Below are 144,179 nucleotides of genomic sequence, written 5' to 3'. Positions count from 1 at the left end.
GGTTTAGGTCAGCGCTCCATTTTTGCATGTAAGCGTGGGAGGGGGGTGGGAGGCCTCTATCGTTCTGTAGATTTCGGAAATTAATCCTCTCTTGTATTCGCCTTTTAGGCAAAGGGATTCGAATCTGGTGTGCGCAGGGAATTTAGAGCTTGGAGAGAGAGCTCGTAGGAAGTGCCTTATTTGTAAGAATTTGAAGATGGGGAGGTCGGGGGAGGAGAATTTAGTTTTGAGTTCTTGGAAGGACAGAACTTCATCACTCTTCAGCAGGTCCGCAACCATACTAATATTTAGGTCCTGAAATTGACCAAATTGGTTACAGGAGCACCCAGGTGGGAATTCTGGGTTCCCGAAAATGGGGGTGAGTTGAGAGGGGGAAGAAGATAGGCCATATTTCCCTTTAGTTTTAATCCATGTAGACCACGTGCATCTCATTGCCCCAAGCTCGAGTCTCTGGGGTCTCTTTTCCTTGTGTGTCTGGGACCATAATATTACCGGGAGGGGGATAGGGGATGCATAGCGAGACTCTATTGCCAGCCAGCAATTAGAAGTCGGGGAATTATTCCATACTACCGCCTGTCTCAGCTGGGCTGCCTGGTAGTATCTGACCACGTCTGGGGCCCCCAGTCCTCCTCTCGTCTTCGAGGCTAACAACACTGACCTCGGAACCCTAGGTCTGCGCTGTTTCCATATGAAGCGGAGAATATGGGACTGAATGTTCCGTAGTTCTGATAGTGGAACTGGGACTGGGAGAGTCTGGAAATAATAGAGTAAACGGGGGGAGGATGTTCATTTTAGTGGACACTATTCTACCAAACCAGGAGATCTGGTGGGTGTTCCATGCGTCTAGATCTCTTTTGATCTGGAGGAACAGGGGAGGGTAGTTAGCTTGATATAAGGAGCTATATGAGTTAGCTATTTTTATTCCTAGATATTTTATGTGGGAGGTGTTCCATTTATATTTATAGTGAGTCTGTAGTAGTTTCCATATGGGGGCTGGGAGGGACAGGTCAAGCGCTTCGGATTTATCCATGTTTGTTTTGTAGTCAGAAACCAGGCTGAATTGGTCTAATAGTTTCTGTAGATTGGGAAGGGAGATATGTGGGTCGGCAAGGGTCAGTATAACATCATCGGCGAAGAGGGGGATTTTATATTCTATGTCTGCGATTGGGATGCCTTTGATGCTGGGTTCGGCTCTGATCTGGGCCGCCAGCGGTTCAATAGAGATGGCAAATAGTAGTGGGGAGAGGGGGCAACCCTGTCTGTTTCCATTTTTGATTGGAATTGGGTTTGATTGTCCACCCGGGAGTTTTAGGTATGCGGTGGGATTTTGGTAAAGGGCACGAACTCCCTCTAGGAAGGGGCCTGAGAATTCATTTGAGGTTTTAAGTCGGAACCATACTCCAGGTAGACTTCTCTTATTAGAGATTGGTACAGCTCTTCCCACCCCTCCCACTTGGCATTTTAACTAAAGAGGGACATTCACAAGAAGGCATTAGCCAGCGGTGTTTATTTCCAGCCATTCAAACGAGTGTCCATTAAAGATCTCTAAAGGCAAATGCTGTATGTGCCGGAGTATACGACGGGCTTCACTTACAAAACCAATGTGTCCACCAAGCATGTCCATCCCTGTGCAGGTGAAGGAGGGGTGGATGGAGACGGAGACGTTACCCGCCCCGAGAACATCACGGCTTTCCGTAACTTTATCCTGGACAACACGGATCACAAAGGAGTGCATTTCATGATGGCCGATGGGGTAGGTCTTCTCCTTTTTATATACAGTCCGCAAGGGCATTCAAAAGTGGCAATTATCATCCTAATTCTTTGTCATTATCTTGACCAGAGGGTGCAGTCTCCAGTCCTCAAGGGCCACCAATAGGTCAGGTTTTCAGGATATCCCTGCTTCAGCACAGGTGGCTCAATCAGTGGCTCGGTCAACGACTGTGCTAAAACAGGGTTATCCTCAAAACCTGACCTTTTGGTGGCCCTTAAGAATTGGAGTTGACCCCCCTGATCTAGACCTTTAAAACAGGTTCATACAGAAGCGTTGTGGGACGGCCTATAGCTGTCGGTGTAAAAATCCTGACGTAATACATTATGTGGGCGGCATAAAATCCTACTTCTCGGGTCATTTCTGCTTGTTTTTTGCTGCTTATGCCAAGTAAACCGTACAATGCAGGATGAGATGTACAAAGGGTTGAGAAGGGGAACACGGGCTTTAGGAAAGGACCATGTTGAGGAGTATGCCACCTGCTTGTTACACAGGGGAACGTGCTATTCATTTAACAGACGTAGCCCTGTTTATCCCGCAGCATGGCTGCCGTTGGGGTGGTGGTAATGTGTGTCCGGTCTCTGCCTCTCCCGCAGGGATTCTCAGTGGAGGGACAGGAGAACATACAGGAGATTCTCAGCAAACAGCTGACACTCTGTCAGTTCCTGGTGGGTCTCTCTGTGGTCCGGACAGGTAAGGGCGTTAGAACTTTCCTGTTCTGATGTGCGCAGCTAAACCGATCCAAGGGAGATTGGGTTTCAACTGTCTACATTTATTCTGCACCTGTGTCCATTAGGGGCTCCCAGCTTTTAGTTAATTAAGGAATGTTAGTCATACGGCAAAAGTAAGGTTTTATTAATATCTTAGGCCGCAAACGGTGCTATAAACTGAAACAAAAATGTGACTTTATTGCTACAAGATTTGGCGGATTTAGAGTTCTGGTTTTACCGCGATAGAATTGTTTGAAATGAAGTTGTCTGTTTTTCTTCTGACTGACTGGCAAATTATCACATAACTAGAAACCAGACAAATTGCAGGAAAATACCCGACTATTACACAAATGCAGCGTATAAAGGATTTGGTCACTATTTTTATGCATAATAACGAGCATACGGTCTCACGCATTCCTGCTGCCGAAGCTTCCTAACGTCATTTATTTATTTGTTTATTCTATTTTATTCAAAGTCTTTTCCCTTTTTGATCGTCATCACATACTTCATAGTCTCGCTGCAATGTCCTTCGTGCCACTTGTTTGGTTACTGATAATTGCTGTAGGGGACCAGCTCCCAGTGAGGTGAATGCGTTGTCTTGTGCCTGCTGCAGGGGGACATTTCATCTGCAAGACCTTTGACCTGTTTACCCCGTTCAGTGTGGGACTGATCTACTTGCTGTACTGCTGCTTTGAGCGGGTGTCCCTCTACAAGCCGGTGACCAGCCGACCCGCTAACTCCGAGAGGTAAGCTGCAGACACAGCCTAACTGTGAGAGGTAAGCTGCAGAGACAGCCTAACTGTGAGAGGTAAGCTGCAGAGACAGCCTAACTGTGAGAGGTAAGCTGTAGACACAGCCTAACTGTGAGAGGTAAGCTGCAGAGACAGCCTAACTGTGAGAGGTAAGCTGCAGACACAGCCTAACTGTGAGAGGTAAACTGCAGAGAGGGCCTAACTGTGAGAGATAAGCTGCAGAGACAGCCTAACTGTGAGAGGTAAGCTGCAGGGACAGCCTAACTGTGAGAGGTAAGCTGCAGAGACAGCCTAACTGTGAGAGGTAAGCTGCAGACACAGCCTAACTGTGAGAGGTAAGCTGCAGACACAGCCTAACTGTGAGAGGTAAGCTGCAGACACAGCCTAACTGTGAGAGGTAAGCTGCAGACACAGCCTAACTGTGAGAGGTAAGCTGCAGAGACGGCCTAACTGTGAGAGGTAAGCTGCAGAGACGGCCTAACTGTGAGAGGTAAGCTGCAGACACGGCCTAACTGTGAGATGTAAGCTGCAGAGACAGCCTAACTGTGAGAGGTAAGCTGCAGAGACAGCCTAACTGTGAGAGGTAAGCTGCAGAGACGGCCTAACTGTGAGAGGTAAGCTGCAGAGACGGCCTAACTGTGAGAGGTAAGCTGCAGAGACGGCCTAACTGTGAGAGGTAAGCTGCAGAGACGGCCTAACTGTGAGAGGTAAGCTGCAGAGACGGCCTAACTGTGAGAGGTAAGCTACAGAGACGGCCTAACTGTGAGAGGTAAGCTGCAGAGACAGCCTAACTGTGTGAGAGGTAAGCTGCAGACACAGCCTAACTGTGTGAGAGGTAAGCTGCAGAGACAGCCTAACTGTGAGAGGTAAGCTGCAGAGACGGCCTAACTGTGAGAGGTAAGCTGCAGAGACAGCCTAACTGTGAGAGGTAAGCTGCAGAGACAGCCTAACTGTGAGAGGTAAGCTACAGAGACAGCCTAACTGTGAGAGGTAAGCTGCAGAGACGGCCTAACTGTGAGAGGTAAGCTGCAGAGACAGCCTAACTGTGAGAGGTAAGCTGCAGAGACAGCCTAACTGTGAGAGGTGCAGAATATGTTTAGGATGAGTTTTGTAGAGGGGTGTCTGAAGGCGCCCATCGTGGGGTGTCTGAAGGCGCCCATCGTGGGGTGTCTGAAGGCGCCCATCGTGGGGTGTCTGAAGGCGCCCATCGTGGGGTGTCTGAAGGCGCCCATCGTGGGGTGTCTGAAGGCGCCCATCGTGGGGTGTCTGAAGGCGCCCATCGTGGGGTGTCTGAAGGCGCCCATCGTGGGGTGTCTGAAGGCGCCCATCGTGGGGAGTCTGAAGGCGCCCATCGTGGGGCGTCTGAAGGCGCCCATCGTGGGGCGTCTGAAGGCGCCCATCGTGGGGCGTCTGAAGGCGCCCATCGTGGGGCGTCTGAAGGCGCCCATCGTGGGGCGTCTGAAGGCGCCCATCGTGGGGCGTCTGAAGGCGCCCATCGTGGGGCGTCTGAAGGCGCCCATCGTGGGGCGTCTGAAGGCGCCCATCGTGGGGCGTCTGAAGGCGCCCATCGTGGGGCGTCTGAAGGGGCCCATCGTGGGGCGTCTGAAGGCGCCCATCGTGGGGCGTCTGAAGGCGCCCATCTTGGGGCGTCTGAAGGCGCCCATCGTGGGGTGTCTCAGCACTTCCTCCCATTTTCTTTCCCAGTGAGATATTCACAATGAAAATGATGCTGTGTGGAGCTGTGTCCTTCCCAGGGGAAGTGGATAAGAATGAGTTTAAGGTGTTGGCGGCAGAAAGAGGAGGTTTATTGGTGCAGTTTGGGGCCTCATTAAACGTGTGTTCCCCACGACCTCAGGACACTACTTTTTGTGGGATCATTCAAAGTTTTGTTTGCAAAAATCTTATTGCCTACTCATCACACTAATTAGGGGTTTGCTGAACAAATATTTTCCAGCTTGGGGTCCACAATGTATAAAATGTTGTTAACCTCGGCTTTAGTGTAATAAATGCCTCTTTAAGTAATTAAATAAATGCCTCTTTAAGTAATTAAATAAATGCCTCTTTAACTTGGTAACTGTTAAAACTAGAGACCGGCGTGTACGATTTTTCCCTATTACTAGTAACTTTGTGTCTATCTCAAACATTGTTAAATGCATTTATTGTATTCCCCTTCACCACCACTATTAGAGGCAGTCACATGTATACACTACTTTTTCAATAAATAAATATTTCCTTCCCGTTCCCCTCTGTCCGTTTTGAAGGTCCATCTCGGTCCGTTTTGATGCATTTCAGGTTGAATTGCCAAAGTGTAATGTTCCATTGATTTCGCCGGTGTATTTTTCCATATACCCCCATTCCATACATCGATGTTACATTGGGTGCTTGTTGGTGCTGCGCTCCTCTTTACCTGCCTTTGGTGACTCTTCCCGCCCCGTTAGGTACGTGGTGTGTCGCGGGTTGAAGGCGGGTATTGAAGACGTGCGGAATTACCTGTTTACCGTGAACCTCCGCCTCAATCAACTGCGCAACTCCGAACAGGACGTCAACTTGGTGGTACCTCCCGAGGTGCTGAGGGGGGACCGGCAGTTTTACGAGTATATGGTCCGGTCCAATGAGAGGTGAGAGCCCTGGTCCCGGTGACGTGGTTCAAATAATATCGTATCTTTTCCTAAATGTCCCGACTCCTCTTCTTCCATCCTCATCACACACGTCTTTGTCAGACCAGCCTGCACTTTCCCGATTTAGAGAAGTGGGAAACAATTTCTGTAGGGGTCTTTTAAATATGGCTGGCTGTGTCAGATTTACTTTATTACTCTGCTGCGATCCAGCAGTAAGAGGGCGAGACCTGATGGCCGTAGATAAATGTATTCTCCATGTGGGGTACAGACTTTGTGGTGATGGAACCTCCGGACATTGTCTCTGCCGTCAGCCCCCAGTTTTGTGCCAATGTCTACCTATATTATTCTTTATTATTGTACATCCTAAGCATCCACTGAAAATTGATATGACAATATTGAGCACACACTCGGTTTGGTGTATTAGAAGTTTCTCTCTCTCTCTCTCCCCCTCTTTTAGCTGCTGTGAGGTTCAGATTAAAGCCCTGGGTAAAATTCATGGCTTTGTTCAAGACTCGTAAGTATTGCATGAAACTCTCATACAGATCCTGCTCTAAATGTTTAACAAGCTTGGGTTAAAAAAATAGCTTTGGGAACTTATTCTTTGTGTGACACTTTAGTTTGTTCGGTTATTCCCAGTAACCAAGATTACATATTAAATGTGCAGCCAGCAATGTTCACGTGCTTACAGTTACACGAGTTTTGGGGGCAGGGAAATGGTGCCTGTCTTTGTTTTTATTCGGCAGCAAACACAGAAATCTTTCTGCTCACCGCTTCCATTTCTCGGAAGTTTAGGAAATGGTGCTATATATACAGGAGATGGAAACGCGGCACATGTAACCTCCAAATACTTATCTGAAAGGAATATTGCTGAATAAATCAGGGCGCTTCCATGTGAATCTAATGGTTGCAAACATACGGAAAACTAAAGGGCATGAAGAGAGACGGGCCCCGGGTGAGAAGCGCACTTATTGGAGTACTCCACTGGAACACACTTTATTCCAGTGAAGTCCCCCCAGGGCCTGTCTCTCTTCATGCCCCGTAGTGTTCTGTTTTGTATCTGAAATTGCTTCCGTTTGATCTCAAAGAAAGCCAATCTCTAATGATTATATGTTATATCATTTCTAAGAGAAACCAAAACAGCACAGTGCTGGATATTCACAATTGTCTGGTTCCCTTTGCCTCGCATCAGAATCCTGGGGGGGTTTCACTTTTTTCTGTATTACAAGTTGTTGCAGAAGTAGATATACATGTTGAATACAGCACTGTACCTGCTAGTCGGCAGGATTCATGCACACCTTCTATCCATTGTTAAAAAACAAAGCGTCGGTAAGAAACTAAAGAGAGAACCACACAGAAATACACAAATAAAAAGGGAAATAACACAAGCATACATTTAATAAGAGACCGTAAGAGGGGAGCGGGTTTCCGCATGTATACCGAGGTACACTGCAGTCTTCCTCCTTTCTCATATTCCTCACCAGGGATGTCACATTTTAAAGTTGCCTTGTGTAGAGACGGGTTGTAAAGTGGAAGTCCTACATCTGGCCATGATGGTTATAACACGAAGTGATTGGTGGTTATTCTGCTTTAAGTCCGGCTAAGTTGTTCGCTTGCCTGTGTGTAGCAGTTGATGATGACTCCCTGTGCAATGGCCTCTCTCCTCCCCTGTGTAACGGCCTCTCCTCCCCTGTGTAACGGCCTCTCCTCCCCTGTGTAACGGCCTCTCCTCCCCTGTGTAACGGCCTCTCCTCCCCTGTGTAACGGCCTCTCCTCCCCTGTGTAACGGCCTCTCCTCCCCCGTGTAACGGCCTCTCTCCTCCCCTGTGCAATGGCCTTTCCTCCCCTGTGTAATGGCCTCTCCTCCCCTGTGTAACGGCCTCTCCTCCCCTGTGTAACGGCCTCTCCTCCCCTGTGCAATGGCCTCTCCTCCCCTGTGCAATGGCCTCTCCTCCCCTGTGCAATGGCCTCTCCTCCCCTGTGCAATGGCCTCTCCTCCCCTGTGCAGCGGCCTCTCCTCCCCTGTGCAACGGCCTCTCCTCCCCTGTGTAACGGCCTCTCCTCCCCTGTGTAACGGCCTCTCCTCCCCTGTGTAACGGCCTCTCCTCCCCTGTGTAACGGCCTCTCCTCCCCTGTGTAACGGCCTCTCCTCCCCTGTGTAACGGCCTCTCCTCCCCTGTGTAACGGCCTCTCCTCCCCTGTGCAATGGCCTCTCCTCCCCTGTGTAACGGCCTCTCCTCCCCTGTGCAAGGCCTCTCCTCCCCTGTGTAACGGCCTCTCCTCCCCTGTGTAACGGCCTCTCCTCCCCTGTGTAACGGCCTCTCTCCTCCCCTGTGTAACGGCCTCTCTCCTCCCCTGTGTAACGGCCTCTCTCCTCCCCTGTGTAACGGCCTCTCTCCTCCCCTGTGTAACGGCCTCTCCTCCCCTGTGTAACGGCCTCTCCTCCCCTGTGTAACGGCCTCTCTCCTCCCCTGTGTAACGGCCTCTCCTCCCCTGTGTAACGGCCTCTCCTCCCCTGTGTAACGGCCTCTCTCCTCCCCTGTGTAACGGCCTCTCCTCCCCTGTGTAACGGCCTCTCCTCCCCTGTGTAACGGCCTCTCTCCTCCCCTGTGTAACGGCCTCTCCTCCCCTGTGTAACGGCCTCTCCTCCCCCGTGTAACGGCCTCTCCTCCCCCGTGTGACTGCCTCTCCTCCCCTGTGTAACGGCCTCTCTCCTCCCCCGTGTAACGGCCTCTCCTCCCCCGTGTAACTGCCTCTCCTCCCCTGTGTAACGGCCTCTCCTCCCCCGTGTGACTGCCTCTCCTCCCCTGTGTAACGGCCTCTCTCCTCCCCCGTGTAACGGCCTCTCCTCCCCCGTGTGACTGCCTCTCCTCCCCTGTGTAATGGCCTCTCCTCCCCTGTGTAACAGCCTCTCCTGCCCCGTGTAACGGCCTCTCCTGACCCGTGTAACGGCCTCCCCTCCCCTGTGTAACGGCCTCCCCCGTGTAACGGCCTCTCCTCCCCTGTGTAACGGCCTCTCCTGCCCCGTGTAACGGCCTCCCCTCCCCTGTGTATCGGCCTCCCCCGTGTAACGGCCTCCCCCGTGTATCGGCCTCCCCTGTGTAACGGCCTTCTCTCCCCTGTGTAACGGCCTCCCCTCCCCTGTGTAACGGCCTCTCCTCCCCCGTGTAACGGCCTCTCCTGCCCTGTGTGACGGCCTCTCCTCCCCGTGTGACGGCCTCTCCTCCCCGTGTGACGGCCTCCCCTCCCCCGTGTGACGGCCTCCCCTCCCCCGTGTGACGGCCTCCCCTCCCCCGTGTGACGGCCTCCCCTCCCCCGTGTGACGGCCTCCCCTCCCCCGTGTGACGGCCTCCCCTCCCCCGTGTGACGGCCTCCCCTCCCCCGTGTGACGGCCTCCCCTCCCCCGTGTGACGGCCTCTCCTCCCCCGTGTGACGGCCTCTCCTCCCCCGTGTGACGGCCTCTCCTCCCCCGTGTGACGGCCTCTCCTCCCCCGTGTGACGGCCTCTCCCCTGTGTAACGGCCTCCCTTGTGTAACGGCCTCTCCTCCCCCGTGTAACGGCCTCTCCTGCCCCGTGTAACGGCCTCTCCTGCCCCGTGTAACGGCCTCCCCTCCCCTGTGTAACGGCCTCCCTTCCCCTGTGTGACGGCCTCCCCTCCCCCGTGTAACGGCCTCTCCTGCCCCGTGTAACGGCCTCCCCTCCCCTGTGTATCGGCCTCCCCTGTGTAACGGCCTCTCCTCCCCCGTGTGACGGCCTCCCCTCCCCTGTGTGACGGCCTCTCCTCCCCCGTGTGACGGCCTCTCCTCCCCCGTGTGACGGCCTCTCCTCCCCCGTGTGACGGCCTCTCCTCCCCCGTGTGACGGCCTCCCCTCCCCCGTGTAACGGCCTCTCCTCCCCCGTGTAACGGCCTCTCCTCCCCCGTGTGACGGCCTCCCCTCCCCTGTGTAACGGCCTCTCCTCCCCTGTGTAACGGCCTCCCCTCCCCTGTGTATCGGCCTCCCTTGTGTAACGGCCTCTCCTCCCCTGTGTAACGGCCTCCCCTCCCCCGTGTAACGGCCTCCCCTCCCCCGTGTGACGGCCTCTCCTCCCCCGTGTGACGGCCTCTCCTCCCCCGTGTGACGGCCTCTCCTCCCCCGTGTGACGGCCTCTCCTCCCCCTTGTGACGGCCTCTCCTCCCCCGTGTGACGGCCTCCCCTGTGTAACGGCCTCTCCTCCCCTGTGTAACGGCCTCTCCTCCCCTGTGTAACGGCCTCTCCTCCCCTGTGTAACGGCCTCTCCTCCCCTGTGTAACGGCCTCCCCTCCCCTGTGTAACGGCCTCCCCTCCCCTGTGTAACGGCCTCTCCTCCCCTGTGTAACGGCCTCTCCTCCCCTGTGTAACGGCATCCCCTGTGTAACGGCCTCTCCTCCCCTGTGTAATGGCCTCCCCCGTGTAACGGCCTCTCCTCCCCTGTGTAACGGCCTCTCCTGCCCCGTGTAACGGCCTCCCCTCCCCCGTGTATCGGCCTCCCCCGTGTAACGGCCTCCCCCGTGTAACGGCCTCCCTTGTGTAACGGCCTCTCCGCCCCCGTGTGACGGCCTCTCCTGCCCCGTGTGACGGCCTCCTCTCCCCCGTGTAACGGCCTCCCCTCCCCTGTGTGTCCCATGCCTTTAGTAACCTGTGCTTTCTTCCTTGGCTCCCTCAGGGCCCTGAACGAGCCTCGCCAGGCTGATATACGGAAGGAATGCCTGAAGCTGTGGGGGGTGAGGAAGCAGCAGACACGCACGGACACCTTCTCCATCACTCCGGGGCGGCCAGCTCCAGTCACAATACCTTGCTGCAGGTCCCCGGGATCTGGTAACGGGATTCTCCTATTGCAAAGGCCATGCCATTACCACTATAGGGTCCTCCTTCCCATATATACCTTATATAGACTCTGACCAGGGGCGGCCAACTACAGTCCTCAAGGGCCACCAACAGGTCAGGTTTTCAGGATATCACTGCTTCAGCACAGGTGGCTCAGTCAAAGACTGGGCCTGTGTGAGCAACCTGTGCTGAAGCAGTGATATCCTGAAAACCTGGCCTGTTGCTGGCCCTTGAGGACTGTAGTTGGCCGCCCCTGGTCAGAGTCTATATAACGTATATATGGGAAGGACGAGCCGTGTGGTAATGGCATGGCCTTTGCAGTAGGAGAATCCCGTTACCAGACCCCGGGGACCTGCAGCAAGGTATTGTATCTCCCTGTGCCGCCTCTGAGACCAGACGTTAGCTTGTAAAATCCTCAGCGCCCGAAGGCCATGTTTCACACATGTACAGACCTGTGTAATATAAGAATAAAAAGCAGTGCTTAGAAGCGGTTCACGACACACACGAGCATATTCCAGGCTTGGGAAACTCATGCAAACATAGGAATAGGCTTGTGATGCATCCATCAGAGACGGGGATTAACTCTGCAGTCCCACTGTGTCTGCTTGTCTGTATCACCCTGTGCTGGGATGCACACAGGGGCTCTGCATTATATCTATATGTTATCACAATACTTACACGGTTGCATGTTAACGAAGACGTATCAGACCCCCCTATTGGTGTGGAGTAGAGTTATTTGGACTGCATGAGGCTGATTATCACACTACTTCCAGATTCCCGACCAGGTTCGAGTGGCCCCAACCAACAGTGATCCCAAGACCAAGTTCTACCAGCTGATTCAGGTACACTGGGGTGTTACTGCTATACTAGTGCCTTCTTATTCTTTGGTAAGGGACACTTGGTGTCTCTCTCTCTCTCTCTCACCTCTCTCACCTCTCTCACCTCTCTCATCTCTCTCATCTCTCTCATCTCTCTCTCTCTCTCTCTCTCTCTCTCTCACATCTCTCTCTCTCTCTCACATCTCTCTCTCTCACATCTCTCTCTCACATCTCTCGGTCACCTCTCTCGCTCACATCTCTCTCTCTCTCACCTCTCTCTCTCTCTCTCTCACATCCATCTCTCTCACCTCTCTCTCTCACCCCTATCTCTCAACACTTACATATCTCTCTCTTTATCTCTCTTACATCTCTCTCTCTCTCTCTCCCTCTCTTACATCTCTCTCTTACATCTCTCTCTCATATAACAGTTAACTCTCTCTTTAGCAGGTACATCTCTCTATCTCTCTCTCGTAAAAAGCTATCTCTCTAGTGAGGAGTTACATCTCTCTCTCTCTTACATCTGTCTCTTACATAACTCTCTCATATAACAGTTAACTCTCTCTTTAGCAGGTACATCTCTCTATCTTTCTCTCGTAAAAAGCCTTCTCTCTAGTGAGGAGTTACAGCTCTCTCTCTCCCTCTCATGTAAGAGTTACACCTCTCTCTTTCTCTGAGTGACTTCTCTGTCTCTCTCTGTGTGACATATCTGTCTCCTGTGACCTTTCAGAGCCGTGACCTTGATGTTTTCAGTTACAAGCCCACGCCGCTTACCTCCAAAACCCTGGAGAAGCTGAGCCACGTGCTGGATTACAGGTGCATGGTTTCTGGGAGCGAGCACAAGTTCCTCCTAGCATTAGGGGTAAGTGAGATGTAGATATAGCCTCACAAAGCACATAGGATCAGCGTCAAACCCTGCTCCCGAACGCCATAATCATTGGTATCCTGTACTCACGGTAATACCTCTGAGTTAGCTGTGCAGCCTCCTCTGAGGTGCAAATCTCACAGGACTTATCTCGAGCTCTAGTCCGCTCTGCAACCTTTAACTTTCATATTATCTGTGGGGGCACAGAGAGGTAAAGGGATTTGCAGGAGATCACACAGAGGAAGTAAAAGTGGCTGATTGGTGGAATAAAACCGACAAGCTCTTTTTATAGCTGCAGTGTCCCCAGAAACGGCATGATCCAAGGGGATCTCCCAGCCACGTTAACTCCGCTGACCCGCGTGGCTTCCCATTTTTAAAACTAGCCAAGAATATGGCAATAAAGCAAAAAAAACAATGCCACACATTGTATTTGTCCGGAGCTCCGACTTTACGAGGGAGCTTCGTTAAGGTGCTAACTGGTTATATTGATACAGAGGGGGGGAGTGGGGGTTGCAGGGTGCTAAGGTCCCAAGACCTCATTGGGAGTGTCCAAAGCATAACTTCAGCAGGGTAAAGTACTCACAATTGCTTCCTGAATAATGTATAATCCCCCAGGAGCCTCTGAGATGTGATGGCCGCTGGTTGTTAGATCCAGTTGAGTAGGAAAAGGTAGCAGTGCACAGCCAAAGGGAGTCAGGGTCAGTGATCATAATAAAAAAGGATTTATGCAAAAAACATGACTTAAAAAAGAGGTACAGGGACCCTCCAACGTGTTTCTTACCAGCAGGGTACTTTATCAAGGAGTAATGGCCACAATCCACGTATCCCCTTTTAAATCTAGCTGTGTGCAGCGTTTTCACACCAAAAAGCGCCATGACGCACGACGCCGAGCGCAACGCACACTGACGTCAGACTCCTCGCGTTAGAACCAGGATCTACACACAGAGAGACACCACGACAACAATATAAACACGCTACTCCAGCCGAAGCTGGGGCCCCGATATACCAAAAGAAGACATCAAATGTCCACATTCCATGTAGCTATGAACAAGCAACATGCAGGGAAGACAGGACTACATGCCAAACATAAACCACATATACAAATATACAGTGTTCGACAAACCTATACATTTGCTCGCCCCGGGCGAGTGGATTTAACCCCCGGGCGAGTAAATATTGGCCCAAGCAGCACACGTTTGGTACTAGGTGGCGAGTAGATTTTTTTGTGTGGCGAGTAGATTTTTTGGTGATTTGTCAACCACTGCAAATATATATATATAGATGTGTGAAAAAATATATATATAAAATACATGTGGTGAAGACCAACTAATAATACAAATATTACTGTAACATACAAACCTCTTAATTAGTCACACGAAGCAGCACAGGAAGAATAAATGAATATATCTCAAGTCCAATATAGTCATATAAATTCCAATAAATTAATAAATGAAAACTGTTGGAGGTTGTGGGGAAGAGAATGAAAGAGAAGGAGGGAGAAAGGCAGGAGGGGGAGGAGAAGATGGGGAAAGGGAGGGGAGAGAAGAAAGGGAGGGGAGAGAGAAAAAAGGGGGGAGAGAAAAAAAGGGGGGAGAAAGGAAAGGGGGGGGAGGGGAAAGGAAGAAAGGAGAAAAGGAGAGGGAGGAGAATGGAAAGAAGGAAAGGAAAATGATTCCTAAATAAATATGAATAAACAACATTGTGAAATAACTGTGTAGGATAATACAGGCATACCCCGCATTAACGTACGCAATGGGTCCAGAGCATGTATGTAAAGTGAAAATGTACTTAAAGTGAAGCACTACCTTTTCCCCACTTATCGATGCATGTACTGTACTGCAATCGTCATATACGTGCATAACTGATGTAAATAACGCATTTGTAACCCAAATAAATACAGTAGGCTTTATTTTATCTTAGATATGAAGCTTAAAATGATTAAACTGTCTGATGCAGGTGTTTCTCAAGCTGAGATCGGCCGAAGGCTTCACTCGGACTCCAGTTAATACGGCCATGAAGGGTAAAGAAAACATTGTTGCAGAAGTTAAGAGTGCTACGCCAATTAACACAACAACAATTAGAAAAAGGGATAGCGTTGCAGGCATGGAGAGACTCTTAAGTATGGATAGAAAATCTGACTGCACGCCATGCTCCTGTAAACCAGGCAATTATTCAAAGTAAAGCCTTAGGCCTATTCAATGACCTGAAGGCTAAGAAAGGGGAGGCAGGGAAGGACGCAGAATTTGTTGCAAGCCGTGGATGGGTTGATAGGTTCAAGAAGAGGTCTAACATACATAACATCAACGTGCAAGGAGAGGCAGCGGCCGCAGATACCGAGGCTGCAGAAAGCTATCCACGCGGCCGTGACAAAATAATTGATGACGAAGGCTACCTAAAGGATCACATTTTTAATGTGGATGAGACTGGTCTGCTCTGGGAAAAGATGCCTGTGAAGAACCCTCATCGCAAGAGAGGAGAAAACAATGCCTGGCTACAAGGCAGCTAAGGATAGCATAACCCTTCTGTTAGGTGGCAATGCTCCTGGTACCTTAAAGCTCATGCCTATGCTAATTTATTGCTGGCAAAACCCTAGAGCTTTAAAGAACTACAGTACGTTAAAAGTAGACTTCCAGTGCATTGAAGGTCTAATAGAAAAGCATGGGTGACTGCAGCCCTTTTCGAAGACTGGTTTGACACCTGCTTTGTACCTGAGGTGAAAGTCTATTGCAAGGACAACAATATCCCTTTCAGAATTGTGCTCCTGTAGACAATGCTCCTGGCCACCCTCAATCGTTAGATGAGCTGAACCCTAACATTCGAGTGGAATTCCTACCACCGAATAGCACCTCAATACAGCAGCCCATTGATCAATGTGTCATAGCCACCTTCAAGCTGAACTACTTAAAAAGAACATTCAGTAAGTGTATTGCTGCAATAGACAGTGAAGAGGGAACAGGGCAAGAAGTCCTAAAGAAATTCTTGAAAAGCTACAATATCTTGGATTGCATCAAAACTGTAAGAGATGCTTGGAAAGACATAAAGGAATCAACAATGAAAGGGGCCTGGAAAGAATTATGATGATTTTGAAGGCTTTGAAGATTGTGATTCTGAAGATAATGTTACAGAAAATATTGTAGAGATGGCACGGCAGTTAGAGCTGGAAGTGGAGGCAGAAGATGTTGGTGAATTTCTGGCGTCCCATTCTGAGCCCCTCAGCAATGAAGATCTTCTGGAACTTGAAGAGGAGAGAGATGATGATGATGTCCGATGAGGTTGAGACCATCGAAATTGTCAGTAAGAAAGTGTCCAGCCCTTGATGACTCGACTTACGAAATACAGTAGAAGATATGCCCTCTCTTTCATCCTTGCTACTTAATTTTCCGTTCATCCATTTCGCATCTACCAGCCATAGTCAGAAAAATCAGCTGACATGAAAGATTTTCTTAAAATAAAGCCTACTGCATTTATTTTGGTTACAAATGCGTTATTTACATCAGTTATGCACGTATATGACGATTGCAGTACAGTACATGCATCGATAAGTGAAAAAGACGTAGTGCTTCATTTTAAGTACATTTTCGCTTTACATACATGCTCCGGTCCCATTGCGTACGTTAATGCGGGGTATGCCTGTATTATCATACATAGTTATTTCACAATGTTATTTATTCATTTTTATTTAGGAATCATTTTCCTTTCCTCTCACCCTTCCTTCTTTCTATTCTCCTCCCTCTCCTTTTATCTCCCTCACCTTTTTCCTTTCTCTCCCCTCTCCTTTTCTCGCCCTCCTTTTTTCTCTCTCCCACCCCCCTCTTCTCCTCCCCCTACTGCCTTTCTCCCTCCTTCTCTTTCATTCTCTTCCCCACAACCTCCAGCAGTTTTCATTTATTAATTTATTGGAATTTATATGAATATATTGGACTTGAGATGTATTCATTTATTCTTCCTGTGTTGCTTCGTGTGACTAATTAGGAGGTTTGTATGTTACAGTAATATTTGTATTATAAGTTGGTCTTCACCACATGTATTTTATATATTTTGTTTTTCCACACACCTATATATATATATATATTTGTATATGTGGTTTATATTTGGCATGTAGTCCTGTCTTCCCTGCATGTTGCTTGTTCATAGCTACATGGAATGTGGACATTTGATGTCTTCTTTTGGTATATCGGGGCCTCCGCTTTGGCTGGAGTAGCGGGTTTATATTGTTGTCATGGTGTCTCTCTGTGTGTAGAGCCTGGTTCTCGCGCGAGGAGTCTGACGTCAGAGGGGGCGTGTGCGCTCGGCGTCCTGACGTCATGCTGCTTTTTGGCACGAAAACGTGTCACACAGCTAGATTTAAAAGGGGGATATGTGGATTGTGGCCTATACTCCTTGATAAAGTATCCTGTTGGTTTGAAACGCGTTGGAGGGTCCCTGTACCTCTTTTTTAATACAACAGATGAATCTGATTGCTCTCCAATAATGGGAAGTCTTATAAAGTAGCAGGTGCAAAAGCGTAGACTATACAGAACAGACCCCAGAGAGAGGGTCAAAAGAATCCCATGATCATGCACTCAAATGCCAAACATAATAATTTAAGTCACCAATAGCCCTTAGATCGTTATCCTAATATAGGACACTGTAGCTACAAAGAAAGGCTAAAAATCAAAACAAAAAATCTTTATTGCATCAAATACATATAACACTTAATGATTAAAAATCAAATCAATAAAAATCCCCTTAGGGGAGTAGTGAGGGCTCAGAATAATAGTAAACACAGAGTAAATCTCTGTTAATAAACCCTCACAAAGCTGCGTCAAATTAATCAATTAGTATTGAACGTCCTATAGATCAAATCCTTAGTACACCTATAGCGATGGTTAAATCGGCTGTAGTCCAAGTGGTAAATAGGTATCCATGTAGTAGTGTGGTGTAGCATATAAAATTCACTTTTATCAATGCCACGCAGTCATTTGCTCTTTTTTTAAGTCATGTTGTTTGAATAAATCATTTTATATTATTATTATTGCTCACGCTGACTCCCTTTGGCTGTGCGCTGCTACATTTTTCTACTCCGCTATATTGATACAGAGGAAACGTTTCATAAAGAAATTAACCTTCCCGACTCCAGTAATGACAATCGGCTTTCTCCCTGGATCAGCATCCTTACATTGTTTAACTTATTTGGCATATCCCTGTATAGTTTTCCTTTCCTAAACAGAGGTCTAACCTTTTCTTAAATGTGCCTACTGAATCTGCCACCACAGTCTCCACGGCTGGTTAAGTAACGTGGCCTGCTCTGACACCCGGGTGGAAGTGCTGTAGCATGTATGATGCGGGGGGGATATAGTTGATGTTCTGGTAATGTCCGCAAGTAATGACTTTGTGGACAAAATGACATCCCTTCTGTGCTTAGTCTTTTAAACTAAACTCATTAGTTCCAGGCTCTGAGATCAAGGTGAAGATTTTCTGGATACATAACCTGTCCCTCCCCCCCCCCCCCATTTTTGTGCTGTCAGCAGAACCATCCCGTTATCATTGACACCCTCCTTCTTCTCCTTACAGAGATCTCAGATCTACACGTGGGGTGGTCGGCCCTCTGACCGCTGGATTAAACTGGACTTGAAAACAGAGCTGCCTCGGGACACCCTCCTGTCTGTCGAGATTGTCAACGAACTGAAAGGAGAGGTAAGAGGTCAACGAGGGCTCTCACCCCCCATTCTGGGTCCGGTCACTATTGTCCATACGTGTAACTGGAGACATGTCACCAAGTGATGTACAACTTCTGTCCCGTATACAGATTGAAGAATAATGTGGGATTAGTGCAGTTTAAAGCAATTTAAAAAAAGTTTTCGTTTGTATTTTTATTTATTTTTAAATTGGTGGGGTCCCTGGAGCTTGTTCTCCGATCTCCAGTGACCCCCTCAGTTCACGAACAGCGAGCAGGATTGTCCGCTGAGCACTACTTTATTCTTGCCCCGTTCACCAAGTACAGCCGCTGCTGCGGCAGCAAGGAGAATATTGCAAGGTTAAATGGCCGCTGAAGCGGGACCGGTATCACGGGTTAGTGAATCTCCCCCATTGTGCGCATTTACATGCCTCAGGTTTTATCTTGATGATAAATTTGTGCTACAAGTGAGAAAGGGGTTAAGAGAGCAGAGGGCAAAATGGACCTCCCTTTTCCTGTACTTCTCTGTTGTGTCCAAGAGTTCTCAAGGAGTTAAGCTCAGTAATAGCCAAACCATTACATTTAATATTCAAGGATTCCATTTCCACAGGCTCAGTACCACAAGATTGGCGTAAAGCAGATGTGGTGCCTATATTTAAAAAGGGAGCTAGATCACAACCGGGAAATTACAGACCTGTAAGCCTGACTTCAATAGTGGGGAAACTACTTGAAGGTTTAATACGGGATAATATTCATGAAATTCACCAAATGGAAAACAAAGTTATTAGTAAAAGTCCGCATGGAGTTATGAAGGATAGATCATGCCAAACTAACCTTATTAGTTTATCTGAGGAGGTAAGTAGGAATTTAGACCAGGGTCATGCAGTTGATGTGGTCTACTTAGATTTTGCAAAGACTTTTGATACAGTTTCATACTGTTATAACCTTCATACTGAGGTTAATGTACAAATAAAGCAAATTGGACTCGCTAAAAGTATTTGCACCTGGAATGAAAATTGGTTGAAGGATAGACAACAGAGAGTTGTCATAAATAGAACTTTTTCAGGTTTTGCTAAAGTTGTCAGGGGAGATACCTCAGGGATCCCTGCTTTTCAACTTGTTTATTAATGACCTTCAGGTTGGCATAGAGAGCAAAGTCTCCATCTTTGCTGATGACACTAAATTGTGTAATGTAGTCAAATCAGAGCAGGATGTAAGTTCTCTCCAGGAGGAATTGGAGAGACTGGAAACTTGGGCAGGTAAATGGCAGCTGAGGTTTAATACAGATAAATGTAAGGTTATGCATTTGAGAAACAAGAATAAACAGGCGATTTACAAATTAAATGGGCAAAAATAAGGTGATTCCTTGATGGAGAAGGATTTAGGAGTGCTTGTAGACAGCAGGCTTGACAATAGTGCTCAATGTCAGGCAGTAGCTGCAAAGGCAAACAAGATCTTATCTTTCATTAAACAGGGAATGGATGGAAGGGAAGTAAACATAATAATTATGCCCCTCTAAAGTATTAGTAAGACCACACCTTGTATATGGTGTACAAAGACATTATGGAATTAAAAAAAGTGCAGAGTAGAGCCACCAAATTAATAAAGGTGATGGAAAATCTGACTTCTGGGGAGATTTGTTTACATTAGAAAAGAGGCGCCTAAGAGAGGATATGATAACTATATACAAACATATTCGGGGACCATAGAAGGAGCTTTCAAAAGAACTATTCATCTCAAGGGCAATACAAAGTACTCGGGCCATCCCTTAAGGTTGGAGGAAAGGAGATTTCACAAGCAACAAAGAAAAGGGTTCTTTACAGTAAGGGCAGTTAAAATGTGTAATTCATTGCCCATGGAGACTGAGATGGCAGATACAATGGATATCTTCAAAAAAGGTTGGCAATGTACGGAATACAAGGATATACCAAATAAGTAAACATGGGAAGGATGTTGATCCAGGGAGTAATCTGATGGCCAATATTTGGAGCCACAGGGTTATTTATTTTCCCCTTATGAGACAGCATTGGATAATGTGTCACTGGGGTTTGTGTTTGCCTTCCTCTTGATCAATATACTGTAAGTACGGATATAGGATAAAATATCTGTCGTCTAAATTTAGCATAGGTTGAACTCGATGGACATATGTCTTTTTTTGTACCTCATCTGCAATGTAACTATGTGACTACAGTATGTAACTATGTAACTACAGTATGTAACTATGTTTGGCAGGGAAAGGCGCAGAGAAAGATTAGTGCAATCCACATCCTGGACGCTTTATTCCTCAATGGGATGGACGTCCGACCACAGCATTTCAACCAGAGGTATGTGTCCTCCTCAACCCCGCTGCATCCTCCATCCTGTCCATCCTACAATCAGCATCCTTCCTTCTGTCCAACAAAATGGTGTTAAATTAAGTTACTGAAGTTTAATGGATACCAAAAAAAAAAAAAAATGGCAGTGTCCTGTACTGGGGTTTTCATGGTCACGGTGTGATGTTGGTTCTCATGGCATGCTCCGGTGGATGTCTGGAGATTACTTCTGATTATTTAGCATTTATTACAAGCATTCGGTTAATTAAAACGTTTGTCCTCTCCTGTGTGTGAGATAATGTGTTTCATGAAGTTCAGGCTAATTTATTAATTGTTACCTCCGATAATTTAAAGCAAACAGAGGTGGATAATTTGTTCCCTTCTCTGCTTCAGAATTCCACTGGCGGAGAAGTTTGTGAAAGCTGTTTCCAAACCAAGCAGGCCAGACATGAACCCCATCCGGTGAGTGCTCTGCGGTCTGTTTCGGTGTGAGCACAGGGTGTATATCTAGGAACAGGGAACTGCGTGCAAGGAACACGACAGAGCCCGCCTGGCTTTACAGACACATGGCAGGAAGTAGCCATCCTCGATCAGAAATGATTAGGTATTGGAAGCATCAAAGCGCGGCAGTGCATGGGGATTTAGCAGTATCCCTTTTGATTTTTCAAATACTGTTTTTGAGCTGAATAATTCAGCATTGATCACTGTGACTTTTGATTTATTTTTTATTTTTTTCCGTCCGTTATCTATGAGCTTCAAAGCCGTACCTAACAAAACCAGTAAACACAATATAGCCTGTGCTATTTGTTGTTCTTTTTTGCAGAAAAGGAAATCTTGCAGTTGCTTCCCAAGGACAGCAGAACAAAGAGTTTAGGTAATGTCACCGGAGAAGGAACAGTACCTAAGTACCCATATAGGTGCACTCGCATGGGATCCAATAGTATAATGTTGTCAGAATTGACAGGACTAGATAAGGGACAGGCCAATTGTAAACCAATAAAGAACAAAAAAAGTTGCCCCCAATTTATTAACCATGATAGTTGATTAATTAAAATACTTTATTATGGTAAACAATTAAAATAAATGGGGTTAGATAGACGCGTAACTAAAGCACTAGACAAATAACAAATAAAACATATACAGCTGAACCCCGTTATAATGTGGGTCTCGGGATCCACATAATGACACCGTGTTATAACCGGGATCGCGGGAAAAATGGCGCGTATGTGTGCGCGCGAAGAGAGCGGAGGCGATCCAGACCTGCAGACAAGATGAGCCCGAGGGAGGGGATGGCCCCACATCAGAGGCAGCGTCTGGGCTCCAGGCCCCAAGGGTGGGTAGTGCACAAAGGGGGGCACTGGGCCTGTCGGGCACCCTCTTCAACCAGGGTGGAGCTCTTTGAGTGGCAGTAATCCTTTCTCTTCTCCTGTGAGCTGACGCCGGAAAGTTATTCTCCCTGCACCTCCTCTCCGGTGATGTAATCAACCTGGAAGTGCAGCCGCATGTTGGAACAGGAGAATCGGGAGCTGGTGCCTGGGGGAGCGAGGTCCGTATACGGTGTGCCACCAGACCCAGTTTGCGCTTTGGATCCATTGCTACCCTCTTCAACCAGTTTGTATGGCGGTGGGGGAGCAAGATAATGCCCCAATAGGGGGCTTTCTTTCATGGGCCCATATCCCCTTTTCCCAAGTTTTGACCCATGGTGTTTTCATCTTGTGCCAGGACCCCCATTGCCTTGCTGCAGCCCCACAAGCCTATCATTTGTCTACCCAAGCCTTGCCCCTTTTTTGCAACCCCTGCCCAGTGGCTGCTAGCACCGTTCCCCAGACTGGTGCTCCCAACTTATGCTATCTGACTACTACCCCTGTGGCCTCCAGGTTAGCCCATGTTATTTCCCCTTTGGCCCATACCCCCTTTGCATTGGGCCAAGCCCCTATTTCTGCCCCGGTGGCACAGGTTAGGGGGGACCGTGACTTTGGAGAGAAGAATGTTGGGCTCTTTCCTGCTGTTTGTTTGTCAGCCATCGCGGGGAAGGGGGGGTGGAGAGTTGGGGGGGTGGTGTGTGTTGCAAATGTTCCAGCTTCGCTTCATACATCATTGTGTGTGTGTGTTTCTGTCTGTCGCCGTGTGTCTCCGTTAGCAATAAAGCTTTGGGGAAAAGAAAAAAAAATAACACCTTGGAGATGTTCTATATCGGGAGCCACGATCAGTCCGCGTTATAAGCGAATCTGCGTTGTAGTGGATCGTGCTATAACGTAGTTGAGCTGTATATAGATGTTATCCGAAATTATGCCTGTAGGCTATCAATATTGATGCCATATAAGATTTGTTAAGTCTCAGTAATGCAGATACTTGCTCATGAGTAAAGACAGCCACTATAATTAACACAAGTATTGTAGTATAAGGCTATTTCTGTTACAATTCTATGAACATATATCCCATTCTTACCCTATATGTCTCCTGAGTTGGTGACTTCTCATGTCTGCTACCAATTGCTGCATGTGAGTGATCGGCTGCCTGCTTGTATTGCAGACAAGCTTACGCCGACATAGCTCACAGAAGGTAACTAAGTAACAATGCTACGGTTTGTTCAGACAGACGTAAAAAGGAAACCTTTTGTATCCAAGTTTGTGGTTAGAGGCATTAGGTTTTTAGGGTATTTTTCCAACGCCAATTGGTGAGAATACTATGCTATTTTCCTCTGTCTGTCTGGTGCCAGATTTGCTGCTATGTATTTGTTTTATAGCGGTGAGGTACAAGACATACACAGGGGAAAATAGCACTGTATTCTCACCACTTGGCGTCACCTACTCAGGAGACATATAGGGTAAGAATGGGATATATGTTCATTGAATTGTAACAGAAATAGCCTTATACTACAATACTTGTGTTAATTATAGTGGCTGTCTTTACTCATGAGCAAGTATCTGCATTACTGAGACTTAACAAATCTTATATGGCATCAATATTGATAGCCTACAGGCATAATTTCTGATGACATCTATATATATATATGTTTTATTATTATATAATATATTATTTTATTTATTTATATACAATAATAAAGTATTTTAATTAATCAACTATCCTGGTTAATTAATTAGGGGGCACTTTTTTGTTCTTTATTGGTTTACAATTGGCCTGTCCCTGAAATATTCTGACAACATTATACTATTGGATCACATGCGAGTGCACCTATATGGGTGCTTGGATGCTGTTCCTTCTCCGGTGACATTACCTAAACTCCTTGTTCCCCTGCTGTCCTGCTCTGCTGTGTAACCGCTGCTTATTTCTCTGCCGGCTTCTGTTTAATACTGGGGGCCCACCGCTGCATACCATCACCCCCACCTGTCTGAAGAGAGTGGACCGATGTGGGGGATGGGGGGGGGAGAGGGTGGGGAAGAAGCCCCCCAAGAGCGCGGGCTCTCAAGCTTTGCCCGGGCTATGGCTATGCCCAGATTATAGGAATCTGTTGTTCTTGTCACAGGATGGGAGCATACTATATTAATCTGGTGGTGTTCTTCTCACAGGGTAAAAGAAGTGTACCGGTTAGAGGAGATGGAAAAGATCTTTTTAAGGTGAGTTTTTTTTCCCCTCTGGAAGAGGCTTTATCTCCCGACGCTGCCCTTCTCTGGAAGAGGCTTTATCTCCCGACGCTGCCCTTCTCTGGAAGAGGCTTTATCTCCCGACTGTGCCCTTCTCTGGAAGAGGCTTTATCTCCCGACTGTGCCCTTCTCTGGAAGAGGCTTTATCTCCCGACTGTGCCATTCTCTGGAAGAGACTTTATCTCCCGACTGTGCCCTTCTCTGGAAGAGACTTTATCTCCCGACTGTACCCTTCTCTCGAAGAGTCTTTATCTCCCGACTGTGCCCTTCTCTGGAAGAGACTTTATCTCCCGACTGTGCCCTTCTCTCGAAGAGTCTTTATCTCCCGACTGTGCCCTTCTCTGGAAGAGGCTTTATCTCCCGACTGTGCCCTTCTCTGGAAGAGGCTTTATCTCCCGACTGTGCCCTTCTCTGGAAGAGGCTTTATCTCCCGACTGTGCCCTTCCCTGGAAGAGACTTTATCTCCCGACTGTGCCCTTCTCTGGAAGAGGCTTTATCTCCCGACTGTGCCCTTCCCTGGAAGAGACTTTATCTCTGGACTGTGCCCTTCTCTGGAAGAGGCTTTATCTCCCGAGTGTGCCCTTCTCTGGAAGAGGCTTTATCTCCCGACTGTGCCCTTCTCTGGAAGAGGCTTTATCTCCCGACTGTGCTCCATCTATTCTCCTAACTGAATACATTGTAATGTAATCAGGAGATTTTTAAGGAGTTCTGAAAATTGTCACTCATTAAATTATGTCCAACCTTTACTCAAGAGCATTTTCGATATACTAATAACCAGTGTTCGACAAACCTATACATTTGCACGCCCCGGGCAAGTGGATTTAACATCGTGGCGAGCTCCTATTGGCCCAAGCAGCACACGTGTGGTACTAGGTGGCGAGTAGATTTTTTTGGTCATTTGTCGACCACTGCTAATAACAAATCCAACCTTTATATATACATGCTTTGTTATCGTCACGGAGATGAGACAGAGGTGTTGATTTAAAGCACATGTTAATTTGGCAAAGCTTAGCAGTTTCTAAGAAAAAGACACACATGGACAAAAAACAGTAGGTTTCCTGAAAGCAGGTACCAATCAGTACTCAGCTCACCCTAACCAATCAGCTCAAAGGGTGTAATAATAACTTTTTATGCTGCAATTGTGTGGCCAACACACAGTTTCAAAATGTTGCTACTATATGCTTTTGTTTACCATAGTTCCTGTAAGAGACTTTCCAGATGCCTACGAAAACTTTTATTGGTGTCTTGATTTATTTAATCATGTGATATGTTTATAAATATAAAAAATAAACAACCTATATATTTTGTTCATATTGTCCTAGATTTCTTTAACAGACTTCTTTCTTCCATTAAAATAATGACTAGAAGGTATTGGTCCTGTTTCCCGGAGTACACGGATATCACGTGTGTATAGATGTATATATTTTGGGGGCAAATACAGGTACCCAAATTAGTAACACTGAGTAAGGGTCTTCACACCTGAATTTTTCAGGGCTGAATGCAAACGGTTCATACTATTATTGGCGAGACAAAAATACCCTCTAGCATAAAAATACCTTCCACACCCCTGAAAAGTACGGTACACACCCCAAGGAACTTAGACACAGCCAATATGTCTTTCCCCATAAAAATATCTAGCTGGGGATCTCTGCTGGTTCGGGGGTCAGTATGTTATCCCATAAATTTACACCAATTTCACATTGTGACATCCTTGGCACTGACCTAACACCCCCAAAGAATGAAAAATAGTCAGCAAAGTGTATATGTTTGGAAAGTGTACCCCAAAGACGTGCAAACATTGGCCATTTGTCCTTCCTCACACGAATACCTCTCAGGGAATCCCCTTTTCACGGCCAAAGGTCGATGTTATCTTTGGGCTAATGGAATGTTCATAATCTTTAGCGTATGGTTTCTGTGTCAGTGTTGTGTGGACCCCAGCAAACCATACAGCATATACAAAAGTTGCATTTTAAATTTTTTGGATCCCATGTGCATTCTTGGTAATGGAACCTCACTAATGTAATTGGTATGCAAACAATAAGGAATACTTGTTCAAATGTCGCCATGCCGTATGTGATATGGTTATCCATCTATGGATGAGCTATACTACACACCATACAGACGACCTTTCGTCTACTATTAGAAAATATTACATTTATTACATGTTCCCTTTACTTAATGAAACAAAGTGGTGAGTCTCAGTGGCATTAGTCAGATTCGGCCACTATTTTCTCTTGTACGTACAGTAACTAAACAGTGAACCCCCCAGGCACGCATTAGATTTTATGAAAGTGGATAAACAGAGGAATCCGAGCGTGAGTCACATTAAACGGTCACATACAGGGTGTGTATTTTTTGTATCGCTCCCACCAGAAGGTGCACAAATGTTACAAACATTACCATGCATGAAATATAATACAGAGAGGGGAAGTGCATCAAGGCATTTAGGAGAAAGTAGCCCCTGCCCCGAAGAGCTTACAATCTAATTGACATGTGGGGAGACTAACCGACACACTAGAAGCAGCTTTAAGTGCATTGGTTAGTGCACTGTACAGTATATGAGAGGATACAGTAGCTATGTGCAGACTGTAGTTGATGAGTAGCGATCACGCAGAACTAATTAAAAACTGTTAAATAGGTGAGTTTTCAGATCATGTTTTACGTTGGAGAGGGGGAGGTAGGGGGGAGCATTGAGAGTGAGGGAGTCCCAGAACATAGCATGCGTGATGGGTTGTATGCCGGTGAGAGCGGGAATGACTCGGGTGGTAGAAAGATGGCGGGCCTGAGCGGAGCATAGACAGAGCACATAGGGATATAGAAAGGAATGAAAGCCAAGCTATAAGGAGGGACAAAGAAGGGAAGAGCCTTAGGCCTGGGACATAGAGGGTTCAGCCGCGCTGAGCCGCACTCCTGCTCTGCCTCGCCTGCTGAAAATTGTGCTTTTTTCTATCCTTGCAGGCGAGGCAGTGAGCGCACTCTGGGGGCGGGGCGGAGGCGGAGAAGAGGCGGAGCGGGAGGCGGGGCTAGTCCGTGATCGCTCCTCCGCTTCCCCGAGCGGCAAATTTGAAACTTGCCTGTCTCTGCAAAGTTTCAGAGCCTCCGCACGCATCAGCACGTATGCAGAAGGGGAAACTATAGCCGCGCTGATGACAGATGCAGGGGGTTTGTGCATCTGCTCAGCGCGGCTCAGCCCGCCTCAGCGAGCTTGAATTTACTATGTCCCAGGCCTAAGGCCTCGTCCATGGTTGCTGCTTGCTGGCGGAGGCACGCTGAGGCGCGCTCCCGCTCAGCACTGAGCCCCTACAGCCGCAATTAGAGCGGCTTTAGTAGGGGCTTCCGCAAGCGCGCGGAAGCGTAGGTCTTACCAGAATTTTCGATTTCCCCGCTTGCCGACGCACAGGGCCGGTCACGTGAGCGGTTCGCCCAATGAGGGCGAACCAGCTCCGTGACGTCACTGGCCCGCCCCCTGACGGCGCGCAGGGAAAGCACCCGCAAGGCCAGGGAAAGCACCTGCTTTCCCTGAGCCTCAGCGTGCCTCAGCGTGCCTCAGCACGCCAGCGGGGAGCTTGGCCAAGGCCTTAAGGGGAGAAGAAAAATTATGTAGTGAATGCAGAATTTAATGGGGAGCAAGCAGGGAGTTTTCAAGAGTAGAGAGGCAGAGACTGCTGGAGAGCAGAGGTAGGTTATCCTTGCAGCAGCGTTTTGAATAGATTGGTGGGATAGATTGTAGGGGAGACAGGTGAGAGGCAGGAAGGCCGGACAGCAGGAGGTTGCAGTGATCGAGACGGGAGAGAATGAGGGCCTGTGTCAGAGTTTTAGCAGTCAAGTAACAGAGGAAAGGGCGTATCTTTGTTACATTGTGGAGGAAAAAGCGACAAGTTTTTGAAACATTTTGAATATGAGAGGAGAGTGAGAGAGAGGAATCGAGTGTGACCCCTAGGCAGCGTGCTTGGGCTACTGGGTGAATGACCGTATTTCCAATAGTAATGTGGAAGGAGGTAGTAGGGCCAGGTTTGGGAGGAAATATAAGGAGCTCTGTTTTTGCCATGTTAAGTTTCAGTCGGCGGAGTGCCATCCAGGATGATATTCCAGAGAGGCATTCAGAAACTTTGGTCTGTACAGCAGGTGTAAGGTCGGTGTTGAAAGGTAAAGTTGCAGTAGTCCTTCAAAACATGTCTTCTTTATATCAGCATCAAATCATCACAATAAATGTAGAAAGCTTTAAGGCGGGTGCGCAGTAGGGTTGCAGTAGTCCAGACAGCAAGGGATGGGGGCATGCATTAACATTTTAGTTGCAGAAAAACAGAGAAAAGGTTGTATTTTAGTAATGTTATGGAGAAAGAAGAAGCAGTCATAGTGTTAATGTGGGGAGGGACGACGGGGAAGAGGTCCCCTAAACAATGGACTTTGGGAACTGGGGGGGGATTGTTGTGTTATTGACTGTAATGGTAAAAATCACAATGGGGCTTGGTTTATGTGGGACTATGAGCAGTTTATACTATTTCTATAACCGATAAAATTAAAATTGTGTGACGTCTGAGTGCGGGTACATTTTAATGTCGCCCGCAAAGCCCCTTTTTTTTTACACAAATATGGGGTTACCCATTAATAATAGGACACTTGCCAAAGTCAATGAAAGAGGACTCCGTATTTGTGGGAAGAAAAATGTGGTTGTGGGATCTTGTTGCATATACAGTGATTATACTGTATATACTGAGTACTCATTACTTTCATTTCACATGTGCTTTGAATCTTATTTTCACAAGACACCTTAAGAACAGTTTTACTCCCATAAGTTTACAAGTACCCGTGATTCACTCTGCCCTCTATCCATCAATGGTAACCATATATTCATAGACATTAAATTGTGCCTTGGCTCCCTTTCACTGTTTCTCCCCCCACCCAACACAAAGAAATAGCAGTATTACATTTTCAGTTTTTGCGTGTGCTTACAAAAAATGTAAGCAACACGTAAACCCCAAGATAACGTGTCAGGGACTTCCCCCATCTTATTCGTTTGGAGTAACCCTCCTTATCACAGAAACTTCTGATCGTAATGAAGAGTGACAATGTATCCTCCTTCTGCAGCACATCACATGCTTAGTTTAGCTAGAAGAGGGGGGGTGGGGCAAGGAGGTCATTTGAAAATAGTACCAAATATAGAAGAATTTACAATGCATCTGATCTCAGACACGCTATTAGAGAGGGTTGGGGTTCCTTACAATGCATCTGATCTCAGACACACTATTAGAGAGGGTTGAGGTTTCTTACAATGCATCTGATCTCAGACGCGCTTTGGAGACGGTTGGGTTTCCCCAGAATTTCACAATATAATTATAGGTTTTCTGAACCAAAAAAGGTTAAACACTGCAATAGAACATGACATTATGGAGGGTGACCACCCCTTGCCCATCAGATTGTGGTCGGGAGGGTGAGGGGTGAGTGGAGAGGGGGGAGGAAATATAACCCTGTAAATACCACATGAAATTGGGGGAATCTAACAAAAAACAGGATAATAAAAAATAGACGAGTGAAACCGTTACTAAGGAAACGTTAAGAAATTACATAATTCCAAGGCACAAGAATAAAAATGCTATATATTTAGAGCTGTGCAAGATGACCTGCAGGTGAATAATTGTGCATGTAGGAAAATGTAATTGCCATATGTGGAAGATAACAAAAGCTTGAAGAAGACGACATATGATTGGAAAACAGCAAATGATTCTATTTAAACAAGACGACAGATAAACAATGAACGGCACTGCACTTATAAAGAAAGTTAAGGGGACACACATAAAACGGGGCATCATCCAGTAGAGGAAGAGTGAAAAGAAACCGCCATTGATGAACCATGCATCCTTCCAGAAAAAGTAGCCAAGGCAACGAAAGCCTCAAGAAGGGAGAGGCCTCGTGGGCTGATGGGATAACAACTGGAATATTGAAGGAAACGGGGGGACGAAATAGAGAGAATCCTGGATTCATGTTAATTGGAAAAAACGCAAGAAATTCCAGAACAGTGGAACAATTCTATAGTTCTCCTCATCCATAAAAGAGGAGACAAAGAAGAGCTCATCGGTCTACTTCCAATCAGTTCTTTATGAAGATACTAATCGTCTGCAATAGACTCTGACCTTTGCCCGGCCTTAAGTATAGGCAGGATTTTGCAGTGGATTCAACACGATGGACCACATTCAAGTTGTAAAAGCAGGGATTTCTCAACGTGATAATCTACAACTCATTTTAGGATTCGGAGGTGGCGAAAAAGCATTTGATTCTGTCTACAATTCAGCTGTTTTAAATGCATGAAGAGGTCCAAACGTTGAAGAAACGTACATTGATACTATAAGGCACATTTACGAGAGTGCCACATCAACCATTAATCTGCATGAAAATACAAGCAAGGTAAGGATCAGAAAGTGTGCGCGACAAGGGGACACTATTTCACCAAAACCTTTCACAACAACACTTGAAGTATTGTTCCAGAAATTGAATTAGGAAGATATAGGAATACAAATTTGCAGTGAATACTTGTCACCTACCATTTGCAGATCTTGTTATTTTTGCCACCAATCCAGAAGACCTCTAGCAACGCATCTAATCAAAAGATGGGCCTTTGGGAACATCTCACCAAGACCAGTGATGTAAAACAAATATGCCAACTGTACAATGATCAAAATAGAGGAAGTAGAGCTAGAAGTCAAAAACGGGATACCTTGGCCGGCAAGTATCAATGGATGGGAACTTTGCGAGTTAAATCAATTGGAGAGTGAAGATGGGATGGAGGCATTTGGAAAAACAAGACCATCCGTCCGAAATGCGTAGGAGGTTGTTTGTTGCCCCCCCTGGGGCTATGTTTGTCATCAGATATGTTCTGAATTAAACGGATTTTGCCTTTTACACCACCTGACTCCCTGGCAGTGCGCCTGTGCTTTTTTGTTCTACTCATCCTACAAGAGAACCTTCCACTGTGCCTCAAAAGCAAACATTTTGACCGGTGTATTCTGCCCGTGTTCACGTATGGATGTGAATCAAGACACTTCAGACAACTCAAAGCAGTATGGAGAGATGTATACGGGCTGTTAACCTGGACCGAGAGGGGGGAAAGAATGAACGGGTTTAGAAGCAAACAAGTCACGTGACATCATCGCAAGAAGGATGAAATTCAAATGGCCGCTGGCCAGTCACTTTACATAGTAGAGGTTGAAAAAAAAGACATGTCCAAGTTCTGCAAGAAGAAATTACCCTTGTTGGACGAATTTGTTACTCGACTGGATTCCAAGGGGTATCAAAAGACCAAGACGACGACCAAAAGATGGTAACATGAAATTAATATATATGTATGTTGAGGTATCTGTACCGTGTTAGCCGAGCTTAATAATAAAAAACGAATAGACGATACCGTTCTGTGTCTAACGAAATGCTTTTATTTGTGCCAGCTTTTGAGATACACTGATCTCTTCTTCCGGCGATGTTACATTGAATAAAGCAAGAAAGGTTTAACTTAAAAACAGTGCATTTTGGAATGTTATCTGTATACAGCGCTTTACAATAGGTATGTGTGGAGCTTCTTCCTCAGGACTCTTGCCGGGACCGAAACGTTGGAGCTTGTATGCTTGTTTGTGTTGTAATACACTTATTTGGTTCATTCATCTCTGAGTGCTGCTTGGTGGTTTCTGTTTTCGGTGGGGTTCGCAGTATTGTTTATATTATGCGTATGGAGAGAGCACCGGACCATATTGTTTCTATTGGAGTGCCAGCTGGTTTCTTTTGTGTTTGTGTGTGTGTGTGTGTGTGTGTGTGTGTATACACATATTATACACATACACACATATACGCAAACACATCCGGACATATATGTTTGTGTGTATACATGCATATTTGTGTACACACACACACACACACACACACACACAGATACGTGAACACACAGACAAACTAAATCCTAAATAGAGGATCCTTCCTTTCCCTTTTACAACTCCAATCCGTCTGTGTGGCTTTGGAGGGAGGGGGGGGGGAGGAGGGGAGAAATGGGACCCCATGGGTGATCAGTGGGATGGACATTAAAGAGGAACCCTCTACTATAAAAAGTAACCCATACTATGCCCCTGTCCTCCGCTCTGGTTTCCTACCGTGCCGATGGGTGCTGGTGGGTGGGTCATTGGTATCAAGACAGCTTCCTCCACTGCTGCACGGCTGGCACCGGCGTGTCTCCAGATGATGCCTTATCTTGGAAAGTGATATCCTTTTAAACTGATTAGCAATCTTATTTTATGTTTTCTTCCAGCTGCTTGTATTTTAATGTTGAACAAAAAGCCCAAAGCCTGCAGCACTGTTCACATGGTAATCTCTGCTCTTCAGTATCACCAGGCAGCACTGAGCTTCTGCTGCAAGAGGGTCCCACCATGCATAACTCGGGGTTAACGCTTGTTGTATTGGTTAAAGGGGTTAATTTCTTTTACCAGGCATATTTTGGGGCTCATGTATATATCCTTTTGCAGCTGTATTTCTCTGAAATTGTAAACTTCCGGAGCATGAGATAGGGAAAAGCGTCAAGAAATAAAACCGTGTTCTTCTTTCCATGGGGGAAATGTGTCTAACGGTGATGTAGCCTCTTGCTTGTGCAGGGATCCGCTGATTGAACTGAAAGACATCAGATCACATCAGATCTTTCTTCCCTCCCTTATGTTCTCAGGTTGGAGATGAAGATTACAAAGAGTATGTCGGGGGGACCGCGGCTGTCCTACACGGGCAGAGACGACCGTCACTTTGTGCCGTCGGGGCTCTACATTGTGAAAACTGTGAATGGTAGGAGGAAAACAGGCTCTGACTTGGGTATTTAGGACTGGACGGGAAAACCCTCTCTGGCTGAGTATAAAGTTGGGTTATCAATTATTCGACAAAAGACAAAGATATCCAATGCTACATCCAATATGACAAAAAATATATAGTTAAATACTTAACTGTTTGTCTTCTCATAAGTAAGGACCATTTAGTTGAACTCTTTGTCCAAAGCGTTATAAGCCTGCAGCCACGTCACGGCATGACCACTATGCAGCCACGTCACAGCACGACCAGTATGCAGCCACGTCACGGCATGACCAGTATGCAGCCATGTCACAGCATGACCACTATGCAGCCACGTCACGGCATGACCAGTATGCAGCCATGTCACGGCATGACCAGTATGCAGCCACGACACGGCATGACCAGTATGCAGCCATGTCACGGCATGACCAGTATGCAGCCATGTCACGGCATGACCAGTATGCAGCCACGTCACGGCATGACCAGTATGCAGCCATGTCACAGCATGACCAGTATGCAGCCACGTCACGGCATGACCAGTATGCAGCCACGTCACGGCATGACCAGTATGCCGCCACGTCACGGCGTGATCAGTATGCCGCCACGTCACGGCATGACTAGTATGCAGCCACGTCACGGCATGACCAGTATGCAGCCACGTCACGGCATGACCAGTATGCAGCCACGTCACGGCATGACCAGTATGCAGCCACGTCATGGCATGACCACTATGCAGGTTCTAACACTACCTGAGAGTATTCTCATTTACCTCTGTAATGGAGGGTGTAATGTCTCAGTAGACCAGTCCTGCTCAGGTGTATGAAAAAGCCTGCTACTTAAAAAGGGGGTGTTAGAACCTGCATACTGGTCGTGCCATGACGTGACTGCATACTGGCCGTGACGTGGCTGCATAGTGGTCATGCCGTGACGTGGCTGCATAGTGGTCATGCCGTGACGTGGCTGCAGGCTTACAATGCGTTGGCCAAACAGTTTAACTAAATGGCACTTACTTAAGAGAAGGCAAACAGTCAAGTATTTAACTATATATTTTGTTGTCATACTGGATGTAGCATTGGATATCTTTGTCTTTTGTTGTATACATTTGGTCATACCAGTAGCGCTCCTTTCGACACCAATATGTATCCTGGGATGTGGAGGGTGTTTGGGTTAGAGCTTTGCAGGGGTTGTGTGTGTGTGTTTGGTTATTCATAACGTCTACAATATCTTTAAATATTTTGTGCGGCTGGCGGTGACCAATACAAATCCTGAGAGCTACGTGAAAGACTGGATTTAATACATGGAGTAACACAGCAGGGAGAGGGGGTAGGGGGTATGAGTAACACAGGAGGGAGAGGGGGTAGGGGGTATGAGTAACACAGGAGGGAGAGGGGGTACGGGGTATGAGTAACAGGAAGGAGAAGGGGTACGGGGGTATGATACCTTTTATTGGACCAGCAAGTAGCTGATATGGTACAAGCTGTCCCACCTCTCGGGGTCCTTCATCAGGTCCAACTCCTACTCTGAGAGGTTTGTAACATACCTTTTATTGGAGCAATAAGTCATTGATGTCATACCCCCTCTCCCCTCTCCCTCCTTTGTTACTACATGAAAGAAAGGACCAGCACGGCCCCCCCCCCCACCCTTCTTTGCCTCCTTTGGATTTAGTACAAATATTATTAACCCTTTACTAACGCCTAAATCATAGCGTTTCTTTGTTTTTCAACATCTGTTGATGAAAAATAAAAGGCCGCCAGGATTTGTGGGTAAATTCCAGTCAGGCAGGCACTGTACAACGGTGTATACCAGTGATTCCCAACAGGGGACCCGTGAGTTGTCTCCAAGGGGTTTGGTCCCCCCCCCCCCCCCCCCCCCCCAAATATGTAATGGCGGATCACAGACAGTATAGTGGGGTTTCTGAGTCCGTGTGGGGACTGTGCGCATAGTAAGACCCAAAATGGCACCTTGGCGTGGGAAGTCGCTCCCCACAAAGATTTTCATCCCCGGAGGCAAGGCATTGTGGGACGTGACTTTGGAAGCTCCGGCAGTAATTGATATCCATGCTGCCTGCACACACTGAGGGGCAGTTTGGGGCCTTATTAAGTGTGTGTTGCCCCCACAAGCTCAGGACACTATATTATGCCAGGGATCGGTCACACAGGTCTGTTAGCGATTAGTCTGATGCGTAGGAAATAAGATTTATTAATTAGGGGTTTGCAAAACAAATATTTTCTAGCAGGAGATGCAGCGTGTAAATAACGGTTGGGAACCACTGGTGTATAGGGTACTGTACTAGAGGGATTACTTAATTGCTGTTTTCTTGGGTGTAGTACCAGACTTCATATCATTAAAAAAACGTGTTTGAAAATGAGTGTGTAAGGACACACTCGAGCATCTCTGGATCGTGCCAAAACCGCCGTAAGTCCGCCACACCATGGTGCGCGAGCAGACACCCCAATACCGTCAGGGCCGACGCGAGGAGTGGAGCGGAACATCAGAGGCGGACTTACGGCGGTTTGGCACAATCCAGAGGCGCGAGTGTGCCCTTACACACCCATTGCGCTAAACAGACTGAGAATGTGAGTGCGTCCCCTACTTCTCCCTGCTCTGCCATTGCATTACATCGTATTATGCCATGTTCTTCTCATGCTTAATTTGAGGAGGACTCCAGCTTCCAGTTATCTTCATCTTCACTGCATTGTGGTCATTTGACTGCAACCGGCCGGCTGCGAGTGCTTCATTTCACTTACTGGGCACTGCACAGGAGCATCATTTTAATGGACTTGTGTGCGCCTGCACTGTTTAAGAAATGTCTTCAGCCTGTATGCGCCCTCATCATGCCCACATCGTCCCCTGATTAACCCGAACCAATAGGTTCACTGGGGGAAGAGCCACTTGCTACATCAGTATATTGTTTGACCTTGCCAAACTCTGGAACTATCTTCCGACATATCAATAACCGGATCCCTTCAGAGACCTAACTTGACCTGTGATACAGTAGCGCTGATAAATATTATATGTTTCCTGTCACAGATCCCTGGACGATGGCATTCAGTAAGAGCCACAACCGTAAATATTTCTACAACCTCAAGACCCAGAAATCCATATATGAAGTCCCCGTGGAATCGATTGCACCATTTCAGTAAGTTTGAGCAAGTCATTCCAATGACACAACCTCTGGCAATGTCTCTCGCTGTCCTGCAGTCTCCCCGGGCGGATAACCCAGGCATGCCGCGGCCTGTCTCTATAAACTGACCTTCTTGCTGACTTTGTGGCTGGCTGAGGTTCTGTGAGGCTTTACGCCTCTGTCCCTCAAGCACCCAATAATAAACACAGATCTTATAAAGAATACATTGCTTGCTGGTGTGTGGGTACCCTTTTAAAGGGACTTTATTGTATATAACAAAAGACAGGGGAGCCAAGACAAAATATATATGGTAATAAGCAGTGGTTGACAAATCACCAAAAAATCTACTCGCCACACAAAAAAATCTACTCGCCACCTAGTACCAAACGTGTGCTGCTTGGGCCAATATTTACTCGCCCGGGGGTTAAATCCACTCGCCCGGGGCGAGCAAATGTATAGGTTTGTCGAACACTGGTAATAAGTATAAAGTTAAATACTTCAATAATAATATTTTCTTGGTCATTTAGTTAAACCCTTTGGCCAAAGCGCTATAAGCCTGCATGCCATATATATTTTGTCAAATTGGATGTAGCATTGGGGTTCCCTGTCTTTTGTTGTATACATTTGCCGCGCTCAGTAGCGCTCCTTTTGAGATATTTATTTATATATATATATATATATATATATTACACATTATTTAAGTTATGGTGGGTGAACAGGTGACTAAAAACCCTCCACCGTATAGCATATAAAAATATTACTTGTGAGCACGTTCACATGTCTTAGAGCCAGCAGTGCGCAAACTGGGGGGCGCAAGATTGTTTAGGGGGGGCGCAGGAAGCAGCGGCGATTTTGCCAGGAGCAGAGAAAAAAAGCCGTCTGTAGCAGCAATTTTTCTTTTGGCCATAAGGTGGCGCTGTGCTACACAGCAGCATCTCCTTGCTTCCTGCATCAGCGTGTGTGACATGGGGGAGAGGCGGGGAGTGAGACAGGGACATGGGGGAGAGGGGGGGAGTGAGACTGGGACATGGGGGAGAGGGGGAGTGAGACTGGGACATGGGGAGATGGGGGGAGTGAGACTGGGACATGGGGGAGAGGGGGGGAGTGAGACTGGGACATGGGGGAGAAGGGGGGAGTGAGACTGGGACATGGGGGAGAGGGGGGGAGTGAGACTGGGAGAGGGGGGGAGTGAGACTGGGACATGGGGGAGAGGGGGGGGAATGAGACTGGGACATGGGGGAGGGGGAAGGAGTGAGACTGGGACATGGGGGAGAGGGGGGGAGTGAGACTGGGACATGGGGAGAGGGGGTGAGTGAGACTGGGACATGGGGAGAGGGGGGGAGTGAGACTGGGACATGGGGAGAGGGGGGGAGTGAAACTGGGACATGGGGGGGTGAGACTGGGACATGGGGGGGAGTGAGACTGGGACATGGGGAGAGGGGGTGAGTGAGACTAGGACATGGGGAGAGGGGGGGGAGTGAGACTGGGACATGGGGGGGGGTGTGAGACTGGGGCATGGAGGGGTGAGACTGGGACTTGGGGGGGGGGAGACTGGGACATGGGGGGGAGTGAGACTGGGACATGGGGGGGAGTGAGACTGGGACATGGGGGGGAGTGAGACTGGGACATGGGGGGGAGTGAGACTGGGACATGGGGGGGAGTGAGACTGGGACATGGGGGGGAGTGGGACATGGGGGGGAGTGGGACATGGGGGGGAGTGAGACTGGGACATGGGGGGGAGTGAGACTGGGACATGGGGGGGGAGTGAGACTGGGACATGGGGGGGAGTGAGACTGGGACATGGGGGGAGTGAGACTGGGACATGGGGGGGAGTGAGACTGGGACATGGGGGGGGAGTGAGACTGGGACATGGGGGGGGAGTGAGACTGGGACATGGGGGGGAGTGAGACTGGGACATGGGGGGGGAGTGAGACTGGGACATGGGGGGGGAGTGAGACTGGGACATGGGGGGGGAGTGAGACTGGGACATGGGGGGGGAGTGAGACTGGGACATGGGGGGGGGGAGTGAGACTGGGACATGGGGGGGGAGTGAGACTGGGACATGGGGGGGGAGTGAGACTGGGACATGGGGGGGGAGTGAGACTGGGACATGGGGGGGGTGAGACTGGGACATGGGGGGGGAGTGAGACTGGGACATGGGGGGGGGGTGAGACTGGGACATGGGGGGGGGAGTGAGACTGGGACATGGGGGGGAGTGAGACTGGGACTTAGGGGGGGGAAGGAGACTGGGACTTAGGGGGGGGAAGGAGACTGGGACATGGGGGGGTGAGATTGGGACATGGGGGGGTGAGACTGGGACATGGGGGGGTGAGACTGGGCCATGGGGGGGGTGAGACTGGGACATGGGGGGGGTGAGACTGGGACATGGCGGGGGTGAGACTGGGACATGGGGGGGAGTGAGACTGTGAGAGGGAAGGGGAGGGGTAGGGACTGCTCCTGTTTGGGGGGAGGGGTAGGGACTGCTCCCGTGAGGGGGGAGGGGTAGGGACTGCTCCCGTGAGGGGGGAGGGGTAGGGGTAGGCACTGCTCCTGTGAGGGGACAGGGGGAGGGGTAGGCACTGCTCCTGTGAGGGGACAGGGGGCACTGCTCCTGTGATGGACAGGGGGCACTGCTCCTGTGAGGGGGTGGGAGGTAGGCACTGCTCCTGTGTGGGGGCGGGGGGTAGGCACTGCTCCTGTGTGGGGGCGGGGGGTAGGCACTGCTCCTGTGAGGGGGTGGGGGGTAGGCACTGCTCCTGTGAGGGGGTGGGGGGTAGGCACTGCTCCTGTGAGGGGGCGGGGGGTAGGCACTGCTCCTGTGAGGGGGCGGGGGGTAGGCATTGCTCCTGTGAGGGGGCAGGATGTCATGTTTAGCACAGTAACATCCCTTGAGGAAATTGCATCGGTCATAAAGATTAAGCCCCTTAGAGGTGCAGTCCCACTTAGGATGAAAGATAATTCATTGCAGAACTAGGTTAAGTCGCTTAAATCTTGACGGCTTGGGCCTCTTAAAGCTGCAGACCGAGCAATATCCTAAATGTGTGTTGTTTTTTTTAAATAAATGAGTTCTGCACTATGAGAAAATACTTGTAGCATTTAAAAAATAAACAATTTTAAAGACTGCCTGGTCACATGATCTTCCTCACAGGACTTTGGCTGTCAGTGCAGCAGAAGAGGACCAAGGATGCATTTAGTGATCTCCGAGCCGATTCTCCAGCGATCGATCAGCAGCTTAGCTAATAACTAGTCAGTGTGTAGATTGTATTGATGCACATATTGAAAGAAAAGCTTTTGTTTTTGTTTTTTTTAAACGACAGATTAAACTGCAGCTTTTACAAGAAGAAAACAAAGTTGTCACTTATCACAGAGACTGAAGGAGGGTGGGGTTTGTTTTAACTGGTTTCCACCATCCAAATGATAATATAATTAGATTTATCCAATCCCTCTATACTGTGTTTCCTACAAACCTATTAAGAGCGGGTGGGATCTGAGCACGCAATAAATCCCACAGGAGGCCGGTTACAGGCCCTGTTACAGTTCCTACCTCTTAAATTACAAGACCGATTTCACAGTTTCTCAAATACTTATTTTTGTAACTGAAAAAAAAGAACAAAAGCGCAAACGCACATAGTGAAGTATGCAAAGTAAATATATATATATTTTAGGGTAAGATATCTGCGTACATCAGATTAAAAGGTTACCAGCAATTCATGTACATAGACATAGGTGATTAGAAGTAGTGCAGCTGCCGCCAACCATCTGGGGATTTTCTTTACTTCATCAAGGCACACCCCTACAGCTGAAGAAAAGCCTCCGTTTGCGTCCGTCTTTGGGTTGAAGGAGTCTTGAGTAGGACTTTGCTTGAGGGAGGCTTCGTTCTGCTCTCCCCGGCTCCTTGCTCGGCGCCGACAGCGATGGAGGTTAGCAGCTTCTCGGGCAAGCTGTTACCTCAAGTGTCCCGTATTTCCTGTGCGTTCGGCCGCAAAGTGAGGACGGCCGTAAAGTGTGGATGTTTTACCGCACTGTTCACAATCGCGGGTAAATGTCTATGAGAATCGGCTCCACGTAGTAACAAAAGAGTCAGCTGGCACACAGATCAATAATAAAAAGTGATAATTTGGGCTAAAATGTATCCAACGCGTTTCGAAGCGCAAGCTTCTTCATCAGGGATATTAATACATTGAATAAATGGGAAATATATACCCTAATACCACATCTGATTGGTTACTGCTATAATTAGGCTAAACCTATCAGGTAAACGACAAGGTGACTCCCACATGTGTGGGTTTAAGTAGGTCATTAAGACATACATGTCAACAGTGAGTTTAACCCCATCTGGTGTGGTCAGGGTATAAGTACATATATCAAGAAATAATAAGTTTTATTTACCAGGGCACAACATTATATAAACAACCTAAATCATACATTTACATAATTTAAAAATATAAAAATATATATTTACTAGTAATGGGGTTTCTGAAATAAAACAGACAATCAGTTAGTCACGTGAAAATAACAATGCGATTGTGCTTATACCTTTGACTAGTAAGAATCAATAGATCAGGCAGGACATATAGGAAAGGATAAAATTAGATATCTAATTTCCGAGACAAACATATTTTTTTAATAAAGACACCATAGGTCTATATTTTCATTAAGGCCGTAAGGACCTAATGTTTCTAGCTTTTGTATCCAGTATGTTTCTTGGATTGAAACATCTTTTAGCCTATCACCTCCTCGTCTACTCCGAGGTATAAACTTTATCCCTTTATACATGAGGGATGAGGGGTCCTTATTGTGATGGGTAGCGTAATGTCTACTTACACTATGAGTCTGTAGAGCATTCCTAATGTTTCTCACATGCTCTTGTATGCGGAGTTTAAGACTACGTTTAGTGCGGCCCACATATTGCAAGCCGCACGGACATTCTAATAAATAAACTACAAAATTGGTATTGCAGTTTATAAAGTCGGTAATATTAAACACTTTATTTGTCTTATTAGACTTAAACGTGTTAGTCACTGGATGAAGGAACTTGCAAGTACAGCATTTTCCACACGAATAGTTCCCAAGTGGTTTATTGCTTAGCCAAGAATGGCCTGACTTATGTTCTCCATTTTTCCCAATATCACTTGGTGCCAGCGCATCCTTCAGGCTACGAGCCTTCCTATAAATAAACCTGGGGGATGAACTAATATGGCCACTTAGGATTGGATCTGTGGCTATAATTCCCCAATGTTTTTTAATTACCCCCTCTATCTGTCTGTGCATTGAGTTGAAATTAGTGATAAAGGGAACTGTAATTTTATCTCCATTAGTCTCTAATGTTTTCTTATTTTTCGGTAACAGCATCTTTTGACGATCTAGTTTCCTAACTTTATCTAGTTCCATTGTTAGATGTTTATAATCATATCCCCGTTCCATAAATCTTAAGAAGAGAAATTGAGCTTGTTGCTCAAAGTCAACCTCATTACTGCAATTCCTTCTAACTCTCATGAATTGGCCTCCCGGTATATTAGTAATCCAAGATCTTTTATGGTTACTGGAGGCCAGTAGTAGATTGTTAGTGTCAACCTTTTTGAAGTGGGTTGTTGTTTTAACTCCTTCCTCTGATGCCATTAGATTTAGATCAAGATAGGTGACACTCTCTGTGTGTGTGACGTGAGTAAAGACCAGGTTGAGGTCATTGGTGTTAAGATAATTGACAAAGCAGTCAACAGAGTCCTCATCACCTTCCCACACACAGAGAATGTCATCTATATAGCGTCGCCATACCACTACTTGATGTATAAATGGATTATTATTCCAGATGTGAAGTTCCTCCCAGTTCCCCATGTACAGGTTCGCGAAGCTGGGGGCAAAACGGGTGCCCATAGCAGTTCCGCAAACCTGCAGGAAGAACTGGGAGAGAAAAAGAAAATAATTGTGGGTGAGTACATACTCAATGGCTTGGAGGATAAACCATCTATTTAGGTCACTTAATTTGAGGTCCTTTTTCAGGTAATCGTCAACCGCCGCAATACCTTTACTATGTGGAATGCTCGTATATAGAGCTTGTACGTCGCACGTTAACCATCTGTACGACTTCTTCCATTTAAAGTCTGCAAACAGATTCAATACCGCGGAGGAATATTTAAGATAAGAAGGTAATTCCCCCACAATGGTCTGCAGGAAGTAATCCACATATTGTGATAGGTTTGCGGTCAGTGAGGATATACCCGAAATTATGGGTCGACCTGGTGGGTTATTCAGGGTTTTATGCAGTTTGGGGAGATGGTAAAATACCGGTATTTTGGGTGTGTTGTTATAGAGAAAATCATATTCCCTTTGCGTGATAATGGTTAAAGATAGAGCTTCATCAAGGAGTACCTTGAGTTTGGTTAGGAAAACATTGGTGGGATCTGAGGCCAATTTTCTATAGTAGACAGGGTCACAAAGGAGTCGGTGTGCTTCCTGTTCATAGACAGAACGATCTTGTAAAACCACACCTCCTCCTTTGTCAGCCTGTCTAATAATGAGTTGGTCATTGTTCTTAAGGAACTTTAGAGCAAGATTCTCGGCTCTAGTAAGGTTATGTCTAATCATACCTCCCCTTCCACTATCATTGATGCTGTTGAAATCGTTTTGCACCATATCAAAAAAGGTGTCTACATGATTACCCTTTGATTGATATGGGTAAAATGTTGATTGGGCTCTAAATGGAGTATGTATACACACATCATCACCCTGCTGTGGTTCTAAACTGGGGGTTAAATTTGTGTTAACATTAGGTTCCTTCTCTGTTTTCAAAAAGTGTCTCTTAAGTGTGATGTTTCTAATAAATTTGTGTAAGTCTTTATACAATGGAAACGAATTTGCTCCGCAAGACATGGAGTATGAGAGCCCTTTACTAAGAACTCTCTTTTGGTCATCTGTGAGGATGACCGAAGAGAGGTTAAAAATACCTCTGTCAATTGGAGTATTGAGATTTTTTAATATTCTTTTCTTTTGGACCCAGGATCCTCCTCTTTTCCCTCTTCTGGTAGTGGTCTTTTTAGCTTTGTCCCTGAGGTCACTTGTCTGGGGTTCTCTGATGTTTTCGACCCCTTCTCCGGGGAACCATGCCTTTTCCTTATCATCTCTAAAAAAAGGGAAGGAGAAGAGGGAGAAGGGGAGGGAGCAGGGCGGCTTTCTTGTATGTGCTCTATAACCCTTACTGGAGGCCAGTATGAATCATTCTGTTGCTGGTGATTCATCTGTCTTTTTCTATTATAGTTTTCATCATAATTTTTTCCTTTATAGTTTGGATTTCTGGGATGTCCCTCCCTTCTAGGGTATGATCTATCCCTTCTAGGATACTCTCTTCTATCCATATGATGAAGACCTCCATGTGTCCTTCCTCTATCCCTTTGTTGGTCGTTTGTTTTATAGGGATGTGAATGGTCTATGTTCTCCATAGGGCGACCACTCAGGTTATTCGTACTATTGCCACCCGCTCCCTTACCCTTACCATCATCTTTGGCCCAAGTTCTTTGTTTGTTGGTGTCATAATCATGTTTGTCTCGGAAAAATTTAAAATGTTTTGTCTTGGCTGTCTCATCATCATGTTGCTCTAGGTTGGCGCATACATCATGTTCCAACTCAGAGCAATCTGTGTTGATAATTAGGGGCTCCATAGTTTTAATCTGTTCTTCTATTTGGGCTCCCAGCTTTTTGTACCTGTGCCTTGCACCATGATTTAGTCGGTTAAAGATGCAACCCCTCGCAGAACGAAAATCAACAAGTGGCAGCGACATGGTTAAATATATGGGAAGGATGCAGGTGTCTGATTTTTGTAAGAACAAAAGTATAAGAGAGATTTAAACACATCGGTGCTATGAGGTCGCTGTGGGAGCTGTACTTGTAAACCTGTCCCTGGTATTAGTCCACTTTAACTGCTCCTGTAATGAAAAACAATAAACCATCCCTTTCACGCGAGAACATGCAAAGAAGCAGCAGTGTAAGGAACCCCCAGCAGGGGGGAAAAACTGAACAATGAGGAATATGAATATGTTTTTCTTATATAGTGCTGACAATGTACGTAGCGTTGTACACAGCATTTTGCAGGCACAAGGAGGCCCTGCAGAGATTACGATTTAATGTTGACGCCCGAGGTAGAGGGATTTGCCCACAGTTACAAGGAGACCTGACACTGTGGGTTTTATGTAACAATATGTTATAGTGTCTGAAAAATCTGATCACTGTGTAGGAGTCCTGTTGCTTTTTTTGTCCCCACTCCAGCTTCTTCTTTCTTTTCCAGAGTCTGCTACTTCGAGCGTCTCTTCTGGGAGTGGGGGGAAGGCGTGCAAATCCACGACTCTCAGAAACAAGACCCCAGCACGGACAAGCTCTCCAAAGACACCGTCCTCCACTACATCCGGATGCACCAACCCTGCCCTCCCTCCGGAGGGAGAGAGGAGAGGGGGTCCCCTCCGCGGTAAGGGACTTTCCCCAGAGACTGGATGCAGAGAGGCATTCTGAAACCATTTTCTCTCTTCGTTACCGCCAGTTCCCGAAGTATACACCCGTGACTCGATAAAGCCACCGGCGCTTTTAAAGAGACTGTTGATTCTAAACGCCGTGGACATATATTACTATGGAGCACATACAAGCGGATCTGGGATAATCTTCCCTCAATGACCCCACCTCCCCCTCTAATCACCCCATCCCTGGCAGAGGGGCCGCAGTGCCTGGTCCCTCCGGCAGCATATGGGGTTACGGGGGGCTGCAGTGCACTGCAGATAAAATTAATTCATTGCTATGATAACATGATGTCTTTTCTTTTTAGCTCTGGTGTTCCACCTCTGAGAGTGCTTTTGTTTTTTTGGGGCAATGGCTCTTGCTTTGTTTTTAAGCGTGCTAGAAATTTCCTCCTCCCCCCAACTCCCACCCTCCGTAAAATTGGAAAGTATTACAGACTTCAGACAATGGCTTCGAACTGCGCCCCGTCGAAGGCTGAACCCCCTACAAGATGCCTCTGCTCAGGGGTTTCAGGAACCCTAGCCCATCTCTACTTTACTGTCTTGACAGGCCAGAATATTTGGGGACAGGTTGTGAAAATACATTTATTTTAAAGTAACAATCCTACCCGACTTTTTTTTGTTAGTACCATTTGAAACTGCTGGTCTGTTCTAGTGAGCTACTGATCCTTTAAATGCAGGATTTTAAAGAAGGGATTAAAATGACCACTAGGAATGGCCACAGAAAATGACTGTTTAACAAAGCAAAGAGGAATAGGGGGTTATACTTTTGGAACAAAGTTTTTTTTCTGATATGAAGATAAATGGACACTTTTAGATGTGATATTACCGTTAGATTTCTGTCTATAAAGCTCTGGTTTTTATAGGGAGAGCGCAAGACGATCTTCATCTCCCAACAATGAGTGTAATCCTACACTGCTGAGCTTGACCTGCCCCGTGAGGAGAGGGGGAGATGCTATGTTATACAGAACATTTCAGCAGTAAAGGGAGCCTTCAACTCCCCTTGTTTTATTTGAATACTGTGGATCCGTCTGGCTCCCGTCGGTCCGTGGGCAGCCATCTTTTAAGGGAGCATACATGCCTGATCTTTCCTAGGTGCTGCGTGTTTTTGCATAGTTTGTGACTGCAGCATCGGTCTTGTGTAAACATTATCAGAGGTACACATGATTCATATGGCAATAAAGCGCTCTAAGAGTTTGGAAATCATCAAATCTTTAGAGTCACTTATCCCATGTAATGCAGAAAACCGTCGCCATAAAATACATTTGTAAGGTTCTGGGACATTGGGTCCTTATTTTTCGTGCATCAGTCTGTGTTTCGTCAGTTCATTTAGGAGCATCTATTCAGCCGCTGGGATTCACTAATCTTGGATACAGATAACTGCCATTAACTTGTATAATGGTTACCTTGGGATTGTGGTGGGATAACACCTACTGAAGGTTAGTGCATCTTCAGCAATGTCCCTTTCAGCTGTTCAATGTCTCTTCAACTTTTATTGAATGTCCCTTCAGTTTGGGTGTGAGTGGAACCGATATGTCCCTTCTCTTCTTGAGTGTTCCACAAACTCTTGTGTGACTGGGAAAGCCTTATTTAATGACCAACCAGCCTGTGTGTGACTGGGAATTATTCATGTAATGACCAACCAGCCTGTGTGTGACTGGGAACTATTCATGTAATGACCAACCAGCCTGTGTGTGACTGTGAGCTGTACATGTAATGACCAACCAGCCTGTGTGTGACTGTGAGCTGTACATGTAATGACCAACCAGCCTGTGTGTGACTGGGAACTATTCATGTAATGACCAACCAGCCTGTGTGTGACTGGGAACTATTCATGTAATGACCAACCAGCCTGTGTGTGACTGGGAACTATTCATGTAATGACCAACCAGCCTGTGAGTGACTGGGAACTATTCATGTAATGACCAACCAGCCTGTGTGTGACTGGGAACTATTCATGTAATGACCAACCAGTCTGTGTGTGACTGGAAACTATTCGTGTAATGACCAACCAGCCGGTGTGTGACTGGGAACTATTCATGTAATGACCAACCAGCCTGTGTGTGACTGGGAACTATTCATGTAATGACCAACCAGCCTGTGTGTGATTGGGAACTATTCATGTAATGACCAACCAGCCTGTGTGTGACTGGAAACTATTCGTGTAATGACCAACCTGCCTGTGTGTGACTGGAAACTATTCGTGTAATGACCAACCTGCCTGTGTGTGACTGGGAACTATTCATGTAATGACCAACCACCCTGTGTGTGACTGGGAACTTAATGTAATGACCAACCAGCCTGTGTGTGACCTGGAACTATTCATGTAATGACCAACCAGCCTGTGTGTGACTGGGAACTATTCGTGTAATGACCAACCAGCCTGTGTGTGACTGGGAACTCTTAATGTAATGACCGACCAGCCTGTGTGTGACTGGGAACTATTCATGTAATGACCAACCAGCCTGTGTGTGACTGGGAACTATTCATGTAATGACCTACCAGCCTGTGTGTGACTGGGAACTCTTAATGTAATGACCAACCAGCCTGTGTGTGACTGGGAACTATACATGTAATGACCAACCAGCCTGCGTGTGACTGGGAACTATTCATGTAATGACCAACCTGCCTGTGTGTGACTGGGAACTATTCATGTAATGACCAACCAGCCTGTGTGTTACTGGGAACTATTCGTGTAATGACCAACCAGCCTGTGTGTGACTGGGAACTATTCATGTAATGACCAACCAGCCTGTGTGTGACTGGGAACTCTTCATGTAATGACCAACCAGCCTGTGTGTGACTGGGAACTATTCATGTAATGACCAACCTGCCTGTGTGTGACTGTGAGCTGTACATGTAATGACCAACCAGTCTGTGTGTGACTGGGAACTTAATGTAATGACCAACCTGCCTGTGTGTGACTGGGAACTCTTAATGTAATGACCGACCAGCCTGTGTGTGACTGCGAACTATTCATGTAAAGACCAACCAGCCTGTGTGTAACTGGGAACTCTTCATGTAATGACCTGCCAGCCTGTGTGTGACTGGGAACTATTCATGTAATGACCAACCAGCCTGTGTGTGACTGGGAACTATTCATGTAATGACCAACCAGCCGGTGTGTGACTGGGAACTTTTCATGTAATGACCAACCTGCCTGTGTGTGACTGGGAACTTAATGTAATGACCAACCAGCCTGTGTGTGACTGGGAACTATTCATGTAATGACCAACCTGCCTGTGTGTGACTGGGAACTATTCATGTAATGACCAACCAGCCTGTGTGTTACTGGGAACTATTCGTGTAATGACCAACCAGCCTGTGTGTGACTGGGAACTATTCATGTAATGACCAACCAGCCTGTGTGTGACTGGGAACTCTTCATATAATGACCAACCAGCCTGTGTGTGACTGGGAACTATTCATGTAATGACCAACCTGCCTGTGTGTGACTGTGAGCTGTACATGTAATGACCAACCAGTCTGTGTGTGACTGGGAACTTAATGTAATGACCAACCTGCCTGTGTGTGACTGGGAACTCTTAATGTAATGACCGACCAGCCTGTGTGTGACTGGGAACTATTCATGTAAAGACCAACCAGCCTGTGTGTAACTGGGAACTCTTCATGTAATGACCTGCCAGCCTGTGTGTGACTGGGAACTATTCATGTAATGACCAACCAGCCTGTGTGTGACTGGGAACTATTCATGTAATGACCAACCAGCCGGTGTGTGACTGGGAACTTTTCATGTAATGACCAACCTGCCTGTGTGTGACTGGGAACTTAATGTAATGACCAACCAGCCTGTGTGTGACTGGGAACTATTCATGTAATGACCAACCTGCCTGTGTGTGACTGGGAACTATTCATGTAATGACCAACCAGCCTGTGTGTTACTGGGAACTATTCGTGTAATGACCAACCAGCCTGTGTGTGACTGGGAACTATTCATGTAATGACCAACCAGCCTGTGTGTGACTGGGAACTCTTCATATAATGACCAACCAGCCTGTGTGTGACTGGGAACTATTCATGTAATGACCAACCACCAGCCTGTGTGTGACTGGAACCCCTCATTTAATTACCTATCTGTCTGGCTATCACTGGGAGCCCCTAATTTAACGATAGACCAGGACCAGGACCAGGATAGACCAGGTAAACCAGGGCTATTTAAACAGGATCGGAAACACCAGACAGAACAAAGGAGTTAAATAAAACAAGTATATTTCGGCCACAGCCTACAGGAGCAGCACAATACACGGTTTTAGGTTCTAACTCGCCAAAACAGGGATTACGGGGGAATCTAGGCCGCTAGTCTTACCCAGGATGTCTTTCTACACGCCGAGTCTCTGGGTACAGTAGGGTTGCTGGTTGCATCTTAGCAAGTTTAAAAGTCCCGCTCGTCTATGCAACCGAGCCTCGTTCTGGATTTGTGTGTTTCCAGCTAAACCTTGGAGTAAATCACCAACTGTGTCCCAAACAGTGAGTCTGGCTCTAATCTCACTGTGATCGGTAGGGGTTTACATAGTTTCCTGGTCTCCATCTAAAAGCATAGAAGAGCGAGTGCCAACCAATCAGAGCACGGATGCTACGTGCCGCCTGTCACGGTGACTTTGTGGCAGGCTGTATGTTACACACACAAATATATAAAAGATAATATATATTTATAACTGGGTCTGAACTGGGACGAGACTTAGATATGATAAAATATAATTTATTCCTTGATAAAGGTGAACACACAAAAATGTACAAATAACAGGCAAAATATAGACACTTACTTAAAATGGAAATGATGAAGCAGTCATATCTGGACTGGCAGTTCATACAGCACTCTTCATAGTCATCAAGACACCAAAGACATGAAAAGACCTCTGGCAGGAAGACAGTGCATAGCGTTTCTCTCAGCAATCAAGATGGTATAGAACAGAACGAACACAGGATAAAGGGCTGACCACAGATTATATACCTTTTGTGGTCCTATCCTTAACCTTAAGTACAGGTGATTGGTTTTCAATTACCTCCAGCCACTCACTAACCTGGGAACACATTTTAATCCATGCCCCCCTGCTAGTTGGGACATGCGCAGTAGAGCTCTGGGGTCTCATTTCTATAACCCCTCCTTTACCTCAGGAATGCCAGGTAGTCTACCAGTTTGGGATCCTGGCAGGATATTCTTTGTTTGTGAGGTGTGAAATGGAACACTTGAAAACTGCTCTGGTTTGAGTACTCTCCGCCCTCATGCAAACAGTGGAGGTGACAAAATCCTTTGAAACATACTCAAGTCCTAGACATTGGGTCGCCCTTCTGGCCATATGCTACCCTGGTATGCAAAGGAATTTCCTCTGGGTTTTAAGTATGTTAGATAAAACATGAACATATAAAAATATCCGGTTCTGTTAGGTCCAGCAGGTTCAAACTTCCCAGTTCTCAATGCCGGAACTGGGACACCCTATGGTCCAATTTGCGACTTGCTACGACCTTCGGAACCGGAGATACACAAATACACTTAAAACCGTTTCACATTTTAATACACAAATCTCCGCTGTAAATGAAATCACGTTTTTTCACTAAATCCCCATTGAAAACAACGGGCTTCGCCACCATAGACTTTCAATGGCAAACCGCCGCCGTTGGTGGCTATGGGAATCCCCGCCATAGACTTTCAACGGGGCGATGCCGCCGTTGCAGTCAATGGGGTTTTTCCGCCGTAGCCGGTCAATGGGTTTTGGCCGCCATTGGAGTCTATGGGAAAAGTCCCGAACCTTCAAGGGGGTCCATACTCTGTCGGGTTGGCCCAAGCGGGTCAAGGATGGTTCTGCAGCGATGCCGGAGCAGTGGCTACAGATACCCAAACCCTGATCCGCTGGGTCCTCCGGAACCGGAGCTATGGATTACCCATTTTCAGCTTTTCACACTTAGCCGTTTTCTTGAGCTGTTTCTGCCGCAGCCATTGGAACCTATGGCGCGGCCCGCTCTTCTCAGTTCGACCCTTATCGGGGGTCCAGGATACGGGGACCCGGTTGTGGTCGAGTGGGGGGAGGTCTAGGAACTAGGGACAGAAAGAATTTTATTTCTAGGTGCCCTAGAACTGTTTATTCCCACGCCACTTGTCGTTGAACTTGGCTAATCAGTGATCAAAGCTCTCCTATTGAAAATGTATCCGCTTTGCGGTTAAGCGGTTTGGACAGCAGCCAACTCGTTCCTGGAAAGCTCTTTCGAGGATTTCTCCATTGAAGTCAATGAGCCCATTGACTTTCAATGGGAAACCGCCGCTCTCCCTCTCGGACGCCATCTGCTGGTCTTCTCAGGAAACAGGACCCAAACAGCAAGATGCACCATTAGAAAGCATTGAGCCCTAATGGCGGCCTATGGGAACCTGCAAAATGGTGCCAGAAAAGGCGGGAAAGTTAAACAAAGGGCTATAATCATTTAAGGACTATTAACCCTTGTACTCCCGGATGGATCCTAATGTGTGTGTGTGATGCAGACACTGATATAACAATAAAACATGGGGGAACAGGGAATATACATTTTCAGGTTATGACAAGGGTTAAATCACGTCTGGGCCGCAGCCCAGTTAACCCCTTGTCTCCCTGGTGAGGTTAGAGGGTGGCCAATTGGGGTGTAACCCCTTTAGTCCCAGGGAAAATCCTCACGACCGTCACACCGCCCAATCACAGTACGGATGCTACGTCGGCCAATCACAGAGCGAGGGCTAATCTGTGATGGGCTAATCAGGGACGTGAGAGGTGATCATGCTTTAGGACAGGCCACGGAGGGGGGCTTAAGGAGAGTGGGAAATTCAAACTGGGAACTGTCGGTTGGGGCTAGGCCCCAGGCCTCCGTTTCCAATTTCAGCCTGATACCTCCTGCAGAGAAAAATGACTCAGAGCCTGGTATGAACAATGGCTCTGCTTTTAGGAGTGACTGTTCCACAGATCCCCCCACCCCCCATTCCTACAATCTCCCAAGCACTTCACTCGCCCACATTTACATAGCAGGCCCAGATTTCTCTGTGAGCTGGCTGGATAAGGAAAGTACCCGCCCCAGCACACACAGGAGTCATTCTAATACATTACATTATATATAAGCATGGCGGAATAGCTGTTACAGGGTACCCAGTATCACACATGTCAGCCATTTTGGCTGTAATAAAATGGTCTTTTAAGTATTGTATTGTATGTCTTTATTTATATAGCGCCATAAATGTACATAGTGCTTCACAGTAGTAATACATATCATATAAATAACAAATAATATAAATCAGGTCATGGGAATAAGTGCTTCAGACATAAAAGTAACATTAAGGAAGAGGAGTCCCTGCTCCGAGGAGCTTACAATCTAATTGGTAGGTAGGGAGAACGTACAGAGACAGTAGGAGGGAGTTCTGGTAAGTGCGTCTGCAGGGGGCCAAGCTTTATGGATTATCCAGTGCTATTCATATGCATCTTTAAGCAGATGTGTCTTAAAGGTGGATAGAGAGGGTGCTAGTCGGGTATTGAGGGGAAGTGCATTCCAGAGGTGCGGGGCAGAAAGTGAGAAAGGTTTAAGGCGGGAGAGAGCTTTAGATACAATGGGGGTAGAAAGAAGACATCCTTGAGAAGAACGCAAGAGTCGGGATGGTGCATAGCGAGAAATTAGGTCTAAAATGTAAGGAGGGGCAGAAGAATGTAAAGCTTTAAAAGTGAGGAGGAGAGATGCGCATGCGCGGCTGGTTGAGGATGGCTGCATAGACACACAGCTCCTCCAACCGCCGGCACAATAAAGCAATTAAACAATAGCAAAACCAGCATTTTTGAGAAAAAAAACATAGCGACGGCTGCCTAAACCCTTCCCAGTTAAGATAATAAACCCCAAAAAAGGATGGCAGCTACAAGACAAAAGACTCGACGAAAGTCAGATGTCAGGGCCTACTTCACCGGCCAAAGCAAGGCAGGGACTGCAGAGATGTCAGCAGTATCTGACTCAGACTCAGCCCAGGATGCAGAGGGCTCCAGAGCGGCAGCAGAACAAACGAAAGTCATCAAAAAAGAAATATCAAGACTATTAATTGATCTCAAATCTTTCTTCAGAGGAGAGGTGGAGGGGCTCAGACATGATCTGGTACAGATAGGGACGAGGACCAACGACCTGGAGGAGCGCATGGACATTAGCTCAACTGCCCACAAGGAGACAAACTCCCGGGTACAAGCGTTGGAACAGAGAGTGGCAGAGTTGGAAGCCAGACAAGAGGACGGGGAGAATAGAGATCGAAGAAATAACCTCAGACTGAGGGGGATCCCAGAAGAAATTCTGGACCCAGAAGCTTTACTCTCCCGCTGGATGGCCTCAATATTACCAGGCAGCCCGGCCTCAGACTTTAGGATGGACAGATGCCATAGGGCCTTACGATCCAGACCCGTGCCCTCCAACCCCCCTAGGGATGTGATCCTCCGGCTCCACTACTTCTCTGTCAAAGAAGAGGTGAGCAGAATAGCCCGTGCCACCCCACACATTACCTTCGAGGGGATTACCCTGTTGATCTTCCAGGATCTGTCCCCGCTGACACTGGCCAGACGGAGAGCTGTGGGGCACATAACTAAGGCCCTAAGGGACAATGAGGTGCGCTACCGTTGGGCATTCCCATTCGCCCTAGTAGCCATCAAAAACGGCAGACCGCAGGTGCTCAAGCACCCCTCAGAAGGGGCAGCCTTCCTTAAAAAACTGGGTGTGCGGGGACCACAGGACAATGGAGCGGAGGGAGCCCAGCAGGGGAAGAGGACGGACTCCCCGACAGGAAAGCAGGGCACCTCTCCCACGCCGGAGAGGAGAATCAGCAAGGAGGGGGGCAGAGGGAAAAGCCCGTAAAGGAGAGACTCTATAAAGTTCAAGAGCTGCAGTTGCGCCCGTTGCGCAGTTTAAACACACCCTGCCACACAGGCTACACCAGACATCCCCCTACCGTGAGACTGCCGAGGTTCCGGAGTTGTCCCGAGTCCAAAGATGACGGCATTCAGCAGATGGCCGCAGCGCATGGGTCCCCAAAATGGCGGATATGCACCTAATGGTGAGGAAGAGGGACGGAAGGGCTCGAGATCTCCAATGGCGGCGGGGGTTTCGGCGGGAAGATCTGCTCTGCCGGATGGACCCGCCCAGGGAGCCTCCCCCGATCCAGCCCTCTCGTCTCGGCAGTCCACCGCGGAATGAGATCAACATGCCCACACCGGTGACGTCATGGATCCCGCTATCACGAGAGTTGGAGGAGAGGCGCGGCGAAGAGCCCGGGCGGACGCCAGGATGACGTCAGATGCGAGGCGACCGGCTGGGAGTACAACGATCTCCTCTGGCGGGGGCACGCGAGCTCCTCCGCCGGGGAGGCGATCACAGGACAGGCGGAGTCCCGCAGTAAAGACTCAGCGGTGCAGAAGGAGGTTGCCTGGCCGCTCGAGGAGGGGACATGCACGGGCGGGAGGGGGGAGGGGGGGCGGAAGAGGTAGCACAGGCCCCCATCAGGGACAGGAGACAAAGGGGGGAAGACAGCATAGACAAGCCTAATAGCTATAAACAAAGCAGAGTACAGAGGCAAAGTATCATGTACAGAGTAAGTATAGCATAGAGTAGATAGCGGACAAAAGAACATGAGTGAGAACATAGGGGTACTGGAGCGGCGCAAGCGGAGGTCTCCCAGGAGAGATAACAGAAATGCGGCAACGAGGGACCCGGCAGGATCCTAGAGGGAGGGGGAGAGAGGGAGAGCACCCGAGCCCGGAAGCAGGGAGGAATGCATGAGGGGAGGTAGAAACGGTCAGCGGTTAAAAGGGCAGGCAGAGAACAGGGTGGGAAGTTGTAGTTACAGTTTTAGATAAAAGGGAAGAGCTCATGATTCGAGCTCAAGGTAGTTAAACGCTTAAGTTTGGATTAATAAGAGTTAATAAAATAGATAGAAGAGAAGTTAGTTGTTAGGTTTTGTAACGCACAGAGCGGCCGGCGGGGAGGGGGGCAGCCACCACTCTGCCTGCAGGCATGTGCGTCTTCGCCAGGAGGGGGGTCATATCCCACCTACCTGGTTCTGACCCGGAGATCTGTGGCGAGTTCTGGAAGCCACAGAGAGGGACCAAGGGGGAGGAGGGTCCAGGGAGAAAATCTCTCCTCCGGGCATTGAACCCGAGGTCTTTTAAGACCAATACGGTTCTCATGATGTATTTAGGTGTTTTATGTGTGTATTCTCCCCTCATGTTTTTTCCCTTTCCTTCTCCAGTCCCAACAGGCGGTGGGTTGAATAGGCGCTTCTGGAGTCTACACCACAGAGCCCATGAACAGAACATGTCCAGGGTCAGGGGTAAGATCAGACCGGCTTACATTCTAGGTCCACACAGACACTACTACATAAAATGGAGGTAATTTTCATCTCGCAAAACGCCAAAGGGCTCAACAGTCCACGTAAGCGGAGAGTCGCTTTCACTGAATTCAAGAGGAGAGGGGCTGACGTGGTCTTCCTACAGGAGACTCACTTCAGCTCGCGTAATAATCCGAAATTTCTTGACTCTAGCTTTCGTAAGTTCTTTTTAGCATCAGGGGCAGAGAAAAAGAAAGGTGTAGCTATCCTATTCCAAAATCACACCCCCTTCCAGGTTGAAAAGATTAAAAGGGACCCAAAGGGAAGGTATCTGGTGCTGGTCGGGCTCCTTCAGCAGGTCAGAATGACATTAGCGTGTATATACGCTCCAAACGAAGGTCAGCTAGACTTCTACAACACATTCTTCCAGAAGCTGCAGGTATGGGCTGAGGGACAAATAATTCTAGGGGGCGACTTTAACACAGTCATGAATGCAAAGGTAGACAGATCTACGTCCCAAAAAAATAATAAGAAAGAAGGGAATAGCTCATTACTGAAAGGCCTTAAACAGACTAGCCTGGTGGACATATGGAGAGAGCAGCACCAGGGAGACCGCAGTTATTCGTTCTACTCCCACCCACATGACAGCTACAGTAGGATTGACCACTTCTTTGTATCGGGCAGAATGGTCCCACAAATTTCCGACACAAGCATACATGATATTACTTGGTCGGACCATGCATCGGTAGAGCTAAGATGCACCCAATTGAGTAATGCCAGCCCGGGAGCAAACTGGAAGCTAAATGAATCAATAATCAAAATCCCGGAGACCCAAAACAAAGTGAAATCTGAAATATCAGAGTATTTCCGGATAAATAGTGGCAGTGTAGAATCCCAATCACTGTTATGGGAGGCTCATAAGGCCACGATTAGGGGGGTTTTAATCGGTATAGCGGCAAATAGGAAAAAGAAAAAGGAAGCCAAATTAGCCCAGCTTTATCACAGGTTACATGAGCTCTCTACTCTACATAACCAGACAGGTAGAGATGTTGATCTGAGGGAGTTGAAGGATGTTAGAATTCAGCTAAACCTCCTCCTTACTTCCCGAGCGGAGAAAGACATGAGTTGGACACAGAGGAAGTTCTATGAGAAAGCTAACAAACCGGACACTATGCTAGCCACCAGACTCCGTAATAGGAAACCAAATTTTAACATTCATTCTATTACGACCGCAGGAGGCCAGAGTTCCTCAAACCCTAAAGTCATAGTAGGGGAGTTTGCGAAATTCTACGAACAGCTGTATAATGGAGAGAAGGTAGTTCACAATGCTAGGACAAGTAGTAATCTACAGAAATTCCTAGCAGACGCAGCCTTGCCACAAGTAAACAGAAAGGAGCGAGAGGCTCTGCAACGAGACTTCACAAGGGAAGAACTAGAGGCGGTTGTAAAAAACTTAAAAGCATCAAAAGCCCCAGGCCCGGATGGGTTCTCCAATCTGTATTACAAAAAATTTATCGGAGTCTTAGCTCCACACATGCTCCAGCTGTTTAATGGAGTATTAGCAGGAGAGCCCTTTCCGGGACAGATGCTCCAGGCGTCAATCTCGGTAATTCATAAAGAGGACAAGGATCCCACTAGCTGCCAAAGTTACCGGCCAATATCATTAATTAACACAGATGTAAAAATCTACGCTAAATTGCTGGCCAATAGATTAAATGTAATCCTGCCGGGGCTCATCCACCCGGATCAAGTTGGCTTCATTAGAGGTAGACAAGCGGCCGACAACACTAGAAGAATTGTTGATATAATAGATTTCATGGGAGCCAACGAGATTCGGGGTGTGGCCCTAAGCTTAGACGCGGAAAAGGCCTTTGACAGGATTGATTGGCCATACCTGGAGTCCACGCTTGGCGCATTTGGGTTTGGAGGCAAATTCCAACAGGCTGTCAAAGCACTATATACGGCACCATCAGCCAGAGTAGTTCACCAGGGATTCCCCTCGGAACTATTCCCAATTAAAAGTGGGACGAGGCAGGGATGTCCGCTTTCGCCCCTGCTATTCGCCTTATGCATCGAACCACTCGCAGCACAAATTCGGAGTAACGCTGATATCGCTGGGGTACAGATCCATTCGCAGGAGCACAAAGTGGCTCTGTACGCGGATGATATCATTCTAACCCTTGCCAAGCCGCTTATCTCGCTGCCTAATCTGTTCGAGCTTCTAGAGCGTTTTGCCCAGATCTCTGGCTTCAAAATAAATCAAACTAAATCAGAGGCCTTAAGCCTACACCTGCCAAGAGAAATGGAGAAGTTGATAGAACTCAACTTTGAGTTCAGATGGCGTCCATCCGCCATGAAATACCTAGGAGTGCAGATCACAAAAAAGGCGAGCTCCTTATATTCGGCGAACTATCCCAGACTGCTGAGGACTCTCAAAAAAGAGCTGCAGGAATGGAAGGCATATGGTATTTCTTGGTTGGGGAGGATCTATAGTGTCAAGATGAACATCCTTCCCCGAATTCTATACCTGTTCCAAACTCTCCCGGTTGCCGTGGTTAGAGCAGACATCGCAGGGCTCCAAAAGGCTATTTCCCAATTTATTTGGAAAGATAAAAAACCACGGATTAAAGGGAAAATTATGCAAAAATCCAAGGAAGCTGGTGGCCTGGCAGTCCCGAGCGTCTTATCCTACTATAAAGCGGCACAATTGTATCAAATCACGCAGTGGCATGGGGACCCGGGGCTCAGGAGGTGGGTGGCACTGGAGAAGGAGGTGTGCGCCCCGCTTGAGCTCAGGGACCTAATCTGGTACCCGAGGACACGGGTGAAGGATAAGCTCATCCCACTATCCTCTGTGCTCAACTCACTCTCGGTCTGGGAGGCTTCTAAAACTAGCTGCTCTCTGACCTCCAAACACACACTGATGGCTCCTTTATTTGGCAATCCGGACTTTGCTCCTGGGCTGGCGGAAAAATGCTTCCCGCGCTGGCGGCAATTAGGGATTAGTCGGTTGAAGGACCTGGAGGTTAAAGGCAAGATCAAATCTTTTGAACTATTACAGTCAGAAATGGGCGTACCTAACACTGATTTTATGAGGTACCTCCAGGTCCGGGCATTCTATAACGCACACCCGGTGAGACCACCGCTGACCAAATTCGAACAGCTCTGCGTGCGCGGAGCCGACACGCGGGGACTAATCTCTGCGTTGTACAGAGAGGTGGTGAATACTGACTCAGACAGGACAGTCAAACCCAGTTTTATGACACAATGGGAAGAGGATCTCCAGACACAATTAGAGGACGAGGACTGGGCTGCGGTGTTCAAAGCTGCGGCCTCGAGCTCCATATGCACGACATTGAAGGAGAACTCATATAAGGTATTATTAAGGTGGTATCTCACCCCAATCAGATTAGCTAAATTTGTCCGGGGGGCTTCCCCGCTCTGCCCCAGGCGGTGCGGGGAACAGGGGGACCTGGTGCACATGCTGTGGTCTTGCCCAAGATTAGTGCCGGTCTGGACCCAGATGCGAGATTGGCTGCAGAGGATCTTTTTAGGGCTCACAATACAGCTGGACCCGTGGCTATTTTTATTAGGTAAACCTACAAACGAGGTATCTAGATCGGGTAACAAGCTGATAGCACATTTTGCTACCGCTATGAGGTGCGAGACCGCAGCACTGTGGAATCAGAATGCAATTCCGTCTATTGATAAAATTAGAAACAGAATTTGGTTCATTTGTAGAATGGAGAAGTTAACGAGTTTAGTTAACGACTCAGCCGATAAATTTGAGAAAGTATGGTCATTATGGCTTGCCCAGACTGATATTCAGGGGATGAATGAGGCCACAATATGGCTCTGATAGAGATAGATGGGTTCTCCTTGGATGTTGGGTTGGGAGTCGGACGGGACGATCGGACAGTAGGGCTCCCCCCGAGGTACAGTGGTGAAGAGATTCACCGACTCATGAAATCCTGATGTGTTCCGGATCTGAGCTCCTCTGAGAGGCGAACTGGAGCAGAACAAAGGCAGCATTGGTGAAAGACCCCGGCGAAACGTGGAATCAGCGCTACTACCAGGCCGCTCCCCCCCCTCCCCCCTCTTTTTCCTTGTCCTTAGATGTTGTCAGTCTGTCTGCGTCCTGTCCTGTGGTCCCCCAATGTTCGTCCGTTACTTGTAAAGTTTCCCTGTAAGTTAGGTGTATACCTGATACAATTGACAACATCCTGCATTCTTTGACGTGTATGCACAAAAAACTAATAAAAACAATGTTTAAAAAAAAAAAAAAGTGAGGAGGAGAATTGAGTGTGAGATACGTGATTTAATCGGAAGCCAGGAGAGGGATTTCAGGAGGGGAGATGCGGAGACAGATTTAGGAAAGAGTAGAGTGATTCTGGCAGCAGGGTTTAGGATAGATTGTAGGGGAGACAGGTGAGAGGCAGGAAGGCCGGACAGCAGGAGGTTGCAGTAATCGAGACGCGAGAGAATGAGGGCCTGAGTCAGAGTTTTAGCAGTCGAGTAACAGAGGAAAGGGCGTATCTTAGTTATATTGCGGAGGAAAAAGCGACAAGTTTTAGAAACGTTTTGAATATGAGAGGAACAAATATAGAACACCCACAAGCTCATGTTGAACCCCCAAAATAACCACAACATATATATATATATATATATATAAGTGTCACAGAGGAGTGCTACTGAGCATGGCAATATACATTTAAAACCAGAGACAAACATGAAACACAGACAGAGCTCAATGCATATCCAGCAAAACTTTATACACGGTACAGTGCCTAAATATACATGTATTGATATCTATTAAATAAAATGGTCTTTTAGTTTAACATTTTGGCCAAATTGTTGTAAGCCCCTGAGCCACTGCACGGCAGACCACAACTCTAATACAGAGTGCTTTTCCTGGTAATGTACAGGTTAATAAAAGCTTCAATCAGACTTAGAACTTTGCAACTAATTTTGACAGATTTATTATAAATCATTCTTCCTGGTAATGCACAGGTTATTAAGAATTTATATTAGTGTTAGGGACCCTTGAGATGTGGTCTGCCGTGTAGTGGCTCAGGGGCTTACAACAATTTGGCCAAAATGTTAAACTAAAAGACCATTTTATTTAATAGATATCAATACATGTATATTTAGGCACTGTACCATCGGCGTAAGCTCAGAATCCTGAGAGCCTAACAGGTGAGCAGCACTACACCCGGTATCCAGAACCAAATCACCCAGGGGGGGGGGGGGGAGGGTGTTACATATAAAGTAAGTGTAAATGGAATTAGAATTAAGGTTGCACACCGCCGGGGATGTAGCCGGGACCTGTGAACTATCAGTGTGGGTGAGATAATGCCGACTCCAATACCAATCTAAATGTCACAGAAACAAGGACATACGTCAATCTATACCAGCGGGGACTCATAAAGGGATGTGTATCTCAGGGACATATAGACTAGTGCAGGGGTGGCCAATAGGCCAGGTATTAGGGATATCCATGACTGAGACACCTGTGCTGAAGCAGAGATATCCTGAAAATCTGACCTTTGGAGGCCCTTGATGACTGGAGTCCTCCAATAACTGTATCAGAAAGTCACATTTCTCCAGTACGCATTGTTGTTTTTAATGCATTTCAAACAGCTTCTAGACCCTCCCGATGGGGAATAGAGGTGTACAGAATCTGACAAAGTAGAGAGATTATCAGTGTTTACATTTGGATATGGACCGGCGGATCCTGCTCTCTTTCCCCTGACCAGTACCGCATCAATCTGCAATTTGAACGTACAAAGCAACAACTAGGGTGAGTGCAGTCGTATCTTAAACCCTATGGACATCAGGACAAGATGATGATAGGACCGGTATTGACTCTCATACAGATATCCCAGCACATGTGGAATCCCCACAAACATGCTTCTTCCACTAGTGGAACCCCCACAAACATGCTTCTCCCACGAGTGGTTTCAAATCATCTTTATTTTTTCCCCATGGACTTTTTGTATGTGTGCCTTATTTTTGTTGGATTATGTATTTATTATAGGGCATTGATTTAACTACATATTTGCTTTAACGTCTCTCACATGTGCTAATTAAGTTTGTTGTGCCAGCCAGGTGACTTTGTAAAGGTATATAAGTAAACTCATAGCAGCCTTAGCTGCCTGCAGCCATGCTTCCAAGTATATATTCTTCAAGTATTTAAGAAGTTTATAAAGGAAGTTCAAAAAGAAGTGGAAAAGTGGACATCACCTACTACTACTGATTTCTGCTTTTGATCTACGTTGGAAAGGAGGATATCATTTATCCCAGACTGCACATCTCAACACTTAACTACAGGCATACCCCACTTTAAGGACACTCAATTTAAGTACACTCGCGAGTAAGGACAAATCGCCCAATAGGCAAACGGCAGCTCGTGCACGCACCTGTCAGCACGTCCTGAACAGCAATACCGACCCCCTACCAGTACCGAAGCTGTGCGCAAGCGGGGAGACTGTAGAGCCTGTTACAAATGCGCTATTTGCATCAGTTATGCACGTATATGACGATTGCAGTACAGTACATGCATCAATAAGTGCGAAAAATGTAGTGCTTCACTTTAAGTACATTTTCGCTTTACATACATGCTCCGGTCCCACTGCGTTCGTTAATGTGGGTATGCCTGTGTTACATAGGTACATACATGCTCCGGTCCCATTGCGTACGTTAATGCAGGGTATGCCTGTGTTACATAGGTACATACATGCTCTGGTCCCATTGCGTACGTTAATGCGGGGTATGCCTGTGTTACATAGTTACATACATGCTCCGGTCCCATTGCGTACGTTAATGCGGGGTATGCCTGTATTTCTGTGATGCCGCCTTTATTTTTTGTATTTGCTGTAACCTCACTCCTTTTCAAATTATGCACTTCCTTCCACCAGTCTCCTTATGTCTCTAACTCTATTCATATATCTCCATCTCCCCTTTCTTCCCCACTTCTCAGTTCACATGAACTCCTTTCTTACCTGCGTCCTCTGACACCCCACAGCTATATCCCTTGCACTAAAACACACCCCTACAAATCATCCTCACACATCCTCTTTCTATCCATGCTTCTCCTCCTTGCTTCTGGGGATATCTCTCCCAATCCTGGTCCCTGTCTTATTTCTACTTGCTCTCGTCCTCGCCTCCCACATGCCATTTCTACTCCTTCTGGTGTTAACCCCTCCAACGTCATACCCATCCCCTGCCACCCTCCCTCCTCTCTCCCGTTCTCCTGTGCCCTTTGGAATGCTCGCTCCCTTTCTAACAAGTTCCTCTCTGTGCATTACTTCTTTCTCTCTCACTCCCTGCTTCTCTTTGCTATAACTGAGACTTGGCTCACTCAGTCTGACTCTGCTCTGGAAGCTGCCCTCTCCTACGGTGGCCTTTCCTTCTCCCACACTCCGCGCCCTGATGGCAGGGGTGGAGGCGTGGGGCTCCAGCTCTCCTCTCTCTGCCGTTACCGAACCCTTCCTATTCCCCCCTCTCTTGCTTTTCCCTCTTTTGAGGCTCACACTGTCCTGATCTTCTCTCCTCTCCCTGTCCATGTGGCGGTCATCTATCGCCCACCTACCTCTACTCATCCCCCTTCTGCCTTTCTCTCTCACTTTGAATCCTGGCTCTCTTTCTTTCTCTCCTCAGACTCCCCTGTTCTTCTCCTTGGGGACTTCAATTGCCACATTGATGACCCCTCTCTCCCTTGGGCTTCCCGCTTTCTCTCTCTAACCTCTTCTTTTGGCCTTCAACAGTGGACTGCAGCCAGCACCCACAAGGATGGCCACTACTTAGACCTGGTTTTCACTAAAAACTTCTCTCTCTCCGATTTCTCCATTAACCCTTTTCCTCTCTCTGACCATCACCTCATCTCATTCTCTCTATCTCGCTTCTCCCCTTCTCCATCTCCATCTACCCCTTGTTTCTGCAGAAACCTGCGCTCTATTCACTTACCTGACTTTGAGTCCACTTTACACTCCTCCCTCTCCTCTCTCAGCTCTGCTACAGACCCTGACAACCTGGTCAGGAACTACAACTCTGCCTTGTCCTCCTCTCTTGATCTACATGCCCCGCTTTCTCTCTGCCACACTCGCCCTTCTAACCCTAGACCCTGGCTAACCTCCCACACACGCATGCTGCGTTCCTCCACTCGTTCCTCTGAACGCCTCTGGAGGAAATCTCACACTCTCGCAGACTTCCTTCACTACAAATTTATGCTATCCTGTTTCAACTCTGCCCTCTCACAAGCTAAACAAGCCTACTTTTCTGCACTAATCAACATGCATAAGTCTAACCCACGCCGACTGTTCTCTGTCTTTGATACTCTACTCAAACCAGCCTCAGCTGCCTCTCCTTCCTCCATCTCCGCTCAGGACTTTGCTGACTATTTTAAGGAAAAGGTGGAATCCATACGGCCGAACATCTCCTCTGTTTCTTCCTCCCATCCTACACTTCTTCCTAACTCTCCTCCTGCCTTCCTTGACTCTTTTTCCACTGTCTCAGAGGATGTGTCACTGTTGATCGCCTCTTCTCCCTCTACCACTTGCCCTCTTGACCCCATTCTCTCCCATCTCCTAAAACCTCTTGCTCCTACTATAATACCTACGCTTACACACATTTTTACCTCCTCCCTCTGCTCTGGAACCTTTCCATTCTCCTTCAAACATGCAACAGTCATACCATTACTCAAAAACACCAAGCTTGACCCTACCTGTCTTTCTAACTATCGACCTGTCTCCCTCCTGCCTTTTGCCTCTAAACTCCTTGAACGACTTGTATTCTCTCGCTTGCTCCATTTTCTCAACACCAATTCTCTCCTAGACCTTCTACAATCTGGCTTCCGCACTGCTCACTCCACTGAAACAGCCCTCACTAAAATAACTGACGACCTCCATGCTGCCAAAGACAGAGGTCATTACACTCTGCTCATATTACTCGACCTCTCTGCAGCATTTGACACCGTGGACCACCCTCTTCTCCTTCACATTCTCCATACTCTTCGTATTCGGAACAAAGCTCTATCCTGGATCTCATCCTACCTCTCCCATCGTACTTTCAGGGTCTCTTCTGCTAACACCTCCTCCTCCTCTATTGATCTCTCTGTGGGGGTACCCCAGGGCTCTGTCCTGGGACCTCTTCTCTTTTCTCTGTACACACTCTCTCTAGGTGACCTAATAACATCTTTTGGGTTTAATTATCACCTCTATGCTGACGACACACAAATATACTTTTCAACACCTGACCTTACACCTGCTGTACAAACCAAAGTTTCTGAATGTCTCTCTGCTATATCATCCTGGATGGCCCTCCGTCGCCTTAAACTCAACATGGCTAAAACAGAGCTCTTCATACTTCCTCCCAAACCTGGCCCTACTACCTCCTTCCACATTACTGTTGGAACAACCATCATTCACCCAGTAGCCCAAGCACGCTGCCTAGGGGTCACACTCGACTCCTCTCTCACATTCGCCCCTCACATTCAAAACATTTCTAAAACCTGTCGCTTTTTCCTCCGCAATATAACTAAGATACGCCCTTTCCTCTGTTGCTCGACTGCTAAAACTCTGACTCAGGCCCTCATTCTCTCCCGTCTTGATTACTGTAACCTCCTGCTGTCTGGCCTTCCTGCCTCTCACCTGTCTCCCCTACAATCTATCCTAAACGCTGCTGCCAGAATCACTCTACTCTTTCCTAGATCTGTCTCAGCATCTCCCCTCATGAAATCCCTCTCCTGGCTTCCGATCAAATCCCGCATCTCACATTCCATTCTTCTCCTCATTTTTAAAGCTTTACACTCTTCTGCCCCTCCTTACATCTCTGCCCTAATTTCTCGTTATGCACCATCCAAACTCTTGTTTTCTTCTCAAGGATGTCTTCTTTCTACCCCCTTTGTATCTAAAGCCCTCTCCCGCCTTAAACCTTTTTCACTGACTGCCCCACACCTCTGGAATGCCCTTCCCCTCAGTACCTGACTTGCACCCTCTCTATCCACCTTTAAGACCCACCTTAAGACACACTTGCTTAAAGAAGCATATGAATAGCACTGTGGATATTCTGAACACATGATACATAAAGCTTGGCCCCCTGCAGACGCACTTACCAGAACTCCCTCCTACTGTCTCTGTACGTTCTCCCTACCTACCAATTAGACTGTAAGCTCCTCGGGGCAGGGACTCCTCTTCCTTAATGTTACTTTTATGTCTAAAGCACTTATTCCCATGATCTGTTATTTATATTATCTGTTATTTATTTGATTAGCACGTGTATTACTACTGTGAAGCGCTATGTACATTAATGGCGCTATATAAATAAATTGTGTATAAACTTATCAAAATGTGGCGCTCAGTGTATATGGTTTAAATCAACATCAAATAAACCCACAGTGTTAAAATAGATAAGAAAATAAACAGTGATACTTATACAACCACGTGTATTCAATGCTGCTGTGACTTGATGCAGGACTGCTCTTTCAATCCTCGTAGGCAAGTGAAGGGTGAAAATCATCAAGAAGCGCAAATCATGTGGAAAATAAAGAAAGACAACAAACTTATGGTGCAGTATTGTGTGAACTTTGTGTGATAAATGGCTTTGTGTGATAAAACAGCCATTTATCACACAAAGTTCACACAATACTGCACCATAAGTTTGTTGTCTTTCTTTATTTTCCACATGATTTGCGCTATATAAATAAAGACATACAATACAATACAATTATTGTTATGCTATATTACCTATTCTTGTCCCATTATGTTGCATCCCGATAACCCGTGGAGGTGATAAGCTGCCCCCTCCCCTATCTTTCCAATACGAGTCACATCGTATTAGTTAAACAGATTTGCCTCCTAAACTTTTAAACAGTTCTTTTCTCTGTAGTTCTGTACCACTTTGTGTCAGCGCTGCCGCCTTCCACACGTCGACACAGATGTATCAGATATGGATTTTATTCTTCTCAATGAAATAATGATATAACTATATATCGGGGTGGCCAAACTCCATCCATTCTCGAGCCACCACCAGGCTTAAAGATAACCAAGCTGGAGAGGTGGATCAATCATATTGATTGGGGGTTCTTGGGGACCCAGTTTGCCCACCCCTTTAAATATAATGTGAAAGTTGTGAATAAAAAACACAAGTCTGAGGATATGTTTTGCAGAATGACAAATAAGTTTATTGCAGTGTACGGTGCACACGCAGAGGAGAGCTTCAAAATAAAACTCCCCCAACGACATGGTGGCATACAGGCCTTATTTATACACAAAATACTAAGCCCACGCCCCCTATACGAGGTTGCGTGTCATCACTACGTAAACAAAATATGACCATGAACACATTGAATTAAAGCATTATTATGGGATGCATAAATGACATGATTCAGCAATAACACTTTATTCAAGCCGTTGACCTTTTCTCTACATACGGAACTTCATGGGCACCTCCCTCGCAATGCGAGACAGTGCCTATCTGTCTCTCATTTTCATAACATTGGCACTTTGCTCTTCTCCAAGGTTTTGTGGCTTAGCTGAACCGCTCAATATCAATTGGAACTTCAGCAGAAAAAAAATGTCTTTTAAACTAACTTCCATACCAACTTTCATACAGACAATAGACAATATCAGGCACCTAAGATGGATGCTGACTCAAAATGGCGGCTTAGATCCCAGTGCTGTTTATGTCAGACCTCCCCCCCTTACGTCATATTCTCACTTTGTCACTCCCTCCTTTTTATATTTTTAAAACATAGCTTTTGAGAATTAAGTTTATGATGATAGTCCAGGGATAACTCAGAGGACAAGGGCGCGTGCCCTTCACTGTCATAGTCTCGTAAGGCGCTGCGGCCAATATGTCTTTTGGAGTTGAATAACTGTGTGTCACGACCTGGGAGTCACGCCGCCCTCGGCGTGCTCCTCACTTAACCGCGGTCCCGCCGGGCTCTCCCGTCCCTCGCAGCGATCCTTCCTCCAGGACGCCGTTCGCCATCTTGCCCAGACGCGCGCGCGCACACCAGCACTTCCCTTCTACTGTCGGGTCTGGGCGTGTGTCCGGTCACGCGCCCGCAGGGACGGCCACACAGGGGCGCGCCCACATAGAGGAGCGTTAGCCTCTTAAAGGCATATCTCCCATTTGTAATGCTGCAATCAAATGCATCCGTTCGTCTACTCCCTCCTCCAGGAGTTTCTCTGGACCTATCCCTGCCTCAGTCTGGCCCATTCACACACCCCCACCTTGCTACTCGGCCATTGGACCCTCTTGCCTATATATACCCTGCAGCTTCATTAACTCATCGGCTGAGCATAGAACCAGTTGTTCTCATCACTCTCTGCCTCCCTAGTCCTGTCTTGTCCTGTCTTGTCCTGTCTTGTTTTGCAGTCTTCCTCGTGTACCGAACCGGCTTCCTCTACTACTACCCGCACCTCTGGCATCCCGAACTTGGCATACGGCAATACGACTCTCTGCATCTCTGGCACCCCGAACCCGCAAACGGTAAACGATTACGTCCTTCTCTATAACCACGGACTTGGCGAACAGCACCCTCTACCATCCGTACCTCTCCTGCCCCGACCCGGACTCCCAGACCACTCTACTCTCAAGACGTGCCCTCGTGGCTGTGGGTGGCGTTATATCCTATCCCACCTCAGCACCGTGGTCCCGCCTCGTTTGTGGTGAGCTCGTCCTGACATTATGCTCAGCCCTACAAACATGGACCCCGCTGAGGTGGAGCGTACTTTAAATTCCCACACAAATCTCTTCACCAGGCTAGAGACTTATCTGGAACAAGCTGATAGGCGAATGGATACATTACAGCAGAGCCTTCATTCCCTTACCGTTCAAGTCCGAGCTCTCAGTCGGGAACCTTCACCCGTGGCCCCCACAGCCTCCGCAACAGCCTTTCCAGCACCTCCGATTGCTTTGGAACCCCGTATTCCTGCTCCCAAACACTATGCTGGGGACCCCCAAGGATGTAGGGGCTTCCTTAACCAATGCCTCATCCAATTTCGACTCTCGCCCTCTCATTTTGTCTCTTCCATCTCCAGGGTCGGCTATATCGTGGCTCTTCTCATCGACGAGGCGCTGGCATGGGCTTCTCCCATCTGGGAACAACAAGGTCCCCTCATACAGGACATCCATCTCTTCGTCCATGAGTTCCGAAGAGTCTTCGACACCCCTGCATGGCAATTAACGGCAGCATCCTCTCTTCATCACATAACCCAGGGAGATCGATCCGTCGCCCGGTACGCTGTGGAGTTCCGCACACTTGCTGCTGAGACGGGATGGGACAATGAAGCACTATCTTCAGCGTTTTGGCAAGGTCTGTCTGAATCCCTAAAGGATGAGCTCGCAGCGTGGGAACGTCCCACTGACCTAGAGGATTTGATCGGTCTGTGCATTCGAGTGGACCAGCGTCTGCAGGAGCGGAGGACCGAACGTTCTCGTTACCGTCAATGGGTTTCAAGGCATCTTGCTCCATCGTTCGTGGCTCCTACACCCCCTTCTGGGGACGCCCCGGAACCAATGCAGTTGGGAGGTAACAAGCTGTCTTCTGCCGAGAAACAACGTCGGCGCAATGCCGGTCTCTGCATGTACTGTGGCAATTCCGGTCACGTAATACTCCATTGTCCCCACAAGCCGGGAAACGCCAACTCCCAATGAAATCCCGGAGAGTTTCGTTGGGAATACTGACCCTTTCTCCCATCATCAAAGACGTCCTTCCCACCAGGATACTGTTGTCCGTAACACTGTCTGGAGAGGGGTTTCACACTCAAGCACGGGCGTTCATTGACTCCGGTTCCGCAGGCAATTTCATCGATGAGACCTTTGCTAGACGGAACAATATTCAACTTATCAGTAAGCAGACGCCAGTAGGTCTTGAGGCCATTGACGGTCGACCTCTACAGCCGGCATTCATCACGCTACAGACGGTGCCTCTCCTACTGCAGTTCGTTGACCTTCATACGGAGATCATTACCCTCGATGCTATCCACACTTTCTCTGTTGAGCTAATTTTGGGTCTTCCTTGGTTCCAAGTCCATAATCCTTGCATCAACTGGACGGATCGGGAACCCATCCAGTGGGGTGTTCCATGTGCCAAGACGTGTACCAGGATTTTCCAGAAGGTTGGTGGGTTGACTACCCTGCCAGAGAAGGTTGACTCCCTACCATCTGTGTATTTGGAATTCCGCGATGTGTTCGACAAAGCACGTTCCGAGGTTCTACCTCCGCACCGTCCTTTCGACTGCCCGATTGACCTACTGCCCGGGGCACCTCTTCCTAGAGGACGGTCCTATCCTCTCTCTCTCCCAGAGACTAAAGCCATGAACACTTACATTGCAGAGAATTTAGAGAGGGGTTTCATCCGAAAGTCTTCCTCCCCAGTCGGAGCAAGCTTCTTTTTCGTAAAAAAGAAGGACGATTCTCTTCGTCCATGCATCGACTATTGGGGTTTGAATAACATCACGCGCAAGAACCGCTACCCGCTGCCCTTGATACCGGAACTCTTCGACCGTCTTCAGGGAGCTACTATCTTTTCTAAGCTGGATTTAAGAGGTGCCTACAATTTAGTAAGGATACGTGAGGGGGACGAGTGGAAGACTGCTTTTAACACCCATGACGGCCACTATGAATACCTGGTCATGCCGTTCGGTCTGTGCAACGCACCAGCAGTCTTTCAGGATTTCGTCAATGAGATTTTTCGGGACATTCTTAACAAATTCCTTATCGTCTACCTAGATGACATCCTAATTTTTTCTAAATCTACTCTAGAACACATCAAACACGTGCAACAGGTGCTGTTACGCCTCCGGCAGAACCATCTCTTTGCGAAATTGGAGAAATGCCAGTTCCATCTGACGTCCGTGGCATTTTTGGGATACGTTATCTCTGACTCCGGCTTCAATATGGATCCAGAAAAACTTAAGGCCATTTCGGACTGGCCCCGCCCAACCACCCTCAAAGCCGTGCAATGCTTTCTAGGTTTTGCAAACTACTACCGGCGCTTTATTCGCAATTTTTCTTCTACGGTATCTCCCATAACTGCTCTAACCAAGAAGGGTGCAGATCCTTCATCATGGTCTGAGACCGCCATATGGGCGTTTAATCTTCTAAAAGAGACTTTTGTGTCTGCCCCTATCCTCATCCACCCGGACCCTAAACTTCCATTTACCCTGGAGGTTGATGCCTCTAACATCGGGGCTGGGGCTGTCCTGTCCCAAAGGACTTCTCCCTTAGCCAGACTACACCCATGTGCCTTCTTTTCAAAGAAATTCTTGTCCGCAGAACGAAATTACGATGTCGGGAACCGGGAGCTTTTGGCTATCAAGTTGGCATTAGAGGAGTGGAGACACCTCTTAGAAGGTACGGAGACACCCAAAACCATACTCACAGACCATAAGAACCTTCTCTACTTAGAAGGGGCACGTCGTTTGAGCTCTTGTCAAGCCCGCTGGGCACTATTCTTTTCACGGTTCAATTTCCTCATCTCCTTCATTCCTGGCTCCAAGAATCTGAAGGCGGACGCCCTGTCTCGACAGTTCCTTGCAGAGGACAAGTCTGAAGAGCAGCTAGAGATGATAATTCCCTCTAGATGTATTCTGTCCATCAACTCCTTTGACATCATGGACAAGATTCAATCCGAGCAATGGGGTTCAAGGTTCCGGAGGGAAGACTCTACACAGCACCCCAACACCGCAAGAGAGTTCTCGAGTGGTGCCATTCCTCTAAATCGGCAGGACATCCAGGGATACGGAAAACCAACTACCTTGTTCAACGTACCTTCTGGTGGCCAGAGAGGGCTAAGGATGTGGAGGAGTTTGTAAAAGCGTGTGGCACATGCGCTTGCAACAAAGTACCCCGGGTCAGACCAGCAGGCCTTCTTCTTCCTTTACCCATTCCAGACCGGCCCTGGAACCATATTTCTATGGACTTCATCGTAGAGTTCCCAAACTCCAAAGGGATGAATACGATTCTTGTGGTAATTGATCGTTTTTCCAAACAGACGCACCTTGTTCCCTTTAGGGGTCTTCCGAATTCCTCCAGGCTTGCAGATGTTTTCGTTCAGGAAATTTTTCGTCTTCACGGAGTGCCTGCAACCATCGTCTCTGATCGGGGGTCCCAATTTGTGTCAAGATTTTGGCGAGCTTTTTCCCGAAAATTGGGTACTTCACTACAATTCTCCTCGGGATACCACCCACAGACCAATGGGCAGACGGAGAGGGCCAACCAAAACCTGGAACAATACCTCCGATGTTTTATAACCGATACACAGAATGACTGGGTGGATCTGCTTCCTTGGGCCGAGTTTGCTCTTAACTCCCTTCGCAATGACTCCACTCAGTAATCTCCCTTCTTCATAAATTGTGGCTTTCATCCTTCCCGTTTACCTTTCTCCTCTCTATCCTCAGGAGTACCAGCGGTTGACAAACATATCTCCCGGCTGAAAGACTTATGGACTAGGATCCAGGAGAACTTAAAGGTGGCCACAGGGAGACAGAAACTTCAGGCAGATCGCCTTCGATGCCAGGTTCCGGGGTACGCCCCAGGAGATAGGGTTTGGCTTTCTTCCAGGAATATCTGACTAAAGGTTCCTACCATGAAGCTAGCACCCAAGTTCCTTGGTCCCTTTCCCGTGGTCAGGAGGATTAATTCTGTGGCTTATCGCCTGCGCCTTCCACCCTCGATGAAGATGCCTTCAGTCTTCCATGTATCTTTGCTTAAACCAGCATTTCAGAGTCCTCGCTTTTCTAAGACGACTTCTCCTCCACTTCCTCTTCTGATCCAAGGTCAACAGGAGTACGAGGTTCAGTATATCCTGGATTCTAGGATTTCCAGAGGAGGAGTACAATACCTGGTCCACTGGAGGGGGTTCGGACCAGAAGAACGTTCTTGGATTCCCTACCGGGATCTTCACGCACCTCGACTCGTCCAGGCTTTCCATCGTAAGAATCCCTCCAAGCCATGTCATGGACGCCCGGAGGTCGCCCCTGAAGAGGGGGTACTGTCACGACCTGGGAGTCACGCCGCCCTCGGCGTGCTCCTCACTTACCCGCGGTCCCGCTGGGCTCTCCCGCCCCTTGCAGCGATCCTTCCTCCAGGACGCCGGTCGCCATTTTGCCTAGACGCGCGCGCGCACGCCAGCACTTCCCTTCTACTGTCGGGTCTGTGCGTGTGTCCGATCATGCGCCCGCAGGGACGGCCACACAGGGGCGCGCCCACATAGAGGAGCGTCAGCCTCTTAAAGGCATATCTCCCATTTGTAATGCTGCAATCAAATGCATCCGTTCGTCTACTCCCTCCTCCAGGAGTTCCTCTGGACCTATCCCTGCCTCAGTCTGGCCCATTCACACACCCCCACCTTGCTACTCGGCCATTGGACCCTCTTGCCTATATATACCCTGCAGCTTCATTAACTCATCGGCTGAGCATAGAACCAGTTGTTCTCATCACTCTCTGCCTCCCTAGTCCTGTCTTGTCCTGTCTTGTTTTGCAGTCTTCCTTGTGTACCGAACCGGCTTCCTCTACGACTACCCGCACCTCTGGCATCCCGAACTTGGCATACGGCAATACGACTCTCCGCACCTCTGGCACCCCGAACCCGGCAAACGGTAAACGATTACGTCCTTCTCTATAACCCCGGACTTGGCGAACAGCACCCTCTACCATCCGTACCTCTCCTGCCCCGACCCGGACTCCCAGACCACTCTACTCTCAAGACGTGCCCTCGTGGCTGTGGGTGGCGTTATATCCTATCCCACCTCAGCACCATGGTCCTGCCTCGTTTGTGGTGAGCTCGTCCTGACACTGTGATCGGCATCTTCCTTCTTCAAGGGACTGCTGTTTCTGGCGTCTGCAAAGAGTGGCATCAGATTGGGGGAGGGGGTAGCAATTTGTGGATCATACCTCTGCAACACATAACACACACATATATGACAACAAGTAACACCCCCAAACACATCAAATCATTCATACGTTTTTGCTCCAAGTGATCTAAGCCAAAAACCTAACCCCAGAGGGTCCCATTCCTTCCCATCTTCCTTTCTAAGCCTCTTTTAATCTTTTCTATTTTATCTAGTTCATGCTGCACATTTCTACTCTGATCTGGAATAAAAACCCAACATTGTTCCTCAATTAGGACACATACCCCTCCTTTTGAAGCTAAAACATATTCTAAAGCAATTCTGTTTTGTAAGGCCATAAGCCTAATCTGAACCTGTTCTTGGTTTAATGATGAAATTAAAAACGGCAAAATTAAGGCCACATCCTTCCTGTAAATTGTTATCTGACTAAACATACATTTTTACACAGGTTTCATTGGTTGGTGGAGACACTTGACCCATAAATTGATTCTTGTTCCTAGTGTGTGATACACCCTTTAAAGAGGTTCCCTTAAAAATTTGGAAAAATACAGAAATTATACACATAATAGTAAAAACCTTATTTTATGCAAGCAACCTTTCTTTGTATATGCAGTTGCTAGATAAAGGAAATTGCATCTATCTCTATCATCATTTATTTTCAGAATCATCACAACATTCTATTACTGAGAATTGAGGGGGTTTGGTATCTGTGGAAGCGAAATGCATGATCCTCACCCCTGCACGCATTATATATATCATTCACTCAGAATATCAGAACAGACAATGTCTGCGATGGTCAACATGGCTAACTTATGATCCTTTCCTTCTGGCTGACACACGCCCCTGGGTGACCCCCTCCTTTCGGTGGAGGTGCAACACACTTCTGGATCAAAGTTTTGCTGCACATGACACATACATAGAGAGTGATGAGTACTGCTAAAACACATACAAGAGCTTTCACAAGCCACGCTTCCAGGAAACCAATCCTCCCATCAAGGCTCAATTGTACATACACCTTAAATTTCTAACTTAACACACGCTAAAGAATAAAAATATTGAGTCTCTGAAAAAATGAAATGTTCTGATAAAACCGGGCCTTAGCCTGGTGTCTTATTTTCCTCGTTGGTTAACGGTTAGAGTTTTGACTCGGCAAGACGTTAACTTGCTGCGGCTGTGCTTTAGGTGACTTTGGGGGCGCTGGAACGTTTGGTGGAGCTGGAACGAGCTTTACGTGCTTTGGGTCCAGGAAAAGAACTCTGCCACTTTAATTGCTGTATTGGTGGTTACTTTAGGCTTTTTCACCTGGGATGAAGAGCATGCTTGCGCAGGAAATATGTGACTATTAACCCCATCTCGAGTAGGTGCACTTTCAACTTTGCCTAGAGAGACTCAAAAAATGTATTAGTTGCATACAACTTATTGTTTTATTACCAATAACATGGTCCTTAATTCGTTCCTTTGGACTGCTGATAGTCACAAGTCATCCCATAAGTGTCTCACAGGGAGATAATTTATACCTAGGAATAAATTCTTATATCAATGTGTTTACTCCTGTCTTAGCATCCACATATAGACAGAGGTTTCCCTATTAATGTTCCTAATTCGTTCCTCAAATTAAAACTAAGTAGCCAATGTGAACCTGACTTTGATACAATCTAAGTTCCTGAAACTTTGGGGCCTCATCCCTTGCCAAACCACTTGCTTCCATAATTAATTCTATCCTGTCTGCAGGCCATATCCCTAAGACCTGGGAAACTGCCAGAGTTGTCTCAATCTTCAAAAGTGGGGACAAAAAACACTGTCTCAAACTACAGGCCAATCTCTCTTCTCCCAATACTATCCACAGTCAGGAAAAATATTCACCCCCAATTAAGCAATTATTTTACCCATACAAATTTCCCTAGCCAATCCCTATCTGGTTTTTACCCCAAACACTCCACTGTATCTATTCTGCTAAAAAAAATGAAATGCCTTGTATATAATGCATACCCTATTAATTTATGCAACTATGTATCCCCTGTATTTAACCCTATGCACAAGACACACCCACAAATGAGAGGTGACTCCCAAATTCACCCCTTCCTGGCAAACCCATTCTAGATTACACAGCAATTTTTGACAATAACCACTGCTTACGGACACCTTTGGAAAAAATAAATGGTTAAAAGTTATAACATACATCACATATTCAGTTAATAGACAAATGATTTTGTATAAGACTTCACACTAATGTCTGGCTTTATATAATCTCTTTGCACAGTGCTGAGCACACGGTCAGCTTTATAATTTTAAAGACACTCTGCATATTCATCTGACTAAAGAAATTTTTTTTTTTATAAGACTTGTTCCCGGGCAAAAAGCCATTTTGTTTCTGGGCGTTTCGCCAATTGACCCTGAAAAGATAAGATAACGGCACACCACGGCTTCTTCCTGAAAAATAATAATTATTGGATTGGAACTTTTGCTTAAAGTTTAAATACATGGAGCTTTATCCAGAGCCCTAAGAACTACATTTTTTATGGCCTCTCAAAAATTAACCCACAGGCTTTTATATAGCTAAGGTTTATATAACTTCTTAACACACAAATAGCTCCCACACGCTCATGCTATCTCCCTCCACTCAGTTTTTTTTAATGCCTTCTGTTTGAACTTTCATATTTTCACTGACTTTCTTCACTACAAATTTATGCTATCCTGTTGCAATTCTGTCCTTTCTCAAGCTACACAAACCTATTTCTCTCCATTAATCAACACTCACAAGTCTAACCCCACACTAACTCTTCCTTCATCTCACCTCATGACTTTGCTGCCTATTTTAAGCAAGAGGTTGAATTCATACACCATAACATTCCCTCTGTTTCCTCCTATCCTACTTTGCTTCCTGCTCTCTTCCTGCTTTCCTTTACTCTTTTTCCACTGAATCAGAAGAGAATGTCACCATCACTGTTGATCTCCTTTCTCCCTCTACTCTGCTACATTTCCATTCTCCTTCAAACATGTAATAGTTATACCATGACTCAAAAATAGCAAGCATGACCCTATCTGTCTTTCTAACTACTGAACTTTTCTTGTATTCTCTTGCTTGCTCCATTTTCTCAACACCCATTCTCTCCTTAACCCTCTACAATCTGACTTCTGCACTGCTCCCTCCACGGAGACAATTCTCACTAAAATAACTGATGACCTATATGCTGCCAAAGACAGAGGTCATTACACTCTGCTCATATTACTCTCTGAAGCATTTGACTCTGTGGACCACACTCTTCTCTTTTCTCTGTACACACTCTCTCTAGTTGACCTAATAACATCTCTTGGGTTTAAATATCACCACTATGCTGACGACACCCACATTTACTTTTCAACCCCTGATTTTACACCTGCCATACAAACCTAAGTTTCTGAATGTCCTTCTGTTATCTCATTCTGGAAGGCCCTCTTTTGCCTTAAATTTAACATGACAAAAACAGAGTTCCTCATACTTCCTCCCAAACCTGACCCTATTATCTCCTTCCACATTACTCTTGAATCTTCCATCCAGTAGCCCAAGCACGCTGCTTAGGGGTCACTCCCAACTCCTCTCTCATATTCTCCTCTTTCATTCAAAACATTTCTATAACTGTCGCTTTTCCCTCCACAATATCACAAAGATACACCTGTTCCTCTGTTGCTCAACTGTTAAAACTCTGATTCAGACCCTCATTCTCTCCCATGTTGATAACTGTAATCCCCTGCTATCCCGCCTTCCTGACTTTCACCTGTCTTCCCTACTATCTCTCCCAAACGCTGCTGCCAGAATCACTCTACTCTTTAAACTCTAATTCTGCATTTCCCCTCCTGAAATTCCTCTCCTGGCTTCTAATGAAATCCTACTGTTTCTGTATGCTCTCCCTACCTACCAATTAGATTGTAAGCTCCTCAGAGCAGGGACTTCTCTTCCTTAATGTTACTTTTATGTCTGGATCACTTATTTCATGACCTCTTACCTTTACCATTTGATACCTATATGATTACGACGTGCACCACTCCTGTGAAGCGCTGTGCATATTAATGGCGTTATATACATAAAAACATACAATACAATATATCCTTCAAACAATGCTTATGAGCTTTTACCCGCATTTTTAAACACAAAATATTCCCAAAAATATCCTAATCCTATAGAAATAAAATTGAAATGTGTTTTTACTGGTTACACACAATACAGAACACACACAATACAAAAAAAAACTTCTCTCATACACAGCCAAACAACATCACAAAAATAACGAACAAATAAAAGAAAAAACATTTCTCCCCTATTACCAAACAATTTCACCCTGCAACTATATTAATAAAAGTTCCCTTCTCTTTCTTTATTCTCATAAATAACCTGAATTTAAAACTACTCTGATGCTCCGGAGCTTTTGAGTTAACTTTCGTATCTTGGCACATTCCTCGCGCTGGAGAAAAAGGTGGGGGCACGCTCTGTGCTGCTGCGATTCTGATCCTCTTTCTTTCAGACCTTTGACTTCATTGTGAGCAAATAATATTCATGTTTTCGTACGTACTTGCAAGTTTTTGGATGGTGATTTGTGCACACAGGTGATACTTAACATGGTTTATCTTTCACACAGGTAATCATTCAGGAAAAATTCATTAGGGTATCAAATCCATCTAGCCACTCTCCATTAAGGGCGCAACAATTTTACTTGCCGGCACCGAAACTTGAGTTTATATCAGGAAATGATTTATAACCACTTATTGCATGTGGGGAAATGGAAGGAAAAGCTTATACGTTTACAACTGATTTCTGCTGCATCCAGTCAGCCGGGCCTGCCATGCATAACTTTAGCCACAAAAACCTCATAAAATCCAAAGATTTATACTGCCACAGACACACAGGGATTACTGAAAGTTAGAAGGTTCCACTATGAGCCCTTGCGTTCGCATTCTTACGAATAAGAAAACCGGTGCGGCTGCCCATAGGTTCACGCTTCCTTCCATAGTAATTTATTGCAAACAAACTTTTTTCATTGGGGTGGCATGTGTTTCACTGGGACTTGCATGTGTTTTTTCATTGAACTTGCATGTGTATTTTCATTGGCCAACAAAACATATTTATATTGTCTCTTCTTGTTCTCTGTATCCATTCTTTATTATTTTTGTCTGCAGACACACAACCTCTAACGGCAAATTTTGAGAACTTTGGTTTCCCATTATTCTCCTGTTACAGTAATCACATTTAATTGACCTGTACAATACTCCTGATACAATAATCAGCGCAAGCTGATTGCGTACAACTCTTTTGGCATGTTATTGTTCTGAATATACAAATAAGGACCTGTCACGAGACTGTTCCTCAATCATATTTTTTCACCATAACTATACCCAAGAAAACACTTGAATTACTTCAGCGGGTCCAACCCAGTCCTGATAAACCTTATACTTTTATAACATGGATACAGATAAGACCTTCTAAACAGATATCCATAAATAAACTCACTTGGTATGTTAATGACAAAACAGAGCAAATGTACAATCAGGGACCCTTCCTGTTCAGACACCAAAATATTTATCACAACCCAGGACAGTCTGAAAAACAATCCCTTAAGCATACAAACACTCACCTTCATCACCAAAACACCAAAACTTTTAACGGGACTCTCACCTTAATCCCAATAAAACTTAACATCTATAACACTTTAAAATGGATACAGGAACAGACAAATAAACTTATTTGAAACGGCTAGGTAAACCCGTCAACCAGATTGAGACAGCCTTCAAAACACATCTCTCTACACACCACTCAAAACAACTTTTTAAACTCAGGCTTTCCTCAAAAGGTGCCTTTTACCTTGATTCTTACGAGCGCTCAGATTTGAGTGACCGAGGAGTGTTTTTTTCAGGTGCTCAGCTTCCGGTATTTTTGGATTCCTATTCGGTGTGCCATCTGTGAAAGTTGTGAATAAAAAACACAAGTCTGAGGATATGTTTTGCAGAATGACAAATAAGTTTATTGCAGTGTACGGTGCACACGCAGAGGAGAGCTTCAAAATAAAACTCTCCCAACGACATGGTGGCATACAGGCCTTATTTATACACAAAATACTAAGCCCACGTCCCCTATACGAGGTTGAGTGTCGTCACTACGTAAACAAAATATGTATATGAACACATTGAGTTAAAGCATTATTATGGGATGCATAAATGACATGATTCAGCAATAACACTTTATTCAAGCTGTTGACCTTTTCTCTACATACGGAACTTCATGGGCACCTCCCTCGGAATGCGAGACAGTGCCTATCTGTCTCTCATTTTCATAACATTGGCACTTTGCTCTTCTCCAAGGTTTTGTGGCTTAGCTGAACCGCTCAATATCAATTGGAACTTCAGCAGAAAAAAAATGTCTTTTAAACTAACTTCCATACCAACTTTCATACAGACAATAGACAATATCAGGCACCTAAGATGGATGCTGACTCAAAATGGCGGCTTAGATCCCACTGCTGTTTATGTCAGACCTCCTCCCCTTACGTCATATTCTCACTTTGTCACTAATTACTATATACAGCTCAACCCCTTTATAGCGCGATCCTCTTATAACGCTGTTTGAGCATGGACCCCGAATTAAAAAAAAAAAAAAAAACATTTTTTTTGCACATTGCACACTGCACACTGCACACTGCACACTGCACACTGCACACTGCACACTGCACACTGCACACTGCACAGCCCACTAAACACACTACCAGCACTCACTGCACAGCCCACAACACACACTACCAGCACTCACTGCACAGCCCACTACACACACTACCAGCACTCACTGCACAGCCCACTACACACACTACCAGCACTCACTGCACAGCCCACTACACACACTACCAGCACTCACTGCACAGCCCACTACACACACTACCAGCACTCACTGCACAGCCCACAACACTGCACACTGCACACTGCACAGCCCACTACACACACTACCAGCACTCACTGCACTGCACACTGCACAGCCCACTACACACACTACCAGCACTCACTGCACACTGCACAGCCCATTAAACACACTACCAGCACACTGCACACTGCACAGTCCACTACATACACTACCAGCACTCACTGTACACTGCACAGCCAACTACACACACTTCCAGCACACACTGCACACTGCACACTCACACAGCACACTCTCACAGCACACTCTCACAGCACACAGCACACTCTCACAGCACACAGCACACTCTAACAGCACACTGCACTCACAGCACACCACACTCACACCCCCCCTCCCACTCCCTACCTTTGGTGTCGGCTGCTGAGATCGGAGTGGAGCTGGCATTGGGAAGAGGAGGAGGGGGGGTGTCAGTAGGGGAGAGGGTGTGGGGGTGTCGGTAGGGGGGGTGGTGTGGATGCCAGTAGGGGGGGTGAGCGAGGAGCAGGCTGAGACTCGGAGGGCCGCGTGGGCTCGGCCCAAAACTGGTTGTGCCGCGTAGGAGTGGTGTGTAAGAGACACACAGACTGAGGGCGGGAGCGGAGGGTCTCTGGATGCCGGGCAACGGGCCGGTAGGTGAGGGGGCCTTGGGGGTGGGGGGAGGAGGTGGATGGCGGTGGAGGGGGATGGATGCCGGTGGTGGGGGAGGTAAGGAGCAGGCTGCGGCTGGACTCGGGGGGGCCGCTGTTGGCGGGCCTGGTGGCTGCTGGGGGACGTGTAGGGCTTCCGACCTCCTCCCTTCTCCCGATCGGGCGCGCGGCGGCCATTTAAAAAAAAAAATAGCGCAACCCCGGTTCTAGCGCGGTCGGATCGGGTGGCCCCCGAGGATCGAGCTATAACGGGGTTGAGCTGTATCTGAGTTAGATATTTCATACCGTATATTTTGACCTGGCACGGATTACTAGCGGACCGCCTTTACTCTCCATCTAGAAAATAACCTAGTTTATCTATTGTCTAAACAACTCATGGAAGTGGCCTAGCAGCCATGTTGTTTTATACCTGCTCCTCAGTGATTTCGGAATGGTATCTTTTATCAAAATATGTAAAAATACATGTACATATTTACAGGTGACATCTCATGTACATATTTACAGGTGACTGCAGCTTAAAAGTCCATAGCATGAGGCCCAAGTATCTCAGCAAGTCACTTCCCAGCACACTCCCCCCCCCTTCTGTTGCCATATTAGCACAATTGGCCGCATGGTGTTGTTAACGATGTACAAACCACAGGGTAAGTCAATGGATGAAAACAAACCATTGTTGCATTCTGGCGTTAATGCAGAGGCAGGGTTATGGAAACCGTGTCTTGGAGACACAAGCCCTCACTATCTCACTGCCTTGGTCATGTTGTGCAGGATGGCGGAGAACCGTGGCTCCTACTACGACTGGGAAGCAATGTAATGACATGGAAGCTTCTCTTGACTTGGCCACAGTGTAGGTCCAGGCTCTTCAACTGGTTCTCCAGAGGCCAGGCCAGAAAACATGTTGGGTTAAAGGGTCCGCAAGCTTATTACAATGTAACTCACAATATGTTTACAGACTTTAAAATGATAATATTTCAACCTTATGCAAGCGTGTGTGCGTGTGCAGACATAACCTTTAACTTACAAGTGCGTTCCAGTGTGAAAAAGTGCACTTTGCTGCTGCCAATTTCCCACTCGTTGCATAAGCAGCTGAGCGTTCGCGGGCGACACCACAGCCCTCCGAGGGTCACCAGCTGAAGTCTGATCTATGGTCCCCAATTTAAAGCGAAGAATCCAGTTTGGGCAGCTTTTACCATGTAATAAACTCACTTCTACAATTACTCTGGTTTGTGCTGGTAGTAAAAAAAAGAAAGAAATATGATGTATAATTGTAAACATTGTTAGTTGATGTAGGAATTGCGTGAACATTTACAATGTTATTCAAATACTTTCTGGGCAAGCTAACCGTCTACCTGAACAAGCTCCTCACCCCTACCACATGCAGCACCTATCCTCTGAGATCTGACTCCAAAAGACTGTTCATGGTCCCAAGGCTCTACAAAGTGTCCGTCCGCTCCTCCTTCTCTTACCGTGCCCCCCAAAACTAGAACAACCTACCGGAGACTCTCACAGCCGCCACCAGTTTGTTCTTTCAAAACTAAGGCTGTCTCTCATTTTAATCTGGTCTGTAACTGTTACATACGCCTATAATATATATTACCTCCAACTGTGCATGCAAAGTCTTGTATATAATGTATAACCTCTGCTCACTTAATGTAACCATGTATTTGTCATCATAACTCTGTGCCCAGGACATACGTGAAAACAAGAGGTAACTCTCAATGCATTACTTCCTGGTAATAAACAAGACCACGTGATGAATTAAAAAGTATATCAAACAAGGTGACCCAAGTGAGGCAGAAATAGGACATTGGGCACAAGCCCCTTCACAGGGACGTACTACGCGACCTTTACGTCTCATTAAAAAGAAGGATAATAAACATCCAGTGTCTCGTCACTTTTCTACCTGCCCTCATGGCGATATATCCAATTTCTCGTTTATTGGGTTTGAACATGTCCCATGTCATCCAAGAGGTGGTGATAGGTTAAATTTATTAAATAAGAGAGAGATGCACTGGATCTATATCATGAATACATTGCATCCCTACGGTATTAATACCAATTGGGAGCTTAAACATTTCCTAGTCCAACTAAAGAAATATGTTTAAGTATTTGCTTGCTTCTGCTTTTTGCTTCTCTGGTGTTGTTATTATGTCATTTAGATATATGCTTGGCTCACCATATGAGATATTATGTATACTTTATTATCAGTATATTTATGATATGCTATATTTCTATTATTAATATATTTATTTTTATACTTATCTTTATTATTTCTTTCATTTTTGATAATTTCTTATTTTTATTTCTTTCATTTATATTGATATAAGACAGGTTATTATTTATGATTAGTATAATTGTTTTATTATGTTGAGTGATAATATACTTTTCAATATTGCTTATTGTAATATAATATATATTTTTTACCTGTCTTATCTTTCCCTATTATATAATTTCTTTATATTCTAATCCATTCCTTGTTTTCATCTATGTTGCTTGAATGTTGGTTTTAAATTATCTCTTGATGCTACTGTTTATACTATTTTACAGTAGTTTTGCAATAAGTTGTTTATTTGTTGTTATATATGTACTATGTATACACTTGTATGTTGTTATCCTTCTCTCCCCTTCCTCACACCACTATGCTTGTATAGATGGAACGGCAGTCTCATTAATTAACCTGTAGCTGCATATAGGAGTTGCCGTTCTAAATCAATTTATTATTGACCTATCACAGTGAAGCTGGTGGTATATAGAGGTGTATGAGTGTTCACCACTCACTCTTTGACAAAGTCCCTTGCGGGATGAAACGCGTCAGAGGTTCCTAGCTTCATGATGTTTTTTCCCGTGTGGTTCTCTACTTACCTCAGTGCACCGCTTCTTCGTTTTGGCTGCTGCCTCATTTACAATGACATGATTTTCTGATGCGAGTATATACATTTTTGGTCATGTCTGTGCTTGCCCATAGTTGCTAAGCAGTGCTACGCCGTCAGACACCGGAGCCGAGAAGCCCCATTTACTGACATGGGCTGTAAGGGGACTAGTGAATATGGGGCACAATGTTTAGTGACGTGACGAGATTTCAGCTACAAGCGCCTTTCACAAATATACGTCCGTTACCTTGTAAGAACGCAGCCAATGTTTAGTTTATGCCCGAGCACAGGGGTGGTCAAATAAAGTCCTCAAGAGCTACCAACAGGTCAGGTTTTCAAGATATCCCTGCTTCAACACAGGTGGCTCAATCAGTCCCTGCTTCAGCAGAGGTGGCTCAATCAGAAGCTCAGGCTGAGCCACCTGTGCTGAAGCAGGGATAGCCTGAAAACCTGACCTGTTGATGGCCCTCGAGGACTGGAGTGGCCTACCCGTGCCATAGTAGTTCCTAGATCAGTGGGGCATCAGAATGCACGTCAGCTGCCCCATTACCGGCCCGTGTGAGGGAGCGGGAGACTCATGTGCAGCCAGCACTTTTCCATGAAAAATACACTTTTTGAAGAAACAAAAACTCCCAACTCTATCTCTCCACTAAAACCTGAACCTCCGGCCCAATGCGCCCACTGCGACCCTTCAGAAACCTCCGTCCCAGTACCCCCGCTGCGCAGAAACCTCCGTCCCAGTACCCCCGCTGCGCAGAAACCTCCGGCCCACTGCCCCCGCTGCGCAGAAACCTCCGGCCCACTGCCCCCGCTGCGCAGAAACCTCCGGCCCACTGCCCCCGCTGCGCAGAAACCTCCGGCCCAATGCCCCCGCTGCGCAGAAACCTCCCGCCCAATGCCCCCGCTGCGCAGAAACCTCCCGCCCAATGCCCCCGCTGCGCAGAAACCTCCGGCCCAATGCCCCCGCTGCGCAGAAACCTCCGGCCCAGTACACCCGCTGCGCAGAAACCTCCGGCCTAATGCCCCCGCTGCGCAGAAACCTCCCCAAGGTATTTCTTAAAAACCAGTGACACTTTTCCCAGGCAGAATAACGCGTTTCTGTGCACAACGGGTTAATATGATGAAATCGGAGACAAAAGGTATTTTAACCCTTTATGTAGTCAAGTTATAGAACAGCTTGCAAAACATGGACGGGATTAAGGGTCTCTGAACCCTTTTGTTCCAGTGTACGGGGAATAATTGGCAAGCACTTCATTTTGGGTTACCTTCCGTTGATGTAAGAGTATCAAAAACTGGCGAAGCTGCTTTTGCGACAGATTCTGCAGACACACGGAAAAGGCAAGGTCCATTCTGAGTGTAACGTGACCGGTCCGTCCAGCAAGCAGCTTTGGTCCGTCACAGGGCAATAAGGCACCAATACATTCACTGCGCGCTGCACATCGGTACTGAGACACGTGTGCAGAGTTTACAGGAAAATGAGGGGGAGCCCTTCATCTTCTACTGGGAATGTTTATCAGGTAGAAAGCGGAGAATATGACATTCAGTGGCGCTTAGAAAAAGAGTGTGAGTGTGTGTGAGTGTGAGTGTGTGTGTGTGTGTGAGTGTGTGAGTGTGTGTATATAGAGTTCTTGAGGTGGGATGGTAGGACCATGTCCTCCCGGCACGTTGAACGGTCACATGGTCCAGCAGACGTACACCAGCGCGATGAGGAGGAAGAGCGATACCGATATCATCATGTTCTTGCGATTCTCGTGACGCAGAGACTTCAGTTCTCTCTCTGTGAGTGGGAACGGGAGAAATACATTTCTGGGGTCAGAGCGAAATTGGGCTAGAGACAGGGTTTCTTTGATGGTCCCTAAAGATCCGAATGGGCCCAGCTTACCATAGTTAGAGACTCTGCTGTTCAGAGAGTTCTTTTCTTTCTCTAACGATTTCCTGGGGAGTAATAAGAAAATGGATTTAACGGCATTTAGGGCAGTGGTCCTCAACCTTTTCTGAACAGGTGTACCCCTGCAGAATTTCTGCAAGACCCGGGGCATCATCTTGTTTCCTTCATCCCCCTCCTCGCTCAAACGCACTCCTACCACACTCACCCACCACCGCCTTACATACTGCCCATTCACCCCTACTTCCCACACACCATACTCACCCCTAGATTTCAACACCCCACTTCTCTCATACCACACACACACACACACACACACACACACACACACACACACACACACACACACACACACACACACACACACACACACACACACACACACACCTCCTCCCTCCAAAAGTCTTCAACAAAAGCCCCTATGCCCTTCCTCACAAAAAGCCCTAAGCGCCCTCACCTTCCACCTAACACAAAGCCCTCACGTCCCTCTTCCACTACACACAAAGCCCCTACCCCATCCCCACACAGAGTTCTCACCTCCCTCCCCTTCCCCACACAAACCCCGCCTACCTAAAGCTGCGGCCAGGCAGGGAGTGAGCGCACTGGCGCGGTGATGTCACGTGCGCTGCTTGGCCATGCTTTTCCTGGCCAGCTAGTTGCGTGCACAAGGGGTCTTGGCCATGACATCTGGTTCTCGCTCATTGGGCGAACCACTCACGCAACGTGCCAGTGAGCGGCACAAATAAATTTGCTTGCTTCGGCAAGCAGCTAAGCGCCGTGCATGCTCAGGCGCTCGCTCACACTGGCCACACACATTGCAGCAATGTGATTCATCGTGGCGAGCGCGAGCGCCCGCTCAGCGTCACCCTGTATGAGGCCTAAAGCACCAGCTGCTCAGCGGGAACATACGTTGCAGCATCCCTGTCTACAGACAGCACCCAGTCTCTTTGTGCCGGGCTGAGAGGTGGATCGCAGCCTCAGTCTCCAGACACCGCACGACGCGCCCGCTGAGCAGCTGGCTGAGTGTCCCCCTGGGGTTCCCTGCCGCGTCGGCAGAGGGTCACGGCACACCGGTTGAGTAACACGGTTAAGGCCATGTCCATAAAGCACGTTCCGGCCCCATTCACTTGAATGTATGTATTTTAAACCTCACGGTAGTCAGCCGAACGCCTCTTCACACCGCCGCTATTCCCCCGCCTCCGACACATGCATACCGAGCCCCTACTTTATGCAATCTCCCCAATCCCTGCAGAGTTTATCTTCATCCCCTCATCACTTTAGGGCATCGATTCCCATCAGGGGGTTCGTGAGGTCTCTCCGAGGGGATATATATGTAGTATATGTACTGGTGGACCCCAGGCAGTACAAGGGTCTCCTGACCACGTGTGGGCTGCCACATTGCTATTTCGGAGTTGATCATAATATAAAATCGGCTCAAAATGTTTTTTCTATAAAAGGACAAAACCCTTTATGCTGCAGTTTTAAATCCCGAGGAGCCCTCAGGACCGGGCTGTGGGAAGCTGCGTCCTTGCAAGAAAAATAGCCAGTAAGTCAGACAGCGACAAGCATTAGTTGATAAACCAGGACAGGTTTATTCCTCCCACAGTTTGGTACTTGAGATCCAGAGCCTGGAATTAATGAATGAAATGACCGAACCTCACCTCTACGGTTGAAGACTGGAGTACTTGTCGGGGGAGTGCATCTCCTGCAGCCCACCCGTGGTTTCCAGCAGTTGCTCATGGACTTCAGTGTGGCTTTGATCACAGTTGACTCTCGTGATGAGCGAGGCTTTCAGAGTTTCCAGTCCCATTGCGTCTCTCTCATCTGCCCAGGTGGTGTTCATGTCGGAAAAGATCTTTTCCACCGGGGCATTGGTTCCGAGCAGACACATTGCAAACTGAATGATCCGGCCGATGTGCCTCAATGTCACATTCTCGTGTCTGAAATGGGTGAAGATCTCTACCCAGCCTTGGTGTGCTGGCTTTTTGTCCTCGTCCCACTTTCCTATTCTTCCGCCTGCGTATTTCCTTACGCAGCTTGTTTCACCAAACAACTCGCTGTCACAGATTTCACAGTTTCGCAGCCTTGACGTTACGAAAAGTAGCGAGTTTTCCCCGTCTTCCTGAGCCGGGACGTCGTTTAGAAGGGACCGCGAAAAAGTGCGCAGTTCTGCGGAGTTCGCCGCCCGTTCCTTCAGGTAAGCAATGCTGAGGTCATAGAAAGTCTGAACCGTTGCACGTTATTGGGTTTCTTGTGCTGTTTCTTCCTCCTGCAGGGTACGAAGAAGACCCTTTAGCCCCCCGAAGCACGCCACTCTTCTTTCCATCAGCTGTTCTTTCAGGATCGTCAGTTTTAGCGCAATGCCAATTGCACCGGATTTTGCTTTTTTCCCATGGATTTAATGGTGTTGTTGAAGAGGGATAGCTGGTTGTGCAAAAACCAGGGCCAGGCTTCACCAACGCGGTTCTCAAAAAAGGCCGCTATTGTGGATGGGGCACCGCCACGAGAGGAAAAATCTGATTTGTCAGCACTGTCAGCTGCAGGCGTCAGTGACGGCCATCGAGTGTCACTAGTACTCAGAAGCTGCTGGTATTCCAAATCAACAAAGTCACAGAACGCTTTCAATCGCTGTGTGCCAATCCTGTACATGTGGAAAGATCTGTAAATCTTTACAACCACTGACTCAATGTCAATAGGTAGCCAGTCAGCAGTACTGTGTTGTGAACAATGTGTGCTGCGCAGCCCACACAAATCACGTTATTGTCAGAGACGGCTTCATTAAGCTTGCAGAAGACATTGTTTCTTCCTGCTCTTTTGTGTTGTCAGCACAACATCCGACCACCTTGTCCCGCAGATTGTACTTCTCCTGGTGCTTGGTGCATTTCTTCATACAGTGTAGGTGAAGTTTAATCGGGCGCAGATGTAAAGTCTAAAATTTTCACTTTCACGCTCTCGCCGGACTTGAAGTAACGAATGACAATAGGCATCAACCTCACCTCTCCCCTGTTGGAAGCATCGATCACGCCAGATACAAAATCGATGTTGCCGATGTCACTCTTCAGGTCTCCCGTTGCCAGAGGCGCCAATACATTAGTATCCAAGGCTTCCGTCTTGGTGCGTCACTGACTGACAGCTGTGGTTGTGCTTCACAACATGGATTCCACGGCTGGTGTTTTTTCGCTTGACCATGTTCGTTGATGACGGCTTTTCCACCATGACCAATTGGAAAGGTTGGTTTGCAATGCTTGGAAAATACATCCTCATTCTTCCCTCCCACCTCACTCAGAAACTGAGATACTCTGTAACTTGTCGTTGAAGGAGCATTATCGTTTAGACATCTTTCTTGGCTGTGATCTGGACGAAAACAGGTTTTTTTTTATTTTTAAATTATAACAGAGTTTATTTAAAAAAAAAAAGGATTGCCAACAATACCAGTAAAAATCATTAACCTGTCTGGGTGTTATACCGCACTCAATACCCATAGGGATTTGTTTAGGGAGCATTGTCTAGCACACACGCACACACACACACTAAACAAAAACACACAGATTCGTCACCAGGTTACAAATACACAAAGCAGAAGACCAGCTGCCACCCCACTCTCCTGATACGAGCACCATCAGTTTCATCGTCACATCCGATGGATTGTCAAAATATAAAGAACTCCACACTCCCCTAATAACACCCCAAGAACACAATACTCCCCTAAATACAATCTCCTAACACCCAACACCCCCCTAAATACAATACAATCTCCCAACACCCCAAAAAAACAATACTCACCTAAATACAATCTCCTAACAACCCCCCCCCAAAAAACTCACCTAAATACAATCTCGCAACACCCCAAGAACACAATACTCAATCCTTCACCCACCTACCTAATCTATAACAGAATATATAGGTGTTCACTATCCACCCACAAAATTATAAACACTACCTATTCTGTTTCCCTCTAGCATGTAACTTTCATAACTATTCATCCAAAGTGGTGTTGGTCATTAAAATGATGATCCAGTGATATGCTTTTCTTTAATTGGACTTAATTTTCTCATTCTCCCATATTTCCGCACACCATCCGACTCCCTACCATCCAACCATATCTCCGCACACCAGCCTTCTCCCTACCAGTCTCCCATGTCTCATCACACCAGCCTTCTCCCTATCAGTCTCCCATGTCTCCGCACACCAGCCTTCTCCCTACCAGTCTCCCACATCTCCGCACACCAGCCTTCTCCCTACCAGTCTCCCATGTCTCCGCACACCAGCCTTCTCCCTACCAGTCTCCCATGTCTCCGCACACCAGCCTTCTCCCTACCAGTCTCCCATGTCACCGCACACCAGCCTTCTCCCTACCAGTCTCCCATGTCTCCGCACACCAGCCTTCTCCCTACCAGTCTCCCATATCTCCGCACACCAGCCTTCTCCCTACCAGTCTCCCATATCTCCGCACACCAGCCTTCTCCCTACCAGTCTCCCATATCTCCGCACACCAGCCTTCTCCCTACCAGTCTCCCATGTCTCCGCACACCAGCCTTCTCCCTACCAGTCTCCCATGTCTCCGCACACCAGCCTTCTCCCTACCAGTCTCCCATATCTCCGCACACCAGCCTTCTCCCTACCAGTCTCCCATATCTCCGCACACCAGCCTTCTCCCTACCAGTCTCCCATGTCTCCGCACACCAGCCTTCTCCCTACCAGTCTCCCATGTCTCCGCACACCAGCCTTCTCCCTACCAGTCTCCCATATCTCCGCACACCAGCCTTCTCCCTACCAGTCTCCCATATCTCCGCACACCAGCCTTCTCCCTACCAGTCTCCCATGTCTCCGCACACCAGCCTTCTCCCTACCAGTCTCCCATGTCTCCGCACACCAGCCTTCTCCCTACCAGTCTCCCATGTCTCCGCACACCAGCCTTCTCCCTACCAGTCTCCCATATCTCCGCACACCAGCCTTCTCCCTACCAGTCTCCCATGTCTCCGCACACCAGCCTTCTCCCTACCAGTCTCCCATGTTTCCGCACACCAGCCTTCTCCCTACCAGTCTCCCATGTATCCGCACACCAGCCTTCTCCCTACCAGTCTCCCATGTCTCCGCACACCAGCCTTCTCCCTACCAGTCTCCCACGTCTCCACACACCAGCCTTCTCCCTACCAGTCCCCCATGTCACCGCACACCAGCCTTCTCCCTACCAGTCTCCTATGTCTCCGCACACCAGCCTTCTCCCTACCAGTCTCCCATGTATCCGCACACCAGCCTTCTCCCTACCAGTCTCCCATGTCTCTGCACACCAGCCTTCTCCCTACCAGTCTCCCATGTATCCGCACACCAGCCTTCTCCCTACCAGTCTCCCATGTCTCCGCACACCAGCCTTCTCCTTACCATCCTCCCATATCTCATCACACCAGCCTTCTCCCTACCAGTCTCCTATGTCTCCGCACACCAGCCTTCTCCCTACCAGTCTCCCACATCTCCGCACACCAGCCTTCTCCCTACCAGTCCCCCATGTCACCGCACACCAGCCTTCTCCCTACCAGTCTCCTATGTCTCCGCACACCAGCCTTCTCCCTACAAGTCTCCCATGTCTCCACACACCAGCCTTCTCCCTACCAGTCTCTCATGTCTCCGCACACCAGCCTTCTCCCTGCCAGTCTCCCATGTCACCGCACACCAGCCTTCTCCCTACCAGTCTCCCATGTCTCCGCACACCAGCATTCTCCCTACCAGTCTCCCATGTCTCCGCACACCAGCCTTCTCCCTACCAGTCTCCCATGTCTCCGCACACCAGCCTTCTCCCTACAAGTCTCCGCACACCAGCCTTCTCCCTACCAGTCTCCCACGTCACCGCACACCAGCCTTTTCCCTACCAGTCTCCCATGTCTCCGCACACCAGCCTTCTCCTTACCAGTCTCCCATGTCTCTGCACACCAGCCTTCTCCCTACCAGTCTCCCATGTCTCCGCACACCAGCCTTCTCCCTACAAGTCTCCGCACACCAGCCTTCTCCCTACCAGTCTCCCACGTCACTGCACACCAGCCTTTTCCCTACCAGTCTCCCATGTCTCCGCACACCAGCCTTCTCCCTACCAGTCTCCCATGTCTCCGCACACCAGCCTTCTCCCTACCATCCTCCCATATCTTATCACACCAGCCTTCTCCCTACCAGTCTCCTATGTCTCCGCACACCAGCCTTCTCCCTACCAGTCTCCCACGTCTCCGCACACCAGCCTTCTCCCTACCAGTCCCCCATGTCACCGCACACCAGCCTTCTCCCTACCAGTCTCCTATGTCTCCGCACACCAGCCTTCTCCCTACAAGTCTCCCATGTCTCCGCACACCAGCCTTCTCCCTACCAGTCTCCCATGTCTCCGCACACCAGCCTTCTCCCTGCCAGTCTCCCATGTCACCGCACACCAGCCTTCTCCCTACCAGTCTCCCATGTCTCCGCACACCAGCATTCTCCCTACCAGTCTCCCATGTCACCGCACACCCTCCTTCTCCCTACCAGTCTCCCATGTCTCCGAAAACACCCTCCTTCTCCCTACCAGTCTCCCATGTCTCCACACACCATCCTACTCCCTACCATCCTCCCATGTCACCGCACACCAGCCTTCTCCCTACCAGTCTCCCATGTCTCTGCACACCAGCCTTCTCCCTACCAGTCTCCTATGTCTCTGCACACCAGCCTTCTCCCTACCAGTCTCCCATGTCACCGCACACCAGCCTTCTCCCTACCAGTCTCCCATGTCTCCGCACACCAGCCTTCTCCCTACCAGTCTCCCATGTCTCCGCACACCAGCCTTCTCCCTACAAGTCTCCGCACACCAGCCTTCTCCCTACCAGTCTCCCACGTCACCGCACACCAGCCTTTTCCCTACCAGTCTCCCATGTCTCCGCACACCCTCCTTCTCCCTACCAGTCTCCCATGTCACCGCACACCAGCCTTCTCCCTACCAGTCTCTCATGTCACCGCACACCAGCCTTCTCCCTACCAGTCTCCCATGTCTCCGCACACCAGCCTTCTCCCTACCAGTCTCCCATGTCACCGCACACCAGCCTTCTCCCTGCCAGTCTCCCATGTCACTGCACACCATCCTACTCCCTACCATCCTCCCATGTCACCGCACACCATCCTTCTCCCTACCAGTCTCCCATGTCTCCGCACACCATCCTACTCCCTACCAGTCTCCCATGTCACCGCACACCCACCTTCTCCCTACCAGTCTCCCATGTCTCCGCACACCAGCCTTCTCCCTACCAGTCTCCCATGTCACCGCACACCAGCCTTCTCCCTGCCAGTCTCCCATGTCACCGCACAATCCTATTCCCTACCATCCTCCCATGTCACCGCACACCATCCTACTCCCTACCAGTCTCCCATGTCTCCGCACACCATCCTTCTCCCTACCAGTCTCCCACGTCACCGCACACCAGCCTTCTCCCTACCAGTCTCCCACGTCACCGCACACCAGCCTTCTCCCTACCAGTCTCCCATGTCACCGCACACCAGCCTTCTCCCTACCAGTCTCCCATGTCTCCACATACAATGTCTCCGAAAACACCCTCCTTCTCCCTACCATCCTCCCATGTCACCGCACACCAGCCTTCTCCCTACCAGTCTCCCATGTCTCTGCACACCAGCCTTCTCCCTACCAGTCTCCTATGTCTCTGCACACCAGCCTTCTCCCTACCAGTCTCCCATGTCACCGCACACCAGCCTTCTCCCTACCAGTCTCCCATGTCTCCGCACACCCTCCTTCTCCCTACCAGTCTCCCATGTCACCGCACACCAGCTTTCTCCCTACCAGTCTCCCATGTCTCCGCACACCAGCCTTCTCCCTACAAGTCTCCGCACACCAGCCTTCTCCCTACCAGTCTCTCACGTCACCGCACACCAGCCTTTTCCCTACCAGTCTCCCATGTCTCCGCACACCAGCCTTCTCCCTACCAGTCTCCCATGTCTCCGCACACCAGCCTTCTCCCTACAAGTCTCCGCACACCAGCCTTCTCCTTACCAGTCTCCCATGTCTCTGCACACCAGCCTTCTCCCTACCAGTCTCCCATGTCTCCGCACACCAGCCTTCTCCCTACAAGTCTCCGCACACCAGCCTTCTCCCTACCAGTCTCCCACGTCACTGCACACCAGCCTTTTCCCTACCAGTCTCCCATGTCTCCGCACACCAGCCTTCTCCCTACCAGTCTCCCATGTCTCCGCACACCAGCCTTCTCCCTACCATCCTCCCATATCTTATCACACCAGCCTTCTCCCTACCAGTCTCCTATGTCTCCGCACACCAGCCTTCTCCCTACCAGTCTCCCACGTCTCCGCACACCAGCCTTCTCCCTACCAGTCCCCCATGTCACCGCACACCAGCCTTCTCCCTACCAGTCTCCTATGTCTCCGCACACCAGCCTTCTCCCTACAAGTCTCCCATGTCTCCGCACACCAGCCTTCTCCCTACCAGTCTCCCATGTCTCCGCACACCAGCCTTCTCCCTGCCAGTCTCCCATGTCACCGCACACCAGCCTTCTCCCTACCAGTCTCCCATGTCTCCGCACACCAGCATTCTCCCTACCAGTCTCCCATGTCACCGCACACCCTCCTTCTCCCTACCAGTCTCCCATGTCTCCGAAAACACCCTCCTTCTCCCTACCAGTCTCCCATGTCTCCACACACCATCCTACTCCCTACCATCCTCCCATGTCACCGCACACCAGCCTTCTCCCTACCAGTCTCCCATGTCTCTGCACACCAGCCTTCTCCCTACCAGTCTCCTATGTCTCTGCACACCAGCCTTCTCCCTACCAGTCTCCCATGTCACCGCACACCAGCCTTCTCCCTACCAGTCTCCCATGTCTCCGCACACCAGCCTTCTCCCTACCAGTCTCCCATGTCTCCGCACACCAGCCTTCTCCCTACAAGTCTCCGCACACCAGCCTTCTCCCTACCAGTCTCCCACGTCACCGCACACCAGCCTTTTCCCTACCAGTCTCCCATGTCTCCGCACATCCTCCTTCTCCCTACCAGTCTCCCATGTCACCGCACACCAGCCTTCTCCCTACCAGTCTCTCATGTCACCGCACACCAGCCTTCTCCCTACCAGTCTCCCATGTCTCCGCACACCAGCCTTCTCCCTACCAGTCTCCCATGTCACCGCACACCAGCCTTCTCCCTGCCAGTCTCCCATGTCACTGCACACCATCCTACTCCCTACCATCCTCCCATGTCACCGCACACCATCCTTCTCCCTACCAGTCTCCCATGTCTCCGCACACCATCCTACTCCCTACCAGTCTCCCATGTCACCGCACACCCGCCTTCTCCCTACCAGTCTCCCATGTCACCGCACACCCGCCTTCTCCCTACCAGTCTCCCATGTCTCCGCACACCCGCCTTCTCCCTACCAGTCTCCCATGTCTCCGCACACCAGCCTTCTCCCTACCAGTCTCCCATGTCACCGCACACCAGCCTTCTCCCTGCCAGTCTCCCATGTCACCGCACACCATCCTACTCGCTACCAGTCTCCCATGTCTCCGCACACCATCCTTCTCCCTACCAGTCTCCCACGTCACCGCACACCAGCCTTCTCCCTACCAGTCTCCCACGTCACCGCACACCAGCCTTCTCCCTACCAGTCTCCCATGTCACCGCACACCAGCCTTCTCCCTACCAGTCTCCCATGTCTCCACATACAATGGCAGGGAGAGGGTTGATCATATTATATACGCTCAAAATGTTTTTCCTAAGAGGACAAAACCATGCATGCTACAGTATTATTCACGAGGAGCGCTCAGGATCAGCGCTCAGGATCAGCTCTCTCACCTCCCCTCGACCGTCAGCTCCAGTTTGCGCATTTTGAAGTCGACATCTTCCAGGTTTTGCCTGCAGGAGGCCAGCTTCTCCTCCAGCCCATCTATCTGCAAAACGGAGGCAACAAGGGGACATCATTGGGTGCTGGGTGTTACTCATAATGGGTGCTGGGTGCAATATTAGTACCAAAAAAAAAAGAAAGAAAAGGAAAGAAAAAATGCAATGTGCTTGATACATATCACCCAGGGTGTTTTTATATGCATAGGAGTATACAGAAAAGGAAAACAAAGTGAATGAGCGGAGGTTTGAAAAAAAAAATCAGTTTAAAAATATATATATTGTTTATTGAAGAAGTGTTTGGGGGTAGAGCAAAAAGGGGAAGACATTAAACACAAAGAGAATGAGGTAACTATACAGATTAGGCATTAGAAAAAGCTGTCATTGTAATTAAAAACTGTTTTTTAATCAGTGTCCTACTGACATAATACAGTCAGATAGTTCCTTCCTCACACCTCTCAGTCACCCTGTCACTCCCCCGTCTAATCCCATCACTCAGTCACCCTGTCACTCCCCCGTCCAATCCCATCATTTACACTGTCACCCTGTCACTCCCCCGTCCAATCCCATCATTTACACTGTCACCCTGTCACTCCCCCGTCTAATCCCCCAATCACAGTCACCCTGTCACTCCCCCGTCTAATCCCATCACTCAGTCACCCTGTCACTCCCCCGTCTAACCCCATCACTCAGTCACCCTGTCACTCCCCCGTCCAATCCCATCACTTACACTGTCACCCTGTCACTCCCCCGTCTAATCCCCCATCACTCACTGTCACCCTGTCACTCCCCCGTCCAATCCCATCACTCACAGTCACCCTGTCACTCCCCCGTCTAATCCCATCACTCACTGTCACCCTGTAACTCCCCCCTACCAATCCCATCACTCACAGTCACCCTGTCACTCCCCCGTCTAATCCCATCACTCAGTCACCCTGTCACTCCCCCGTCTAATCCCATCATTTACACTGTCGTCACCCTGTCACTCCCCCGTCCAATCCCATCACTCACAGTCACCCTGTCACTTCCCCGTCTAATCCCATCACTCAGTCACCCTGTCACTCCCCCGTCCAATCCCATCACTTACACTGTCGTCACCCTGTCACTCCCCCGTCCAATCCCATCACTCACAGTCACCCTGTCACTCCCCCGTCTAATCCCATAACTCAAAGTCACCCTGTCACTCCCCCGTCTAATCCCATCACTCACAAAGTCACCCTGTCACTCCCCCGTCTAATCCCATCACTCAGTCACCCTGTCACTCCCCCGTCCAATCCCATCACTTACACTGTCACCCTGTCACTCCCCCGTCCAATCCCATCACTCACAGTCACCCTGTCACTCCCCCGTCTAATCCCCCATCACTCACAGTCACCCTGTCACTCCCCCGTCTAATCCCATCACTCACAGTCACCCTGTCACTCCCCCGTCTAATCCCATCACTCAGTCACCCTGTCACTCCCCCGTCCAATCCCATCACTCGCAGTCACCCTGTCACTCCTCCATCTAATCCCATCACTCACAGTCACCCTGTCACTCCCCCGTCTAATCCCATCACTCACAGTCACCCTGTCACTCCCCCGTCCAATCCCATCACTCACAGTCACCCTGTCACTCCCCCGTCTAATCCCATCACTCACAGTCACCCTGTCACTCCCCCGTCCAATCCCATCACTCACAGTCACCCTGTCACTCCCCCCTACCAATCCCATCACTCACAGTCACCCTGTCACTCCCCCGTCCAATCCCCTCACTCAGTCACCCTGTCACCCTGTCACTCCCCCGTCTAATCCCCCATCCCTCACAGTCACCCTGTCACTCCCCCGTCCAATCCCATCACTCAGTCACCCTGTCACTCCCCCGTCCAATCCCATCACTCACAGTCACCCTGTCACTCCCCCGTCTAATCCCATCACTCACAGAGCCACCCTGTCACTCCCCCGTCTAATTCCATCACTCACAGTCACCCTGTCACTCCCCCGTCCAATCCAATCACTCACAGTCACCCTGTCACTCCCCCGTCCAATCCCATCACTCAGTCACCCTGTCACCCCCCCATATAATTCCATCACTCACAGTCACCCTGACCATCCCCCATCACTCACAGAGTCACCCTGTCACTCCCCCGTCCAATCCCATCACTCGAAGAGTCACCCTGTCACTCCCCCGTCCAATCCCATCACTCACAGTCACCCCGTCACTCCCCCGTCCAATCCCATCACTCACACTGTCACCCTGTCACTCCCCTGTATAATCCCATCACTCACAAAGTCATCCTGTCACTCCCCCGTCTAATCCCATCACTCACAGTCACCAGTCACTCCCCCATCAATCAAAGTCACCCTGTCACTCCCCCGTCTAATCCCATCACTCACAATCACCCTGTCACTCCCCCGTCTAATCCCATCACTCACAGTCACCCTGTCACTCCCCCCTACCAATCCCATCACTTACAAAGTCACCCTGTCACTCCCTCCTACCAATCCCATCACTAAATCACCCTGTCACTCCCCCGTCCAATCCCATCACTCACAAAGTCACCCTGTCACTTCCCCATCCAATCCCATCACTCACAGTCACCCTGTCACTCCCCCCTACCAATCCCATTACTCACAGTCACCCTGTCACTCCCCCCTACCAATCCCATCACTCACAAAGTCACCCTGTCACTCCCCCGTCCAATCCCATGACTCACAAAATCACCCTGTCACTCCCCCGTCCAATCCCATCACTCACAAAATCACCCTGTCACTCCCCCGTCCAATCCCATCACTCACAGTCACCCTGTCACTCCCCCGTCCAATCCCATCACTCACAGTCACCCTGTCACTCCCCCCTACCAATCCCATCACTCACAGTCACCCTGTCACTCCCCCGTCCAATCCCATCACTCAGTCACCCTGTCACTCCCCCGTCCAATCCCATCACTCACAAAGTCACCCTGTCACTCCCCCGTCTAATCCCATCACTCACAGTCACCCTGTCACTCCCCCGTCTAATCCCATCACTCAGTCACCCTGTCACTCCCCCGTCCAATCCCATCACTCGCAGTCACCCTGTCACTCCTCCATCTAATCCCATCACTCACAGTCACCCTGTCACTCCCCCGTCTAATCCCATCACTCACAGTCACCCTGTCACTCCCCCGTCCAATCCCATCACTCACAGTCACCCTGTCACTCCCCCGTCTAATCCCATCACTCACAGTCACCCTGTCACTCCCCCGTCCAATCCCATCACTCACAGTCACCCTGTCACTCCCCCCTACCAATCCCATCACTCACAGTCACCCTGTCACTCCCCCGTCCAATCCCCTCACTCAGTCACCCTGTCACCCTGTCACTCCCCCGTCTAATCCCCCATCCCTCACAGTCACCCTGTCACTCCCCCGTCCAATCCCATCACTCAGTCACCCTGTCACTCCCCCGTCCAATCCCATCACTCACAGTCACCCTGTCACTCCCCCGTCTAATCCCATCACTCACAGAGCCACCCTGTCACTCCCCCGTCTAATTCCATCACTCACAGTCACCCTGTCACTCCCCCGTCCAATCCAATCACTCACAGTCACCCTGTCACTCCCCCGTCCAATCCCATCACTCAGTCACCCTGTCACCCCCCCATATAATTCCATCACTCACAGTCACCCTGACCATCCCCCATCACTCACAGAGTCACCCTGTCACTCCCCCGTCCAATCCCATCACTCACAGAGTCACCCTGTCACTCCCCCGTCCAATCCCATCACTCACAGTCACCCCGTCACTCCCCCGTCCAATCCCATCACTCACACTGTCACCCTGTCACTCCCCTGTATAATCCCATCACTCACAAAGTCATCCTGTCACTCCCCCGTCTAATCCCATCACTCACAGTCACCCTGTCACTCCCCCATCAATCAAAGTCACCCTGTCACTCCCCCGTCTAATCCCATCACTCACAATCACCCTGTCACTCCCCCGTCTAATCCCATCACTCACAGTCACCCTGTCACTCCCCCCTACCAATCCCATCACTTACAAAGTCACCCTGTCACTCCCTCCTACCAATCCCATCACTAAATCACCCTGTCACTCCCCCGTCCAATCCCATCACTCACAAAGTCACCCTGTCACTTCCCCATCCAATCCCATCACTCACAGTCACCCTGTCACTCCCCCCTACCAATCCCATTACTCACAGTCACCCTGTCACTCCCCCCTACCAATCCCATCACTCACAAAGTCACCCTGTCACTCCCCCGTCCAATCCCATCACTCACAAAATCACCCTGTCACTCCCCCGTCCAATCCCATCACTCACAGTCACCCTGTCACTCCCCCGTCCAATCCCATCACTCACAGTCACCCTGTCACTCCCCCCTACCAATCCCATCACTCACAGTCACCCTGTCACTCCCCTGTCCAATCCCATCACTCACAGTCACCCTGTCACTCCCCCCTACCAATCCCATCACTCACAGTCACCCTGTCACTCCCCCGTCCAATCCCATCACTCACAAAGTCACCCTGTCACTCCCCTGTCCAATCCCATCACTCACAAAATCACCCTGTCACTCCCCCGTCCAATCCCATCACTCACAAAATCACCCTGTCACTCCCCCGTCCAATCCCATCACTCACAGTCACCCTGTCACTCCCCCGTCCAATCCCATCACTCACAGTCACCCTGTCACTCCCCCCTACCAATCCCATCACTCACAGTCACCCTGTCACTCCCCCGTATAATTCCATCACTCACAGTCACCCTGTCACTCCCCCCTACCAATCCCATCACTCACAGTCATCCTGTCACTCCCCCCTACCAATCCCATCACTCACAGTCCCTGTCACTCCCCCATCACTCACACAGTCACCCTCCCGTCCAATCCCATCACTCAGTCACCCTGTCACACCCCCCTACCAATCCCATCACTCATAAAGTCACCCCCCGTATAATCCCATCACTCACAGTCACCCTGTCATTCCCCCATCACTCACACAGTCACCCTCCCGTCCAATCCCATCACTCACAGTCACCCTGTCATTCCCCCATCACTCACACAGTCACCCTCCCGTCCAATCCCATCACTCAGTCACCCTGTCACACCCCCCTACCAATCCCATCACTCATAAAGTCACCCTGTCACTCCCTCGTCCAATCCCATCACTCACAGTCACCCTGTCATTCCCCCATCACTCACACAGTCACCCTCCCGTCCAATCCCATCACTCACAGTCACCCTGTCATTCCCCCATCACTCACACAGTCACCCTCCCGTCCAATCCCATCACTCAGTCACCCTGTCACACCCCCCTACCAATCCCATCACTCATAAAGTCACCCTGTCACTCCCCCGTCCAATCCCATCACTCACAGTCACCCTGTCACTCCCCCCTACCAATCCCATCACTCACAAAGTCACCCTGTCACTCCCTTGTCCAATCCCATCACTCACAGTCACCCTGTCACTTCCCCGTCCAATCCCATCACTCACAAAGTCACCCTGTCACTCCCCCGTCCAATCCCATCACTCAGTCACCCCATGACACCTTAAGACACGCCTGCTTAACGAAGCCTATGTGTAGCTCCGTGGCTGATACTATACACATGATACATAAAGTTTGGCCCCCTGCACACGCACTGACCAGAACGCCGCCCTACTGTCTCTGTACGTTCCTCCTACCTACTACTTAGATTGTAAGCTCTTCGGAGCAGGGGCTCCTTTTTCTAATGTTACTTTTGTCTGAAGCACTTATTCCCTTTATGTGTTATTTGTATTATTTGTTACTTATACGATTGTCCCGTGTAGTACTGCATTAATGGCGCTATACAGGTAGTTCTCGTTAGCCAACGTTTCACTTTACAACGAATGGCATATCCAACGCTTTACAATGCCTCCCTAAGGGCCGTTTTGCGACGCCGGAATGCGTTATCCGACGCCGGGATGCGTTATCCGACGCCTGGATGCGTTATCCAACGCTCACCGCCACTGATTAACATGGGACTCACTTTACAGCGGTGTCACTATCCAACGCTACTTCCAGAACGGATTCCGTTGGATAACCGAGGACTGCCTGTATAAATAAAGCTATACATACATACATCCATCACTCACACCTCTCACCCCATCACTTACCCATCTTACACCCCATCATTCACTTCTCAGACACCCCATCATTCACTTCTCAGGCACCCCATCACTCACCTCTCAGTCACCCACACCTCTCACTCATCTCTCACACTGTCACCCACCCTGTCACTCACCTCTCACACTGTCACCCTGTCACTCCGCCCTACGAATCCCATCACTAAGTCACCCTGTCACTCCCCCTACCAATCTCATCACTCACAAAGTCACCCTGTCACTCCCCCTACCAATCCCATCACTAAGTCACCCTGTCACTCCCCCCTACCAGTTCCATCACTCACAAAGTCACCCTGTCACTCCCCCGTCCAATCCCATCACTCAGTCACCCTGTCACACCCCCCTACCAATCCCATCACTCACAGTCACCCTGTCACTCCCCCGTCCAATCCCATCACTCACTAAATCACCCTGTCACTCCCCGGTATAATCACACCTCTCACAGTCACCCTGTAACTCCCCCGTCCAATCCCATCACTCACAAAGTCACCCTGTCACTCCCCCGTCCAATCCCATCACTCACAGTCACCCTGTCACTCCCCCGTCCAATCCCATCACTCACAAAGTCACCCTGTCACTCCCCCGTCCAATCCCATCACTCACAGTCACCCTGTCACTCCCCCCTACCAATCCCATCACTCACAGTCACCCTGTCACTCCCCCGTCCAATCCCATCACTCACAAAGTCACCCTGTCACTCCCCCATCCAATCCCATCACTCACAGTCACCCCCCCGTCCAATCCCATCACTCAGTCATCCTGTCACTCCCCCGTATAATCCCATCACTCACAGTCACCCTGTCATTCCCCCATCACTCACACAGTCACCCTCCCGTCCAATCCCATCACTCAGTCACCCTGTCACACCCCCCTACCAATCCCATCACTCACAAAGTCACCCTGTCACTCCCCCCTACCAATCCCATCACTCACAGTTACCCTGTCACTCCCCCTTACCAATCCCATCACTCACAGTCACCCTGTCACTCCCCCGTCCAATCCCATCACTCACTAAGTCACCCTGTCACTCCCCGGTATAATCACACCTCTCACAGTCACCCTGTAACTCCCCCGTCCAATCCCATCACTCACAAATTCACCCTGTCACTCCCCTTTCCAATCCCATCACTCACAGTCACCCTGTCACTCCCCCGTCCAATCCCATCACTCACAGTCACCCTGTCACTCCCCCCTACCAATCCCATCACTCACAGTCACCCTGTCACTCCCCCGTCCAATCCCATCACTCTCAGTCATCCTGTCACTCCCGCGTCCAATCCCATCACTCACAGTCACCCTGTCACTCCCCCGTCCAATCCCACCACTCACACTGTCACCCCCCGTATAATCCCATCACTCACAGTCACCCTGTCATTCCCCCATCACTCACACAGTCACTCCCCCGTCCAATCCCATCACTCACAAAGTCACCCTGTCACTCCCCCGTCCAATCCCATCACTCACAGTCACCCTGTCACTCCCCCGTCCAATCCCATCACTCAGTCAACCCCATCACACCTTAAGACACGCCTGCTTAACGAAGCCTATGTGTAGCTCCGTGGCTGATACTATACACCTCATACATAAAGCTTGGCCCCCTGCACACGCACTGACCAGAACGCCCTCCTACTGTCTCTGTACGTTCCTCCTACCTACTACTTAGATTGTAAGCTCTTCGGAGCAGGGGCTCCTTTTTCTAATGTTACTTTTGTCTGAAGCACTTATTCCCTTTATGTGTTATTTGTATTATTTGTTACTTATACGATTGTCCCGTGTAGTACTGCATTAATGGCGCTATACAGGTAGTTCTCGTTAGCCAACGTTTCACTTTACAACGAATGGCATATCCAACGCTTTACAATGCCACCCTAAGGGCCGTTTTGCGACACCGGAATGCGTTATCCAACGCTCACCGCCATTGATTAACATGAGACTCACTTTACAGCGGTGTCACTATCCAACGCTACTTCCAGAACGGATTCCGTTGGATAACCGAGGACTGCCTGTATAAATAAAGCTATACATACATACATCCATCACTCACACCTCTCACCCCATCACTTACCCATCTTACACCCCATCATTCACTTCTCAGACACCCCATCATTCACTTCTCAGGCACCCCATCACTCACCTCTCAGTCACCCACACCTCTCACTCATCTCTCACCCTGTCACTCACCTCTCACACTGTCACCCTGTCACTCCCCCCTACCAATCCCATCACTAAGTCACCCTGTCACTCCCCCCTACCAATTCCATCACTCACAAAGTCACCCTGTCACTCCCCCGTCCAATCCCATCACTCAGTCACCCTGTCACACCCCCCTACCAATCTCATCACTCACAAAGTCACCCTGTCACTCCCCCTACCAATCCCATCACTCACAGTTACCCTGTCAGTCCCCCGTCCAATCCCATCACTCACTAAGTCACCCTGTCATTCCCCGGTATAATCACACCTCTCAAAGTCACCCTGTCACTCCCCCGTCCAATCCCATCACTCACAAAGTCACCCTGTCACTCCCCTGTCCAATCCCATCACTCACAGTCACCCTGTCACTCCCCCGTCCAATCCCATCACTCACTAAATCACCCTGTCACTCCCCTTATAATCACACCTCTCACAGTCACCCTGTCACTCCCCCGTCCAATCCCATCACTCACAAAGTCACCCTGTCACTCCCCTGTCCAATCCCATCACTCACAGTCACCCTGTCACTCCCCCGTCCAATCCCATCACTCACAGTTACCCTGTCACTCCCCCGTCCAATCCCATCACTCACTAAATCACCCTGTCACTCCACGGTATAATCCCATCACTCAGTCACCCTGTCACTCCCATCACTCACAGTCACCCTGTCACTCCCCCGTCCAATCCCATCACTCACAGTCACCCTGTCACTCCCCCCTACCAATCCCATCACTCACAAAGTCACCCTGTCACTCCCCCGTCCAATCCCATCACTCACAAAGTCACCCTGTCACTCCCCCGTCCAATCCCATCACTCACAAAATCACCCTGTCACTCCCCCGTCCAATCCCATCACTCACAGTCACCCTGTCACTCCCCCGTCCAATCCCATCACTCACAGTCACCCTGTCACTCCCCCCTACCAATCCCATCACTCACAGTCACCCTGTCACTCCCCCGTCCAATCCCATCACTCAGTCACCCTGTCACTCCCCCGTCCAATCCCATCACTCACAGTCACCCTGTCACTCCCCCGTCTAATCCCATCACTCACAGAGCCACCCTGTCACTCCCCCGTCTAATTCCATCACTCAGTCACCCTGTCACTCCCCCGTCCAATCCAATCACTCACAGTCACCCTGTCACTCCCCCGTCCCAATCCCATCACTCAGTCACCCTGTCACCCCCCCATATAATTCCATCACTCACAGTCACCCTGACCATCCCCCATCACTCACAGAGTCACCCTGTCACTCCCCCGTCCAATCCCATCACTCACAGAGTCACCCTGTCACTCCCCCGTCCAATCCCATCACTCACAGTCACCCCGTCACTCCCCCGTCCAATCCCATCACTCACACTGTCACCCTGTCACTCCCCTGTATAATCCCATCACTCACAAAATCATCCTGTCACTCCCCCGTCTAATCCCATCACTCACAGTCACCCTGTCACTCCCCCATCAATCAAAGTCACCCTGTCACTCCCCCGTCTAATCCCATCACTCACAGTCACCCTGTCACTCCCCCGTCCAATCCCATCACTCAGTCACCCTGTCACACCCCCCTACCAATCTCATCACTCACAAAGTCACCCTGTCACTCCCACTACCAATCCCATCACTCACAGTTACCCTGTCAGTCCCCCGTCCAATCCCATCACTCACTAAGTCACCCTGTCATTCCCCGGTATAATCACACCTCTCAAAGTCACCCTGTCACTCCCCCGTCCAATCCCATCACTCACAAAGTCACCCTGTCACTCCCCTGTCCAATCCCATCACTCACAGTCACCCTGTCACTTCCCCGTCCAATCCCATCACTCACTAAATCACCCTGTCACTCCCCAGTATAATCAGACCTCTCACAGTCACCCTGTCACTCCCCCGTCCAATCCCATCACTCACAAAGTCACCCTGTCACTCCCCTGTCCAATCCCATCACTCACAGTCACCCTGTCACTCCCCCGTCCAATCCCATCACTCACAGTTACCCTGTCACTCCCCCGTCCAATCCCATCACTCACTAAATCACCCTGTCACTCCACGGTATAATCCCATCACTCAGTCACCCTGTCACTCCCCCGTCCAATCCCATCACTCAGTCACCCTGTCACTCCCCTGTCCAATCCCATCACTCACAGTCACCCTGTCACTCCCCCGTCCAATCCCATCACTCACAGTCACCCTGTCACTCCCCCCTACCAATCCCATCACTCACAAAGTCACCCTGTCACTCCCCCGTCCAATCCCATCACTCACAAAGTCACCCTGTCACTCCCCCGTCCAATCCCATCACTCACAAAATCACCCTGTCACTCCCCCGTCCAATCCCATCACTCACAGTCACCCTGTCACTCCCCCGTCCAATCCCATCACTCACAGTCACCCTGTCACTCCCCCCTACCAATCCCATCACTCACAGTCACCCTGTCACTCCCCCGTCCAATCCCATCACTCAGTCACCCTGTCACTCCCCCGTCCAATCACATCACTCACAAAGTCACCCTGTCACTCCCCCGTCTAATCCCATCACTCACAGTCACCCTGTCACTCCCCCGTCTAATCCCATCACTCAGTCACCCTGTCACTCCCCCGTCCAATCCCATCACTCGCAGTCACCCTGTCACTCCTCCATCTAATCCCATCACTCACAGTCACCCTGTCACTCCCCCGTCTAATCCCATCACTCACAGTCACCCTGTCACTCCCCCGTCCAATCCCATCACTCACAGTCACCCTGTCACTCCCCCGTCTAATCCCATCACTCACAGTCACCCTGTCACTCCCCCGTCCAATCCCATCACTCACAGTCACCCTGTCACTCCCCCCTACCAATCCCATCACTCACAGTCACCCTGTCTCTCCCCCGTCCAATCCCCTCACTCAGTCACCCTGTCACCCTGTCACTCCCCCGTCTAATCCCCCATCCCTCACAGTCACCCTGTCACTCCCCCGTCCAATCCCATCACTCAGTCACCCTGTCACTCCCCCGTCCAATCCCATCACTCACAGTCACCCTGTCACTCCCCCGTCTAATCCCATCACTCACAGAGCCACCCTGTCACTCCCCCGTCTAATTCCATCACTCACAGTCACCCTGTCACTCCCCCGTCCAATCCAATCACTCAGTCACCCTGTCACCCCCCCATATAATTCCATCACTCACAGTCACCCTGACCATCCCCCATCACTCACAGAGTCACCCTGTCACTCCCCCGTCCAATCCCATCACTCACAGAGTCACCCTGTCACTCCCCCGTCCAATCCCATCACTCACAGTCACCCCGTCACTCCCCCGTCCAATCCCATCACTCACACTGTCACCCTGTCACTCCCCTGTATAATCCCATCACTCACAAAGTCATCCTGTCACTCCCCCGTCTAATCCCATCACTCACAGTCACCCTGTCACTCCCCCATCAATCAAAGTCACCCTGTCACTCCCCCGTCTAATCCCATCACTCACAATCACCCTGTCACTCCCCCGTCTAATCCCATCACTCACAGTCACCCTGTCACTCCCCCGTCCAATCCCATCACTTACACTGTCACCCTGTCACTCCCCCGTCTAATCCCCCATCACTCACTGTCACCCTGTCACTCCCCCGTCCAATCCCATCACTCACAGTCACCCTGTCACTCCCCCGTCTAATCCCATCACTCACTGTCACCCTGTAACTCCCCCCTACCAATCCCATCACTCACAGTCACCCTGTCACTCCCCCGTCTAATCCCATCACTCAGTCACCCTGTCACTCCCCCGTCTAATCCCATCATTTACACTGTCGTCACCCTGTCACTCCCCCGTCCAATCCCATCACTCACAGTCACCCTGTCACTTCCCCGTCTAATCCCATCACTCAGTCACCCTGTCACTCCCCCGTCCAATCCCATCACTTACACTGTCGTCACCCTGTCACTCCCCCGTCCAATCCCATCACTCAGTCACCCTGTCACTCCCCCGTCTAATCCCATAACTCAAAGTCACCCTGTCACTCCCCCGTCTAATCCCATCACTCACAAAGTCACCCTGTCACTCCCCCGTCTAATCCCATCACTCAGTCACCCTGTCACTCCCCCGTCCAATCCCATCACTTACACTGTCACCCTGTCACTCCCCCGTCCAATCCCATCACTCACAGTCACCCTGTCACTCCCCCGTCTAATCCCCCATCACTCACAGTCACCCTGTCACTCCCCCGTCTAATCCCATCACTCACAGTCACCCTGTCACTCCCCCGTCTAATCCCATCACTCAGTCACCCTGTCACTCCCCCGTCCAATCCCATCACTCGCAGTCACCCTGTCACTCCTCCATCTAATCCCATCACTCACAGTCACCCTGTCACTCCCCCGTCTAATCCCATCACTCACAGTCACCCTGTCACTCCCCCGTCCAATCCCATCACTCACAGTCACCCTGTCACTCCCCCGTCTAATCCCATCACTCACAGTCACCCTGTCACTCCCCCGTCCAATCCCATCACTCACAGTCACCCTGTCACTCCCCCCTACCAATCCCATCACTCACAGTCACCCTGTCACTCCCCCGTCCAATCCCCTCACTCAGTCACCCTGTCACCCTGTCACTCCCCCGTCTAATCCCCCATCCCTCACAGTCACCCTGTCACTCCCCCGTCCAATCCCATCACTCAGTCACCCTGTCACTCCCCCGTCCAATCCCATCACTCACAGTCACCCTGTCACTCCCCCGTCTAATCCCATCACTCACAGAGCCACCCTGTCACTCCCCCGTCTAATTCCATCACTCACAGTCACCCTGTCACTCCCCCGTCCAATCCAATCACTCACAGTCACCCTGTCACTCCCCCGTCCAATCCCATCACTCAGTCACCCTGTCACCCCCCCATATAATTCCATCACTCACAGTCACCCTGACCATCCCCCATCACTCACAGAGTCACCCTGTCACTCCCCCGTCCAATCCCATCACTCGAAGAGTCACCCTGTCACTCCCCCGTCCAATCCCATCACTCACAGTCACCCCGTCACTCCCCCGTCCAATCCCATCACTCACACTGTCACCCTGTCACTCCCCTGTATAATCCCATCACTCACAAAGTCATCCTGTCACTCCCCCGTCTAATCCCATCACTCACAGTCACCAGTCACTCCCCCATCAATCAAAGTCACCCTGTCACTCCCCCGTCTAATCCCATCACTCACAATCACCCTGTCACTCCCCCGTCTAATCCCATCACTCACAGTCACCCTGTCACTCCCCCCTACCAATCCCATCACTTACAAAGTCACCCTGTCACTCCCTCCTACCAATCCCATCACTAAATCACCCTGTCACTCCCCCGTCCAATCCCATCACTCACAAAGTCACCCTGTCACTTCCCCATCCAATCCCATCACTCACAGTCACCCTGTCACTCCCCCCTACCAATCCCATTACTCACAGTCACCCTGTCACTCCCCCCTACCAATCCCATCACTCACAAAGTCACCCTGTCACTCCCCCGTCCAATCCCATGACTCACAAAATCACCCTGTCACTCCCCCGTCCAATCCCATCACTCACAAAATCACCCTGTCACTCCCCCGTCCAATCCCATCACTCACAGTCACCCTGTCACTCCCCCGTCCAATCCCATCACTCACAGTCACCCTGTCACTCCCCCGTCCAATCCCATCACTCACAGTCACCCTGTCACTCCCCCCTACCAATCCCATCACTCACAGTCACCCTGTCACTCCCCCGTCCAATCCCATCACTCAGTCACCCTGTCACTCCCCCGTCCAATCCCATCACTCACAAAGTCACCCTGTCACTCCCCCGTCTAATCCCATCACTCACAGTCACCCTGTCACTCCCCCGTCTAATCCCATCACTCAGTCACCCTGTCACTCCCCCGTCCAATCCCATCACTCGCAGTCACCCTGTCACTCCTCCATCTAATCCCATCACTCACAGTCACCCTGTCACTCCCCCGTCTAATCCCATCACTCACAGTCACCCTGTCACTCCCCCGTCCAATCCCATCACTCACAGTCACCCTGTCACTCCCCCGTCTAATCCCATCACTCACAGTCACCCTGTCACTCCCCCGTCCAATCCCATCACTCACAGTCACCCTGTCACTCCCCCCTACCAATCCCATCACTCACAGTCACCCTGTCACTCCCCCGTCCAATCCCCTCACTCAGTCACCCTGTCACCCTGTCACTCCCCCGTCTAATCCCCCATCCCTCACAGTCACCCTGTCACTCCCCCGTCCAATCCCATCACTCAGTCACCCTGTCACTCCCCCGTCCAATCCCATCACTCACAGTCACCCTGTCACTCCCCCGTCTAATCCCATCACTCACAGAGCCACCCTGTCACTCCCCCGTCTAATTCCATCACTCACAGTCACCCTGTCACTCCCCCGTCCAATCCAATCACTCACAGTCACCCTGTCACTCCCCCGTCCAATCCCATCACTCAGTCACCCTGTCACCCCCCCATATAATTCCATCACTCACAGTCACCCTGACCATCCCCCATCACTCACAGAGTCACCCTGTCACTCCCCCGTCCAATCCCATCACTCACAGAGTCACCCTGTCACTCCCCCGTCCAATCCCATCACTCACAGTCACCCCGTCACTCCCCCGTCCAATCCCATCACTCACACTGTCACCCTGTCACTCCCCTGTATAATCCCATCACTCACAAAGTCATCCTGTCACTCCCCCGTCTAATCCCATCACTCACAGTCACCCTGTCACTCCCCCATCAATCAAAGTCACCCTGTCACTCCCCCGTCTAATCCCATCACTCACAATCACCCTGTCACTCCCCCGTCTAATCCCATCACTCACAGTCACCCTGTCACTCCCCCCTACCAATCCCATCACTTACAAAGTCACCCTGTCACTCCCTCCTACCAATCCCATCACTAAATCACCCTGTCACTCCCCCGTCCAATCCCATCACTCACAAAGTCACCCTGTCACTTCCCCATCCAATCCCATCACTCACAGTCACCCTGTCACTCCCCCCTACCAATCCCATTACTCACAGTCACCCTGTCACTCCCCCCTACCAATCCCATCACTCACAAAGTCACCCTGTCACTCCCCCGTCCAATCCCATCACTCACAAAATCACCCTGTCACTCCCCCGTCCAATCCCATCACTCACAGTCACCCTGTCACTCCCCCGTCCAATCCCATCACTCACAGTCACCCTGTCACTCCCCCCTACCAATCCCATCACTCACAGTCACCCTGTCACTCCCCTGTCCAATCCCATCACTCACAGTCACCCTGTCACTCCCCCCTACCAATCCCATCACTCACAGTCACCCTGTCACTCCCCCGTCCAATCCCATCACTCACAAAGTCACCCTGTCACTCCCCTGTCCAATCCCATCACTCACAAAATCACCCTGTCACTCCCCCGTCCAATCCCATCACTCACAAAATCACCCTGTCACTCCCCCGTCCAATCCCATCACTCACAGTCACCCTGTCACTCCCCCGTCCAATCCCATCACTCACAGTCACCCTGTCACTCCCCCCTACCAATCCCATCACTCACAGTCACCCTGTCACTCCCCCGTATAATTCCATCACTCACAGTCACCCTGTCACTCCCCCCTACCAATCCCATCACTCACAGTCATCCTGTCACTCCCCCCTACCAATCCCATCACTCACAGTCCCTGTCACTCCCCCATCACTCACACAGTCACCCTCCCGTCCAATCCCATCACTCAGTCACCCTGTCACACCCCCCTACCAATCCCATCACTCATAAAGTCACCCCCCGTATAATCCCATCACTCACAGTCACCCTGTCATTCCCCCATCACTCACACAGTCACCCTCCCGTCCAATCCCATCACTCACAGTCACCCTGTCATTCCCCCATCACTCACACAGTCACCCTCCCGTCCAATCCCATCACTCAGTCACCCTGTCACACCCCCCTACCAATCCCATCACTCATAAAGTCACCCTGTCACTCCCTCGTCCAATCCCATCACTCACAGTCACCCTGTCATTCCCCCATCACTCACACAGTCACCCTCCCGTCCAATCCCATCACTCACAGTCACCCTGTCATTCCCCCATCACTCACACAGTCACCCTCCCGTCCAATCCCATCACTCAGTCACCCTGTCACACCCCCCTACCAATCCCATCACTCATAAAGTCACCCTGTCACTCCCCCGTCCAATCCCATCACTCACAGTCACCCTGTCACTCCCCCCTACCAATCCCATCACTCACAAAGTCACCCTGTCACTCCCTTGTCCAATCCCATCACTCACAGTCACCCTGTCACTTCCCCGTCCAATCCCATCACTCACAAAGTCACCCTGTCACTCCCCCGTCCAATCCCATCACTCAGTCACCCCATGACACCTTAAGACACGCCTGCTTAACGAAGCCTATGTGTAGCTCCGTGGCTGATACTATACACATGATACATAAAGTTTGGCCCCCTGCACACGCACTGACCAGAACGCCGCCCTACTGTCTCTGTACGTTCCTCCTACCTACTACTTAGATTGTAAGCTCTTCGGAGCAGGGGCTCCTTTTTCTAATGTTACTTTTGTCTGAAGCACTTATTCCCTTTATGTGTTATTTGTATTATTTGTTACTTATACGATTGTCCCGTGTAGTACTGCATTAATGGCGCTATACAGGTAGTTCTCGTTAGCCAACGTTTCACTTTACAACGAATGGCATATCCAACGCTTTACAATGCCTCCCTAAGGGCCGTTTTGCGACGCCGGAATGCGTTATCCGACGCCGGGATGCGTTATCCGACGCCTGGATGCGTTATCCAACGCTCACCGCCACTGATTAACATGGGACTCACTTTACAGCGGTGTCACTATCCAACGCTACTTCCAGAACGGATTCCGTTGGATAACCGAGGACTGCCTGTATAAATAAAGCTATACATACATACATCCATCACTCACACCTCTCACCCCATCACTTACCCATCTTACACCCCATCATTCACTTCTCAGACACCCCATCATTCACTTCTCAGGCACCCCATCACTCACCTCTCAGTCACCCACACCTCTCACTCATCTCTCACACTGTCACCCACCCTGTCACTCACCTCTCACACTGTCACCCTGTCACTCCGCCCTACGAATCCCATCACTAAGTCACCCTGTCACTCCCCCTACCAATCTCATCACTCACAAAGTCACCCTGTCACTCCCCCTACCAATCCCATCACTAAGTCACCCTGTCACTCCCCCCTACCAGTTCCATCACTCACAAAGTCACCCTGTCACTCCCCCGTCCAATCCCATCACTCAGTCACCCTGTCACACCCCCCTACCAATCCCATCACTCACAGTCACCCTGTCACTCCCCCGTCCAATCCCATCACTCACTAAATCACCCTGTCACTCCCCGGTATAATCACACCTCTCACAGTCACCCTGTAACTCCCCCGTCCAATCCCATCACTCACAAAGTCACCCTGTCACTCCCCCGTCCAATCCCATCACTCACAGTCACCCTGTCACTCCCCCGTCCAATCCCATCACTCACAAAGTCACCCTGTCACTCCCCCGTCCAATCCCATCACTCACAGTCACCCTGTCACTCCCCCCTACCAATCCCATCACTCACAGTCACCCTGTCACTCCCCCGTCCAATCCCATCACTCACAAAGTCACCCTGTCACTCCCCCGTCCAATCCCATCACTCACAGTCACCCCCCCGTCCAATCCCATCACTCAGTCATCCTGTCACTCCCCCGTATAATCCCATCACTCACAGTCACCCTGTCATTCCCCCATCACTCACACAGTCACCCTCCCGTCCAATCCCATCACTCAGTCACCCTGTCACACCCCCCTACCAATCCCATCACTCACAAAGTCACCCTGTCACTCCCCCCTACCAATCCCATCACTCACAGTTACCCTGTCACTCCCCCTTACCAATCCCATCACTCACAGTCACCCTGTCACTCCCCCGTCCAATCCCATCACTCACTAAGTCACCCTGTCACTCCCCGGTATAATCACACCTCTCACAGTCACCCTGTAACTCCCCCGTCCAATCCCATCACTCACAAATTCACCCTGTCACTCCCCTTTCCAATCCCATCACTCACAGTCACCCTGTCACTCCCCCGTCCAATCCCATCACTCACAGTCACCCTGTCACTCCCCCCTACCAATCCCATCACTCACAGTCACCCTGTCACTCCCCCGTCCAATCCCATCACTCTCAGTCATCCTGTCACTCCCGCGTCCAATCCCATCACTCACAGTCACCCTGTCACTCCCCCGTCCAATCCCACCACTCACACTGTCACCCCCCGTATAATCCCATCACTCACAGTCACCCTGTCATTCCCCCATCACTCACACAGTCACTCCCCCGTCCAATCCCATCACTCACAAAGTCACCCTGTCACTCCCCCGTCCAATCCCATCACTCACAGTCACCCTGTCACTCCCCCGTCCAATCCCATCACTCAGTCAACCCCATCACACCTTAAGACACGCCTGCTTAACGAAGCCTATGTGTAGCTCCGTGGCTGATACTATACACCTCATACATAAAGCTTGGCCCCCTGCACACGCACTGACCAGAACGCCCTCCTACTGTCTCTGTACGTTCCTCCTACCTACTACTTAGATTGTAAGCTCTTCGGAGCAGGGGCTCCTTTTTCTAATGTTACTTTTGTCTGAAGCACTTATTCCCTTTATGTGTTATTTGTATTATTTGTTACTTATACGATTGTCCCGTGTAGTACTGCATTAATGGCGCTATACAGGTAGTTCTCGTTAGCCAACGTTTCACTTTACAACGAATGGCATATCCAACGCTTTACAATGCCACCCTAAGGGCCGTTTTGCGACACCGGAATGCGTTATCCAACGCTCACCGCCATTGATTAACATGAGACTCACTTTACAGCGGTGTCACTATCCAACGCTACTTCCAGAACGGATTCCGTTGGATAACCGAGGACTGCCTGTATAAATAAAGCTATACATACATACATCCATCACTCACACCTCTCACCCCATCACTTACCCATCTTACACCCCATCATTCACTTCTCAGACACCCCATCATTCACTTCTCAGGCACCCCATCACTCACCTCTCAGTCACCCACACCTCTCACTCATCTCTCACCCTGTCACTCACCTCTCACACTGTCACCCTGTCACTCCCCCCTACCAATCCCATCACTAAGTCACCCTGTCACTCCCCCCTACCAATTCCATCACTCACAAAGTCACCCTGTCACTCCCCCGTCCAATCCCATCACTCAGTCACCCTGTCACACCCCCCTACCAATCTCATCACTCACAAAGTCACCCTGTCACTCCCCCTACCAATCCCATCACTCACAGTTACCCTGTCAGTCCCCCGTCCAATCCCATCACTCACTAAGTCACCCTGTCATTCCCCGGTATAATCACACCTCTCAAAGTCACCCTGTCACTCCCCCGTCCAATCCCATCACTCACAAAGTCACCCTGTCACTCCCCTGTCCAATCCCATCACTCACAGTCACCCTGTCACTCCCCCGTCCAATCCCATCACTCACTAAATCACCCTGTCACTCCCCTTATAATCACACCTCTCACAGTCACCCTGTCACTCCCCCGTCCAATCCCATCACTCACAAAGTCACCCTGTCACTCCCCTGTCCAATCCCATCACTCACAGTCACCCTGTCACTCCCCCGTCCAATCCCATCACTCACAGTTACCCTGTCACTCCCCCGTCCAATCCCATCACTCACTAAATCACCCTGTCACTCCACGGTATAATCCCATCACTCAGTCACCCTGTCACTCCCATCACTCACAGTCACCCTGTCACTCCCCCGTCCAATCCCATCACTCACAGTCACCCTGTCACTCCCCCCTACCAATCCCATCACTCACAAAGTCACCCTGTCACTCCCCCGTCCAATCCCATCACTCACAAAGTCACCCTGTCACTCCCCCGTCCAATCCCATCACTCACAAAATCACCCTGTCACTCCCCCGTCCAATCCCATCACTCACAGTCACCCTGTCACTCCCCCGTCCAATCCCATCACTCACAGTCACCCTGTCACTCCCCCCTACCAATCCCATCACTCACAGTCACCCTGTCACTCCCCCGTCCAATCCCATCACTCAGTCACCCTGTCACTCCCCCGTCCAATCCCATCACTCACAGTCACCCTGTCACTCCCCCGTCTAATCCCATCACTCACAGAGCCACCCTGTCACTCCCCCGTCTAATTCCATCACTCAGTCACCCTGTCACTCCCCCGTCCAATCCAATCACTCACAGTCACCCTGTCACTCCCCCGTCCAATCCCATCACTCAGTCACCCTGTCACCCCCCCATATAATTCCATCACTCACAGTCACCCTGACCATCCCCCATCACTCACAGAGTCACCCTGTCACTCCCCCGTCCAATCCCATCACTCACAGAGTCACCCTGTCACTCCCCCGTCCAATCCCATCACTCACAGTCACCCCGTCACTCCCCCGTCCAATCCCATCACTCACACTGTCACCCTGTCACTCCCCTGTATAATCCCATCACTCACAAAATCATCCTGTCACTCCCCCGTCTAATCCCATCACTCACAGTCACCCTGTCACTCCCCCATCAATCAAAGTCACCCTGTCACTCCCCCGTCTAATCCCATCACTCACAGTCACCCTGTCACTCCCCCGTCCAATCCCATCACTCAGTCACCCTGTCACACCCCCCTACCAATCTCATCACTCACAAAGTCACCCTGTCACTCCCACTACCAATCCCATCACTCACAGTTACCCTGTCAGTCCCCCGTCCAATCCCATCACTCACTAAGTCACCCTGTCATTCCCCGGTATAATCACACCTCTCAAAGTCACCCTGTCACTCCCCCGTCCAATCCCATCACTCACAAAGTCACCCTGTCACTCCCCTGTCCAATCCCATCACTCACAGTCACCCTGTCACTTCCCCGTCCAATCCCATCACTCACTAAATCACCCTGTCACTCCCCAGTATAATCAGACCTCTCACAGTCACCCTGTCACTCCCCCGTCCAATCCCATCACTCACAAAGTCACCCTGTCACTCCCCTGTCCAATCCCATCACTCACAGTCACCCTGTCACTCCCCCGTCCAATCCCATCACTCACTAAATCACCCTGTCACTCCACGGTATAATCCCATCACTCAGTCACCCTGTCACTCCCATCACTCACAGTCACCCTGTCACTCCCCCGTCCAATCCCATCACTCACAGTCACCCTGTCACTCCCCCCTACCAATCCCATCACTCACAAAGTCACCCTGTCACTCCCCCGTCCAATCCCATCACTCACAAAGTCACCCTGTCACTCCCCCGTCCAATCCCATCACTCACAAAATCACCCTGTCACTCCCCCGTCCAATCCCATCACTCACAGTCACCCTGTCACTCCCCCGTCCAATCCCATCACTCACAGTCACCCTGTCACTCCCCCCTACCAATCCCATCACTCACAGTCACCCTGTCACTCCCCCGTCCAATCCCATCACTCAGTCACCCTGTCACTCCCCCGTCCAATCACATCACTCACAAAGTCACCCTGTCACTCCCCCGTCTAATCCCATCACTCACAGTCACCCTGTCACTCCCCCGTCTAATCCCATCACTCAGTCACCCTGTCACTCCCCCGTCCAATCCCATCACTCGCAGTCACCCTGTCACTCCTCCATCTAATCCCATCACTCACAGTCACCCTGTCACTCCCCCGTCTAATCCCATCACTCACAGTCACCCTGTCACTCCCCCGTCCAATCCCATCACTCACAGTCACCCTGTCACTCCCCCGTCTAATCCCATCACTCACAGTCACCCTGTCACTCCCCCGTCCAATCCCATCACTCACAGTCACCCTGTCACTCCCCCCTACCAATCCCATCACTCACAGTCACCCTGTCTCTCCCCCGTCCAATCCCCTCACTCAGTCACCCTGTCACCCTGTCACTCCCCCGTCTAATCCCCCATCCCTCACAGTCACCCTGTCACTCCCCCGTCCAATCCCATCACTCAGTCACCCTGTCACTCCCCCGTCCAATCCCATCACTCACAGTCACCCTGTCACTCCCCCGTCTAATCCCATCACTCACAGAGCCACCCTGTCACTCCCCCGTCTAATTCCATCACTCACAGTCACCCTGTCACTCCCCCGTCCAATCCAATCACTCACAGTCACCCTGTCACTCCCCCGTCCAATCCCATCACTCAGTCACCCTGTCACCCCCCCATATAATTCCATCACTCACAGTCACCCTGACCATCCCCCATCACTCACAGAGTCACCCTGTCACTCCCCCGTCCAATCCCATCACTCACAGAGTCACCCTGTCACTCCCCCGTCCAATCCCATCACTCACAGTCACCCCGTCACTCCCCCGTCCAATCCCATCACTCACACTGTCACCCTGTCACTCCCCTGTATAATCCCATCACTCACAAAGTCATCCTGTCACTCCCCCGTCTAATCCCATCACTCACAGTCACCCTGTCACTCCCCCATCAATCAAAGTCACCCTGTCACTCCCCCGTCTAATCCCATCACTCACAATCACCCTGTCACTCCCCCGTCTAATCCCATCACTCACAGTCACCCTGTCACTCCCCCCTACCAATCCCATCACTTACAAAGTCACCCTGTCACTCCCTCCTACCAAGACCATCACTAAATCACCCTGTCACTCCCCCGTCCAATCCCATCACTCACAAAGTCACCCTGTCACTTCCCCATCCAATCCCATCACTCACAGTCACCCTGTCACTCCCCCCTACCAATCCCATTACTCACAGTCACCCTGTCACTCCCCCCTACCAATCCCATCACTCACAAAGTCACCCTGTCACTCCCCCGTCCAATCCCATCACTCACAAAATCACCCTGTCACTCCCCCGTCCAATCCCATCACTCACAGTCACCCTGTCACTCCCCCGTCCAATCCCATCACTCACAGTCACCCTGTCACTCCCCCCTACCAATCCCATCACTCACAGTCACCCTGTCACTCCCCCGTCCAATCCCATCACTCACAGTCACCCTGTCACTCCCCCCTACCAATCCCATCACTCACAGTCACCCTGTCACTCCCCCGTCCAATCCCATCACTCACAAAGTCACCCTGTCACTCCCCTGTCCAATCCCATCACTCACAAAATCACCCTGTCACTCCCCCGTCCAATCCCATCACTCACAGTCACCCTGTCACTCCCCCGTCCAATCCCATCACTCACAGTCACCCTGTCACTCCCCCCTACCAATCCCATCACTCACAGTCACCCTGTCACTCCCCCGTATAATTCCATCACTCACAGTCACCCTGTCACTCCCCCCTACCAATCCCATCACTCACAGTCATCCTGTCACTCCCCCCTACCAATCCCATCACTCACAGTCACCCTGTCACTCCCCCATCACTCACACAGTCACCCTCCCGTCCAATCCCATCACTCAGTCACCCTGTCACACCCCCCTACCAATCCCATCACTCATAAAGTCACCCCCCGTATAATCCCATCACTCACAGTCACCCTGTCATTCCCCCATCACTCACACAGTCACCCTCCCGTCCAATCCCATCACTCACAGTCACCCTGTCATTCCCCCATCACTCACACAGTCACCCTCCCGTCCAATCCCATCACTCAGTCACCCTGTCACACCCCCCTACCAATCCCATCACTCATAAAGTCACCCTGTCACTCCCTCGTCCAATCCCATCACTCACAGTCACCCTGTCATTCCCCCATCACTCACACAGTCACCCTCCCGTCCAATCCCATCACTCACAGTCACCCTGTCATTCCCCCATCACTCACACAGTCACCCTCCTGTCCAATCCCATCACTCAGTCACCCTGTCACACCCCCCTACCAATCCCATCACTCATAAAGTCACCCTGTCACTCCCCCGTCCAATCCCATCACTCACAGTCACCCTGTCACTCCCCCCTACCAATCCCATCACTCACAAAGTCACCCTGTCACTCCCCCGTCCAATCCCATCACTCAGTCACCCCATGACACCTTAAGACACGCCTGCTTAACGAAGCCTATGAGTATCTCCGTGGCTGATACTATACACATGATACATAAAGTTTGGCCCCCTGCACACGCACTGACCAGAACGCCGCCCTACTGTCTCTGTACGTTCCTCCTACCTACTACTTAGATTGTAAGCTCTTCGGAGCAGGGGCTCCTTTTTCTAATGTTACTTTTGTCTGAAGCACTTATTCCCTTTATGTGTTATTTGTATTATTTGTTACTTATACGATTGTCCCGTGTAGTACTGCATTAATGGCGCTATACAGGTAGTTCTCGTTAGCCAACGTTTCACTTTACAACGAATGGCATATCCAACGCTTTACAATGCCTCCCTAAGGGCCGTTTTGCGACGCCGGAATGCGTTATCCGACGCCGGGATGCGTTATCCGACGCCTGGATGCGTTATCCAACGCTCACCGCCACTGATTAACATGGGACTCACTTTACAGCGGTGTCACTATCCAACGCTACTTCCAGAACGGATTCCGTTGGATAACCGAGGACTGCCTGTATAAATAAAGCTATACATACATACATCCATCACTCACACCTCTCACCCCATCACTTACCCATCTTACACCCCATCATTCACTTCTCAGACACCCCATCATTCACTTCTCAGGCACCCCATCACTCACCTCTCAGTCACCCACACCTCTCACTCATCTCTCACACTGTCACCCACCCTGTCACTCACCTCTCACACTGTCACCCTGTCACTCCGCCCTACGAATCCCATCACTAAGTCACCCTGTCACTCCCCCTACCAATTCCATCACTCACAAAGTCACCCTGTCACTCCCCCGTCCAATCCCATCACTCAGTCACCCTGTCACACCCCCCTACCAATCTCATCACTCACAAAGTCACCCTGTCACTCCCCCTACCAATCCCATCACTAAGTCACCCTGTCACTCCCCCCTACCAGTTCCATCACTCACAAAGTCACCCTGTCACTCCCCCGTCCAATCCCATCACTCAGTCACCCTGTCACACCCCCCTACCAATCCCATCACTCACAGTCACCCTGTCACTCCCCCGTCCAATCCCATCACTCAGTCACCCTGTCACACCCCCCTACCAATCCCATCACTCACAGTCACCCTGTCACTCCCCCGTCCAATCCCATCACTCACTAAATCACCCTGTCACTCCCCGGTATAATCACACCTCTCACAGTCACCCTGTCACTCCCCCGTCCAATCCCATCACTCACAAAGTCACCCTGTCACTCCCCCGTCCAATCCCATCACTCACAGTCACCCTGTCACTCCCCCGTCCAATCCCATCACTCAGTCATCCTGTCACTCCCCCGTATAATCCCATCACTCACAGTCACCCTGTCATTCCCCCATCACTCACACAGTCACCCTCCCGTCCAATCCCATCACTCAGTCACCCTGTCACACCCCCCTACCAATCCCATCACTCACAAAGTCACCCTGTCACTCCCCCCTACCAATCCCATCACTCACAGTTACCCTGTCACTCCCCCTTACCAATCCCATCACTCACAGTCACCCTGTCACTCCCCCGTCCAATCCCATCACTCACTAAGTCACCCTGTCACTCCCCGGTATAATCACACCTCTCACAGTCACCCTGTAACTCCCCCGTCCAATCCCATCACTCACAAATTCACCCTGTCACTCCCCTTTCCAATCCCATCACTCAGTCACCCTGTCACTCCCCCGTCCAATCCCATCACTCACAGTCACCCTGTCACTCCCCCCTACCAATCCCATCACTCACAGTCACCCTGTCACTCCCCCGTCCAATCCCATCACTCTCAGTCATCCTGTCACTCCCGCGTCCAATCCCATCACTCACAGTCACCCTGTCACTCCCCCGTCCAATCCCACCACTCACACTGTCACCCCCCGTATAATCCCATCACTCACAGTCACCCTGTCATTCCCCCATCACTCACACAGTCACTCCCCCGTCCAATCCCATCACTCACAAAGTCACCCTGTCACTCCCCCGTCCAATCCCATCACTCACAGTCACCCTGTCACTCCCCCGTCCAATCCCATCACTCAGTCACCCCCATCACACCTTAAGACACGCCTGCTTAACGAAGCCTATGTGTAGCTCCGTGGCTGATACTATACACCTCATACATAAAGCTTGGCCCCCTGCACACGCACTGACCAGAACGCCCTCCTACTGTCTCTGTACGTTCCTCCTACCTACTACTTAGATTGTAAGCTCTTCGGAGCAGGGGCTCCTTTTTCTAATGTTACTTTTGTCTGAAGCACTTATTCCCTTTATGTGTTATTTGTATTATTTGTTACTTATACGATTGTCCCGTGTAGTACTGCATTAATGGCGCTATACAGGTAGTTCTCGTTAGCCAACGTTTCACTTTACAACGAATGGCATATCCAACGCTTTACAATGCCACCCTAAGGGCCGTTTTGCGACACCGGAATGCGTTATCCAACGCTCACCGCCATTGATTAACATGAGACTCACTTTACAGCGGTGTCACTATCCAACGCTACTTCCAGAACGGATTCCGTTGGATAACCGAGGACTGCCTGTATAAATAAAGCTATACATACATACATCCATCACTCACACCTCTCACCCCATCACTTACCCATCTTACACCCCATCATTCACTTCTCAGACACCCCATCATTCACTTCTCAGGCACCCCATCACTCACCTCTCAGTCACCCACACCTCTCACTCATCTCTCACCCTGTCACTCACCTCTCACACTGTCACCCTGTCACTCCCCCCTACCAATCCCATCACTAAGTCACCCTGTCACTCCCCCCTACCAATTCCATCACTCACAAAGTCACCCTGTCACTCCCCCGTCCAATCCCATCACTCAGTCACCCTGTCACACCCCCCTACCAATCTCATCACTCACAAAGTCACCCTGTCACTCCCCCTACCAATCCCATCACTCACAGTTACCCTGTCAGTCCCCCGTCCAATCCCATCACTCACTAAGTCACCCTGTCATTCCCCGGTATAATCACACCTCTCAAAGTCACCCTGTCACTCCCCCGTCCAATCCCATCACTCACAGTTACCCTGTTACTCCCCCGTCCAATCCCATCACTCACTAAGTCACCCTGTCATTCCCCGGTATAATCACACCTCTCAAAGTCACCCTGTCACTCCCCCGTCCAATCCCATCACTCACAAAGTCACCCTGTCACTCCCCTGTCCAATCCCATCACTCACAGTCACCCTGTCACTCCCCCGTCCAATCCCATCACTCACTAAATCACCCTGTCACTCCCCGGTATAATCACACCTCTCACAGTCACCCTGTCACTCCCCCGTCCAATCCCATCACTCACAAAGTCACCCTGTCACTCCCCTGTCCAATCCCATCACTCACAGTCACCCTGTCACTCCCCCGTCCAATCCCATCACTCACATTTACCCTGTCACTCCCCCGTCCAATCCCATCACTCACTAAATCACCCTGTCACTCCACGGTATAATCCCATCACTCAGTCACCCTGTCACTCCCATCACTCACAGTCACCCTGTCACTCCCCCGTCCAATCCCATCACTCACAGTCACCCTGTCACTCCCCCCTACCAATCCCATCACTCACAGTCACCCTGTCACTCCCCCGTCCAATCACACCTCTCACAGTCACCCTGTCACTCCCCCGTCCAATCCCATCACTCACAAAGTCACCCTGTCACTCCCCTGTCCAATCCCATCACTCACAGTCACCCTGTCACTCCCCCGTCCAATCCCATCACTCACAGTCACCCTGTCACTCCCCCGTCCAATCCCATCACTCACAGTCACCCTGTCACTCCCCCGTCCAATCCCATCACTCACTAAGTCACCCTGTCACTCCCCGGTATAATCACACCTCTCACAGTCACCCTGTCACTCCCCCGTCCAATCCCATCACTCACAAAGTCACCCTGTCACTCCCCCTACCAATCCCATCACTCACAGTTACCCTGTCACTCCCCCGTCCAATCCCATCACTCACTAAATCACCCTGTCACTCCCCGGTATAATCACACCTCTCAAAGTCACCCTGTCACTCCCCCTACCAATCCCATCACTCACAGTTACCCTGTCACTCCCCCGTCCAATCCCATCACTCACTAAGTCACCCTGTCACTCCCCGGTATAATCACACCTCTCACAGTCACCCTGTCACTCCCCCGTCCAATCCCATCACTCACAAAGTCACCTTGTCACTCCCCTGTCCAATCCCATCACTCACAGTCACCCTGTCACTCCCCCGTCCAATCCCATCACTCACAGTCACCCTGTCACTCCCCCGTCCAATCCCATCACTCACAAAGTCACCCTGTCACTCCCCTGTCCAATCCCATCACTCACAGTCACCCTGTCACTCCCCTGTCCAATCCCATCACTCACAGTCACCCTGTCACTCCCCCGTCCAATCCCATCACTCACAGTCACCCTGTCACTCCCCCGTCCAATCCCATCACTCACAAAGTCACCCTGTCACTCCCCCGTCCAATCCCATCACTCACAGTCACACTGTCACTCCCCCGTCCAATCCCACCACTCACACTGTCACCCTCCCGTATAATCCCATCACTCACAGTCACCCTGTCACTCCCCGTCCAATCCCATCACTCACAAAGTCACCCTGTCACTCCCCCCTACCAATCCCATCACTCACAGTTACCCTGTCACTCCCCCGTCCAATCCCATCACTCACAAAGTCACCCTGTCACTCCCCCGTCCAATCCCATCACTCACTAAGTCACCCTGTCACTCCCCGGTATAATCACACCTCTCACAGTCACCCTGTCACTCCCCTGTCCAATCCCATCACTCACAGTCACCCTGTCACTTCCCCGTCCAATCCCATCACTCACAAAGTCACCCTGTCACTCCCCCTACCAATCCCATCACTCACAGTTACCCTGTCACTCCCCCGTCCAATCCCATCACTCACTAAGTCACCCTGTCACTCCCCGGTATAATCACACCTCTCAAAGTCACCCTGTCACTCCCCCTACCAATCCCATCACTCAAAGTCACCCTGTCACTCCCCCGTCCAATCCCATCACTCACAAAGTCACCCTGTCACTCCCCTGTCCAATCCCATCACTCACAGTCACCCTGTCACTCCCCCGTCCAATCCCATCACTCACAAAGTCACCCTGTCACTCCCCTGTCCAATCCCATCACTCACAGTCACCCTGTCACTCCCCCGTCCAATCCCATCACTCACAAAGTCACCCTGTCACTCCCCTGTCCAATCCCATCACTCACAGTCACCCTGTCACTCCCCCGTCCAATCCCATCACTCACAAAGTCACCCTGTAACTCCCCCGTCCAATCCCATCACTCACAGTCACCCTGTCACTCCCCCGTCCAATCCCATCACTCACAAAGTCACCCTGTCACTCCCCTGTCCAATCCCATCACTCACAGTCACACTGTCACTCCCCCGTCCAATCCCACCACTCACACTGTCACCCTCCCGTATAATCCCATCACTCAGTCACCCTGTCACTCCCCGTCCAATCCCATCACTCACAAAGTCACCCTGTCACTCCCCCCTACCAATCCCATCACTCACAGTTACCCTGTCACTCCCCCGTCCAATCCCATCACTCACAAAGTCACCCTGTCACTCCCCCGTCCAATCCCATCACTCACTAAATCACCCTGTCACTCCCCGGTATAATCACACCTCTCACAGTCACCCTGTCACTCCCTTGTCCAATCCCATCACTCACAGTCACCCTGTCACTCCCCCGTCCAATCCCATCACTCACAAAGTCACCCTGTCACTCCCCTGTCCAATCCCATCACTCACAGTCACCCTGTCACTCCCCCGTCCAATCCCATCACTCACAAAGTCACCCTGTCACTCCCCTGTCCAATCCCATCACTCACAGTCACCCTGTCACTCCCCCGTCCAATCCCATCACTCACAAAGTCACCCTGTCACTCCCCTGTCCAATCCCATCACTCACAGTCACCCTGTCACTCCCCCGTCCAATCCCATCACTCACAAAGTCACCCTGTAACTCCCCCGTCCAATCCCATCACTCACAGTCACCCTGTCACTCCCCCGTCCAATCCCATCACTCACAAAGTCACCCTGTCACTCCCCTGTCCAATCCCATCACTCACAGTCACACTGTCACTCCCCCGTCCAATCCCACCACTCACACTGTCACCCTCCCGTATAATCCCATCACTCACAAAGTCACCCTGTCACTCCCCCCTACCAATCCCATCACTCACAGTTACCCTGTCACTCCCCCGTCCAATCCCATCACTCACAAAGTCACCCTGTCACTCCCCCGTCCAATCCCATCACTCACTAAATCACCCTGTCACTCCCCGGTATAATCACACCTCTCACAGTCACCCTGTCACTCCCTTGTCCAATCCCATCACTCACAGTCACCCTGTCACTTCCCCGTCCAATCCCATCACTCACAAAGTCACCCTGTCACTCCCCCGTCCAATCCCATCACTCACAAAGTCACCCTGTCACTCCCCTGTCCAATCCCATCACTCACAGTCACCCTGTCACTCCCCCGTCCAATCCCATCACTCACAAAGTCACCCTGTCACTCCCCTGTCCAATCCCATCACTCACAGTCACCCTGTCACTCCCCCGTCCAATCCCATCACTCACAAAGTCACCCTGTCACTCCCCTGTCCAATCCCATCACTCACAGTCACCCTGTCACTCCCCCGTCCAATCCCATCACTCACAAAGTCACCCTGTAACTCCCCCGTCCAATCCCATCACTCACAGTCACCCTGTCACTCCCCCGTCCAATCCCATCACTCACAAAGTCACCCTGTCACTCCCCTGTCCAATCCCATCACTCACAGTCACACTGTCACTCCCCCGTCCAATCCCACCACTCACACTGTCACCCTCCCGTATAATCCCATCACTCAGTCACCCTGTCACTCCCCGTCCAATCCCATCACTCACAAAATCACCCTGTCACTCCCCCCTACCAATCCCATCACTCACAGTTACCCTGTCACTCCCCCGTCCAATCCCATCACTCACAAAGTCACCCTGTCACTCCCCCGTCCAATCCCATCACTCACTAAATCACCCTGTCACTCCCCGGTATAATCACACCTCTCACAGTCACCCTGTCACTCCCTTGTCCAATCCCATCACTCACAGTCACCCTGTCACTCCCCCGTCCAATCCCATCACTCACAAAGTCACCCTGTCACTCCCCTGTCCAATCCCATCACTCACAGTCACCCTGTCACTCCCCCGTCCAATCCCATCACTCACAAAGTCACCCTGTCACTCCCCTGTCCAATCCCATCACTCACAGTCACCCTGTCACTCCCCCGTCCAATCCCATCACTCACAAAGTCACCCTGTCACTCCCCTGTCCAATCCCATCACTCACAGTCACCCTGTCACTCCCCCGTCCAATCCCATCACTCACAAAGTCACCCTGTAACTCCCCCGTCCAATCCCATCACTCACAGTCACCCTGTCACTCCCCCGTCCAATCCCATCACTCACAAAGTCACCCTGTCACTCCCCTGTCCAATCCCATCACTCACAGTCACACTGTCACTCCCCCGTCCAATCCCACCACTCACACTGTCACCCTCCCGTATAATCCCATCACTCACAGTCACCCTGTCACTCCCCGTCCAATCCCATCACTCACAAAGTCACCCTGTCACTCCCCCCTACCAATCCCATCACTCACAGTTACCCTGTCACTCCCCCGTCCAATCCCATCACTCACAAAGTCACCCTGTCACTCCCCCGTCCAATCCCATCACTCACTAAATCACCCTGTCACTCCCCGGTATAATCACACCTCTCACAGTCACCCTGTCACTCCCTTGTCCAATCCCATCACTCACAGTCACCCTGTCACTTCCCCGTCCAATCCCATCACTCACAAAGTCACCCTGTCACTCCCCCGTCCAATCCCATCACTCACTAAATCACCCTGTCACTCCACGGTATAATCCCATCACTCAGTCACCCTGTCACTCCCATCACTCACAGTCACCCTGTCACTCCCCCGTCCAATCATATCACTCACAGTCACCCTGTCACTCCCCCCTACCAATCCCATCACTCACAGTCACCCTGTCACTCCCCCGTCCAATCACACCTCTCACAGTCACCCTGTCACTCCCCCGTCCAATCCCATCACTCACAGTCACACTGTCACTCCCCCGTCCAATCCCATCACTCACAGTCACCCTGTAACTCCCCCCTACCAATCCCATCACTCACAGTCACCCTGTCACTCCCCCCTACCAATCCCATCACTCACAGTCACCCTGTCACTCCCCCCTACCAATCCCATCACTCACAGTCACCCTGTCACTCCCCCGTCCAATCCCATCACTCACAGTCACCCTGTAACTCCCCCGTCCAATCCCATCACTCACAAAGTCACCCTGTCACTCCCCGGTATAATCACACCTCTCACAGTCACCCTGTCACTCCCCCGTCCAATCCCATCACTCACAGTCACCCTGTCACTCCCCCGTCCAATCCCATCACTCACAGTCACCCTGTCACTCCCCCGTCCAATCCCATCACTCACAGTCACCCTGTAACTCCCCCCTACCAATCCCATCACTCACAGTCACCCTGTCACTCCCCCCTACCAATCCCATCACTCACAGTCACCCTGTCACTCCCCCCTACCAATCCCATCACTCACAGTCACCCTGTCACTCCCCCGTCCAATCCCATCACTCACAGTCACCCTGTAACTCCCCCGTCCAATCCCATCACTCACAAAGTCACCCTGTCACTCCCCGGTATAATCACACCTCTCACAGTCACCCTGTCACTCCCCCGTCCAATCCCATCACTCACAGTCACCCTGTCACTCCCCCGTCCAATCCCATCACTCACAGTCACCCTGTCACTCCCCCGTCCAATCCCATCACTCACAGTCACCCTGTCACTCCCCCGTCCAATCCCATCACTCACTAAATCACCCTGTCACTCCCCGGTATAATCACACCTCTCACAGTCACCCTGTCACTCCCTTGTCCAATCCCATCACTCACAGTCACCCTGTCACTTCCCCGTCCAATCCCATCACTCACAAAGTCACCCTGTCACTCCCCCGTCCAATCCCATCACTCAGTCACCCCATGACACCTTAAGACACGCCTGCTTAACGAAGCCTATGAGTATCTCCGTGGCTGATACTATACACATGATACATAAAGTTTGGCCCCCTGCACACGCACTGACCAGAACGCCGCCCTACTGTCTCTGTACGTTCCTCCTACCTACTACTTAGATTGTAAGCTCTTCGGAGCAGGGGCTCCTTTTTCTAATGTTACTTTTGTCTGAAGCACTTATTCCCTTTATGTGTTATTTGTTACTTATACGATTGTCCCGTGTAGTACTGCATTAATGGCGCTATACAGGTAGTTCTCGTTAGCCAACGTTTCACTTTACAACGAATGGCATATCCAACGCTTTACAATGCCTCCCTAAGGGCCGTTTTGCGACGCCGGGATGCGTTATCCGACGCCGGGATGCGTTATCCGACGCCTGGATGCGTTATCCAACGCTCACCGCCACTGATTAACATGAGACTCACTTTACAGCGGTGTCACTATCCAACGCTACTTCCAGAACGGATTCCGTTGGATAACCGAGGACTGCCTGTATAAATAAAGCTATACATACATACATCCATCACTCACACCTCTCACCCCATCACTTACCCATCTTACACCCCATCATTCACTTCTCAGACACCCCATCATTCACTTCTCAGGCACCCCATCACTCACCTCTCAGTCACCCACACCTCTCACTCATCTCTCACACTGTCACTCACCTCTCACACTGTCACCCACACCGTCACTCACCTCTCAGTCACCCACACCGTCACTCACCTCAGTCACCCACCTCAGTCACACCGTCACTCACCTCAGTCACACCGTCACTCACCTCAGTCACACTGTCACTCACCTCAGTCACACCATCACTCAACTCAGTCACACCATCACTCACCTCAGTAACAGCATCACTCACCCCGTCACACTGTCACCACGTCACTCACCTCTCACACTGTCACCCCATCACCTAGTCACCCCCTCTCACAATGTCACCCACCTCTCAGACTGTCACCCCATCCCATAATCACTCCATCCCATAGTCACCCCATCACCCACCTCTCACACTGTCACCCCATCACCCACCTCTCACACTGTCACCCCATCACCCACCTCTCACACTGTCACCCCATCCCATAGTCACCCCGTCCCATAGTCACCCTGTCACACACCTCTCACACTGTCACCCCATCACAGTCACCCCGTCACTCAGAGCCGCGGAGACGTGATGGAGTAAAGGCGGGAGACAGAGATCGTATGGTGGCTGCAGGAGGGGCTAAATCTTCTTGAGTACTGGAGCTGCTTCTCCCTCAATCCGTGCGGAGCTGACACTCACCTTGGAGAGACTGCCTAAAGCCTTGATTACACACTGCTGTTGATATTCTCACCGTTTGTAAGTAGGCCTCTCACACGAGCCAAGATTGGAGCTGACATTTGTTTCACTTTGTATTTCTCCTGCACTTAGATTCTCTGTGCTTTTGTGTTTTTCTCTCTATGCTCCCCCTGGAATCTGTGAATCTACTACAACACTGAGGGACAAGTGAAAACATAACTCTTGGTATTCGGAACAAAGCTCTATCCTGGATCTCATCCTACCTCTCCCATCGTACTTTCAGGGTCTCTTCTGCTAACACCTCCTCCTCCTCTATTGATCTCTCTGTGGGGGTACCCCAGGGCTCTGTCCTGGGACCCCTTCTCTTTTCTCTGTACACACTCTCTCTAGGTGACCTAATAACATCTTTTGGGTTTAATTATCACCTCTATGCTGACGACACACAAATATACTTTTCAACACCTGACCTTACACCTGCTGTACAAACCAAAGTTTCTGAATGTCTCTCTGCGATATCATCCTGGATGGCCCTCCGCCGCCTTAAACTCAACATGGCTAAAACAGAGCTCCTCATACTTCCTCCCAAACCTGGCCCTACTACCTCCTTCAACATTACTGTTGGAACTACGATCATTCACCCAGTAGCCCAAGCACGCTGCCTAGGGGTCACACTCGACTCCTCTCTCACATTCGCCCCTCACATTCAAAACATTTCTAAAACTTGTTGCTTTTTCCTCCGCAATATAAGGCTGGGGCCATAGAGGCTTGATCAGAGCGGAGGCGCGCTGACGTTCGCCTGCTGAAGTCTGCGCGATTGCATGGACTTGCAGGCGAGCCAGCGTGCGCGAAGGGAGCCGGGGCAGTGACATCGCTGGGCCAATCGCCCGCGACGCACTGACGTTAACGTCACGGCGACGTTGACGCTGCTTCAGGCTGATTGGATGTTTTCAGCCGACAGCGCGCTGAAAAACAGCTTGGCTGTCGGCTGAAAATTCCAAAGCCTCAGCACGCCTGCGGACGCTCGCGTGAGCCCCCTCTCAAGGCATCCTCATTGAGGATGCAGGGGCTCAGCGCGGAGCGTCCGCACGCCTCAGCACGGCCTGTCCTTCTATGGACTCAGCCTAACAAAGATATGCCCTTTCCTCTGTTGCTCGACTGCTAAAACTCTGACTCGGGCCCTCATTCTCTCCCGTCTTGATTACTGTAACCTCCTGCTGTCCGGCCTTCCTGCCTCTCACCTGTCTCCCCTACAATCTATCCTAAACGCTGCTGCCAGAATCACTCTACTCTTTCCTAAATCTGTCTCAGCGTCTCCCCTGCTGAAATCCCTCTCCTGGCTTCCGATCAAATCCCGCATCTCACACTCCATTCTCCTCCTCCCTTTTAAAGCTTTACATTCTTCTGCCCCCCTACATCTCAGCCCTAATTTCTCGTTATGCACCATCCAGACTCTTGTGTTCTTCTCAAGGATGTCTTCTTTCTACCCCCTTTGTATCTAAAGCTTTCTCCCGCCTGAAACCTTTCTCGCAGACTGCCCCGCACCTCTGGAATGCCCTTCCCCTCAATACCCGACTAGCACCCTCTCTATCCACCTTTAAGACCCACCTTAAGACACACTTGCTTAAAGAAGCATATGAATAGCACTGTGGATATTCTGAACACGATACATAATGCTTGGCCCCCTGCAGACGCACTTACCAGAACTCCCTCCTACTGTCTCTGTACGTTCTCCCTACCTACCAATTAGATTGTAAGCTCCTCGGGGCAGGGACTCCTCTTCCTTAATGTTACTTTTATGTCTAAAGCACTTATTCCCATGATCTGTTATTTATATTATCTGTTATTTATTTGATTACCACATGTATTACTGCTGTGAAGCGCTATGTACATTAACGGCGCTATATAAATAAAGACATACAATACAATACAATCCCACCGGAGGGTTCAAGCAGGGGGTCAAAGCTTTATTATTCTTTTCACCACATTTTTTTTTTGGTTTTTATATCTTCACAATATTTATGTGTTATATACTATACGTGCACTTTAATTAATTTTAAGAGTGTTGTATTCACTTCACTGAATTTACAGTGATCACCTACTAAGTTTTTTGCGCCGTTTGATCACTTTTCACCAGTAATTTACCCCGTCACATAGTCACCCAGTCACCCACCTCTCACACTGTCACCCCGACACCCACCTCTCACACTGTCACCCCATCCCTCACCTCCCACACTGTCACCCCATCACTCACCTCTCACACTGCCTCTCACACTGTCACCCCGACACCCACCTCTCACACTGTCACCCCATCACTCACCTCCCACACTGTCACCCCATCACTCACCTCTCACACTGTCACCCCGACACCCACCTCTCACACTGTCACCCCATCACTCACCTCCCACACTTTCACCCCGTCACCCACCTCTCACACTGTCACCCCATCACTCACCTCTCACACTGTCACTCCATCACTCACCTCTCACACTGCCTCTCACACTGTCACCCCGTCACCCACCTCTCACACTGTCACCCCATCACCCACCTCTCACACTGTCACCCCATCACTCACCTCTCACACTGTCACCCCGTCACCCACCTCTCACACTGTCACCCCATCACTCACCTCTCACACTGTCACCCCGACACCCACCTCTCACACTGTCACCCCATCACCCACCTCTCACACTGTCACCCCATCACTCACCTCTCACACTGTCACCCCGTCACCCACCTCTCACACTGTCACCCCATTATTCACCTCTCACCCCATTACTCACCTCTCACACTGCCACACACACTGTCACCCCTCACACTATCACAGTCACCTCTCACACTGTCACAGTCACCTCTCACACTGTCACAGTCACCTCTCACACTGTCACAGTCACCTCACACTGTCACTCACCTCTCACACTGTCGCAGTCACCTCTCACACTGTCGCAGTCACCTCTCACACTGTCGCAGTCACCTCTCACACTGTCGCCCCGACACCCACCTCTCACACTGTCGCAGTCACCTCTCACACTGTCGCAGTCACCTCTCACACTGTCGCCCCGACACCCACCTCTCACACTGTCACCCCATCACTCACCTCTCACACTGTCACCCCATCACTCACCTCTCACACTGCCACGCACACTGTCACCCCATCACCCCTCACACTACCACAGTCACCTCCCACACGGTCACAGTCACCTCTCACACTGTCACAGTCACCTCTCACACTGTCACAGTCACCTCTCACACTCACCTCTCACACTGTCTCAGTCACCTCTCACACTGTTTCAGTCACCTCTCACACTGTCTCAGTCACCTCTCACACTGTCACTCACCTCTCACACTGTCACTCACCTCTCACACTGTCACAGTCACCTCTCACACTGTTACAGTCACCTCTCACACTGTCACAGTCACCTCTCACACTGTTACAGTCACCTCTCACACTGTCACAGTCACCTCTCACACTGTCACAGTCACCTCTCACACTGTCGCAGTCACCTCTCACACTGTTACAGTCACCTCTCACACTGTCACTCACCTCTCACACTGTCACACTCACCTCTCACACTGTTACAGTCACCTCTCACACTGTCACAGTCACCTCTCACACTGTCACTCACCTCTCACACTGTCGCAGTCACCTCTCACACTGTCAGTCACCTCTCACACTGTCACAGTCACCTCTCACACTGTCGCCCCGTCAATCACCTCTCACACTGTCACCCCATCACTCACCTATCACACTGTCACCCATCACTCACCTCTCACACTGTCACCCCATCACTCACCTCCCACACTGTCACTCACCTCTCACATTGTCACCCCGTCAATCACCTCTCACACTGTCGCCCCATCACACTGTCACACACACACTCAGTGGCACACACACACACACTCACTCACCTCCCGGGCCACACTCAGCTTCTCCTTCCTTCCCTTGGCCATCTCTCCCACTTGCCTGCCCACGTGTCCTTCCTTCTCTCAGTGTACCACTGGCAGAAGAACTCGCCCACACTTCCTCCCATGCAGTTCTCCGGTGCACGTGGGAACTGAAGCCGCGGCAGCCATGTTTGATGTGGGCTCCGAGCCTGCTTCATAGTATATTTACCAGCCGCCATGTCTGTTATGGGCAAAAACGGGCATCTTCGCGGCCATGTTTATCACTGGAACAATACAGGGGTCGCCATGATTGGTATGGGTAAAACATTTCCAGATAACTATTATGCTGCCGGCACCATTATTATTTCACCCTGATTAAGCCTGATATCCTGGCCCCAGTTTTTAATTACACTAGGGATGAAATTCATTTTCACAGACTCACACTGCACAGGTTAGCAAGTCTGTGCGTGTCAGAGAGCGGAAACTACATCTCCCAGCATGCCTTGCGGCCCCCCCCATGCACAAAAGGTGAGAATCAATGTGTAAGAAAAAGACTAATGTGACCTGAGATCTCCCATCATTTTAATTATTGTTTTCTAACTTATTAAGAAGACTTAAAAAAAATGTTTTGTTTAAATGTAAGTAACACACACTAACACACTTTCCCCCACCCCCTGGGAGATGTGTAACTACAGCGTATGTGTGGTGCAATACCTGTGGCTCACAGGAGGCCTGAGCCTCCGCTGCTGGGAACGTGGGGCGCACCTGGATCGGTGCTCGGTAGCGCCTCCACCTGCACGGGATTCTATACGTAGAATTACCCCGTTACAGGACACATAATAAAGAGTACACACTGGGTCACGCAGAACACGTTTACTATATGGCGCTAATATATGGTTACAGCTACCCACCAGGCCTCGCACGGCCGTAACCCCTCACCGTGTTCCCAACACCGTGTCCGCACCCCGTAGGGTGTAAAGTGCTGGGGTGCTCTTGGACACCGAACTTTCCCAGTGTCCCCAAGACCCAACCCACCCGAATGTGTGAGACAGCGCTGCCCCACTAAAGTGTTGAGTTGGTGCACTTGCTGGATAAAGGTACCTACAGGGTGTGGTCACACCCGGGCATGCAGATACATAGATAGGATCCACGAGGTCCTCGGCAAAGCCTCTGCGTTGGGTGGTGGTGTCTCGCATGGACAGCGCCACCATGGACAGAGTCTCTTCGTGGCAGGTGTCTGGTCCCAGAGCACCTGAGGCCAGGATGCAGCCGCGTCCTCGCTGTGTCCCTCACTATAATGCTACAGGGGCAGTGTCCCTATCTATGGGCCTGTCCCTGCAGCAACCACAACCTGAGGTGAGTCGGGGCCTAGCTGAGGCCTATGGGGGGGTCTCTGGCCTAGTGCTGGTGTCACTGACACCCTGCACATGCAAACCCTACCCTTCTGGTGTCCCAGCTCTGACTGACGTGGCTCTCTGCGCGCGAATTGTATCAACTCAGTTGCAGGGGGATGCTGGTGTGCTATTGGCTGTTGTCTGCCACCTGACGCTATACAGAGGCTCATGGGTCATGTACAAAAACAGGAGAAGCGGTGCACAGAGGTAAGGAAATGAACCAAACGCAGCTCTAACAAAAACGGCTATTTATTGAAAAAAAAACGAACAAAAATCACATAGCTAGGTAAGCTCTGACGCGTTTCATCCCGCAAGGGACTTTGTCAAAGAGTGAATGGTAAAATGTCTGCGTGCTCACCTATAAATCACTATCTGTACTGTGATAGGTTAATAGCAAACATATAGCAACTCCTCTTACACAGGTGGGTCTTAATAAATGAGGGTGCCATCTAACCTATACAGGCATAATAGTGGATAGAGGACAGAGCAACACAGACATAGCTAACACATGGTATCAGCTAACAAACAATAGAATAACAGATATAACAAAAATAATAAATAAATAAACAACTTATTGCAACAATACTGTCAGATAGTAACACCAGTAATAGCAAATGAATATATTTAAAAAGACCAACAAAAAAGCAACGTGAATAAAAACAAGGACAACAATTGATAGAGAAACGTCTCCTGTTCTTGTGCTGATTACCCCAGCTGGTGGCACGTGGATTCTACGTACAGCAACAGGTACTTACCCCAGTGAGTCATCTCCTCTGCAGCGGGACACACTGGGTCCAGCGTGACAGCAGGTATTTCGTGGGTGGAGGGGGCTGAGGGTGTCTTAGCATCAGCCAGGCTGTTCTTATTTAGGATGGTCGGCGATTCTTGCTATCACCCGTGATCACCCCTCCCCCTAACCTGCTGTATTTATCCGCTGGGTTTATCATCTGCTTACTCATTAAGAACCTGCTCTGTATATCAATATGATTTATGGATTACCCAAGCTCTCTAGCCCCTTGAGCACTGGTGGTAGGATTATTATCATGGGACATGTAGTCCCTGCTTGGAGCCTTCTCCTATTCGCGCGCATACACTGCGCAATCGCATCTAAGATGGCGGCGCCCTGCGGAGGGAGCCGCTGGAGACTCCGTTGACCGCCGCCAGCTGCCGCAACACTCCCTACGCCCGCTAAACATGTGTCCGCACCTTCCGGCAGCACCCGCAGCCGCCACGGAGGTAAGGGGTCACTGGGAGCCCAATGGGGACCGGGGCTACATGTGTATATATATGTTTTCTATTTAATCCCCTATAAAGATAAAGGATCCTTCTCACATGTTACTCTATGAAAATATATATATATATATTAACAAAAGCTGCTTCACTTACCAGTTCCCTCCCACCCTTTATTCCGTTATAGATCCCAGCATATAATGGGTTTAGTTTTCTTGGACGCTTAAGGCCTGGGACATAGTGCCCTAAACAGTGCTTTCCCTGGCCTTACACAGCGCGCCGTAAGGGGGCGGGCCGGGGGCGGGCCAGTGACGTAACGGAGCTGGTTCGCCCTCATTTACACCATACCCATACTTTACACCGGTATCTGGTACTTACAATATCCCGGCCATCCTAACACCTAGGATTGCTGAGGCTTTTCAACTCCGGACTTCTCATAGACATTGAGGCACCAACTCGGCAGGGTGCCTCTGAAGTACGGAGATGAAAAATTCCTCAGCTCATTCACCCTTAACATATTTGCATGCTAAAGGATTTTTTCCCGGGCTGACAGAAAAAGTTTTCTGCCTGTACATTTAAAAAAATCAGTACAATACAGTTTATTTAGAAAAGTATGTTCTGCTTATGCAACTATTATAAACCTTGTATGTATGTGTATGGTTTCTCTTTTCCTAGCTGCACTCTAAAAATTAGATTGCTAGCTCACTCCTAGCGGGAGTTAGCCACTTGATTGAACGGGCTGTGATGTGGTCGGCGGTTTAACCCAGTTCCCACGCCAATAGACTTCCTCCTTTCATGTTAAGTGGCTAACGAGACCGGTAGATACATTTTGACAGAAAAGCACTTCAGCTAAACCGCAAACCACTTATCTAATTGACCTTGCGGTTTAGAGATCTAGGGCTTAGAAAGTGATCCCTATACTTCAAAGCGGCCACCCATACATAGGCACGCTTCTTCAATCAGCGCTTGGTTTAGCGCTAGCAGCTCCCCCTTGTGTCGCAAATCCAATTGGCACTGTGTACATACATTTCTATCACTGCAGCTATGGACTGAGCTGCAAAATGGGGACAACAAAGATGGTGTAGGGGAAACCATGTCAGTGTAGTGAACATCAGTTATCCCCTTCCAGCTGGGTATAATGCCTTTATTAGTGGCCTGGTTATCCTTCTATCGCCACACATACATGCCCAGAGAGGTAAAACCGGTATACACATACATGCCCAGAGAGGTAATACCGGTATACACATACACGCCCAGAGAGGTAATACCGGTATACACATACATGCCCAGAGAGGTAATACCGGTATACACATACACGCCCAGAGAGGTAATACCGGTATATACATACACGCCCAGAGAGATAATACCGGTATACACATACACGCCCAGAGAGGTAATACCAGTATACACATACACGCCCAGAGAGGTAATACCGGTATACACACATGCCCAGAGAGGTAATACCGGTATACACATACACACCCAGAGAGGTAATACTGGTATACACATACATGTCTTCTCATTTTTTACTGGACAGAGTATGCAAATACAGGACAGTCCGGTTCAATACTGGAAACCTGGCAACCTTAGGGGGGGGGGGGGGGCAGGGGCGCACGGCTGAAGGTTCGCCTAGGATGCAAAATACCCTTGCACCGGCCCTGACTCTATGTACTGTACCTAAGTCTGCTTACATGACCGCCCACAATCCTGTTAGTGTGCCTATTTTGTGTCTGTGTGCACTACAGCGTAAATAAAGTGTCTTTATATGAAATCCTGATACAGTCTGTACTTTGTTATTTATATTCCTCACTTTTATCTTTCCTGTAATCCCCTGTTGGTGAATGTCTACTATAAAAAAAAGTATAAAGAGAGGCAGGTTCCCTGCACAGAACCAGGTATCCTCGGAGAGAAGGGGATCTTTGGGGCATTACACATTTTTCCTAAAAATAAAGTTCTAAAGGTGTTTACGGGCTGCACTCTTCCCGAGCAGGCGCTCGCTGGCTAACTTGTCAGCATTCCTTCCCAGAGGAAAATATAAAAGTGCACATGAGAATGAAAATATATTCACCTTCTGCACTCTAAAAACATCGGCTTACATCAAAGATGTATTTATTTATAACATGTGTTAGCAGGAAGTAATACACTGAGAGTTACCGCTCGTTTTCACGTATGTCCTGGGCACAGAGTTATGATGACAAACACATGGTTACACATACATAGTTATGTAGTGGTGTTCCCCCGGCCCCCTCACACCTCCGCTGCGGGGGTGATCGCAGGTGCTGCAGGGGACAAGCGGAACGTCAGGAAGGCGGGGGCTGAGCAGGGAGCGCTCCGGAGGCTCCGCGGCGGCTTGGCAGGTCAGGGCGCCGCCATGTTCGTTTGTCGCGCATGGGCAGTGCAATCGCGCGACGGGAGGCCCTCAGGGAGTTCGCGCATGCGTAAAGTGGCAGCGTGCGAAGCTGGGCCAATAGGAGAGGCTCTTGGCATGGGACTACAAGTCCCATGAGCCTTAGGACGCACCACATGGCGCTAGGGAGCCAATAGGGTGCAAGGATTTCCCCAGGCAGGGAGGTAGAGCGCTGCAGGGATGCACGTTGAGGCAGTCAGGACCAGGAAGAACTAGAGGTCTGTGACCCACTGCATTAGTCCAGCAGCCCCCTAGGCCCCAGTTAGGTCCTGAGCCATAATATAGCTTGTTGTGCTTCACGGACAGGCCCTAGGTTAGGGACCCTGCCCCTTAGTGTTATACAAGTGATAGTTAGGGACACAGTGGACGCTGCAGTCCCAGAGAGACTATCTTCAGGGTGGGATCGCCCCTGATGGATCATCGCGCTGGTGAAGCCAGGATGTCACACAGGAGGTCGGCGGATCCTTTTTGAAGATATTTAAGGGCCCAGGTGCCGTCGCACTGGGCAGGTATCATATTTTACGTGCACCAACATACCACCGGTACATCAGGCACTGATCACGCCAGGGTGAGAGAGTCACACTTGGGGACACTCGGTGGGTGGAATGACTAAGGGGACTCACAGGTATTAAGGACACGGTGTGGGGACACGCTGAAGGGTTGCGCCCTGCGAGGTGCGTTGGCTAGTTGTGCTATTAGTGGGAACTGGTCGGATGCATCTTCATACACCTTATAGTGATAAGTATATATATGCTCAGTAAAGTCTGTTCTTGTTCTATTATACAAAGTGTGTGTTGTTGGGTTGTGTTGTGGGTTGGGATCCCTCCCAGGTGGAGGTGTTGCACCACGAGTATTGTGATTATATATGTACCCCAGGCTCTCTGTGCAGAGGCTTAGGCTCCTGAGGGCCACACAGCGAAAATACAGCATTAGTAACTTCTGTGTTCATGAGGAAACTGTTACATTTGGAGGCGCTGCTGAGAGCAGACCTGGAGAGCAGTATCAAATTGTTCAATTTAATTTCCATCATGTCCGTGCCATCAAAGTAACAGGTCCATGACTGGGCTTTAGAATACCAAGTATCCCCACACCATGTGGTCGGCGTGGGGGGAGTTCCCGTAATTGCGTCCATAATTGCTGTCCGAAATCATGTAAGAAACTTCCCGAGTCTGGCCAGTGCCAGGATCCTAGGACGTAAAATTGATCCTGACTGTGGCGCTAGTACCATTGTACTAGTGACTGACCACAAGATACAGTTGGAGGATGCCCCACAGATTTTACCCCCATCGGAGGTCCGGCCAAAGAGTCACCCACTAATATATCCAGGGATAGAATCTCCTACGCTTTCCCCTCCCAGCCAAGGGGGATGGATGGCAATAAACGTGGCCACCAGCACTCCAGCCAGACCGGAGGTACTTCTACCTCGATTAACGTTCTATGAGGAATCAGGGATCGCGGCGTCCACGCCCTGGTTCCTCTGCTCCTATATTTACCCCTGCTGCCGTGGCGCGCGTCCCTCGCCAGCGCCACTCACCTCCGGCGGTTCTGGGGGTTCCCCGTCATCCTCGGCATCCCCGTCTCCCAGCAGTACCTCACACGGCCGCCATGTTGCCCGGGCGCGCGCCTAAACAGCGCGCGCCGGGCGAAGTTAATTTATTCACTGCTCTGGCAGTGAAGACCCGCCCCCAACACAGGAATAAGATCTCCTGTCAAGACAAGAGTCCTCACCTGCCTGCCAATCAAGGGAACCTATCCAGGATGGCTCCACGCAGTCCTCGAGGTCTGCCTTCACTTCTGATTGGTCAGCCACACTTTATAATGCCAGTCCTTCCTATCATTCATTGCTCGACATAGTTTTCACTTGGATTACTACTCTGGCGTTTTCTCTCTTATTCTCTCAGGTTATGACTTGGCTTGGCGGACGTCTCTCTCTGGCTCTCGACCCCTGCTTGGACAAACGACCTTCCGGAATTCTCCAATCCCAGACTTTGGCTAACGGCAACGGCAACGACAACAGCATTTCTACACCGGTACCGGCAAGTATTGCTAGCTAAATAACACCTGGCCTGGCAACGCCAAATCACCACACTCCGGACACGCTCCCTTTGCTGCGGGTGCGTGCTTCTATACGTTCCTCACCTCAGTGAAAGGAACGGGTCTGGTCTGCGGGCAGCACCGGCGTAACATTATGTCGAGCCCACAAGACGCAGACCAGACTGTGGACTCTATGATGACGGCCATGTACCAACAAATACAGGCCTTAACGGATCAAGTGGCTCTCCTCTCCCAGCAGGTATCGGACCGCCCTTTACAGGCTCCGCCTGCGGCTGCACCCCCGGCGCAACCTGACTTATCTTCCACTTCATTTTCAGTTCCGAAGATTCCGGCTCCAAGGCCCTACGCAGGGGATCCACACGCCTGTCGTGGCTTTCTCAACCAGTGCGAGATCCAGTTCGAGATGGCTCCCCAGTTGTATGCTACTGGCTGGAAAAAGGTAGCCTATGTATATAGTCTGCTCACAGGTAATGCACTGGCATGGGCCTCTCCGATCTGGGAACTACGCCCTGATATTACCCGTGATTACGCGGCCTTCAGACGGGACTTTCGACAGGTTTTTGATACCCCCGCACGTCAAGAGACTGCTTCTGATACCCTGCTAGAGCTTACACAGGGACGTCGGCCTGTGGGTCAATACGCCTTGGAATTCAGAACCGTAGCAGCTGAGACTCATTGGGGTCAGGAGGCTTTAGTCGCCGCCTTCTGGAGAGGTCTATCGGAGTCTCTGAAGGATGAACTTGCTTCTCACACCAGGCCAGAGTCACTGGAGGATCTCATCTCCCTGGCTACTCGTATGGATCAGCGCCTTCAGGTACGCCGCGCTCAGCGTCAGCTTCCCCGGTCTACGCCTTTCCGTGCTTCCTTTTCCAGGTTCTCTACTAACCAGAGACCCGTCTTCTCCCTGTTACCGGCGCTGGAGGCTCCAGAGCCGATGCAACTTGGAGTTCAGCAACCTCGGGCACCGTCACGACAACTTCGCTCTACTGGGGAGTCGTGCCATCATTGCGGAGCTTTTGAGCAGCGCACCCGTAACCATCCACCATCTCCGGGAAACGACTAAGCCCAGTGAGTACGAAGGGGCGCTCTCTGGGTACTGAATCTCCTTGTCCCCCTCCCAGAAGGGAACTTCCCAAAAGATTGACTATTCCCGTCTCCCTTTCAGGACCGACTTTCCGCACCTCCACAGCTGCATTTATCGATTCCGGCGCAGGAGGGAACTTCATAGATCAAACCTTCTCTGAACAAAATCAGATTCCGCTTTCCAGGAAGGACTCTCCCGTTGCCTTGGTCGGGATTGATAATCGACCTCTCACCCCGGCTTATATCTCCTTAGAAACCGGACCTATCACCCTTTCTACTCATTCTCACAAAGAGACTCTGGGTTTTGATGTTATTCATGCCCCGGGAACACCTATCACGCTTGGCTTGCCCTGGTTACAGAAGCATAATCCACTCATCGATTGGGTTTCTCCTAACCCTATTAACTGGAGGTCAAGGTCAGAGGATACTTCTGTCTCTATCAAGCAACCATCCTTTCTATTAGCCAACACATCCAGTTCTCTGAGGGAGTTACCTTCTCCATACGCCGAATTCTTGGACGTTTTCAGCAAGGCACAGTCTGAACTTCTACCTCCTCATCGTTCCTACGATTGTCCGATTGATCTGGTACCTGGTTATACCTTGCCTAAAGCCAAATCTTATCCTCTCTCGTTGCCCGAGACCGAAGCTATGGACGAATATATTCGTTAGAATCTTAAGCGGGGCTTCATACGTCATTCCAAGTCTCCTGCGGGGGCTGGATTCTTCTTTGTCAAAAAGAAAGATGGTACCCTCAGACCATGTATTGATTACCGGGGTCTGAACCATATCACGGTGAAGAATCGTTATCCACTCCCACTCATTTCCGAACTCTTTGATAGACTTCAGGGGGCCAATCTCTTTACTAAACTGGATCTTCGTGGGGCATACAACCTCATCCGCATCCGGGAGGGCGATGAATGGAAGACTGCCTTCAACACCCGTAGCGGACACTATGAATATCTAGTGATGCCCTTCGGATTATGCAACGCACCGGCAGTTTTTCAGGACTTCATCAATGACATCTTTCGGGACGTTCTTAATCGATTTGTCATTGTATACATGGATGACAAAGCCAGGGTGTGCAGCGCATAGCAGTTAAGAAGGAGCAGGTCTTGCAGAAAATATTAAGTCCTTTATTTAACAATTCATGGTGTGGGACAACAGCAAACCTTCAACGTGTTTCGTTCAAAGGAACTTTATCAAGAATGCACCCTTCCTTTAAATACAGTCCCAGCACTTTTTGAGCACCATTACAAACATATACCTGGATGACATCCTTATTTTTTCTCAAAACTTACAGGATCATATCATCCATACGAAGTTTGTGCTTTCACGCCTCCAAGAGAACCGGTTGTTTGCTAAAATGGAGAAATGCATTTTTCATCAGTCTACCACTTCCTTTCTCGGATACATCATCTCCAACAAAGGCTTGGCCATGGATCCAGAGAAGCTAAAGGCCATCGTGGATTGGCCACAACCCAATTCCCTCAAATCTATTCAACGGTTTTTAGGTTTTTCTAACTATTACCGGAAGTTTATCCGCAACTTTTCTACCATTGTCGCTCCTATCATGGCACTGACCAAAAAAGGTGCAGACCCTTCATCTTGGTCTCCAGAGGCTGTCACGGCATTCGAGACACTGAAACAAACTTTTGTCTCTGCTCCCATCCTTCGACACCCTAACACGAATTTCCCTTTCACCTTAGAGGTTGACGCTTCGGACTGTGGGGCTGGGGCGGTTCTGTCGCAGAAATTTTCTTCCCAGGATAAACTTCATCCTTGCGGGTTTTTCTCCAAAAAATTCTCCTCTGCAGAGAGAAATTATGACGTGGGCAATAGGGAACTTCTGGCCGTCAAGTTGGCTCTTCAGGAATGGAGACATCTTCTGGAGGGGTCTAAAGAGCCATTCACTATTCTCACGGACCATAAAAACTTATTGTATATTGAGAATGCCCGTCGTTTAGGTCCCCGCCAAGCTCGCTGGTCGCTTTTTTTTTCTAGATTTAATTTTGTGCTCTCATATATTCCTGGCACTAAGAACGTCAAAGCGGATGCTCTCTCCCGGCAATACTCTTCGGAAGAGAGATCAGAAAAAAACACTGAGTCCATCCTTCCTAAACAAAGAATCTTAGCAGCTGTAGCATTCAAGAATCTGGAGAGGATCATCAAATCTCAAGAGAATCTCCCGATCGGTCTGGTTGTTCCTAAAGACTCCTTGTACGTGGAACCCAAATTCATTCCTGAAATACTGGATTGGGGACATGCCGCCCGTTCGGCGGGACATCCTGGATTCAAGAAGACGTTGGACCTCATCCGTCGCACTTTCTGGTGGCCCAATATGGTAAAGACCATTTTTGCATTTACTCGGTCTTGTCCGGTATGTGCACGGAACAAGACTCCTCGTCAGAAACCGCAGGGTCTCCTCTTACCTTTACCTATTCCGGAACGTCCCTGGTCCCACATATCGATGGATTTTATTGTGGAGTTGTCAAAGTCGAATGGCATGAATACCATTCTTGTGGTAGTGGATCGGTTTTCCAAGATGGCACACTTTATTCCTCTCAAAG

At 49.6% G+C, this 144,179-nt stretch overlaps 2 protein-coding genes across 7 annotated transcripts in view; one reads left to right on the top strand and one right to left on the bottom strand.

Moving 5' to 3' along the window:
• CMTR1 (cap methyltransferase 1) overlaps positions 1 to 45,644 on the top strand; it is a 74,369-nt gene extending 28,725 nt beyond the window's left edge. For all 6 annotated transcript variants that reach the window (XM_075598790.1, XM_075598793.1, XM_075598795.1 and 3 more), the window contains 15 exons: positions 1,635 to 1,753; positions 2,365 to 2,461; positions 3,092 to 3,224; positions 5,669 to 5,848; positions 6,306 to 6,362; positions 10,529 to 10,586; positions 11,463 to 11,531; positions 12,235 to 12,366; positions 17,923 to 18,045; positions 20,258 to 20,349; positions 20,731 to 20,799; positions 23,868 to 23,915; positions 32,635 to 32,747; positions 35,778 to 35,886; positions 44,150 to 45,644. In XM_075598790.1, coding sequence (XP_075454905.1) covers positions 1,635 to 1,753; positions 2,365 to 2,461; positions 3,092 to 3,224; positions 5,669 to 5,848; positions 6,306 to 6,362; positions 10,529 to 10,586; positions 11,463 to 11,531; positions 12,235 to 12,366; positions 17,923 to 18,045; positions 20,258 to 20,349; positions 20,731 to 20,799; positions 23,868 to 23,915; positions 32,635 to 32,747; positions 35,778 to 35,886; positions 44,150 to 44,330 — 1,580 coding nt within the window. In that variant the 3' untranslated portion in view covers positions 44,331 to 45,644. The remainder of the gene's footprint in view (positions 1 to 1,634; positions 1,754 to 2,364; positions 2,462 to 3,091; positions 3,225 to 5,668; positions 5,849 to 6,305; positions 6,363 to 10,528; positions 10,587 to 11,462; positions 11,532 to 12,234; positions 12,367 to 17,922; positions 18,046 to 20,257; positions 20,350 to 20,730; positions 20,800 to 23,867; positions 23,916 to 32,634; positions 32,748 to 35,777; positions 35,887 to 44,149) is intronic.
• A 38,473-nt stretch (positions 45,645 to 84,117) lies between these two features.
• Positions 84,118 to 133,626, bottom strand: CCDC167 (coiled-coil domain containing 167). Its single transcript, XM_075598789.1, has 4 exons — positions 133,468 to 133,626; positions 94,686 to 94,780; positions 84,861 to 84,913; positions 84,118 to 84,755 (listed from the first exon to the last, which is right to left on the bottom strand). Exons 1-4 carry the CDS (start codon positions 133,507 to 133,509, stop codon positions 84,652 to 84,654), a joined length of 294 nt encoding a protein of 97 aa, XP_075454904.1. The 5' UTR covers positions 133,510 to 133,626; the 3' UTR covers positions 84,118 to 84,651.
• Positions 133,627 to 144,179: the final 10,553 nt, after the last annotated feature.

This window comes from Ascaphus truei, chromosome 4, assembly GCF_040206685.1.
Source record: "Ascaphus truei isolate aAscTru1 chromosome 4, aAscTru1.hap1, whole genome shotgun sequence".
Classification (NCBI taxonomy): domain Eukaryota; kingdom Metazoa; phylum Chordata; class Amphibia; order Anura; family Ascaphidae; genus Ascaphus; species Ascaphus truei.
Note: the sequence above shows the minus strand (reverse complement) of the source record. Positions and strands in the feature narration are given on the sequence as shown.

Excerpts from the sequence above, each read along its gene's own strand:
- CCDC167 (XM_075598789.1), bottom strand. The coding sequence starts at position 133,509 with ATGGCCAAGGGAAGGAAGGAGAAGCTGAGTGTGGCCCGGGAG. Across the intron at positions 84,914-94,685 it reads GAGCTGACGGTCGAGGGGAG|GAAATCGTTAGAGAAAGAAA; the intron begins GTGAGAGAGCTG and ends ATTACTCCCCAG. Across the intron at positions 84,756-84,860 it reads CAGCAGAGTCTCTAACTATG|AGAGAGAACTGAAGTCTCTG; the intron begins GTAAGCTGGGCC and ends TCCCACTCACAG.